We start from the raw sequence: 124,188 nt of genomic DNA on the forward strand, positions 1-124,188 counted from the left end.
GGAATTATCATCCCTTTTTTGTAATTGATTTTTGAGCACGGCTCGATTAGTTTGTTTGCAGCCGAGAAAACAACAGAAACCTCAAATTGTGCTTCAACGTTTTTTTAGGTTCTGAGAAAACCTACGTCTCTATGGGATTACCACCGGTCTCGTTTTTCCTCCCTGAGCCACTCTTGATTCTTTCTTTTAGAGCGTTGATCTAATGGTTTCAGCGAATTCTGCTACGAAACGTTCAGAATAGCCGGCAGTTTCCAGGTCACCTTTGTGATGGCTGAAACTTGCCCATAACTTGTGGGAAAAGCTTGTCAAGTGAGGATTTCATCAATGACGAAGAAATCCTTCTTTTAAACAATTTTGAAAGTGTGGAAGTAAATGGAAGAACCTTCTTCTTCGAGCGCAGCAAATATTTCTAACATGCATGTTCCTTTTCAAAGGGCATGTTCAAATCTAAAAACTACAGCTTGCCTGATGCACTTTGGTGGACGAAAGTAAGGTCATGTGAATTTAAAAAAACATTTTTTACATGACGACACATCGCTGTGTCGTCACGATCAAGTCGTGACGACACAGCGATAGAACTCAGTTACAACGTCAACAGTTTTATGAATGACTCGACCCTCGCACCCCTTGTATTCTTATAGCAGGTATCACAATTTAAGCCTATGTAACGCCTAACCGCGAGGAACAGTTTGTCATGAATAACTGAGTAGAATTTGTCTTCTACAGCTAATGAAAACATACCACTCTAACTCGGGCCGCCTTCACAAAAGGAGTCGATCACTGGATCAATATCCGAACTAAGAACGGGTCCTTGAGGACTAGCCCAGCCAAGGGCAGGCGAAGTAGCCCCTAGTTTCCGTCCGCCACGAGTCTTTTTCAGTCAAAATTGCACTCATTGAGCAGTCCACTTTGTGGGTTTTTGTGGTTAAAAGCACAGCGTGGCTCAGCTTCGCTGTGCTATTCACCGAAAAAAACACAAGCATGTTTCCGCTGGCCGGCATATTTACTGTGTTGAAAAAGAGACAACGAAATATTTATTTATTTAATATTTATTATTAATCTGCGGTCGTTGAATTCTCTTTACGAATCCTGTCAGTTCCAACATTTAGCACACGTCCTTAACTTCTTATTTGATCTTGTTTAGTGATACATTTTTCACCTGCCTGAAATTCTCGACAATGGCCGTCCTTGACGTTTCCCCAAAGAGGCCCTGCAAGAGCACCGCAAGGCCGTCTTTCTTGTCTGACGTCAGAAGTTTGAGCGTGTTGGCCTCGAAGTAGAAAACCACGGGTACGGGCACGGGCTCACGGGAACGGTCCTCGACGTCCCGCTCAGCTCCTTATACTTGTATCTCAAGTTTTAGACCGTCTCCGAAATGCGCTTCTCCTTTTCTTCCGGTGGGGCTTTTTCTCCAAGGGTCATGCAAGGCACACCTGCTCGATGGGTTTAGGACGGGGTTGTAGGTTGTACTTAGGTCCCAGTCCGAGAACATCCGTCACCTTCTCTGGTGCCGAAAAATTTCCCAGAAAGGTGACGCCGCTGAAGGATCTGGCGCTCTGGCTTTTCTTCTTAAAAATGGTAGCTCGGAGTCCCTCCCAAAGGAAATCCGTAGTCTGTCGAGCCAAGCCTCAGACACTCTCCGCAATTCCTCTCAGCCGCGTTGTTTTTATTTTTCGTTTTTTGGTTTGTTGTTTGGTCGATGAGACCAGATTGTCAAGCAATATTTGTGCCTCGTCACGTTTGCCCCCATTTCCGCGCGTACGATTTTGCATATCCTCTTAGCGTGCCACGCTGAAGGCGGTGCGCCCCCAAACAAAGCCAGCACATCCAGGGGACAAAACCAGCTCTGATGGCCTATGAGTAATGTCGAGTCGGGCACATTAACGGCGCTATTAAACTTGAATACCAGGTCTCTGAAGCTCGGTTATCGTTAAGGGTCAAAGAAAAGTCCCATATAGAAGAAATAAATTGCAACAAAATGGCTAATAGGGCTAGTTTGTTCCTGGTCATATATTTGTTGGTGTTCGCACAGCAAAGCAGTAATCTCATTGCTATTAACCCATGCATACCGTGCCTACGATAAAACAGCACACATTGATGTTTCTTAGCCCTGTTAATGAATCATCGTCCAAAGCGAATCGCTCGTACCCACACTCACCCACTGATATATCATGCGAGGATCTGTGGAGAGGTTACACCTTGCAGAAAAGTGCTAGTGCTAGCCCGCCACAAAAAAAATGGTTTGTCGTTTGTCGCGGATGAACGTGTTTATTCCCCACACGTTGCCAACAACTTAAGGAATGGGGCGGTAATAACACACGAGACAACAAAAATAAACAAAACGCATTTTGATTGCACCGTGCAGATTTATTTTGTAACCGCAGCGTTTCACTGTCTATTGTGAAACTATTCACGTACTTCAGATGCGAGTTTTATTTCGTGGAAGAATAAACTTTATTTTATATTTTCAGAGCTACTGAATACTCTCAGGTTGAACTGGTCTTTTTCAAAGGTCAGTATTTTTCCTTTTTTTAATGTTCTAATGGCAGTGCATTGAAAACTTAAAAAGAAATATACAAAACAGAAAGCAATGAACAGTTCAAAAACCCAGGAAGGTGCTGAGTTTAGTATGTTTAGCAAACATACGGAAGTATTTTTTGTCGGATCAAAATGCTTACTTACAAGATAGCAAAAAAATAACAGTGTTCGTAAGGGGTCACATGGTAAGGCTTCAAAGAATAAAAGTACGAAGATAAAAAGCTGAAATTACAGGAAACGTTCAGATTTTAGCCGGAGTAAATATGCTGCGTATCTTTTCAGCTGTGACAGTATGTACTATTCTAGCGACGCAAATACCGTCTAGGGCACTCGGCACTACTATAGCAGAGAGGCTCTTTCAGGTACGAAATCTTTAAACGAATTTGCATGGCTTTAAGAGGTACTCATTTTGGAACAGATTACACGTTTTCGAGCCAAGCGAAAACTTGTTAAGCTGACGCAAATATAAATATGCAAGGATATCTTAGAACTTATATGTTTCTTGTAATTATAATTGTAAACCTAGATATTTGTCACTCCGTGCCTCCCCGCGTCTGAGCAGGCCTCATAGCAACTGGATATTACCACAACTAGTCTCGCTAAAATGAACACTCGTGCAAAACTTGGAATTAAATATTGTCGGTGTGATGTTAAGTGTTCGGGGAAAACTCCTCGTACCTCTTTCGTCTTCAGCAGAGCGAGCATTTGAGGGGATGTGACCTCCTGTCCAGCGTTCGCTCTGCTAAAGTGAAAAGAGGTGGGAGGAGCTTGCCCTGAACTCCTAACTTGTCGCCGACTATAGTTCATGCTAATACGTGTCCTACAACAGTTACTATTCGCTGATACTCTCTGCTAGTGCATAGTGAGGTTGTAGAAGATAAGAGGACGGTGTGGGTAATTAATGTTTTACACTCCCTGTCCGCAAAAACATTTAAAATAACGTATCTGATATACTAAATTTCATGAAAAATAGCATAGGATAATGAAAATAAATGTCGCTGTCAGTTTTTTTTTGTTTTTTTTACTTGTGAGAGTGCTTTGGGTGTTTGTTGTTCGTTCGTTCCTTGTTTTATGGTTGTGGAAAGCGGGTAAATTTTTTCATTTTTTTGTTTTTGTCTTTTCGTGGTAGTGGTTTGTGTTTTTTTATGTTAGCTTCCTTGCACCTGTAAACATTTCTCTTGTTTAGTTTTAGCAAACTCTAGATGTTTCCGAAGCTACAATGCGTGCTTACCCTAAGGCTTCGATGTATGTGGTGCTTCTTGGATCCTCAGTCTTGAGTTTCTCTTTATTAGAGAGTTTTAGGGAACCGGAACAAAATACGATCGATAAACAAAAACGATCGATACCTTGGATCGGGCGTGTGGACCGATCGTGTGCCCTGAAACGGCTTTGGGGGAACCGTTTTGCAGACGATAGCAGACGATCGGTACAGGTCGCGCCCCCTGGCAACGAAAACCTGCATCCGCCTCATCGAGAAAAGACAAATTTGCGTTTGTTCGTACAAATCGCAGAAACTTAAGTAAATAAAGATCGCACCCTAAATATATAGAGAACCAAAAAAATAGTATACCTACTTATAGTTCGTCTCGTTTTTTTACTGGAATGAATGCGCTTCCGTAATACAAAAACTGGCGCACCACGGCGTGTCGCCCCTAGCACGGCGAAGCTCTAAAATGTTCTTCTGCTAAAGAAGCAGACAAGCTTTCCGACAACAATGGCGCTCGATCTTTTTGACCATGCCTGGGAGTTGGCTCTATTCAGCGAAAGCAATTTAGAAAAAGTGATTTTGTACGACTGTCTGCGCACTAAGTGTGGCGTGAGTCTCTTTTGAACTTCCCGCTTTCTATACGCGAGGCACGCACGCGCGTGCCGTGGGGCCCGTGACTTGTGCAGGGGCACGAGGGAATAAACATTCTTTTTGGTTTGCCGTGACACGGAGTCAGTCGCATTCCTTTCGGGTGCCACCGAGCACCGATACACTAAGAGAAGGCGCTTGTTGGCGGCAAGGCATAGGACGTTCAACTTGGCGTAGCTTGTAGCTTTTGAGTAAACAAAAAAGTTGTGATACCAGGAATGATGTGCGGATACCACGAATGATGTGCCAGCGTATTTTGGGTTTTTTTTTTCTTTCAGTTTACCAGATTTATATACTTGGGGAATAAAATAATGCCTCGACCGTACATGGTAACTTGTTTTCAAACAAATCATCCGTTCTCAGCGGGCAAACTTCGGTGTTTTACATCAAAAAATATGATGTTTACACCAACCACGTCCTGATATGCTGAAACGTTGCCGAAAGCAAACTCGATTTGGCACAAGACACGCTCGCGCGCGCTTATCATCAACATTCGAAGTCGTCTGCTGGCGATCCTGTCTTTTTCCCTCGAGGCCCAATGCAGGATCGAGTATTAAGAAAGCTATGGACAAATAAAACTAGAAATATTAAATCTCGAAGAAAATACAAAAATAACCAAAATATACTCACTTTTTCAAGTTGATGCGGTCGTTTTTCTTGTACAAAGCTAATTCAATTCAATTTTCAATTCAATTTTCAATTTAATTCACTTTTTAGTTTAAGATCAAGTCATACAAAATAAAGAGCTGGCCCAAAAACGCAGCATTCTGTTTGTATGTGGGGCCAGGCGACCAACTATAATACATGTTGTTACAAAAAAAAAAACACACCGCAGCACAAAAAAGAAAAAAAATGAAAGGAACACAAAATTAGCAGCACAAATAAATACAAAAAGGAACACTTTAGAGCATGAAATATAGGTGTTTATAGCCAAGTCTACTCACGCAACCATGAAATAAAAGTACGAAATATCTCCAACGGTTAGGCTACGATATCTACAGCTCAAATGCTTGACACCAATTCCTTAATTTCCTTTTTAGTAGTACCCTAGTGGATTCTACATTCATAAGGGACTCTGGGAATTCGTTACTTTCCATACAGTGTGTATATTTTTGAAATGACGTATCTTTCAGTACGTCTTAAATCTCTATTTTTATTTACGAAGAGGTCAATCCGTTCCTTCGCTCCTCGCAACGATAAGTTCTTTTTCAACGTTGCGTCATTCCAAAGTGCTGGAGCGAAAAAGGAGTAGCGCCTAGCAGCTCCTGAAGTAGAAAGATGTTGCCTACTACTTTAAATCGCTTGCGAGGAGGAGGCGGAGGGACGGAGGTAGATGCGGCGCTCATGTTGCTCTCTTACGGTACAGGTAGCAGACGATCACGGTCGTACGCCCGCGTACCGATCGTTGTGCCGTGTACGGTACGACCACGAAGAAAACATAAAGGAAAACCTGTAACTTTACTGCTGTGCACTTATTAAAACTATCACCAAATATTCAAAGGGCTCGTTTTATAGGATATATGTGATTAGCATTTGTACAGAAATTTTTAATTCACGCAACATTTTTAAACTAAAATGTATCCAGAGCCTTGATGCAGAAGGCTGTTGCACACTCTGGTGCCACTACAGATAATCCTGTCATAACAGCAGCTGTAAAGAACGGGTGGTAAGTGCTCAAAATGCACATCCAATGTTTGTATAAGAAAAAAAAACTTACAATATGTAAAAAAAAAAAAAAAAAAAAAAGTTGTTTTGGGCCACCGGGATTCGAACTCTCCATTACCGGTCCTCTACGAGCTCAAGAAATCGGCGCTCCAATCCACTGAGCTACCGAGCAGACAACTTTTGGCTGCGCTAAAGACCGATTTATTTCTATCGAAAAAGTCCTATTGCGTTTTGTTCTTTATTCTTCCTTTTGTTTGCTGACTCAAACTTTATGGACTTGCTGTCACACATGGCGCTCCTGCCAGGCACTGCCACGAGTTATTTTATTCATGTTTGGAGCCGCGGCACGCTCTCTCCGCCAGCGAAATAGCCGTTTTGCTAACGAAGCGAGACTGTCCATGCCGGCCATTGGAAGTGCCGGTCGTGCCTTACGGTTCCAACAGCGCATTACAGTAAGATCGCAGAAGACAGGCGCATGCGCAGTTCGTACCGGAGGGCCCATCGTACCGTATCGGATGTGCAAAAACGGTTCCCTAAAACTCTCTATTGTTTTTAACTCTCTGCAGCTTGTTTACCCCCATTTATTTTGTTTATTTCTATTTTATTTGTGTTTATGTTTTCCAAATGAACGTCAACCCTGAAGGTTTTCTGTCTAGTTTTGTTTAGTTTAAAATAATGTTTATCCGGCTACTGACAACCGCTTTTTGTTCTTGTTCCCGAAGTTTTTTCAAGCTCTTCAAGAGGGAGACGTTATTTACACAACACGGGCTTCCTACCAGCAGAGAAATTCCCGAGTAGACTGCGTCATGCGTACTAAAATAAGTTCAGACAATACAGTAGTAAGAATGTGCATGCAAAGTGAAATAAACACTCCACGACTAAAACCGTAAGTATGTCGCAATCCTTAACTTGCAGACAGGGTCGAAAACATTATTTTGGTAGGCTTAATTATCCAGGATTTGGAAGAGACACAACGGCTCTCGCACACGCACTTTCAGGGAAGCGATTGATATTGTGCAGTTCTCCCATTGATTTAGAGCCGTGGCTTTCAAATGGGGGTCCGCAGACCCTTTGGGGACCAGGAAGGCATTCCAGGGGTCCGCGCCTCATCAGTAAAGCCCGGAAATAAAAGGTTGATTTTTTTTTTTTTTTTTTAGATCGAGAAGAAATGTTTCAGATTTCGGACGAATTTTCTCGTGTGTATGTCATTACGAGAAGACTACTTCACACTAGTCCTTAGTTATATCCATTTATTCAATCATTATTATATTTAACCTCTACTTTTCACCTCCCTTCACCACGAACGGAGTCCTCTATTATCTCGGCTGATCCACAAGGGGTCCGCGAAACATTGATGATTAAGCACCACTGATCTAGAATACCGTATCCGAAAGTTATTTTTTTTTATCCCAGAAGATTTTTCCGAACAAATTCCAGAGTGGTTGTATATATATCAACGCAGCTTTGTTTAGACCAGGATGTTTGTAATATTCACCTCCCAAAAGAGCAATGACAGGGGCTGTTATTGATGGAGCGCAGCCACCTGAGTGTCTCAGGGGCAACGCACAGGCCTGCGGATCCTCCTAGGTGGCGGGTTCGAATGCCGGCCAGCGGGCTTGCCATTCGACAGGTGCCGTTGCGCAGAAGGCGCCGTGTAACCGTGACTTAGGTTGAAACGTCAAAGGATGCCCAGGGTAGAAATGAATCCTCAGTTGTCCGCTGGGGCGCTCCAGATGTCCTTTGTTCAGAGTCGCCTTCGTTAATTTGGCACGTAAAACCCTTAAGTTTGTTTTTAGGATGAAGTGCCTCGTGCCGTCGTTAAAACCGTTAGGTGAAACATTTTTGATTCGCTAGCAGCTGATTACTCCGTACCATACTTGGGGAAAAAGCTCCAGGAACGTATTCTGCTCTAGCGCGGCGGAAGCAAGAGAAGGTGTTGTTAGTATCGGACTTTGTAACTCTTTTTTACACTCTATACGGCATATAGGCAACGTATGAAGATCACATACAGACGAACCAGGAAGTGCGACGTTGTCACTGAACGGTGGAGCAGAGGTGAGTGACGCAATGAAACGTATGATTCTGGAGGTGGCAGTCATTGAAACTGACGCGCAGCTGCCAATGGTGCCTCGTCGACGCGCGCCAACCGATGGAACCGAAGCCGAAATTCATTAGCTTTACACCGCTCCTTTGGGATCGGGAAAAGTAGGTGCCATTTGGATAGGTTTTTCGCGTGGTTTCATAGCTCGGTGCCGGCTTCACTTGGAGAAACGATTTAAGGTAACGTTTGCCGCGGTCTCGAGGCTGATGACGTCGGCTCGCTCCATGTGACAGTTAATGCTTTCGCATTAAAAACAAATTTACTCACCTTCGAGCTCCAGAAAACACGTTCGATCCTTGTTGACCACTGATCTCGTAGCAAGGTCCCCAACGTAGTAACAATTTGGATTTGGATTTGGATATGCGGCTAATCCTTTTGTAACGGGGGATCCCCGCGTACTGGATCTAGCCAAAATTATCTGCTATTTTCTTCTTGGTTTTTCTTTCACCGGTGGTCCTATCTTCTTTTTGTCCATTCCACCACCGGTGTGGGCCGGGGGCACCTGCCCACAGTGGTGTCGGCGCCGTCGTTGCCCTCCTCGTCGATCTCCCGGAAGCCCAACGCCACCGCCATGTCTCCGCTGCACGGCACCTCCGGCTGCAGGCTCGCGCACTCCAGGATGGCGTGCTGCAGCGTTTCTTCAGCCTCCTGTGTGCACAGGGTGCATCGCACGACGATGTCTGTGTACTTGGCTCGAAACACTCGCGTTCGCAGCATGCCTCCCCGGGCGTCCAACAGAAGTCCACTGCTCCTGCCGGTGTCCATGAATTCTACCTTCCTCACTTCCTGTTTTAGAGCGCAGCTCTTAGGCGCCCGTTTCCGGCTTGAGCGGCGTCGCCGTCGCCGTCGCCGTTAAATTTTCCCGCTAAATCTAGCGGAAAATTTCCCCGATAAATCTAGCGGAAAATTTCCCCGCTAAATCTAGCGAAAAAAATTTCCCCGCTAAATCTAGCGGAAAAATTTCCCCGCTAAATCTAGCGGAAAAAATTTCCCCGCTAAATCTAGCGGAAAATTTCCCCGCTAAATCTAGCGAAAAAAATTTCCCCGCTATATCTAGCGGAAAAATTTCCCCGCTAAATCTAGCGGAAAAATTTCCCCGCTAAATCTAGCGGAAAAAATTTCCCCGCTAAATCTAGCAGAAAAAATTTCCCCGCTAAATCTAGCGGAAAAAAATTTCCCCCTAAATGTAGCGGAAAAATTTCCCCGTCAAATTAGCGGAAAAAATTTCCCCGCTAAATCTAGCGGAAAGCTTTCCCCGCTAAATTAGCGGAAAAAATTTCCCCGCTAAACTAGCGGAAAAATTTCTCCGCTAAATCTAGCAGAAAAATTTCCCCGCTAAATCTAGCGAAAAACATTTCCCCGCTAAATCTAGCGGAAAACTTTCCCCGCTAAATCTAGCGAAAAAAATTTCCCCGCTAAATCTAGCGGAAAACTTCCCCGCTCAATCTAGCGAAAAAAAATTCCCCGCTAAATCTAGCGGAAAAATTTCCCCGTCAAATTAGCGGAAAATTTCCCCGCTAAATCTAGCGGAAAACTTCCCCGCAAAATCTAGCGGAAAAAATTTCCCCGCTAAACTAGCGGAAAACTTTCCCCGCTAAATCTAGCGGAAAATATTTCCCCGCTAAATCTAGCGAAAAAATTTTCCCGCTAAATCTAGCGGAAAATATTATACGCTAAATCTAGCAGAAAAATTTCCCCGTTAAATCTAGCGGAAAAAATTTCCCCGCTAAATCTAACGGAAAACTTTCCCCGCTAAATCTAGCGAAAAAAATTTCCCCGCTAAATCTAGCGAAAAACTTTCCCTGCTAAATCTAGCGAAAAAAATTTCCCCGCTAAATCTAGCGAAAAAATTTTGGTCACGTGACCCGGGGGGTCACGTGACCTCTGAGGGGGCACGTGTTTGCCCCCACGTGACCCCACCAAGGTCACGTGGGGTCACGGGGGACCCCCCCCGTGGGGGGTCACGTGACCCCCCCCCGAGACCACGTGGCCCTCAGTACCCTCCCCTCCTCCTCTTCAAGAGCTGCGCTCCAATTCGGCGTTACAGGGAGTGGTAAACGACTTTCACTTTTTTCCCTGGCGCACAGGGCAAGTGCCGGCTTCTGCCCTGCCTTCTCCGCCCACCGTTGAGTCTCGCTCTCGATGACTCTTGTGCGGACGTTTTCCAGCTGTTGCTCTTGAGTCGAATAGAGGAGAGGGCTGTTTATCCGATACCGGAGGGCCAGCTGGCGTGTCGGTCGCACCCACCTGGTAGAGAGGCTCTTGAGGGGGATGTGCTTGAAAGCCTGTCTTGCCCACCGCCCATCCTGCATTTGGCAGAGGCGTCGTTCAAAGCCCAGCTTGGCCCGGGCCTCTCTGGCATCGAAGCTGGACCACCCCATGTGCCCCTACACTGCCACGTTAGGTGTTCCTCGGCTGGCTCCCCGTGCCGCCCGTCCCACTTCTCTCTGGCGCACCTCTAGGCGCTCACGCGTGCGGGACGACAGACACAGGGCTCCGTTTCCAAAAGTGAGGCCCGACACAGCCGCCATCTTCCACACAGCCCCGTAGATCTCGAAGCGGTTGTAACCTCGGAGGGCTCTGGCAGTCGATATCCCCTTGGACCTCCTGCTCTTAGCCTGGAGCCTTGTCTCATGGTCTTCGAGGTAGTTGTGACCCTCCTGGACGTGAATTCCCAGGTACTTGTATTCTGACAGCCACGGTAGTTGTTCCCCTTGGATTTTCAGGTCATCTGGCTCGGTGTGTCCTCTGTCGCCGAAGCACATCAATGCCAACTTCTTAGCACTGAAACTCAGCCCCAGTGCCGTCCCCATTGTGTTGCACTCATTCATAAAGGCCTACAGGCCCTCCAAAGAGTCCGCCATCAGGACGATTTCGGCGGCATAGACTAGCTTAGATTTTTTTCCTCCCCACTGGTTCCCGTCTCCGTATATTCCAGGGTGAAGCCCTCGGCGCAGTCCTGCAGTCACTTTTCGAAGCCTTCTATGTAGAGCATAAACAGCATTGGCGACAGTGGGCATTCCTTTTTTAGACTCTTGGTGATGGCTACTGGATGAGTCATCTCTTCTTGCCACTGTGCCACCACAGTCGTCTCCTTGTAAATTTCCTTCAGCAGGTTCATACACTCCCCTCCGAGCCCCCGCTTTGCTAGCTGCCTCCACAGATTCTCATGGTCGACCAAGTCGTAGGCCCGGCTGATGTCGAGGAAACAGGGGTTAAGTGGACGCCTCTCTTTCTGGGCGATCTCTATGGCCCGCGTCCGCACGAATAAATTGTCCTCAAGGTGTCTCCCCCACCGGAAACCGTTCTGTAGCTCTCCCAGGACTCCTTCTGCCTCTGCCCATGTCTCCAGTCGGTCTCGTTTTATCTCTGTGAACACGCGGTAAAGTACTGTAGAGCTATGGGGCGGTAGTTGCCCAGCGTTGACTTTTGTCCTTTTCCCTTGTAGATGAGTTGGAGTCTTGAGGTTTGCCACTCCACCGTCACCCATCCCTCCTTATGGATCTGGTTGAGGATCTCGCGCAGCAGTGCTCTTGTCTCTGGCCCCAGCTCCTTCACCAGCCTCATTGGGATTCCGTCCATTCCAGTGGCTGTGGTTCCTCCCATCCTCTTGACTGCACTCTAACTCCCTCTCCGTGATTTCCCCTCCGCTCGGTTGCTCCTGCAGTTCGTCCTCCGTCTCTCCTTCTGACTGTCCATTTGTCGGCTGTCCCCTGTAAACATGTCCCCAATCCACCTTCCAATGTACCGGTTGGTCTCTCGAGGATCCAGCTCCTTTCCCGTCGCATCGTCTTTGATTACAGCATCGTCCTTGGGTCGGCCTGTTTGGCCCTGTACATGTCGCAAGAACGTCAGTGGGGCCTCACGTCCTGCCTTTCTCAGTTCTTCCAGAAATCTCTTACCTACCTTGGCCGTTTTTCTTTGAATCAAAGCTGTCTCCCTTTATTTTCCTGCTCTGGTACTCCCTCCACTCTCTTGAATCGTTCTGTAGGGGGGCTTTTTTCTGCTCCTTTCGTTTCCTGATGGTCCCACGCAGAGTTCTGTTTGCCAGTTGCCTTCTTGTAATGGCCTCCCTCACCTCCACATCCCACCATCGTTTTCTCCTCCTCTTCCTTCATGTCGGTCGTTTTAGTTTTTCCAGGTGGTCTTTCCACCACCGCATGAGGTTCCTGTACGTCTCCACCTGCCTGGTTTCCACCTCTTCCTTGAGTTTCTGTGCAATGATTTGTGCTTCTGCTTGCGTTATGTGGTGTTGTTTCATAGGTTCGCTGACTTTATTTTCCGTTGGTTTCCTCCGAAAGTGATCAGCATTCTGTTGTGATCACTTCCCAAGCTCTTGTCGCCTTCCTCGTCTATCTCCATGTAGTTCAGTTTTTCATGCAGGTCTGGGCACACCAGGCAATATTCAACTGTAGAGGTCATCCCTCTGGCCGTCCATGCCGTCTTCCCTATGCATTTATCTTGTGCGTTGACGATTACCATGTCCAGGTGTTCCGCCATGTCCTGCAGCAGCTTTCTATTACAGTCTGTTCTCCCATCGAACTCCTCTAGGTGTGCGTTGAAGTCGCCTACCATAATGGTAGGTCTCCCAATGTTGTGATAGTCTTTTTCAATGCACCTGATTAGCTCGATGTTTGTCTCCCTGCTGTCTGAACCCGTCCACAGGTACTCCACTGCCACTGCCACCTTTCTCCCCGCCAGTATCCCCGTCAACCACATGTGTTCTCTGCACTCTGGCTTTCTCTCCGCCAGCCTGGCACACTAAAGCATCCCCCCTTCCCCTTCTCTCACGGCCCTCTCTGTTTACCCTGCATAAAAAAAACGGTTTAAAAATAAACAGGAATGAATCCGGAATTTCAAACCGTCATATGGGCCCCTAAGCAAACCGGATTTCTAGCAACCGTAAAATGAACCGGAAATGCCCAGTCCGGAAACCCAACCGTAATTGGTCGAAGCGGAAGTTGAACCGCATCTGGCCAATCCGTAGAGCTTCACCGGAGTGGGTCTAACCGTATATTAAACCGTATCAGGTAACACCGGAATATAATAGAAAAAGTTTAATAGTGACATACCTGGTGTTCCACCTTCCGATGCACTGCAGCTGATGCTGCAGGCCATCCCTTACAAAAATGTCATATCTAGACTTCTAATAAAAAACACAGATATGGATATATAAGGAATTGGGCAGATATGACACATATGCATAATCAGACCGTATCTGGATGGATGTAGCCATATCTGTCCAATTCCTCATATACCATGTATAGACTGCTTTATATGATCCCGTGTTTGGGCCTGGAAAATGGGGTACCCACCCCGTATAAAGCAATTTTCATGTGATGCTCCTTCTAGCATCACATTAAAATTATTGCCATGGGGCAGGTACCATACTTTCAGGTCCAGACAAGGGATCATATAATGCATTTCTATGAATATCCACAAAATATACATTTAACTGCTATCCCGCACGGCCAAACGTGTTTACGTAGATACATCGACAGAATAGGCCACTGACCAATCTTTACTGGCCTGGTTCGAAATTTGTAATTCCGACAAATATGTATGCTACAAAGATAAAATGCAGGCGATCGCTAGTTAGGAAACATGTCATTCGACGTCGGAAAATCGCAGTCCTTTGGCGGGATTGGTTGTCGAGGGAGCATAGAGAATATGGTTTGCAAAAAAAGTTTTATACATAAAAGCGCCAAAACTGCAAACAAGCACTTCCGCCGTTCAAGAAAAAAAATCGTAATATCACACGGACAACCATTAAAATAAAATAAAAATGTAATAGCACACAGACACCTATTAAAATAAAACAAAAGGAGGGCACAATTAAGCTGTAAACTATACGAAAGTTTCAAAGTCGTTGATTCTTACTCACAGGGTCAAGTCCTGATTCAACTCTCCGGTCGAACACCTCAGTTTTGACATGGGCTTGCTTTCTAGCCTCGTCGCTGAAGTCCTTCTTTGCACCATGCGATGTTCAAAGTCCCCCAGTTGCTCCTCGCTGGTCTTGTTTTTCCGTTCGGTCCCGAAATCATCCCTTGTGATCGACACATCGCACACACACACGCACAAAAACACCATTGTTCGCCAGAAGCAATACAAGATGCAAAGTTCATTACTGCTCCTAAACACGACGAGGTCACCACCGTTTCCCGGACTAGAAAATGACGAGTGCATCATATCTTTAACTAAAACCTAATAAAAGAAAAAAATAAATAAAATATGAACACATAAGTAACAAAAACACGAACTAAATCACGAGCGCAAAAATGTTTTATACGTAAAAGCGCCAAAACTGCAAACAAGCACTTCCGCCGTTCAAGAAAAAAAATCGTAGTATCACACGGACAACCATTAAATGAACTAAAAATGTAATAGCATACAAACACCTATTAAAATAAAACAAAAGGAAGGCAGAATTAAGCTGTAAACTATACGAAAGTTCCAAAGTCGTTGATTCTTACTCGCAGCGTCAAGTCCTGATTCAACTCTCCGGTCGTACACATCAGTTTTGACAAGGGCTTGCTTGCTAGCCTCGTCGTTGAAGTCCTTCCTTGCACCGTGCGATGTTCAAAGTCCCCCAGTCGCTCCTCGCCGGTCTTGTTTTTCCGTTCGGTCCCGTAATCATCCCTTGTGATCAATACATCGCACACACGCACGCTCAAAGCACCATTGTTCGCCGGAAGCAATACGAGATGGAAAGTTCATTACTGCTCCTTGAACACGACGAGGTCATCACCATTTCCCGGACTAAAAAATGACGAGGGCATCATATCTTTGACGTAAACTTAATAAAGGAAAAATAAATAAATGGTGAACACATAAGTAACAAAAACACGGACTAAATCACGAGAAAAACATGAGATAATGAACGCACATATAAAAAGAATAAAAATACGAAGGACTTACATAGACAGTCACATTTATTCAATGAACAATGAGGTTTAAGTATGATAAAAAAAATATTCCTGCTGTGCTAAACATCACAAATATGGTGTGTAAACTAGGCGACCTTGAGCAAAGCAGGAATATTTGTGATCATATTCAAATGTCATTCCCAACTCAAAACGTGTGGCTACCTGCCTAGGTCCTTCATAATACTATTCTTCTGAATTCTGTTCATTTTGTGGCTGTTCAGAACCAGGCGAAACTTGGTGGTGCTCTTTCCATTCAGACCTTACTTCGGACTGCTCTGTACCCATAAAGAGAAGCACTAGCTTCTCTACATAATCCCACCCCTTCTCCTTAGAGATGCCCTCCGTGTATGCTGTAATTGGAAGAAAAAAAATCAGCACACATACACATTATTAGCTACATTGTTTTGCAATAATTTTTCTAAATAGGCCTTTGGCCTAGGACAACACGAGACTTTCTTTTTGGGGCGATGTAAAGATTTGACACAAACGATTTGGCCCGCATTTTGCTGAACAGCCAAATCCGCAGACACTTCACAATAATTGATGCTTATTAAGCAGTGTGCTTTATGTGGGGCCTTTAAATGCAAAGCATCCAAAGTCTGTCCATCTGCATTTGCACAGTGTACAGAAGAGGGGAGAATGCGGCCAGACTGCTGTTTTCACTCCTTGCAGCATATAGCTCGATGATTCTCTAATTTTGCTTATACAGGGCGTTTCACCGCACAGAACGTACGAACACAAGCTTGGAGGTCGCACACGCCGTCTGAAAAAAAGCGATTACATTGCGTTTTTTTAATCTTTGCGCTATAAAATGCTGTCTAATCATAATCATAACATCAATGGGACTACACAAGATTGCATTAAAGTTCCCAATTGGGTTTGTGTTATATCGCACAGCCACTGTCTGTACACAAGTCAACTAGCTCTACACATTCCGCTGAGCACACCACTGCTAGGCTGAATCAGATAAGTGTCAGACTTGCCGAGCTTGAAGTACACTCGCGAACTATACGAAAGTGAACAAGCAATCGTCGACTGCTCAGTAATGGGAGCATCGTGCAGCAGCTGACTTGCTCTTCTTTTCAAATGCTTTGCGAACCAAGTGTAGTAAGTCGTCTGATAAGGAGAGAACGTCACCACGATCGGAACTGAGCAGTTGATATTCACCTGTTTACCTTCATATGGATCAAGTCTCTAGCTGGCCGAAGTAGCTAGTGTGTGTGCAGCATAAATGGCTGTATCGAAATCTTAAGAGAACGAAAGTTCAGAACAGGCTTGGTAAGGTTTCACGTTGCAAGTATGCCCATGCAAATTTCACTTTCTAAAACATAAAAATGAATTTCAAATTGTCACCCAAGACAAGCTGCTCTTTCACAGCTGTATATATAAGGCAGCTTACCCATCAACAACCTTTGCAGACTGCCATGAACCTGAACTTCGGCCTAGTCGATGCTAGCTTCTGTTTGGCGTGGGCTGCACTGAGTAGAAAGGCGAAAAATGTGCTGTAAAGTATGTGAAACAAACAAGCAAAAGCAATCCTAGCATGCACAAATCGCTAGAGGCACTGACAAATAAAAATCAGGTTGGGTCAACTATGTTAACGCAATATACTTCAAACGCGTACCATGAGTGGTGGCAAAATATTTGTTGCCTTCAATCTAGATAAGCTTGTAAATTTACATGCCAAATAAGAAATAACTTAAAGGCTGAAATATAGTTCGATGTAACTAAAAAAACCGAAGACTAGCTCTGCAAATATGTTGCTATCTAGTACACCATAGATGAGTAGAATCGGATTAGAGAGTCCCGCTTACAAAGACTGAAGCAAAAGAAGTATAGAGTCCGCAGTGCCACTACAACAGAAACGATGGTATTGTGATCTCGTGGAGATAAGAGTTCGGAATAAGTGTGACAGGCTTTGGCATGACAAATATGCCAATGTAATTATTCATATTTGCATATTCTAGGGAGACAGTGCAGGGAAACAATCGCACACCAGATACACGGAAAGACAAGCACACGCGCTCAACTTATAGCTGTTGTGTATTCAACTACTTCTTTCTTCTCTTCAACGTCCGGATTGACTTTCCAGAACGTGATAAGCAGAAGAAGTAGCACAAAATACAAGGAAAAAAAGCGAAAGACAAGACAAAAGAAAAACACGAAAAAGAAAACCCTTACGAATCATCCTTCTTCCTCACCGCTATTGTTTAGATAGAAATTGAAGCTCTTTGGTTGAAAGCGCTATAGAAGGACTACTTACACACTTGTCCTTCAGATGCTCTATTCTTTGCGCTTTCATTATTTTTATATATCTATTAATCTACATATTAATTCAAATCTATCCATTATAAAACAATTTTCAAAATGTGCTACGCCACCACAATCTTGACAGCAGATTCCCAAATGTACAGCGACGACCCGGTGGTTATTATAAAAATACTCCCATAAACGATCATTCAAACACCTGCCAGTGTGGCCTACATACTTCTGACCACACTAGTTATGTAGACCAGGCTGGCAGGTGTTTGAATGATTGTTTAAAGGATCATTTTTATAATACCCACCGAGTCGCCACTGGACATTTGGGAACCCACTCTCCGGATTGTGGTTGTGTAGCACATTTTGAAAATTGTTCCGTTATAGTTAAGAGTTGAGACCCATTGCCAAGAGAAATAATGGAAGCACAAAGAATAGAGCATCTGAAGAACAAGTGTGTAAATAGTCCTTCTATTGTGTTGTCGACCAAAAAGCTCTAATTTCTATCTTAAGGAGAGCATTGAGGGGGAGGGATGACTTGTAAGGGCCTCCTATTTTCGTTTTTTCTCAGTTTCTTTTTTTTTTGTTTTTCGTTCTTTGCTTCTTTTTCCTTGTATTTTGTGCTATGCTCCTTATCACGATCTGAAAAGTCAATCTAGACGCTGAAGAGAAGAACGAAGTAGTCGAATAGACGGGAGTTGTAAGTGCAGCGCGTGTGCTTGTCTTCCTGAGTATCTGGTGTGCGAATGTTTCTCTGCGCTGTCACCGTAGAATAGGGTTCATCAACTCGCCCAAGCATCCATTCTATAATTTCTGCGACATTAAAATGACTGAAAGTGCGAGCACCTACAGGGTGTATTCACGCAAGTCTTGCAAGTGCTGAGTTGTAGGTACAGTGCCCTGGTTGTGTCCATATGCGATATATGACCAAATACCACAAAAACTAACACTGCAAACTTCTCCGAAAACCAATGGGCGCGGTGGCGACCGGCAAAAGTGGTGCTTTTCACCACTGCCGCCGTATGTTCGCGTTTGTGTGTTGCTACTAACAAGATAGAACACACAGCAATACTGGATGCAAGTAGTGGCGCACTTCTGTTCGGGTTCTGAGGATATTTATGCAGCGTGTAGTTGGTGAGCCATTTGAAAGTTGCGACGAGTTGCTCGCTGTAGATGAGCAATTTAGCCAGTGCAGTATGACTGCTAGCCTGGAATCTTCAACCTGCACCACGCAGTAGTGATACACGACCGCATGCCGGTACGATGCTTATCTAGATCGAAATGGGCAGGGGTGGGGATTGAACCCAGGATCCATGGGTTCTGCAGCGGACGCTTTTGTTCCACGTGCTCCGAGCTGATGTGCGCTAGCCCAGTCGGCCACCGATCCCCAACGCAAGCAAATGCAACGCACTTCTGTTGTAAGCTCAGCATTCCGCTTACGAATGAAATGCGCAATTTCCCTCAAGGCTTTCATTCCACGTGAGCGGCAACAGAATTGCTAAAGGCCAGCCCATAAATACAGTCTGTGTTAAAAGTAATCCTAGCAGCAATACGTTGCTATTACATTTCTCAATATATAGAGCACCTTACCATGAACAGCCTTGGCAGTCTTCCATCAAGCCAGGGCTTCAGCAGGGAAGACTTTCATTTCGTGTCGTCTCAGGTCGCTCACATCAAGATGGCGAAAGTGAATACAAACCTCTCATTGGGAAAGGCTGCAGTAAGTATAAAGATGAAAACACAGATTAGAATATATGATAAAAAAATATCAGGGACCAACTTGAAAAAGGTGCACAAAAAGACAAGGACAAAAGTACAGTAACACATAGGACACAGACTGGTGCACATTCGCAACTCGATCTATTGAACACAAAAGAAAATAAGTAAGAGGATTAGAGAAATGAGAAAGGCTGTACTCGAAGAATGCGAGCTTCAGGAACCGGGGCGTGAGGAAAAGATGTCAGGTAGATTGTTTTACAGACACTCTAGAATTAGCAACAGCCTTCCCATGCTGTAAGGTGGTGAGTTCATTCTGACTGAACATCTTGAAATATAGCACACAAAAAACAAAGAATAAAGGAGAGGAATACATATACTACATACCAGTGCACACTCCCAACACACAAAAATTAGAGAGAAAAAAAAAAGAATGCGTTAGGAGCTTTAGCAAATGTTCAAACAGGTCCAAGTGGGCCGCGCTAATTCACCCATATGCATAATAATGTAAAAACAATTTCCTCGGCAGCTCAGGTAACAGACGGATGTGCGGAGAAATTGGTCGCCCATACTACGAATAATAAAAGCCTAAAATAATTCTCTTCTATGTTTTTATAGTATCTGCTAATTATTCACATTTTTCCTAAGGATCTAAACAGTGCATAAATAGGTGACAAACCATCGTAGATTTAAGAGAAGAATTGAGATCTATTTATGTACTAGCCATCCATTTGTTACCTTCACTAACATGAAAATTGTTTTTTCTTTTTTTTTTTTTAATCGGCTCTTGCTAACAGGTAAATCAGCGCGTTCCACTTGGGCCTGTGCTCGAGCCCTACCACATTTTTACTTCTCCCTTCTCTGATTTATGCGAGTTCAGTTTGTGCTCGCATGCGGTCTAAGTGTTACTCTCCCTGTCTCCTTGATTTTTTGCGAACTATTTTTCAAGATGTTCAATTAGTACCAGCTCACCACCTTACTACAATCATGCAACAACTAAAACAATTACAACTTACACCATTCGCTAAAGTCAGTACCAAACGAATAATCAGGGATATGATGAGGTATGTCTAACACTATGTACTTACACTCAACAAAATATAGATACCGAAAATTGGCGGGACACTACCTGAATTCAGGACATGCTTGTAAATTTCCCTAGAAGCTTGTAATTAATACTTGATATCCTCTAAAAAAACAGCAGTATGAAAAAAGTAAATGCTTCAACATTTAAAGCAGCCCGAGTGTTTCTGGAGGTGTGAAATTCGTTGCACGTGCGTTGGAGCATAGAAAACACGTGTACAGCAAATGATATTTAGAGCTCGACATTTCGCGAGGTATAAGGGCCGGTGTCAAAACTTATTTCGCGGGCACAATCTTTTGCGATCGAAAGTGGTATGCTATGCATTAATAACCATGGGGTGAATTCATTGCGGCATCAATTTTTGGCAATTCTTTTCTGATTACGAATCGTGAAAATGAAATCGTTTGGAGACGACTGGGCGGTGGAAGCTACGGGCTTGCTCGATCAATCAATCGTCGCTTTTGTCGGGTCCAGCTCTTTGCACGCAATGGCGTCGGCGAAGGAGGGGCACCGCACCGCGCGCTTCCAGACCATTCTAGTTTACCAGTAAACAATACGGCAGAGGGAGGCAATCAACCCCCCCCCCCCCCCCCCCACCCTCCGTCTTCCAAAGAGTTCCGCCACTACTGATGGACCTTGAGCGAGTACAGTCTCTGCATCGGGGAAAAAAGAAAAACAGCCTCGCGTAACACCATTCGCTCGCAATTAATAATACTGGTAAAAGCAAGCGATCTGCAGACAACAACAAGCCTTCTGAACGCAGGAAATAAGCTAGCCCTAACGAACAAAGAAACAAACTTACATCGGATCCCGTGCCATGATCTTGGCTGTTGACGTAATTCCAGGTCTCACAGTCGCTTCTGTCTTTTTAGGACACGTTTGAAGCTAAGGCCTACTCTACGCATCACGACTAATCGGGAAATTTAACCGTTAGCCGGTCGTGAACGCAGGCATTCAAACTGTTCAAACGCACATGGCCGACACGCGCGGCAAACCGTGCGAAACATGGCTGTTGATTCTATGAGATTGTTTTCGTATCTTCCAAACGTTTCAAATAAAAGGATAAGCAAACCGCATTACAAAACTTATAAAAGACACAATAATAAAAAATTATTGCGCACGTCAATATTGCCATAATATTATGCATAAGTCCTGAACACTTAGCGAAATATTCAATACGGAACTAAGTCTACAATGTTTCGAAACGAATTTAACAAACATGTATATTTATAGAAAACACACCAGACTAATCCGGTGCGTGTAGCGCAGTTTGTTAGAAAACACGTGCGGTCTTAGGTTCGAACCTCGGTGGGCACTTTTTCATGTCGTGCTTTTTGTATTAGTTTTTATATGTAATTTTTTTACCTTTTGTATTAGTTTTTATTATTTTAAATATTTTTTCTCTCTTTTTTGTAGTAGTTTTTATTATATTAAATCTTTTTATCACCTTTTTGTATTAGTTTTTATTATTGTAAATATTTTCTATGTTTTTGCATTCGTTGGCACCGTTCTTTAGGGTAATAATCACGTAGAAGGTGAAAAATAAAAAGAGCGAGCCAAAGTTTGAACCGTTGCAATGCAGAAACCGTGGCCCTCTTGTTTTGCTGGAATAATTCATAACCGTAGGCAAACAGCACAAGTCCTTTCAAAGAAGAAAGCAATGTAATAATAATGAGCATATTGCAAGCAAAATGGGAAAATGTGTAAGTGGTAAAACTGCCACAGTGATGCAGCCGAAGTTTTTCTGAAAGCGGCCATCTTCACCCGCTATTGAATCAAAAATACCGCCATTTTAAGACAGGAATTCAACTGAGCTGATAGCGCGCTACATATTAAGCACATCTCTTAATATTCTGACTTCCGGAAAGTAGTATTTAATTTGTTCTGGTAGATCAGTGCTATCCCCCCCATGCTGCCAGGATTTATTTATACAGGTTGCGCTCCGCAGTTTTACTTTTTTATTAGGCCTAGACACGTTTTCATTCCTGAGATTCAAGTACAGCACGGATAATTAAACTAGCTTTCAGAAATGGTAACGTTGGGCGTCGTAACAATTATTTTTGCGTAGCCTCGAAGGGTTACGTTCACAAACCCGGCATTGTGAACATCCACAACGCTGTGGTGTTTCTCGCTTTTTTGCGTTAAAAAAAGTTTTTATATTCGCGTTCCTCTGGTACGGTATGTCGTATAACATAAGCTATGAAAGAGCCAGATATCGTGTGTCTATGGGAACATTTGAAATATCTCTGTTAGATACTCGTAACTACCACAGAAAACAGTTGATTCCTGCCTGAAATAGCATATTTCCACACTCAATTTCGTAGCGCAAACACATCTCTTACGTTTCTAGTCTCTGGGAAGTAATGTTTATTATTGTTTTTGCAACTGAAAGCGAGTGCTCAATAACGCCAGTTTTTTTTTTCATTTTTTTGCTCCGTTATACCGTTTTTATATTTTATCAGAGCCAAACACGTGTGTATACCACCGGACCTTAAGAATAGTACATCAAATTAAACTACCTTCCTGAAAAAAGTAATGCTCGGCGTTGTGAAATTTATTTTTCGTGGCGTAGGCGGTTATATTCTCAAATCCTGGGCAGCAAATTTTCTTCACCGCATTGTTTTTTCTTACGTTTTCGCGATAAAACACGTCAGACTGGGATAAAGTACCCTAGCGTCAGCCGTCATTTAGGAAAGATTGATCAACGGAAACATTTCCACTCGTTATTCATGAATTGCCGCAGTTCGTCAGAATCTCAATGACTTGACTGCATAGTGAAAAAGGCAAAAAAAAGAAAACGATGCCGTTCAGTAAACGGATCTTTCGTGACGGGGCTCGCCAGTTTGAACAGCAAAGCGCCGATGCCGGCCAGTCACTGAACTTCCATGTAAATACTGACCATCAAAGGATATATTAGCTTTCACTTCCCAAAATACTTTTAATTTTGTGATTGTTTTCTGTTCAAGATAAATAATGGATCACGTTAATATGAAACACACACTTAACGACAATGTCGAACCTCTCACAACTTGTTTTCTTTCTGTGTTGTCTCAAAATTGTCACTAGCGACACGTTTCAGACTAAATGAATACCAGGTTTTCCCTTCCGCCAGCTCTGCATGACGGTCAATCTCCCTCGTTTTTTCATACTGGCTACTGCATGTCAGAAACATCGGTGGTTTTGATAGAACCGAATTCGATGGACATATGAGAATTCTAACTTATTAGTTATTACACTGAAGGCGACACATACTGATACATAGAGCGATGTAGGAGTGTGACAGATTTAGAAATAGAGACGTTTTTATTATCAGCACAAAAACTGATCCCAACTCATTATCCTTAATCCTAAAGTTAGATTGAACGGAAATGTATGACCAGATGCACCGCTCGCTGAAAGTAACTCTGCCAAATCGCCAGGATATTTCATGATCCCTCCTCCAGGTCATACCTGAGAAAAGCTATTTTTTTTCGGCTAATATTGGTTAAAACCGGTTACCGGTAAATACTTTACGGTTACGGTTACGTTTTTTTTTAAATTTCAAATAACAATTTTGTTCCGATTATGGTGACTGAAAATTTTCGTTCCTAAATGGTTTTCAGTTTCGGTTACGGTTACGGTTTGAGTCCCTGCTATGCGTACCTATATTGACGAAAGCCCTTGAAATTGCCAGCATGTGCACCTTAATACAATGTTGAACACGCAGGCATAAACAAGGAGACCACAGGAAAGCTCTCAAAAATACTGAAATGACACTTTCCGATTGTGTGTACATCTAGCTGTGGCATCAAATTAGTTCTCGTTTTTGTTTGTTGTTATGTGGAGAAAATTATGTGAAAAAGGTTATTTGGCAGTTATCAAGCAATTTGCTTTTAAAAATAATTAGAAATAACAAAACATAGTTTAAGCATAATAATGAACAAGTATTGCAGAGTGCATAGAAAAAGCTAGATGGATTTAGATGGCGATGACTTGCGCAAAAATCGCCTTGATGTCACCTTTTTGACACCGCGTATTAGCTCGCTGTCTTCTGGGGTCTGCGCTCTGATCGACGCAGCATGTACGGTATCGGGATGGATTGTTTGCAACTTGATGTTTCAAACATACGCATGAAAGTCTCCGGAATCAGGCGGCTGATCCGATTTTCTTTCGAACAAGATATGGCAAAGTATGGTTTGTGCAAAGCGGATATTTTCAGTCTAGACTTTGTCCAATTTGCCTTTTAACCGAATTTGGCAAGGAATGGTTTGTTCGAACCGCGTATTGTGTGTCTATAATTTCTTCAATTGTACTTTTAACCGGATTCCAAAAATCACAGTTTGTGCGAACCGATTAGGAAAATCACGGTTTGTATGATCCGGAATTTGTCTGTCTGGAATTCCTCCAATTTGACTTTGAAGCAGATTAGGAAACTCACGGTTTGAGCGAACCGGGATTTGCTTGTCCGGAATTCCTCCAATTTGACTTTGAACCGGATTAGGAAAATCACGGTATGAGCGAACCGGAATTTGCCTCTCCGGAATTCCTACAATTTGGATTTGAACCGGATTTGAAAATTCACGGTTTGTGCGAACCGGAAGCCGCCTTTCCGGTGTGACTCCGGTATGATTTTAGTCCGGATTTCACTTTCCGGACTAATTTCAAACCGTTATTTTTGCTAGGGTACCCCATCCCAAAAAAGCTCTTCGCAATCCGGGTGTCTTTCTTCATCCCTGAGGTGGGTCTCTGTGACTGCGAAAATTCCAATATTATCGTCTTGTAACATCTGAAAGGCTTCTTCCTATTTTCCTGCTCTTCTTCCTCCGTGCAGATTTAGAAAGACAATCTTCACATTCCTCTTTTTCTTTTTTGCTCGTCTGTTTTTCCTTGTTTTCTGGTCTGGTGCCTTTTTGTGTTTTCGCCCTCTCGTGTTGTTGCAGGCACCATCTCTCTTACATTCTCTTCTTAGTGGGCATGTTCCTGTGGGGGACACATCCTCTGGAGCTGTTCCTCGAGTCGCTGTAGTCTGTGGTCCAGAGTCAGCCTGCTTTCCATTCTTTCCCGTCGTCTTTTCATCGTTGTCAAGCTTTTCCCCTTGCATTTCAGTCCTAATAAAACTTCATAGTCTGTTACCCAGTGTTTGTCCCTCTTTAATTGCCGCATCTCTATTGTAGCAGCCATCTTCCATGTCATCTCCCATTCCTGTGTTCTTTACCACCTCCACCCTCGGTCCCAGCTGCTGGCTGATCTCTCTGATAGCCTGTTCCACTTGGCGAACCTCTCTCTAAGTGGGTCCCCCTTGTCCTTGATTTCTGGGACTTCATACACCATAAAGGAGTGTTTCGTGGCTCTCGCGGCCCAGTCCTAAAGCCGTTTCCCAAGCTCCGCTTCCATTTCTTTCACGGCCTCTTCGCCTTGCACGTCTGTCACTCCCGCATGTATGACCACCATCCCTGCCTCTGCATTTGATATTTTCCCATCCCTCTCTGCTCTCTCCAGTGACTCTCTATGTTGTGCTCTCGGCTTTGTCACAAAGTGAACTTTCTTGTCGCAATCTACCACCTTCAGTGTGGTTCTCTTTATCGAAGGCATTAGTGTCCCCTACCACTAAGACTCTCTTGTCCATCATCTTCTCCTCTCCCTGTTTCTTTGTCCCGTCATCTGGGTCTGTCCTCTGCCTCATGAGGGCCTCCTTGTAGTTCCTGTGCTGGCCTCTTTGTGTTTGGCCTCCAGTCGTCTGTGTCTCCTGCTCCGTATCCAGATCTCCACTTCCCGTCTCTTCTTGGGAAAAGCTATCTGTCTCTTCCCCGTCTGTGTGGTATGTCTTCTTTTCTTTGACACCGTTTCCCGGTTTCAGCTGTTGCGGCGCGTTTTCTGCCCCGTTGATCATTTGCGCTGGTTCACATGACTTCATCCAGTCATTAAACACCTGCCCTCATCTTTCTCTCTTCTTCCTTTTTTCCTGCATTACTGCTTTCAGTTTTTTTTCCGCCGCTATTCTCAAGGTCCTATCTTCTTCGAGCTTCGCCAACACCCTACTTTCAATGGCCGCTCTCTTTGTCTTTGCCTCCTCCAGCTTCACTCTCATTGCCTCTCTCAAGGCATTAACTTGCCGTTCGATCTTCTCCTCCAAAATGCTTCTTCTCACCTCATTTTCCTTGCACTCCGTACATTTGTACGTACTGTTCACTGCCTCCGTCCATGATTCGAACGGTGTCCTCGCTGATATCCACCCATTTCTCATAGCCTTCGCACTCCACTGCCGCCTTGTCTCGCTTTCCCCTCTTCTTTGCCTTTTCCATTTCACTGGATGTCATTGTCTTCCTCCGTGGAGTCATGATGTTAGGCGCCTCTCTTGCCTGGTTTCCGTGTCGCCACAGCCACCACCACTAGATTCCGTCGTTTAGCTGTGCCCCGATACGCCGCGTCAAAAAAACACTTGCGCCCCACAGGGCCCGGTTCGTAGGCCTAACGTGTCGTTGAGCGTCTCGGAGGAACGGTTTCTTGATCGCCCCCACGGTCGCGGCTGCACGCCGAACCCAAGTGGTCCGCTGGTAGCGGCCTCGGTATGCCTATACACCTTCTGGAATATATCCATTGCACTACACTAATCGGCAAAAAAGCATTTTACCCTGGCGGTCTGAATCGCGTCGAGAGGAGGAAGCAGGGTTGCCAGACAAGCAGAAACGTCCAAGATGGCGGAATTTACCATTTTGTGCGTAAAACAAATACCTATACCTACTGAAACCAAACCGGTGGTTACAAAAAAGTAATAATTTATACATTGCGTAAATTTTTCAAGCGTATTAATTGGCTTTTATGACCTGGGTTAGAAAATAAAACGACCCTTTGCCCCGTCGGCTCCTATCCAAATTTATCAATAACATGGCGTCCATATCCCATGACCCCCTATCTATCAGTCCCGCTCACCCTAACCAGAGCCTCCCTACTGTCTACTTTCCGCCGGTTGGCGGTCCCTTCGTGAGTGTCTAGTTCCCTCCTGCTCCTCAGGGCGGCGACAGTCGTCCACGCGAAATAATTATCACCGATTAAGACTACAATAAAAGTGTTCGCTCCTTTGTTCAAAATTCTGTGTCTCGTCTATGACGTGTGCTAAACAGTTTCGCTGGTCATCCACCTTCACGGAGTGGAATGACTCATAGTTTTTATACGTTTACTTTTTAGCTTTTTTCCAGTTGAAGTGTAATTAGTTTGACGATGTGTATGTATATATCCTTCATTCCGCCGTCTACAGTACCATAACGCTTTGATGTTTAGCTTAAAGGTGCACAAGGACGCATATACCGAAGTAGTCAAAGTGCACGTCATGTTTACACACGTGCGTGATACCTTGTGACATAATTGATATATCAAGAAAAACACACACACACACACGCGCGCACGTTCGCGCGCACACACACACAAGAACCTATGCTGGAACGAGTTACTAGCCGAAGGCTGTGGCTCTGTAAGCATTTTTTTTTCTGATCTCTCGTATGCTCCTTTTCCAGAAGGGCGCAACTGTCTTGAATGTCGCCATTTCTGGTATGCGGTAAAACACCGTTTTGATCTATCCACGCCGTTGAAAGGTGTTAACCAAAAATGCGTGATTGTCGCACATTCTTGCTTTGCCTTATGTATATATTCTCGCATATTCCAGGTTGAACCGTTTTATTATTTTTTGTCCCGCATACCAGATACGGAACTCACGTGACTGAGAACGACAGGAAACAGAAAATGCCCATATTTGGCGCTTTTAATATATCAGAATTCGAGATAAGCAACTATGGTCACAAACAGATTAAGAAACTCAGGACGTGGCGAGTCTCGAGCATTTTATGATCTCTCCCCGGCCAAAAACATTTCAGCATTACCCGGTAAGAACACCAGTGAACGAATAAATAAACAAGAAACGTAAATATAATAAGCCAGGTGCTGCCTTTTAATGCGAACGCATTAAATCTTTCGTGCAGTGAAGACGGCAAAAGACGGCCCCTCGATTCCTATTGGTTGGGCGAAACTGCACCTAAACTCCCATTCGCTGAGCGAAACGGCACCTAAATTCGTATTTGCTGGGCGAAACGGCACCTACATTTTATTTGCAATAAAACACAAGGGAAAGTACAACGCAGATGCTTCGTCACTGAAGGCGGCGGGTGCGCTCAAGGTCACACCGGACGCGCCTTCGAAATAAAACAGAAAGAAAAACCCAGCAACGCAATACTTTGTCACGGAAGCCGTCGAGAAGCCGGCGGTGTTCGCCGCGCCTCCGCACTTGCGGAGCGTGATGTCACCTCCGGAGCGCCATGTGCGAAAGGAAGACGTGGCGCGTTGCTTGGAGAAAGGCACTCCGTGAAGAAACGCTTTAGCATTCCTTTAAGTAAGCAGTCTTGGGTGTCTTCTCGAATTTTCCTTTAAATGTCAGTGACTATGTTTTATAGAGAAAGATGACTGAACGGCACCACCTCACCACGGAAAAAGTGTGTCAGAGGGTCGCTTCCGCTTCAGACGGACGTCGTGAGATGGCGCAGCGTGACAAGAGCTCCAGGAGCTGTCTTTTTTCGCGAACACTTTTTTAAAAGCGCGAAGAACGTCACGGTGCCTTCGGGCGGAGCTCTAACCCTGTAGTGCCCCTGCCGGGAGATGCGCGAACCCGAATAGAATATCTGTCTCCTTTCTGACCTTTACTTCCTGGCCTTCACTATCCTCAAGGCCTTTTTTATCTTTCTCTCAGTGGTATTTAGATCGATGCACCTGAATAAGAACGCTATAAGGAAGAAACAAACAATAATAATATACATGACCCCACTCAGAACACGCTAATAGAACAATATAAAGCACATGAATAAAATTTATTTAGTAAAAAGCGAATTAATCAACAGACGTCGGAACACAGAGGCCGTTTCGGAAATGTCGAGATTTGGAGGGACGACTCTTTTATGAAGCGACAGGATCCAAAAAGGTAGTAGAATGTTGCATGGCGAAATTATATAAAATATATAAAATGACTGCTAGAGCGAAAATTAACATGGAAATTCGTTTTACAACGGAGCTGATTTCAGAAACCAAAATATGAACAGCGTAATGTGGATATTGGTAAACAATATATTTTTATTGTATTACAATAGTATATGGACAGTCTATCGGAAAACATTACATTTATTGTATTGTATTACAATAAGGGTTTGTTATGGGATTCCAATGTCCATAATACGCTAAATACATTGGAAACCCATACTGTATAACCCTTATTGGATACCCATGTGTCGTATGGGGATCACAGAAGTGTTAGCAATTCTAGCGTATTATGGATATTGGAATCCAATATATCATATCGGCTACCAATAAAACTATATACGAGTTGGAATATCACGTTCAGCACGACATTTCTTTGCAACGCAGTCTCTCCTTGTGTGTATTTCAGAATGATGAAATAAAAAAGAATGTTGCACTTGTCAAATTATGAATAAAGAGGAAAAACACTGGGCTCATCTATACCAAATATATTTAACATATTCCTAAACTGGAGGATCTCACATTTACTGCCGAAGAAAGTTAATTGTTCAGGACCCTCATTCAAAAACTTGATGTTTGAAAGCAGAATTTAAAATCGTCACCTTTTCATGAAAACAGCCCCTGCTAGCTGCACGCATATAGAAACTGCAAGGTACAAAAAGTGATTAGTTCGCGACACGTAGCAATCCATCACTAAGCCGGATAGATTCAAAAATATGTCTGAATTGATTGCGGAAAAATAAGCTTTAATTCCACTGCCACGGGTTATTCCAAGCTCGGTCAATTAAATATACGTCTCCGCTCGTCTGGCTCCACTATTCCTGCTTCGTACCAAACTAGAGTGTATGAAATGCTCACCGTTGAGGAAAAACGAACTGGTGCTTGCTTGCTTGTAGGCCGTGGAAACTGGAAAAGAGATTTGCGATTAGTTGCGTCCAAGTAGCAGTTACTTTGAGTAGCTACGTAAAGTGCACTAAGTCGGAAAGAGTCGAAATTACATGCGCGGGACGTACATATCCTTTTGCGACGTAACTGGGCCCACGTCAATGTCGTCCGCGAGTATTACAGAAAAATAAGCTACAATGCAGGAGCCCCCAGTCGTTCTGAGCTCCGTCAATTACAAATGCCCTACAGCTTGTCTGGCTTCAGTATTGCTGCTTCGGGAATCTGGAATTTTTCCCCTTTAAGGAAAAACAAACTGGCACCTGCTGGCTCTTAGGCCGTGGAAACTGCCAGAAAGATTTTCGATGAGGTGCGTTCAAGTACCAATTTCTTTTAACAGCCACCTACAGCACACCAAGCTGGATAAATTAAAAATTACATGTGCGTGACATATTATGCCTCTAGTGACAAAACTGGGCACACGTTTCGTTGCCTACAGAAATACTGGAGCTCCAGAAATACTGGAGCCAAACAAGCGGTGTATTGCAGCAAAACAAGCTTCAGTGAAAGCGTCCCCAGTCGTTCTTTGCTGCGTCAATTAAATATGCCGTACCGCTTGTCTGGCTTCAGTATTGCTGCTTCAGAGTGAACTAGAAAATCTATAATCCTCACCTTTGAACGAGAATGAACTGGCACCTTCTGCCTTGTGGGTCATGAAAACTACAAGAAATATTTGCGGTTAGTTGCGTCCAAGTAGCAATATCTTTGAGTAGCTCAGTGATTTGATTGGCCTAAGCCATTTTGGCGCACGTCTCGAAGCAACCAAAACAATGTTTTGAAGCAGCAAATGTGACCTTTGGAGCAACCAAAACAGTTTTGGAGGAGGAGAAACGGCTTTTGGAGCCGCCAAGACAGTGCTTCGGAGCAACAAAAGTGGATTTTGGAGCAGATGTTGTTAGGAAAATAAAAATATTCGTTTTAAGTGCTGTACAAACGAAGGGCACTTTGTGTTGTGTTGTGTTTTGATGTGACGTGTTCTGACGAAACTCGCTGCTTCTTTTTTTACTGATCAGACATCCCATAAGTGTACAGTGCTGTAGGCATTACCAAGCAATTTAAAAAAAAAACCGCTTGCCACCGTTTTACTGGTTCCCGACGTGCCAGATGTTCGTCAAAGTAAGCAAACGTAAAACAATGAACTGCAAACGTCCCAGCTGGTGCCTCAGTCACGCAATCATGTTCACATGCACGCGAGGCCGACTTCGGCAGGCTTGCCGTTGGGCATGTTTCGTCGCACAAGCGCAGACAACGGCTGTCCGATCGAAACCGAAACCATGCCCCTCAGCTCCGACGCTAACTTATCCCCAAAATTGTACTCAAAATGTAACTTTCCCGCATGCGACAAAAATAGTGCAATGGCGCGTGCTTGCCAGGCCAGCAAACAAGGTACAAGCTAAACACATTAAAATAAAGAACCCGAGTGCATCGATGCAAGAGATTGCAAGCCAGCCTCAAAACGTCCTCGGAGCGCTTTGTGTAACGACTAAACTCAAGACAAACGACTAAACTCAAGACTCAAGACCGCGTGCAGACATTGCCTTCTTTGCTTTAGCTCACTTCTCTTCACCAACTTTCCTTCACGGCAAATTTTTCACGTACCGAGGTCCTTCTCGAAAGAATGCCCACCGAGAGGCATCTAGATAATCAATACTTTGACAAAACAGTCTTTGAATCAAAGATAGATGCTTGTAGTAACGTATGATTTAGACAAGAACACGAATGGTGATGAATATGCAGCGGTACTTAGCTTCATTTTAGAAAGTACCATATCTGCAGTGATATGGGGACGGCAACATTCAAATTCACCCGACCACAGTGACTGAAAGGCGGTGACCAAATATCGTTTTCCCACGGCCCTTGCTTCAGCTCACAAAGTAACTCCTGCCGCTTGAAAACGTGGTTTTGTTTCACACCATGACGGCATAGCTGGTACTCGGCACGCTAGTGTCGTAGCGTCTGCACATATCCGGGTCTATCGCTGAATAAATAAAAAAAAAAGAGACGAGAGACGAGACCCACAAGACGAGAGCGCGAAACGCGAGACGCTGGGAAAACCATGCAAGACCGGGTGGACAATTGATGCATGGTACTTTGTATCAGGTGGCCGCTTGCGCCACATAACTCACGCCTGCACAATTACAATACTCAGTTTAGTTTCAGTTTTGAAAGGAAGGCGACCTAAATTGGTCCTTTGGCGCAGGCTTGGCCCAGATTATCCATATTTTGGCAAAATGTAGCAGGATGTAGCCGGGTTAGCCCCTTGGCGCAGTTTAGCGGAGCAATCACATCACTGGTAGCCACCTACAGCACACTAAGGAGCATAAATTCAAAATTACATGCGCGTGACATAATATGCCTCTTGCGATAAAACTGGACACACCTCGACAAATGTGTTGCCCAAGTATGTTGCAGCAAAACAAGCTTCAATGAAAGCGTCCCCAGTCGTTCTGAGCTCCGTCAATTAAAAATTCCCTACAGCTTGTCTGGCTTGAGTATTGCTGCTTCAGAGGAAACAAGAAAATCTGGAATCCTCACCTTTGAACGAGAGCGAACTGGCGCCTGCCGGCTTGTGGGCCGTGGCAACTGCAAGTGAGATTGGCGACTAGTTACGTACAAGTAACAATTTTTTTGAGTAGCCGCCTACAGCACACTCACAATTACATGCACGGGACATAGCTGCATCATACGACGGAACCCCCTTTCATCCTTGTTTTCCGTTAACTCCGCTCACCTTCGCCGCTTGCCTCCAATTTCTGCGCTACATCTCTAATCTCGATTCCCAGGTTCCCCAAGGCCATGCCATGGCTTGTGCCAGGCATTCATCTGTCAGCTCCGCGATCGCCACTATTGTGGCAACTACGCCACGGCACCTGGGCGCTTGATATGTTCTTTCAATATTTTGAGCATAGCTGAAAACAGGTAAAAGGGTGTCTGGTATGCCCTTTGCTTATTTTCGGATTGTTCCAAAAACAGGGGGTAGACGCATTTGCGATCTTGGCGCATGCTCGGTATTTTACAATAGTTGAAATTAAACTCTGCAGGAACCTTGAAACAACAAACATAATGTGCACACCAAAAGGCGCAGCAAATGAAACACCCACCATCAATCTATTTTCGTTTCTTGTCCGCAAGAAGCTGTCGTATATGTAGCCTCCTTCGCTTAAGCCGCTGTTCCCTAGTGTCCCGATTGGGTCTCGTCTTGATAAATCGTCGGTGGAAACCTGAGGTGCGGTCAACATCAGATTGGACCTTTTTGAGACAGAACCATATACTTGCTGAGAGGAAGTACACCCAAACGAATCTCCGGCATGTCATTTATAGTGTGTTTTAAATTGAGAGGTGTGATGTAAAATAAGACGTCAATACTGACGCACCCCTTTTCCGAACCCAGAATTTTGAAGGCCTTGTTCCCCTTGCTAGGGGGAAAAGGCACATAAATCTCGGCATGTGGATGAATTTTTACCTTAACATTCCGACTCAATGCCCATCCCCGAATATTCGACCACCACACTTTTAGAAAAAATAAAATATTTAGAAAACACCGAGTCGCAGACCACACCTACGAAAGCCTGAACCAAGCATACTCGTACCGTGGCTTGTTTGCTCCGTGGTGCCCCCGAGTTAACTCGGCTGACAATATTTGTTTTCCAAATGGAACCCACGTTTTCAGCTTCGGTTTCACTTGTTGAGGCAGGTGGATACTTTTTTAAAACTCCCTTCCTATGCGCTTCCCAGTTAACATTTCTGCAATAGCCAACCCCCAGGCTTTGATTTTGCGCTCCTTGAAAAATGCTGAAACTCATATAGGCAGGCGAAAGCCTGCCTATATGAGTTTCACCTTGAGTGACTCGCCTTGAAAAGACTTGCTCTTGGTGGCCGAGAACAAACTCCTGCTCCAGATTGGCAGCCAGTTGCTGCCAAGAATTGCTGCACATATCCGAAAGAACGCAGTCTTAGTCTAATACATATGCTTTGGCAGGACAGAGACACAAAAGCATGACACAAGACCACTGTAAAGACAGGATATAAGTGTCAGTGAGGAACGAAACACATAACTCAGATAGGCATCAATCACTCATGTTGAGAACACTAGCCATGAGCAGCAAAGAGCAAACGTCTGGCCTTGATTGGCTGGTGCTTACCACCAAGACCTGCATGTATAAGAAAGAACCCGGTATTTATCAAACTTGGGTGTTTTTTGCAGAAGAGAGACAAAAAAATAATAATGCAAGACCAGCTCGTGTTCCTGGTTGGCAGCCATTTGCTGCGAAGAATACCTGCACATATCCTAGAAAAACAGTCTTAGTCTAACACAGATGCTTTGGCCGGACAGAGACACAAAAGTCTGATACAAACCTCAAAAAGCAGGAAATAGTGTCTGCAAGAGATGAAAACAGACCCAGGTGGAGAGGCTCGTTCTGTTTCGCCTTAGTCAAATAGTGTACCCCATTTTCCTAAAACAATTCATATTTGCGGAAAAAAAAGTATAATATATATTTTGCCCTATTTAGCAGAGTTTACTGCCAAGGGTACCTGCACACCAGAATAAGTCAGACTTAGTCCCAGTTTTCCTTTCTTTTGATGAGCGACAACGGAATCTTAAACGGGAAATGAAACAAAATATGAGCCCAGCTAGACATGCTAGCTTGCCTTGATGTAAGCACAGTGCCTGGGCCGAAATTGAGGTTCTATTCTTGGCCACTTGTCATTGTTGGTGGGAATAGTAAATTAAAGAAAATAAGGCAATCTCTCTTGCTGCGGACAGCTGCAAACGAAATTCATATACCTAGATAAACGACCTGAAAATAAAATTGGGTGGTGGCCAAGTGGTTTAAGGCGTCAAATTTCAATCTTACAGACTGAGTATTCCTGGTTTAAGTCCTCCTGGTGTGTATTTTTACACTTATTTGCTATATTGAAATTTTATTTTTTTTAATTTTTGAGGCACTAGCACATAATTTATACGCTAATTCACCTTTAGAAGCGTTTTAATTATACCCCGCGCCTTCCTAGTGCTCGTAATAGATTCTCAGTAAGAGTGGCTTTCAATTTTTATTTCTTGCTCTCGCGGATGCTTGCTTCCTCACCCTTAAAATGCTCACAACTCAACACAAAAGTGTAAAAAAATTGTTTCAAATGTAATGAAGATCAGCATTTCCTAGTTGTACCCCAGCTTCATGCTCCGATCATGCCACCATACCATAGCTGAGTGCAGTGACGAATGGTCCCAGGTGCTGTGACCCGACCGTATATGGCCTTACGTTGTGGCGCGACTCCTCCAGCACCTATATATTGTGATGAAGCCAGTGTGCGAGGTGCGACCTGCTAGAGCTGTGCAAACTACGTACAGCTTCACAGCCTGCAAAGGGTGGGAAGATGCGCCTCCCTTTGCAGTGCTTGCAATAGCTCACCAAGAAACTATTGCAAGCACTAGCAAGCCACAGAGCGTGAATAAAAGCACTTCTGTATGTGAATTGTTGTGTAAATTACGTGTCTATACATGAAAACTCTAAAAAGAGTGTGTGTGTGTGTGTTTGTGTGCGCGCGTGCGTGCGTGCGTGCGTGCGTGCGTGTGTGTGCGCGCGTGCGTGTGCGTGTGCGTGTGTGTGTGTGTGTGTGTGTGTGTGTGTGTACTAAAAAAAGGCAAAAAAAAGGCAAAAAAAAAAAGTCTCCACGTTGGCTTGAACTCAGATCTCCACTGCCCTTGATTTCATTTCCGGAAGGCGCACTTCAGACGGGGCAACTTTTGCAGCAATTTCGAGGTTGCTGGCGGGTTGTTCCCTAAGTTTTCCCAGATCAACACCAATCGCTGAGATCGGGTTCGGCTCGAAATGGAGGAGCAACTCAACCAACTAGGATAAGTGTGAAGCGGCAGTAACGAATGGGGAATCCGATATTTTCACGTGACACCCCTGTGGTGGTGATGATGGCAGCTAAAGATTTGGCTGTGGTTTGAAATAGATCGTTTTTGGAAATAAACCGTTTTAAAAAGATGGTTTAGTATTCTCAGCACATATAAACATGTAAGAAAACATTTTTGTTTATATAACTGCCCATCTAAATAGTGCAAGAAAAATCAAATTTGATGGTAATAATGGCAAGTCGTAGCGATTCGGTTGCTGCGTGTGAACACGGGCGGCCTGTGTTTCTGGCGTTGCGACGTCAAGTTGCTGGGTGGAATTGCGCCGCCTAAAGCGGGCCGGGCCGGCGCCGCCGTCTGCGCGCCGGCCTGGCCCGGCACGCAGACGGCTGCGCCGGGCCGGGTAGTGTCAACGACGCCCACCTGCTGCGCACTGCGCATGCTCGGCGGCTCGGCTTGGCCGCTCCAGAGGCTCCCTCGGCCGCTCTGCTGGCTTCTATGGCTGGCTCGGCGGCTCGGGCTCGGCCGGCTCGGCCTCGGCTACAGCGCAGGCTCGCACCCTCCGAACTGCCTCCGGAACGCGAGCTGGCGCGCGCGGGTGGGCGATTAAAACTCATCTTCTTAAAAAAACGAGGCTGTAAGGCTGTAACATATCATTTTACTTTGCAAATGGACTTATTTTTCACGTCGTTTTTTATGCAGTGTGTGAATCTCGCGAAACGGGCGACGAAGAGTGGTGGATGAAATATGCTCGCATGACATCGTGTATTTTGTGTACGACGTAGGATTACCTAGAAAGGTGGTTCAATATCAATAAATGTGCGCGTAAGAACCGACTACAAGCACGTGACCTGTGAAACCTATTCACGCTCATTATTTTATAGTGCGAACCGAGATTGTCACGTATCGCGTTCGACTTGGGCCCCAACACCGGTGACCTCCAATTATATACCGTGTTCGATGTTCTATATCCCACCGTCGGTAACTTCGTATTGATATCGTATTCGATGTGGTGTCCTAACACCGATAGTTTCTTGTTGTATTGTGATGTTGCGTTGCAACATCGAATTGTATTCCTGTACGTCGGGTTTATCGTTTGGCGATTAACTTGTGTTGCATTACAACAACTGCAATAAACATTTGTTGGAAAACGATCACTCCAATACGCACGTCGTTATTGTGCTTTCTCATTAAAAGGTAGGTCGCGGATGTTCCAGCTGGTTATTCTGAATGGTTTGGTGGTTAAGTACAAAACGAGCGTGTTGGTAACAGTAATTAAACGCGACGAAGATGCATAAAAAGGGAGGACAGACGACGAAGACTTCCAACTAGCAACAACATTCATTGACCCGAAGTTTGCATATATAGGTGAAGGAGGGGAGGGTGAAAGACGCCACACTGTAAAGGGGGAAACGCGATGGGAGAGGGTGTAGAAGCAAGAGAGTGAAGGACGGACCCGTGAGGTTGACATCTAATCGCTTGGAGCTGCGGAAACGATTGACGTCAGCTCTAGCCCCAGGAAGTTTATTCTCTCCTGGATAAGCATGTGGACGGGGACCCGGAGTTGTTGTGACTGTGGTGCATGTCGAAGGCCTCCATGATCTCTCGTCCGTATCTTGAGGCGTGACCTCCAATCCTGGTGGTTGAGGGAAGGTCGGCCGTACAGGGTTCGCTGCTCTCAGAAGTGTGTTTGGCAATCGGGTGGTAACGAATCTTCGAAGTTTCGGAGGCTGCTTTCTTGATCTCGTTTGCATGTTCCCTCACCCGATCGTTTAGGCATCGTCCCGCCTGTCCGAGGTATTTAGCACTGTAGGTCATGGGAATCGAATAGACGCACTCTTTGCAGCAGGTTAAATAATTGATCTGGTGCTTTTTCTGGCACGGGGCCGCTGGACGGGTTTGTTGGTTTTTCTACAAATAGAAGCTAATCCGAACTTAGAGGAAAATACAACGTTGGTGTGGAAGCCGAGCGCAATAGATTTCAGGCGATGTGAGGTGTTACGTATGTAGGGAATGCATGCGAAGCGAGACTTAGAAGGGAGGAGTTTCGACTTCTACCCTGCGGCAAGTCTTTAGATTGTTGTTTCAATCAGGTCTCTCGGGTATCCTGCCTTTATGAGGCGACTAATCTGCTTGTATAGGCTGGGGGCGGAAAGGTGCTGACAGGATTTAACCTTTGCCGAAGCAATTAGGTTTCGAACGATCTTACTTTCTACATTCCTCGAGTGTGAGCTGTTGAAAGGAAGAGCGGGCTTAGCGGACCTCTGCTGGTGAGCCCAGCAGATACATTTGCTAGTCGGGACCAACCTGAGATCCATTAAGTGTAAGCCCTCAAGGGAGGAGGTCTTTTTGTTGAACGTGAGCCCATGTGAGTTCCTCTGAAACACGCTCTCTGCGGCTGCAGGGTCGGAGATGGTAAAGTGTAGGATGAGATAATCGTGAACACAACGAAAAACCTTCACATTGGGAAAATCTCGTTGAAGGTCCGACTGAACTTTGGTGTCAACATAGAACAGGCAAATTTCGCTGACGGCGGGAGCCAAGCAAGACCCTATACAAACGGCGGCTTTTAGAGCGCAGCTCTTGGGCGCCCGTTTCCGGGTTGAGCGGCGTCGGCGTCGGCGTAACCAAGGTCACCCCAAGGTCACGTGACCCCCAAGGTCCCGTGACCCCTCTCAAGGTCAAACGACCACTCTTAAGGTCACCTCAAGGTCACGTGGCCCCCCACCCCGAGATCACGTGACCCCCCCTTCCTCCCAAGGTCACGTGGCCCCCCTCCCCGAGATCACGTGACCCCCCTTCCCCCAAGGTCACGTGACCCCCCTCCCCCCGAGGTCAGGTGACCCCCCGGAGCATATTAAAGAATGAAAGGAGGAAGAGGAGAAGGGGGAGGGGTCTACCCTCCCCTCAGTGCCCTTCCCTCCTCTTTCTCAAGAGCTGCGCTCCAATTCGGCGTTAAAGGGAGTTGTAGACGGCTTTTTGTAAGTACACTTTACCCTCATATTCAACAAGCGTTGATTGGAGATTCAGTTGAGTCAATTCGAGACATGAGGACAGCGAGACGCCACATGAATTTTGAAAGTCTATGACACCCGTCTCGTGGATGGCGTCAGAAATGAAGTCCAGGAGGGTCTTCACGTCCTGGGGCCAGAGCTGACGTCCCTCGTTTCCGCGTTCTCTAGGCTCTTAGATGTCAACCTCACGGGACCACCCTTCACTCTCTTGCCTCTACACCCTCTCCCATCGCTTTTCCCCCTTTCCAGCGTGGCATCTTTCACCCTCCCCTCCTTCATCTATAAAAGCAAACTTCAGGTCAATAAATGTTTCTTTTTCTAGTTCCAAGTCTTCGTTGTCCCCCCCCCCCCCTTTCTATACATCTTCCTCATGTTTAATTAAAGTTTGGTGGTTGTCTAGCAATTCAAGCGCGCGGAGCTGTGGTTACTGTGTGTTGTTCCAACAGCCGTACATACTTCCACTGTCGATCAATGTTAATGTGTTCGCAACGCAGAACGTTTGTGTTCCGTGTGTATCCACACCTAGTATCCTTCTCTCGCGCATTGCCGTGTGGTAACTCGTGCTGTTTTACGATATCACTCACGCGATGTCATATATCTGGGCATACCAATATCCACATGTTGCTTCACGGACGCTCAATATCGCGTTACGTTTCCTCTTAGACCGCGGTATATGCCGACGTAATTCATGTTGGTAACTTGGTATCCGTTCTGAGATAAATGCACGCCATATCATATTGTATTATACTTTGGGCCTGTGATTGACGACCGATATTTATATATCGTGTGGCCGCACAGTATGTCCATGTCGGTCACCAATACGCACGCGGTGTAGTATTCTATTCCAATAACCGTAAGTTCTGTCGGGATATTGTGCTTCGATATCGTGTGGTATACCAATAACCGCAAGTTATATCGGGATATTGTGCTCCATTATGCCGTTGTATACCAATCACCGCATACTATATCGGAATATTGTGCTCCGATATGAATTCCCATCGTGCGTATTGGGTTAATCGGATAACAATAAGTTTTTATTGATTTTCGCCACCTTCATATGAATACAATATTTCCAATAAGCCGAGTTCATATTTGCCTCTTTCAAAAGGGATACAATACAAAGCTATATGATAGAGTGCAGAAGTGCATTCTTACACTGTCAAAACCTTACGAAGCTTTGTTGCCAACCTGTATACCCAGAAAGAACATCAGAGTACGTAGAAACTTATGCATGGATTTAAAATATGTGACTAAAAAATGAATGGGTTTAAGCATTCGACCCTGGATAATGCTCAGTATTCGCCAACAGTTCATTTATTGTAACATTATCTTGAAGTGCAAAGAACCAAAAATATGCGAAATAAAACTGACATTTTTATAATTATCATTAGATATACAAGTGAAACTTCAAACGAGTCACAATTTTTTTTTCTTCAGGCCAATATACACTGACCATTCATTATGTCGGAGAAGAGTGCGTCGTGTATTCAGTGAAAGAATATAAACCATGTAAGTACTAATAGTGATGAAAGGGTCCAAGTGCTGGGCAATCTGGTTATTTGCAAGGGGTATTCGAGGTTAATTAGATTTAAGATTTTACGTGCTGTTCTAATATATTTAATTCGCACACATCAGAGTTATTTTCATTATTGTGTGTGAGATCTGCCTTTGAAGAAAATAACTGCCCCCGTTAGGTTGAGATCCCAGCAGAAGCGTTCCAACAGCTATAATTCCCAAACACACTGGCCAATAAATTTGAAGTTTCTTCTGGAGAATTCGTTTTATATATAGTTTTTACTTGCCAAATTAAGTGAAAGTAAATAGCGTTCGACCTTTTTAATTATGAGATGTTTGAATATTACACCGTTCTAATGTCACAAACCTATCTTTTTCTTTGAGTCGTTTTTTTCTTATACACAAATATTACAGGCTCGTTCATTCTATTGAACTTGATGAAATGCGGTAGTTTTACAGGAACATTGTAAGTGAAAGCAATTACAAAAGGAAATGGAGTGTTTATGAAATGGTTGTAATATTGTCACGAATGACAAATGATGAAGCGGATAATAATTGAAGAAACTAAACGTTGAATGGTGCGAACGTGTGCCCAAAACAAAATAAAAGAAGGTTAGCGTCGTAGGCGTCGATATCGGCGAAACGGCGGGATGGAGCGCTAGGGCGAGACTGACTCCGCTCACCATGCGGAGTCCCCTACGTACACGCGTGGGTTCCTGGAACTTTCGGCGTACAAGATTTAGAGCGTCGAACATACGGAAGTCAATCAGACGGTAAGGTTCGGGATGTTACCAGAACACAAAGTTGACAGAACGAATAAAAGAGCAATCTGCTGACTGGAATCGAACCTGGACTTTCCGCGCGACAGCCAAGCATGGTAACCATTCGGGCACGCACGCGCTCCCTAGGCAACGCGCGTGGCCATATGCCGGGCACATATCGAAGGCGACGTCAAGGACGTCCAGGAGGACATTGAGCAAGACGTCGAGACGACATCAAAGACGGCGTCGAGGACGTCGTCTAAGACGCCCTCCTTGACCCCCTCTAGGGCGACATCAAGGACAGTGTAGAGGACGACATCCACGACGACCTCAAGAATGACGTCTATGACGTCCTCTAAGACGAACTCAAGAACAATGTTGAGGTCGACGTCATTGACGACGTCTAGGACGACGTCAGGGACGACATCTAGAACGACGTAGAGGGAAATATCAAGGATGTCAGGTGACGTCAGCCTCAGCTACCGGGCTTACGCAATCGGTACTTATTCCAACGGAGCTTACGTCACCTTGAGTACGCTATTTTGTGCTTCAGCCACAATCATTACGTGATCTTAATTACGCGACCTTGAGTATGTTACCTTGAGGCAAAGACATGAACTTGAGGGTGGTTAAGGCCTGAGTCACTAAATGAGTTACGCTTTGAGTATCACCACTCCGTTCCGCCATATTGTTGTGGACGCCGCCATATTGAGGCTTGTGCAGAGCAGACGCAACTGACGATCGTCATGATTCAAAAGTGCGACTTCCTCGGCATCTCGTATTACGTGGTAGGAAGGTCATGTAATAATGTCACGAATAAAAACATAAACTTGAATAACAAAACTTAAAATGAACGTTTAATGCGACGACCTTCTGCCGAGGAACATAAAGAAACAAAAAAGACCGTACATACTTTCACCGCGACGGAAGGACGACTGCCTCAAGCAGCCATGCGAAGCTTCATTTGTAAGCCCGTGGGAATCCAGAAGTTTCTGTGCTCGAACGAACAAGAAGATTGTCGAGTCATCTGGAACATTCCAGTCATGCAAACAAAAGATAATGAGGACAAGCACTGACGGGGTCAAACCCCAGCCAGCGGTGTGGGAGTCAATCACGCTGCTAACTCGGCTATTCGCATGCGGCATTTCCCTCGTCTTGAAAAAAAGAAAAAAAAAAAACTCATTGTAGCGATGCCACCCAAAATAAAATTTACAACTCAAAACAAGGTAAGCAGAAACTACAAGAATCACCTAAAACAGAGATTTTCAGTCCTATCGAGCATAGTTGGCCCGTTCGCATGAAGCCGGTTAAATTTAACGGGGTAAAAAGTTAACCGCAATTTTCCTACTAGGCACGTACAAGTACCTAACCAAGTTTGACAAGGGCTGGATGCGTGATAGCTCTGCGTTTTATTATGGGGTGGTAGCTCGTGTCATCTAGTTGTTGAAGCGAATATTAGTATGTTTTTTTTTTAAACTTCTTCAGGGAAATCAAAGCACGCGCGCTTTCCGATTTTCGCGACGCAGCGCGGCATACAATTGAGCATAAGAAAAAACATTTTGTTGCTCGTAGTACAAATTTTAAGCAATGTTAACCCAATCAACCAGTGTTTGGAAAATTATTCAGTGGTTGACTGTCCGAAGTCAAAATCAGCATCGGTGAAATTCCCCTTCCAATGTGAATGAGGTCGACGAAGTTTAGTGCTAGAAACTAATTAGCAAAAAAGTGAGCATCGAAAGGCAGGAGAACACCAACTGCATTATTGGCCAGCATGTAAGAACGATACATAAAACCTTCTTCATGAAAAGAAAGACGCGTAGTTCGGCTTTATTTAAAATTGGTACGCGGTCAGATTCTGAGGGCCATCAATGCACGGCCGATCAAGTCCAAGATAATCCACTAGGATTCCAAAAACGTTGCCATGTTGAAAATTACCGCATCCCTCTATGCTTAGAAGTAACCAGAATCGAAAAACAATCTAAAGTATTTGGCTCGATAATTGCCCATGCTTTGCGCTGTAAGTAAGGTAAGGGAGAGATACAGCCTCCTGCACCATTTATTTCTGACAAATGTGCCCGAGAGTGCAGCCAGTACGACTAATTAGTTCCAAAGCGAGCGACGCTCGCTCGTAGGAGCACCGCCATGTTTCCACGCCTTCCAAAGTCTGCTGGTCACATGACTTAAAATTTCTCCTGTATAGAAATCCGGTTAACGTTCTGCCGCGATTAGAATTAACCAGCTTCAAGCAAACGGATTGAGTTCGAACCGGACGACATGAATCACCTTCGGGTCGGAGACGGCAGCGTGACAATGTTCTTTTTCCGTCAGGCAACTGCTTGTAGTTCAGGTACCTCAGGCAGTTAACGTTGAGGCCGAAGCACCAATTTAACTCTTCCTCGCTGCGACGATGAATTGGTGCTCAGATCCACATCTGTTAGCCGAGCTGGAACTGGGCATCGTGGTGGCGAAGATTGTACCGGCGCTCGCTTGGTAGAGAAGCGGGATAGGACCCTTTGTTAAAGGTTACTCAATCGCCCCCTCTGACCCGTCAACCAAGCGCGATTCTAAGCCCGGCGAGAAGACCACTTTTTGAGGGACCTGAAACTCGGGCCAGCCGCCGCACCCAGTGACAGCCTCCTGAATTTCGTCTGCTGCTGGACAAGCCTAAGCCAAAAAAGGTTACGAAGGCCGACCAGTCGCAGACACCGGCCGTTTCTACTATCATTTTCCTAACCGTCGGACCACGGACCCGTTCAATGGCGAAAAATACAAAGGCGTCGAGGACTGGATCGACCAGTACGAACGCGTTGCTTGCCTCAATGGCTTTGACTGACGAGCAGCGCCTGCGCGTCTATTTCTTTCTTGAGGGGACTGCGATGCGGTAGTGCGAAAATTATGAGTTTTCCTTGACATTGTGGGACGTTTTAAAGTGCAATCTGAATGAAAGGTTTTTCAACCAACACCACCGAAACACAGCCGAAGACCGACTTCGAACCAGAACCCAGTGCCCCAGCGATAGCGTCACCGACTTCGTGGAGGACATTATGCGCCTGAGCGCCCGTGCCGACCCTCAGGCTACAGAAGAGAAAAAGCCAAGAATCCTCATGCGGGGAGTGAGGGACAATATTTTCGGTGGCCTTGCTCGCAGCCCTCCGACAACAGTCGAATAGTTTTTTGTCACCGAGGCCACGAACATCAGGCGTACTCTGCATGCCCGATCCAGTCGCTACCAGAGACTTTCCGGCCTCGCTGCCGTCGAGCCATCTAGCTGCGATCTTGACTTCAGCATCCCAGGCATTCGCGATTTATCGCTCTTCCCGGAGGGCGTCGTCCGGGAAGAGTTCAGGAAGGTCCTGCATGCTGCCAACCAGACGGCTTCGCTGTCGATAGGAGAAGGTCTCCATTAGAACGTTCAACGGGCAATCCACCCGGAGGCTCCTGCTATCGTAGCAGCATCTGAGGCAGCTATCCTGGCATATGCCGCAGTAGCTCGTACACAGGCGCAAGCTACCCGGCAGTATTGGACGCCGCCTCGATGTCAGCAAGTGCCGCAGACTTTCCGGCGTCGGAAATGGCAGCCCGAACTCGTCCACACTGAACAACCGGTGCCTTGGAAGAAAGATGTTTAGGGCACGGCTGGTCAACGACCGCGGTGTTATCACTGCGGCGAGGCCGACCAGGTCTATAGGAGGTGCCAATACCGACAAGTAGGCCTCCGAGGCTTTCCGCCAAGCCACCGGTAACCCCACCTTGGAGAGCGACTAAAGGACATTGAGGAGTGCCTCCGACGCCACCTCTCCTCGATGCCGACTCCACCCCAAGGTTTCCGTTCGCCTTTCCCCCGACGTGCGCTCTCGCCCTTCCGCCGCTCTTGTCGGGACAGCCTGTCCCTCCTATCTCGTCGGGAAAACTAAATGCCGCAGAGCCTGGAGTTGGCTTTGTCAAAGACATTTGCTCGGCAGCAGTGGCGGCAAGGAGAGCATCCGCTAAACCTCGTCGTCGAATTTTTCAGAAGTCGCATCTGCTGACCGCTGAACGTATTGGCCCTGGGATCGTCAACTTGCGTATCTGCTGACCGCTGAACGCATTGGCCCTGGGATCGTCAACGCACGAAGAGACACGAGGCCAAGCCAGCGAAGCCACGTCATCAGGGATCTGCGATAAAGGCGATCAGCGCGATCGGCCAGTTCACATTTGCTCGGCAGCAGTGGCGGCAAGGAGAGCATCCGCTAAACCTCGTCGTCGAATTTTTCAGAAGTCGCATCTGCTGACCGCTGAACGTATTGGCCCTAGGATCGTCAACTTGCGTATCTGCTGACCGCTGAACGCATTGGCCCTGGGATCGTCAACGCACGAAGAGACACGAGGCCAAGCCAGCGAAGCCACGTCATCAGGGATCTGCGATAAAGGCGATCAGCGCGATCGGCCAGTTCACATTTGCTCAACAGCAGTGGCGGCAAGGAGAGCATCCGCTAAACCTCGTCGTCGAATTTTTCAGAAGTCGCATCTGCTGACCGCTGAACGTATTGGCCCTGGGATCGTCAACTTGCGTATCTGCTGACCGCTGAACGCATTGGCCCTGGGATCGTCAACGCACGAAGAGACACGAGGCCAAGCCAGCGAAGCCACGTCATCAGGGATCTGCGATAAAGGCGATCAGCGCGATCGGCCAGTTCACATTTGCTCGGCAGCAGTGGCGGCAAGGAGAGCATCCGCTAAACCTCGTCGTCGAACTTTTCAGGTTGGTGAATTATATTTATAGGATCGATACGTATATGTTCCTCATTTCCTTGCCGCTGCTGCCGCTGCTTCTGTGAAAAGGCATTAGGTTCTGTGTTGAATGGCCAATGGCGAACCATTTGACTCTGATTTGTGTATGCATTGTAATCAGTCGCTTCCAGATGATGGCATGTTTTCTAAATGTTGTGACTGTGAGTATGCCTATCACCTGGGTGCTTGCTCGGGTGTCAGCGAAAGCACGTTTAAGTCTAGGGGGGAAAACGCAAAGAAAACCTGGAGATGCCCGACGTGTCGTACTTCAAAAGCACGGGGAGCACAGGCGCAGAGCAGAGACAAACGAGAGCCGGAGCTTGACTTCGGAAGACTGCTGCTTGAAATGAACAACAAACTGGGCGATCTCGTAACCATACGGGAAAAGGTGGACTCGTTGATGTCGGTGAAAGATACTGTCTCTAACATTGAAAAGAAAGTCCAGGAATTGTCGGATAAGTATGACCAAGTGCTCGCGCAAATGAAGGAACAGTCTAAAGAGATCTCCGATCTCAAAAAACGAGTTTCAAATGTCGAGACGCAGGGCAGCACCGAAGAAGTAAAGAGGTTAACACTAGAAGTAAACAGCCTGGAGCAGTATAGCCGACGCAGAACTTAGAAATACATGGACTTCCACGGAGCGAAAATGAAAATCTGCTAAGCAAAGTAAATGAAATCGCAAGAAAACTAGAGTTGAGTGAACTGACGGAAAATGATTTGGATGGGCTACACAGGCTGCCGCCCAAGCAAGAAAAGAGTCCGGTAATCTTGGTACGCTTTTTGTCGCGGGTGACGCGTGATCAGTGGCTGGCGAAACGGGGCGGCTTAAGAGATAGCGGTCTGAATGTCCGCTTCTTTGATAATTTGACTGCCTCCAACAAAAAGCTGCAGTGGATGACGAAGACAAAGGCTCGTGAACAAGGGTACGCGTTTACATGGCAGAAAAACGGAACGGTGTTTGTACGAAAGGCACAAGGCCTGCGCGCTATTAAGATTGAATCCGAGGATGATCTCGGCAAAATAACGTAAAATGGCTGACACAACACTCATGTCCCTGTACTACAGCCAGGGTACATTTAAACAACTTCTGCAAGATAACGTATCATTTCTTAAAAGACATTTTTCTATTTGTCATTTGAATGCGAGGAGTATTGTAAATAAACATGATGATGTTACTATGTTTTTGAACTCTCTGAGTTATAGTTTCGACGTCTTGGCTTTCACGGAAACTTGGGTCTATAATACAAGTGATCAGGTTAGTTTTGAGGGCTATAAGAGCGAAGGCGTATTCAGATCTAATAAAAAAGCAGGGGGCGTTTCACTGTATTTTCGTAAAAGCATAGGGTATGGTGTTATGTCCGAATACTCGTATGTAACTAGGGACTACGAATCAATTGTTGCCATATGTGAAGGATCCGTAGTGGTTGCTCTATATCGTCCACCTTCTGGGGCGATATCCGAATTTATGAATTACGTAGTTAAACTTTTGGGGCATATTACCTCACTGAATTTAAGAATCATACTAATAGGGGACTTTAATATTGATCTGTCTGGCTCGCATCCGCTGTGCCGACAGTTCCTCGATACTATTGAATCATTCGGGTGCAGTAACGTAATTACTGCGCCAACAAGAATAACTCGGGATAGTGCGATCATAATCGATTTATGTATCACAAGTGACCTACCGAGTGAAACAATTTCTGGAATCTTTTCCTGTCCAGTCAGTGATCACTTACCTATATTTTGCATTCTTCCTTCTCAACGAAAACGAATAGATACAAAGCGCTCCGTAGCTATCACAACTTGTAGGAGTATCAATGCTGCCAATATAACCAAGTTCTATGACCTTGTATCCAAGATTAATTGGGATGACTTATACAGTCAAAGGGATCCAAGTATTTGCTACGACATTTTCATAACTAGGATTAAAGAATGTTATGACGAAGCGTTTCCTTTGCGAAATGTTAGAAAACAAAAAAAAATAAGAAAACCATGGATCACTTATGATATGTATAGAAGAATAAAACGGCGAGATGAACTTTATGCTACTTTTATCAATACAAGAGATGAGTCGGTGTTACGCGAATATAAAAAGATAAGGAATAAGCTAAACGCAGACATTAAGAAAGCACGCAAGCAGTATTACGGCGATAAATTCGCGTCCGTTTATAATGATCCCAAAAAAAGTATGGAACACGGTGAGGTGTCTTACCTCCCAGCCCCACAATATACTTCCAAATGAACTGGTAATTGATGGTATCTCATATTCGAATTCCTTCCTTGCTAACAAGTTTAACGCTCACTTCTTAAGTTGCGGCGCCTGCCCCACTACATCCGTATCAAGTAGTAGCTTTGAGCCTTATATGTTGCCAGCTGCAACTACAAATTCAGTTTTCCTCTGCCCTGTGACGGAGGCAGAGATAACGAGGCTCCTCCAGAATTTAAGTAATAACACAGCGGCCGGATCAGATGATATAAAAGTGGCTCCGATTAAGGCAATTACGCACTTCATAAGCTCCCCTCTAGAACATATCTGTAACACATCGTTATTGACTGGTATATTTCCGGAAAAAATGAAACTTGCCAGAGTTTGCGTTATACATAAAGGTGGTCCACGCAATAATATAAATAACTATAGGCCAATTTCTGTGCTACCTCTATTCTCAAAAATTCTAGAGCAGGTAATTAACGTTAGGCTTTCTAGTTACCTTGAAAAAAATAACATAATTGTAAAGCAACAGTATGGCTTCCAGAAAAACAAATCTACAGAAAAAGCCTTGCTATATATAAAAGATAAGCTAATTAATAGTTTTGAAAATCAATTATATACAGTAGGAATTTTTTTTGATTTTCGCAAGGCATTTGATTCGATTAAACATGACATTCTTCTAAAAAAGCTGACGCACTATGGCATAAGGGGGATAACTTGGAACCTAATTCATAGCTATTTATCTCGACGATCACAATATGTAAAAATCAATGAGTATGAATCGCAACTAATGAAAATAAATTACGGTGTACCTCAGGGGTCAATTCTGGGACCATTACTTTTTCTGTTGTACATAAATGATATAGTAAACATTCCGCAAACTCCAGATATTATACTTTATGCAGACGACACCAATGTGTTTTTTACTGATAAGGATCTTAGTGTAATAGAAGGCTTATCAAACATTTGGTTACGCGAACTTGCGCTGTGGCAAGAGTCTAGTCAAATAGAATTGAATATTAACAAAACAAAATATGTTATTTTCAAGCCTGTGCATAAGCAACTCTGTAGTAACTTCTCGGTACAATTTAGAAACTCAGAATTAGAAAGAGTGTCCTCCCTAAAATTTTTAGGTGTCAGGTTCGAAGAAACCTTAAGCTGGACAGACCACATCAATCATATTCGCTCTAGCATATCCAGATCTATTGGAATCTTGTATAAACTTAAACATCTCCTTCCCTGTTGGCTTAAGTGCCAACTCTACTACAGTCTTGTGCAATCTCATTTACATTATTGCTTACTAGTTTGGGGAACTTCAACAAAAACAAATCTAGACAGACTATTCGGCCTACAAAAAAAAGCTGTTCGTTGCATCGAAAACCTTCACTATACCGATCATTCAGCCCCATATTTTGTCAAATATAGAATTTTAAATATCCATCAGCTCTTTCTTTTAAAGCTAGCGATGATAATATACCGCGAATACAGCAGTGACCAAAATGATTTTTGTGACGTCTACCACCCTAAAACAACACAATATAATTTAAGAAATGAAATATACACAAAGCCTAAAATACGGACGAATTATGGCTCCCAAGCTCTAGCGTATAAAATACCACAGCTTTTGAACGATCATCCAAGTGTTTTTGAATTAATGAGGAATGCTACTTCCTTATTGCCTTCAAAGGCAACATGAAACGTTATATTTTGCAATAGGAAATTGCGTTTTGGTTATGCATTGGGTTGAACAGCGTATAATCGGCTCTGATCACCGTTATTTGTGTTAATTCGCTTGAAAGCTCATTGCTCCCCTGCCAGTTTGTACTTTAATAATTCATTTTTCTGTAGGACTGTTTCGTTTTTCGTTTCGCACAGAGACACATTTTATGATAAGATTTATTGTCGTTTTTACTTGTGTTCATTTCTAGTCTGTTCTGATTCTCTGCTGAGCAATGTACAGGGTGGTGGGGCCTCGTCAGGTAAATCTGTTTACCTTTTGCCCCTCCACCTGAGACTCAAGGAGTCCAAATAAAGATTATTATTATTATTATTATTAAAGACGATCGAAGTAAAAAGCCGCCAAGAACGCCGGAGCGCTCCCACTTTCTCAACGACACGCATCGCAACGGCGTCCCTGCAACGGTGCCCGACAACCTAAATGTTGTTATCGACGGTCACGGCGCAATGGCAGTCGTGGACGCCGGAGCAGATTACACATTCTTGAGTTGGAGGCTTTCTCGCCACCTGCGCAAGGTGACGACTCCATGGGATTGACCTGAAATATGAACCGCCGTAAGGCACCTCATCCCACCAGTCGGCAGATGCACTGCTCGCGTTGTGATCCATAGTGAGGCGTTCCCTGTGAAATTCGTTGTTCTCCAAGACTGTGCGAGGGGCGTTATCCTCGGAATGGACGTTGTTTGCGAGTATGGTGCCGTCATCGACATCAAGGCGAACCATTTGACACTGGAAAAGCCTGTCCTGCCGCCGGTAGGGCCCAACACGACGTTAACCGCGACCCGAGTTATTGCCGACCATGTGAGCCTACTGCGGCACGTGGAGTGTTACCGAAATTATCATAACCGACGCAGCCATGTGCGATGAAGTTCTTCTGGAAGGAAGCGCCCAACTAACAACTCCTTGAACAATGAATTGGCGTTGCGCAAGGCGTTACGGATTTCCAAAAAGGGCCTACAACCGTTCTCGTGACAAGCAAATCAGAAGAACCGCAGCATATAACTCAGGGTACCACCATGAGCCACGTCGAGGACCTTCAAGCGCCAGTCGATGTAAGTAAACTCGTAGGAAACCTCCTCGTCACAGCAGAAGAGCACGTCGCAACCGCAGTTTGACATCAACCCCGAGCTCCCAGCTCCAAAGCGCCGGCAACTGGTTGATCTCCTTGCAGATTACAGTTACTATTTTTCCACGTCATCGAAAGTTCGCCGAACACCAGTGGCGAAACATGGCATTGTTACCGAGGGCGACGTGCACCCTTTCCACCAGTCAACATACCGTGCCTCTCTTAAAAAAAAAGGGAAGACATCCAAGAACAGTATCCGAAAAGCCGTACACCCTCAGAAAAAAGGGTATCGATAGTCCTCCCTAAGAGGAGAAACTGTCTTGTAACCTGCGTTCCTTTACAGAGGGAGAGACTTTTTTCCCTGAAGCAGGGGAGCAAAGTTCCTCCGTCGCCTGCATCTCATTATAGCGGCCCCGTATCGAGGGAATCGAGCTACTTCTTTTGTACGGGACGAGAGGAGCAGCAAATAAAAGCGTAACAGGAGCTTTCCGCGAACTGTGTTTATTTTAGAAGCAAGGTTCTCCCCGCAGGTACAGAAACGTCCGTTTCAAAAGCAGTTACTCAGTCTTCACGTCGTCAGCGCTGCGATGCTAAACGGAGACAACTGATACCCGCTTGCTTCGCGCTATTTACTTCTTACTTTTGCTCTTCCTCGAGTCACCATTCTTTCGTGAACCGCACATCACAGAAAAATGGCAAGCCAATCCGCGAAACCAAAAGTCGCTTTCAAAATGACCAACTCAAAGCCGCTGTTTATCACGACCTTTGAAAGAAGGTTAAATCGATTGGCACCAGATGGCAGGGTCAAGCAGAGCAATTGCACGTAGCTAGGCTAGGTGGCGCTAGGTACCGCATAATTCATGTTCTACCAACAATATTTATTTCCTCACGCCATCATTGCGCTTCGGGATCTTTGGGATCCTCTATTATCCGCACATGGAGACACACACTACAAGCATCAGGTGAACATACATTGAGCGCATACACACACACGGCACATGCAAGCTAACGCGATCACTACACCCAATTGATTGACTGATTAAAACATTTATTTAATTTCGGTGCCTCTGGTCAATTAAACCCCATGCGGCATGGGGGAAGGGGAAGTGGGCGAGGGGTAGTGATGATTACGATGGATTAGACGTACCGTCCGATCCCGGAGGACCGGAGGTAGGAGATGTTTGATATGAAGATGAGATCTCGTTCTGCGGGTGCTGAGGTTCTCAGATGGGTTCATTCCCGAAGGATCATTGCATGGCCTAAGGTGTGGTGGTAAGGTGTTAATCGCCGCTATCCGTTCTAAAGACGTCCCTGCACAGGACCATACAAGATGGTAGCAAGTCGCAGGGACGCCGCAGTGTAAATCTCAAGGGTCAGGGCCCGTGTCCTTCTCATCTGTTGGCTTGTAGAACTAGGCACGCCAAAGGGGGGTCATATAGTCCGAGTCTGGAGCCATTTGCTCCCATCGTGGAAGCCCGCGAGGGATCGGGTGGGGATTAGGAGGTAGGAGCGCTGGAAGGCGCACATTTCTGTATGAAGGCACTCTACGCTTTTCGTGCTCTTTGTTCGTCTCTCTTCCTTTGGGTTATATCAAAGCTCTGCATTTCCGTCTTTTATACTGGTCGTTTTGTACGTACCGAATTCCTCGGTGACTGCCTAAGCAATAAAAAATATTCCCAGTATGTTATTTTTTTCCCAGCAAGCTCATACCTCCGAGAGCATTTTGAATGGCTCAGGAGATGAATCTCCTTATAAAAGGAAACTGCTCGATCATGCCGTAATTATTTGGAAGCCAATAAATCAAGCCGCTCCGATGCGGTTCCAAGCCATGTGTTTGCTTCCCCGCATGGCACGTCATAGCCAGTATATCTGATGTAGTGTTTGTTTTTCTGTTTGCACTGTTCGCGCACGGCTGGAATTGCCGTCATGAATTATTGTCTGTAGAGCTGATATGCACTTAGCTGGAAGTGATGCTTCACGGGCAGAAAAATCGCTTTTCGATCAACTTGAATGCAGTCAAAGCCGCGACTTGCGGAAGGTGTTAAGTGTACAGAGCTACGCCGTGGCGAGCTCGGAAACTTCTAGCGTTCATCCCAGCGGGCCACTTGGAGGGCAGTTTCTACAGGAACCGTAGTATATTTAAACAGCAAAATAAAGGGTAGCTTATTTTCGATTTTACCTGCTATTCTTTTTAATGCTAAAATTCCACACAGTAAACATAGGTACTCTCTGTCATAATTTCCTACTGTTCAGTGTTTTCCCCAGAGCGCAATTGCTATCGTGGAGGAGACAACCGACAGTCAGATTGGCCACTGTGCGCTGTTCAGACCAGCGTTCCAACATGACTATGCGCACGTCGATCGATTGCACCTAATCCCTGAAGTAGTCTTAAACTTTTTAATGTAAAGCGGAATGTCAACCTGCGACACCCCGCCCCTTCCGATCACGGCCCGACCAGGGATACCAATGCCCGACGGTTTACGTCATCTCATCTTGTTTTTAGACCACTGATACGCGAACACACGGTCACATCGGCGATAATTCCAGTCTTCTGTTGGCAACGCACAACACTGCTGTCACGATGTGGCTCCTATGTTGGTGACACGCAGAAATATAGAACCACGTTTATTGCCGGTTGGCACTCGGCATCGGAAAACAGAACCAAACTCAGCCCGGAAGGCACCCAGGCAGCAGGCAGCAAAATTTGCCATTCTTGGACGGAGTTCCTCCAATTTTCAAAACGTCAAAAACGGGGGCACAGTTCCGCGTGGTTCCGCTACTGTAGTTCCGCGTGGCTACCGGAATCCGGAGACGGCCATATCACCCAGGGTACGTAGCGCTGCAGGCACTGCTCCGGAACTTCTCTGTTTCTAGCGGCTTCGGTAGCTCGTTTGATTGAATTAGTCGTTAAGACGTCAATGCAACCGAAATGTTCTGCACGTTTGGACTAGAAGACGGAATTAGAGGCGGCTTTCGCTGCCGCTAAAGCTCAATCAACTCAACAACATTTATTAAATAGGCTCCGCGACGTGTCAAAAAACAAAACCGAAAGAAGATGAGTCTGGAGGGCGAAAGCTTTCTCCAGTCTGCCTGCAGAAGGAGAAAACGTCTCGTTCCTCACTTCGTCTCGCGTCCGCTTGGGGGCGCGCGAGTAGAAGCGAAGAAGACGCGAAGTTGCTACCTTTTTCCTCCATTTTTTTAGCGTGAGCTGCACTGGCCGCGGTTGAGCAGTTTCGCGTGGCTCCTGGAGAGCTATGCTGCGCATGCGCGAGGAGCATTGACGTCACACAGCGCACAGGTGGCTCGCCGGTGCCGCCGTCGCCGCGCGCTCCGCCGTCGCCGAGAACGCCTCGCCGGTCTGCGCATTCCAGATGAGTGACGTCATAGCCGCGGCAGACGCACTAGCGCCGCCGCGTGCCCAGCTGTGCGGCTCCGTTGCACAATAGCGAAGTCTAACGCTGCACCGGAGCCGCTTGGTAGCGCGTCTCATTTTTTCTTAGAATATAGAGCAGTCCATGAGGTTTACCTGTAGGGCATGTAAAAAAGAAGGACGGAACCCTGAGTTTGTGTGTGTACTATCGTCGACTCAATGCTGTGACAAAAAGACGTCTATTCGCTACCCCGCATCACCGATACTCTAGACCGTCTGCGCCACTCCCGATCCTTTTCGTCGATGGACTTGAAGAGTCTCTACTGGCAGATCAAGGTTGACGAACGGGACAGGAAGAAAACTGCCTTCGTCACGCCTGACGGGCTGTACGAATCGAAGGTGATGCCCTTCGAAATATGCACAGCACGGGCCATCTTCCAGCATGTCATGGACACCGTGCTATCAGGTTTAAAATGGAAGAGCTGTCTTGTCTTCTTCGACGAAGTTGTGATGTCCGCCAGCAAGTTAAACGAGCGCTTACGACGACTCCGTGCCGTACCTCAAGCCAGCAAAGCCCATGGACTAACTCTCAAGCCAACAAAATATTGATTCCATTATGGTGAGCTCTAGTACCTAGGCCACATCGTGAGCAGCGAGGGTGTTCGTCCTGACCCCAAAACGATGCTAGCTTTTTCCCAGCCGTGCGACAAAAAGGCCGTAAGAATATTGATATTCCTCCTTGCCTACTACAGGCACTTCGGTCAGAGATATTACGAAGCTTTCTGCGCCAGTGGATGACGTTACAAAATACAGCATGAATTTTAGTGAACGGAGGAGCACCTGCGGGTGTTCGACGAGCTTAAACGAATACTTCAACGACCACCGTCCTTGGCCATTTCGGCCACCATGCACATGCAGAAATTCATACGGACGCAAGTAACACGGGGGTTGATGCGGTGCTGGTCTAAATACAAAAAGGAATAGAGCGGGTAATGTCCTAAAATTGGGTTGTGTGTATGCTTATGCAGCCTAGAACTTGGTCCGCCTCAACGGGTGACGAGTCTCCCAACTGCAGATGAGAAATTAAGCCAGTGCAGTACAACCGCTAGCCTGGGGTCTTTAACGTGCGCTCTAGTGATACACGACCGCACGCCGGTACGATGCTCATCCTGATCGAAACGGGCAGGGGTGGTCAAATTATAGAAACGCGAAGCAATAGCGCGTCTCTACGACACAGGCCTAAGCATAGGCAAGAAAGCATGCTGCTCACTCCTGTGACATTTGTCTGGCTCCCGCTTAATGAAACATGCCGGTGAATGTAAAGCAAGTGCTTGAAAGGATACGAACCTAAGCCTCTATTTATCTAGTCATTGAAATTATCCACTTCTGATAACATCGCGAACGCCATAGATGCCTTTCAAACACAGCGCACCAAAGACACATTTATTTGCTCACGTGGACATAGTGTTGAAAATAACAACCGCAAACATCGAAGGAAATTTATTTGCAGTGACCATGCAACCAACATGCAAAACTAAGAAATCAGTAGAATTTCTTGAAGTTTCTTCGAGGCGCGAAATATCGCACAGATTTTGATCACGCAACGCGCCAAAGAACCTGATACGTATCTAAAACTTGACGGCGTACTTACGATATAAGCAGCGAACGCCAAATGCAGGCGTCACACTGCACAATCACAAGCAAACCATTGGAAAGTCCCTTGTCAGCGCTTGAGACGAAAAGACAAGATTCATACACACGATCCATTCAGCTGCTCCCGAGTCTCGAACTGGGCGCCTGCCAGAGACTCCTGTAAACTAGGGCCAAAAATTGCGGTGGCTTAGCTCGGCTATGCCAGGATATACGTAGCTTGAGCTTATGCGCCCAAAATGAGAGGCGCTATCAAGCGGCTCCGGTGGAGCGTCAGACTTGGCTACTACACAACGGAGGCGCACAGCTGGGCACGCGGCGTCGCCAGCGCGTCTGCCGCGGCTATGACGTCACTCCTCTAGTATGCACAGACTGGAGAGGCGACCGAGGCGGGCGCGGCGCAGGCGGAGCGAGCAGCGGCGGCTTCGCGTGGCTCTCATAATGAACCGTGCTCATTATACGGAGCGCGCGGCGCTGTGCGCCCTGCTCACTAGGCGGAGCTCCGCCGCCGCCGCGCGCTCCGCATAATGAGCACCGCTCGCATAATGAGCACGGCTCGCATAATGAGCACGGCTCGCATAATGAGCACGGCTCGCATAATGAGCACGGCTCATTATGAAGGCCACGCAAAACTGCTCAACCTCGGCCAGTGTAGCTAACGCTACAAAAATCTATTGGATTTTAGAGTCTGCAGACAGCTGGCCCTGCGGCCACCTCAGATCCCGGGGCCTACTCTCCGGGTAAGCCGGATTGCCACTTCGTCGTTTTCGACCCACGCCGCTTCCTCAGGCCAAGTTCAGCGTTGCTAGATCGGCTCTGCGAGAACTCCCTTTCCCCTGTAACCAGGTGCCTACGTGCTGAACATCCGCTTGGACCCAAACTGCAGTTCAAACCAGTAACGGCCGCGTAACTAGTTAAGGTCGCGTAACAGGCAGCCCAGCGGCCCACCAGCGATTCCCAGTTCGTTAGCGCGAGAGTTCTTCAGCTTATAGCCGATTCACATGACGGACCGAATCCCGATTGTCGTCGGCGGACCGTATATACCACGTGACCGGGAGGTCACCGACTTCTGCGATCCGCGTCTCGTCCGCGGACACGTGATAAAGTCGATAGCTTTTTCACTCGCAGATTCTCGGCGGTAGATTGACTTGAAAAGTGTGTAGTCTAGCAACGACCCAATATATTTTTTATGATTTAAACAAATATGGCGTATCATTGTTTTAGTGCGTTCGCTGGTTCATTTTGTCGTACGATTCTTTGTTCCACACGTGAAACAAACTGCAGAAAATTGTCCGGGTGACGCGAAGCAGGTTCCGATACTTCTCCGATTCCGTGTCAAGAAGTTCCCGTCGAAACTTGTCTAGCACGTCAGGATAATTCTTGCACGTCCAATCAGGCTTTCGACAAGCAAGACCTTTTCTGTGGGTGCGTTGTACTTGATAGTTCTGCACGAGCGCGGAATGCCTGAAGTTATTTCCAAACACCCCTCCGCGAGCCCAGACGTTCGTCGCTTTTACGCCGAACTCCTCTTGAGCAGGATAATGGCTGTGTCATTGTCATGCCTTGGGCTAGTAGAGCTAGTGGTGCTTCGCGCGAAGGCTATCGCAGTGTCTTGTCTCGTTTTGTACGTAACCGCGGCGTACGGTTTTACCGCGGTAGCAAACGTCGATGTCTCTCTAGGAGAACGGTGCCTCGGGGCGATGTTACAGTTTCGCAGCACTGTGGGGTGACGAACAGGTTCGGTCTCTCCTCGCTGGCGTCTGCTCCTCGTCTCCTTCGTGTGGGTGCGCTTGAGAGACAGACGAACTGCGGACGTGTCGTCAAGTGATCAATCCGTCCGCGTATCAGTCCGTCGTGTGAATCGGCCATTACCGTCGTATCGGTGCGGCCACGGAGGAGTGTTTCGCGACCCTCACTGATAACCTCGAACACACATGATTCTCGGTTGAACAATAGTGACAAGAAACCGGCCAATATCACTAACCCAAGTACTTCAACAAAAACAAAGACTCCCAACATTTTCTGCGCTGCTCTACAGGTGTTTACGAGATGGCACGCATTTTCTTCTGCGTCGCTTTTCCCACCCAGCGGACAGAACACCCGCAAGAAGCGCAGGAAAGGAGAAATGGGCGAGAGGCGGGGTCAAGCCCATCAAGGGCGCGCCCTCCCCTGCTCAACTTGAAGGAGGGTGAGGGAGCGCTGATGTTTCAGCCGCCAATCAGACAGCACGTGATATACGTCGCCGAGTAGAGAGCCTAGATAAATTTCAAACCGCGGCCATCGGTCGCGCCCTTCAAGTGCACAAACGCTGCGTTTTCGTGCGGCGAGGAGGAAAGCAGAAGGAAAGGCGGAGGCATTTGCAGGCCATCAACGCTTTCGTCACCTCCTCGCAGCTCATAGCTCGTATTGCAAATGCGGCCATGCGGCTCGATGTGGCCCAAAATGACGTGACCCCAATAAAGGACACAGAAACTCTCGGTTATACATGCTCTTTATAACCGAGTCCGCTGGCCTGCGCCGCACGTCCGCGTCTCGGGCGCACGCACTAGCAGCCGGTGTGCCGATTGGAAACTCGGCGAGACGACGACACATCTCAGGGTCTACATATTGTAGACCCTGAGATGGGTCCCTATTAAGAGAACTTGAAAGGGCCCATCAGCCTTGAAGGATTATGGGACCTCACAGACCTTCAAAACTCTTCAGAAATACCTTACAGAAAAACGCTTCAGGGATACCCCATAGCAAAACCCTTTAGTACCACAGCCCTTCAACCTGTCAGACCCTTTAGCTCATCGATCCTTTAGACGCCGATGTGACTGTGAACCATAGACAAAAATGCAGTTCAGAACATTATTGAAAATTTATGGCAGACATATAGTTTTACACACATGTTATAACTCAAAAAGTCGATAAAAAGCAACGTTTGTTCAAACACGGCGCAAGGAGCTATAGACGAAAGAGATCATATTAAATAGGGACGACTGACTTCTTTATCACAAAGAAAAATAGCTTTCAAAGTACCCACAATGCCGCTGGTTATATTCCTGATGTACGGTAGTTCAGCTAATAAAATAGAGCAGGTGCAGCTCACGGACACATACACAGTCTCAGTAAGCATGTTTAGGGAAAACCACGAACTCGTAAGCACCACCCGCCACCGTTGAGAAATCCTGAGCAGATTTAATGTTTCGTCCATGATGACGTCGCGCCGGCGTCTTCGGCGTATTTTTCGCTCGCTGGATGCATCTGAAGCCGGACGGAAGAAGAGGCGCGAGAAACAAAACCGGACAGCGGCCGTCATTCACCATCTCAGGACCCACAGTGCCATAATCCCGGTGCGAAGGCACAATATGCGGTGGGACGCTGACCCCGACTGCCAGGCTTTGCAGCGAGTAAGCCGACACCGGCCACCATCTCCTTGAATGCGCTGAACCAGCGCTGGCTGAACACGATGGCGCTAGAGCGGTGCTGAAGGCGGCCAACGCCGAACTGTGGTTCACCTGCTTAATCAAGGAAGAAACTGCGCGGATCAAAACAGACCAAGGGGCGAGCCCTCAAAGCCATGCTTACCTTCCTGAAGGAAATTGGTCCGCTCCAGACATCCGCGGCGGCGGCGGCGGTAACAAGCTAACCACCCACGAGCCGAGAGAAACTGGCTATACTGGCTTCCCCGGCTTACCTCTCTCTCCCACCGACCGCTGGAGACGCGACCCTGCATTCTCTCCCTAACGCCGGGCGGAGAGAGGCGCAGTGTGGGTTGGTTTTTAAGGACCGTCCCTTGTGGAGGAACGGGTTCCCGGAACGAGTCGATCCCGCGTCCATGTTCCTGGGAAACGCCCTGCTCTCGGCTCGTTATTTTCTATTATTTATTATTGCATGGATCTCGCCTCAAACGGAGGATTGCGTTCGCCTCACAAGGCCGCTCAGCCAACAGTGCTCTGCCCGCGGGTCGTAATTCTCGACATGGGGCGGTCGCCCCCAGTGGCCTCCTTGGTGGCCGAACACCCAGGCAGTGACGGACGAGTCCAGGAGCTCACTTGTATTTGATAGAAGAGCAGTAATAAAAATCTGACCGTACAAACATACCATCGGCATTTTGCAAATACTTATTTTTTTCCCGTCGCGAACAATAAACAGCTATGTCCTAACTCTGCGAAATGTGTTTTCTCCGCCTAAGCCGTGGCCCTACAGACATCTGAATAAGCCTGAAGGCTTTCCCGACTCCATTAGAAAGGATCTTGATAGGCTTTCAGACAATTCAAGGCAATGTAAAGGGCACTTCAGACATTCCAGGAGAGCCTCTGACGGGGCCAACGAACCCACCAGGAAACATCGGTGCCCCCTCCAAACATATAGAGAATTCCTTAAGTCCCCTTGACACCCTTTAAAAAATTCCTGAAGTCCCCTCAGAGCGATTTTCAATAGGGATAACAATTAAAAACGAACAAAGACAACCGGCAAATTGCTTCCGATCTCAGGGTCTACAAGATGTCGATTCATTACCTGCTCGCCAGCACTCTCTCTCTGCTTACAATTAAGGAATTAAAGGAAAGTGCCGCGGTTGAGAACAAGTACCGATGTATAAGTATACGTTATCAGTACGATTTGAGTACGATTATAGTATAGTCTGACAACAGTTCAAGTGCATGTGGTAGTTTTGTACTTTCAGTAACGCACCCTTTGTACTGCATGTACACATAGGTAGACTTTCAGTATGACTTTTAGTCAAAAATATTCACCTCCCATGTCGAATACTAAACATACTTCCATATATTAATATATGGGAAAGGTCGACATATAAGGAACTGCGTACACCCATATACGACGAAATATAGGAAAGCACGCCATAGAAGGGTTCACATATAGTGATATATAGCAATAATTGACACCATATATTGATATATCTGTCACCATACCTGGCCCTATATGGCGTCATTTTGCCATATATGCCACTATTTGCACCATTACATGGCAATATCCTGCATATATTTTATTTTACGAGTATATATGGACGTATGCACAATATATCTAGCCCAAATATGATATTTCAGTAAAGGCAACCACGCTCAATGTCACGTTTTGGACCTGAAGGTCATATCCTCAATGTCAAGTAAGCGCGGGTTCCATAAGCTTTGTTGGTGTAAGCACCGGCCGCGTAAGCACGTAAGCGTCGGCAGCTGAGGCTGACGGTACCTGACGTCCTTGACGTCACCTTCCACGTCGTCCTAGAGGTCGTTTTAGAAGTCGTCGAAGAGGTCGCTCTTGTTGTTCTCTAAGACGTCGAGGATGACGTCTCAGAGAACATTGTTCTCTAAGACGTCATCCTCGATGTCGTCCTAACTCCTAAACACTGTTTCATAGCGCAGCCCTTAGGTGCCTGTTTCCAGCTTTTGCGGCGTCGCCGTCAGTGTCGGCGTAACCGCGATAAACTTAGTGGGGAGAATTTACGTCACCTATGAACATATTCAGTTTCTCCGCTAGATTTCGAGTGAAAATTGACGTCTCGCGACAGCAGCAATTCAATTCCCCACTAAATTTAGCAGAAATATCAACGTCACGTGACCTCAACCCCAATTAAATTACCTGCTTAATTTAGCGGGACAAATGGCGTCAAATTAATTGGTGTCACGTCACCTATGAACAAAGTGTTTCTTCGGTAGATTTAGCGGGAAAATTGACGTCATGTTACCTCAACACAAATTCAATAGACCTACCTCACCAAGCGTTCGGCTCATGCGTGAAGCCGGCATAACTTCAGTTTGCAGGAGGCAGGCAGCAGTGTACAAGACGGCTCTTGACGCCTCATGCTCCACACGCGCAGAGCTCCAGTGAGGTTGTCACACGTGCAGAAAGACTAAAGCTCCCTCGATGCATTGTGGCAGTGGTGGCGTAGTCAAACTGGCTGGTGAGATGAGTCTATTCCCCACTAAATTTATCGGGAAAATTCATGACAGATGACCTCAACACCAATTCAGTTTCCCCGCTAAATTTAACGGAGAAAATGACATCAGATGACTGGCTGTCACATCACCTATGAACAAATTAATTTTAAAGCACAGCTCTTAGGCGCCCGTTTCCGGCTTGAGCAGCGTCGCCGTCGCCGTCGCCGTCGGCGTAACCAAGGTCGCCCCAAGGTCACCCCAAGGTCACGTGACCCCTACCAAGGTCACGTGACGCCTGAGGTCACGTGACCCCTTCCAAGGTCACGTAACACCCAAGGTCACGTGACCCCCCCAAGGTCACCACAAGGTCGCATGACCTCCAAGGTTACCCCCACGTAAACCCCCAAGGTCACGTGACCCCCAAGGTCACGTGACCCCCGAGGTCACGTGGCTTATTTTCCCGAGGTCACGTGACCTCCCCTCCCCCCCCCGAAGTCACGCGACACCCTCCCCCGAGGTCACGTGACCCCCAGAGCATATTAAAGAATGGGGGGAGGAGGAGAAGGAGGAAGAGAAGGAGGGGTTTACCCTCCCCTCAGTATCCTTCCCTCCTCCTCCTCAAGAGCTGCGCTCCAATTCAGCGTTACAGGGAGTTTTAAACGGCTTTCACTTGTAGAGCGCAGCTCTTAGGGGCCCGTTTCCAGCCTGAGCGTCGTCGGCGTCGCCGTCGCCGTCGGCGTAACCGGGGGGGGGTCCCGTGACCCCCCCTGAGGTCCCGTGACCCCCCCTGAGGTCACGTGACCCCCCCCTCGAGATCACGTGACCCCCGAAGTCACGTGATCCCCCGAGGTCACGTGACCCCACTCCCCCGAGATCACGGGACCCCCCCGGGGTCACCTGACTACCCGCGGGTGACGTGACCCCCCTCAGTACCCTTCCCTACTCCTCCTCAAGAGCTGCGCTCCAATTCGGCGTTACAGGGGTTTGTAAACGGCTTTCATTTTTTCCGCTAGATTTAGCGGGAAAATTGACGTTGCGTGCGGAGGAGGAGGACGGGAAGGTAGGGAGGAGGAGGAAAATAGGAGGAAGAAAGGAGGAGTAGGGGGAGTAGGAGGATGGAAGGGGAGGGGAAGGAGAGGAGGAGGATGGAAGGGGAGGGGAAGGAGAGGAGGAGGATGGGAGGGAGAGGATGAAACTAGGGGTGATCAGGAGCAGAGGAGGAGGTGAGGAGGACGGAAGGAGGAAAGGAAAAAAAACATACCCTCCCTCCCTCTGTACCCTCTCCTCCTCCCCTCCTCGTCCTCCCCCTTTCCTCCTAACGCTCCGCGATCCTTTTTTCAGCGGAACGGACGAGGAGAGGAGGAAGAGAAAAGCAGGAGGAGAAAATGATGAGGAGGAGAGGAGGAGGGGAGAAAGAGAAGGTGGAAGGGAGGATGATCAGAAGGAAAGGATGGGAGGACGAGAGGTAGAAGGGGGAAGGAGGAGGAACAGGGAGAGGGGCCTACCTCCCCTACACTCGCCTCCTCCTCAAAAGCTGTGCGTTAGTTTCGCATTACAAAGATGTGTAAAGGTCTTTCATTTGTTGAAGTCGTCCTCGACGTCGTCTCAAACGGTGTCCTTGAGGTCGTTCTAGAGGCCGTCATTGTCGTCGTCCTACAAGTTGTTCTAGAGGTCTTCCGAGAGGTCGTCCTAGACGACGGCCTTGACGCCGTCCTCGACGTCAGCCTAGATGACGTCTCTGACGCCGTCTCTGATGTGTGCGTGGTCTATTATAACCATTTTTTCACTGACATCGTTCTTGTAAAGCTATAGCATTTCATCTCGTCTAATAGAATGAATGTGCCTGTAATTTTCTTGTCAATCAAATTGTTAAATAAAATATTTTTATGGTATTTGATCGCCAGTTGACCCCTATATTTCTTGACGCTTAAATAGTTGAGAATATGACTTGACATTAACTGCCGGTATTTAGGATTTATTCTGTGAATCTGTCTTTTAAAATACTTTTCATTGCAGTGACGCCAGACATGAGAGCATGTGGTATTTGGCGTAAAAATATTGGTCATAATGTGCCAGAGGACGACGAATGCCAAGGGAACGCCACTCAAGTGTGTGGCTCTACGTGGCGTCCAATTTCGAGTCTTAACAAGTGCGGCAGGGTTCCAACTCCCGAGTGCAAATACTACCAAGACACGTGAAATTCGCTAATTATTGCACCCCGCTTTTAAAATCAACTCTCTGTTCAGGACGAGACAAATATCAGAATAATAAACGATTTTAGCAGCTCGCTCCTGAAACCTCTTTTCACTCCATCTCGTTTTTGTCTTTTGTTACAAAAGCTCGGCTACCCGCATAAAGACTGTTGAGCACAAAATGCGTTAGGCGAAAACCACGCCCTTCAGAGCGCAGCTGTTCCTCACGCACGTGCTTTTTCCGCAGTTACTATCAGAGTAGTGCGGAAAGGAAATTGTATCGCCTATTTCTTTGTGCAGATCGGTCTTTTCTTTTATAGCAGCAACTCCCAAAGAACAGTCTTTCGTCCGTAAACGCAAGAAAATGAACATTAGAACGAATAAATTTGGCCGAAATATTTAAGACTTCTTTTTTTTAGGAATGCGAAAGCATTCATATAGGTAGGTCATTCCTACAAGCAGCGCAGCTTGTCTTACTTTTTCACACAGCGCTCCAGTGATGATATCGCGCTCCCCCACTGCGCAGGCGCTGTGAACCTTGCCGGTTTCACGACGGCCTCCGTGACGAAGCATATGCGTTGCTGTGCTTTTCATTGTGTTTTATTTCTCAGGTGCGTGCTTGATGACGGGTTGGTGTGGCCATTTTCCGGGCGCAACGCCGCCGCTTTTTCGCGTAATGGGACAAATTAGCCGGAAGACTTATATTCGTCCCATTACGCATCCACCTTTTGAAGCATTGCAGAAGGTGGGCGGGAGCTTCCTGAACACACGTTTTTTGGTTTTGTAAACAGTTTTGTAAACGGTCGCACTTGCCTTTGAGAACACGTGGAAAGTTTCACAAAAGCGCAGCACCGCAGGAAGAAGGCACACCATGTCGCACGCAAGTCTCGCTGGTGTCGTGGAGTGATTAAAGCGTTCTTGACAAGGCGAAGTGCGGCGTCTCTGTCCCTTCGCATACTCCGATACCTATCAAGAATCGACGCCATGATAAAGCTTTGGAGGGGGGTTGCGCGCAAATGTCTTCGCGTCATATATCGCCCACGGGGTTTAGGATCGTCCAGCTGTTCCAACGTGTTGCTATCAATATAAAAAAAGAAATCAGTGGTTGCACTATTAACTATGGCTATGTTCCAAATCTACTAGAGTGGATCAAATGGCAGCACAGTATAGCAACGCTGGGTAGCAATGTAGGGTTTTTACGAACGCAATACTATGAAACCGTGAGAACGTATTTTTCTTTTAAACGCGGCCCATATGGTCGTGTGCAATACACTAAGGCGGGACACACTCACAATGGATGTCAAGCCAGAGCAATGACCAGTGATAAGGGGGTATTGTGGGATATTCGGTAATTCGTCTAATGACGAAAGAAAAACGTACAATCGGCCAGTATTAGCTTTGATTTGGATATAACGTAGCACTGGAGCGCGACCTCTAACGACATTTATTTCTTATGTCACACTAAAAAACGTCCTTTCAACTCTAAGCAAAGCGATCAACCCCCCCCCCCCCCCCCCCATGAAACAAAACACGCGAGGGCAATTTTCTTCTCTTAATCATTAAGGGAGGAAAAGTGATGTGTGTTCGTTTCTCTTTTGTGAAGATTCCGTCGGTGATGATGCCCAAAGCCAGAGGCGGCGGGTCGTCAGATCGCAGAGATGAAGGATTTCAAGACGGGACTCAACAGTTGGTGATGAGAAGGATGAATATATTTACAAGACAAAACAGTAGAAAGTTACATGACGCTTTGCATGGACCAAGAAGCCCTCCGGCCCCACTCCGGTCGCTTATATAAGTTCCCTCCATTCTCCCGCTTGTTCAACGACCAATTCCGAAAAGTATTTTAGCGGCCAATCAGAGAGAACACTGCTAAACAACAAAAACACTCTAAAAAGACTCATACAAAACACCTACCCACGCACACGCACACAGATGTCGGCCGCCTCATGGTCTCCTTCAACGACGTGAAGGTCAGACCCCCCGGGCCGCGAACCCGACTCCCGAAGGCACCACCAAGAAACCCTTGGTCAATGAGTCTCCACATCTGAGAAGGGAACGCCAAACAAAACACAAACACAAAACGTACACAGCGCGTCGGAAGCACAGCTGCCCGAGCGGTCCCTGTCCGAAATTACGAACGGGCGCACATTCTGAAGTGCGGGGGACGCGCCCCGCTCTCGTCCCCACTCCCATTCACAAGTCGCCGACGACCAGGCATGGGGAGAGCCCAGACTCTCGTCCTCTGTACCGCCACAAACACCCTTATGCTACCGGCCCTGCGCGACCGCATATTTCAAGATGGCCCACAGCAGGGCTACTGTACAGCATGCAACACCCTAGCGACGACGCAGCACGTTATCTGGGTGTGCCCCGAGCACGCTGCGGCTCGCTTCGAGGCCTTGGCTGACATCCCGGTGGCGGACCAACCTAACACCTTTGAGGACGGGGGATCCCACCAGACAAGCCGCCGCCTCCAGTGCGGCTCCTGTGGAATCAGCTCTGCAGCTTCTTCTACGCGGACGGTGGACCAGCGGGGCTCTTGCGCCGATGGCCATCGGTTACTGCAAACTCCCTTCAATAGTCCCATCGCACGGTCGCGCTTTGGAGCGTTTTGGCGACGTTTTGCAGCACCCATGGTGAAACGGCCGTCAGCCGCTCTTGGGCGCGGCTGTATGAATGTTATTAGTTTTTTTCTTGCCGCTGCGGATACTTTAAACCAAGAGCAGCCATGTCTGGCATTAAATAATGACGTTTTTCAACTCAACACAACAGATAACGAACCCACGCGGGACCCGCTTCTTAGAATCCTCCACACCTGCTCGTGTGGTCAGAAAGCCTCACAAATGCCCTTGCCTTTTTTTTTTTTATTTGAGCCATTAAGGCATAATGGTTCAAATCGCATCCTGACGTTCATACACCAAACTCATCATCACGAAGATTCAACCTAGAATGTTCTGGAGTTGGTTAGGAAGAGCCTGACTAGGTAAGGTCATTCGGGCCTCCTTATTTCTTACACCCAGGGTAATAAGCACGACACTTCTAAATGCACGAAGCAGCGTTTCTGCTCGGTCAGGCAAGCGGCAATATTCACGTGCAATTCGGCAACATTTAGAGAAATAAACTTGGTTTATGCAATAGTAAAAACCTACAATAACGGCTAAGCATATTTTACTTATATACTCGTACAATGCAGATAGATATGATAATTTTGATATATTTCGCGTCGTTTTATGTTATGTATTTCGCGGGTAGTCTACTAAACGTGTTTAGTAGGCGTGTTTTGTATTTTTTTCATAGATGTTTGTTATGGTAATTGTTTTAATATTCGGTGTACTTATAAACATTTCATAAAATAAATCGAAAACAAATTTACTACGTGCCTGCTTCGGTGTGAGATTGACGGCTGTGTGAAGTATCATAGCGAAACCTAGGAGATCTCTACGTCTCGAGCTTCTAAGTTTTTTTTTTTTATCTCCGGTAGAAAATGAGCTATGATGTTCGCATTAAGCTCAATGCTGCTCCTAAAAGCATGGCATTAACATAAATGTTTTATAAAAATATAAGATATATGACAGGACCAATACTGTACGATCTGACGTGGAAACACTGAACTTAATATTTATTTAAAATGTCCATAACAGGACTTTTCTCGTTACAAGTAACAGATAAAATAAAAAGGTGCGTGATTCTTACGTGGGTGCGGTTTTCACTCTGTATTTAACGAACTCGGGCGACGTGAGACGGGACAATATTAATCACGATCGGTCGGCTAATTAACTAAAATAGCCTTATGAACTTTCTAAGTGTTGATTTAGGATTCATGTTCTACTGGCGGTTTTAAAGCCAATCACTAATAACGGTCCGACCAATTTATATTCTTTGTGAAAAGTCAAAGATCTTTGAGATATTTAGCGACCTACGTTTATACATGCTTGTCGGCAATTAAAAAGTGCGCGCACGGAACGCACCGTGGAGTATCGCCTACCGCTTGCGCCACAGCCATCCAATCTCCTGGCCGTTTCATTGGCCGCTTCAGAGCAAGCAAGCATGCACACCGTTGTCCAACCGTGTCAACTGCTAGCCGAAACTTCCTGCCGCCAGGATTAAGATATTGCTTGCGCTACAAAAAAACAATTACACACTACCCAGCTGGTACGCTGAAAGTTTAAACATTGAATAAACTAACTCATAAAACTTCACTGCAAGAGCTACACCTCGTGGACAATACACAAACGTATGTTCAATGTAAACCTTGATGCACTGCGAGGCTGCTTTACCTCAGCCAGTTTAGAACACCTGCAGTTTCATTATTTTCAAGATATTATGCCTGAAGACTTGTGACAAATTTAACTGGGTTAAACTTTTTTAATCGACAGTCGGCCCAAATATTTAGGGAAGTATACGAGTGGGTTAATCTCTAACTTACCATAATTATTTCGTCATCCTGAAGGCGTCGCTTCAGGGTCCATTTTTCATTTTGTATCCAGCTCACCCTCACAGTTGCAACCACTCTGAAATATTTGCAAAGTTTCAGGCAGGGTAATTAAGTCTGCAGTTTCTCTCGAACACCACTGTCACAAATTTTGTCTTTTTTGTCATTTTGTTCTGTTTAAGGGTGGTTTGGGGGTAGGGCCAATTGCAATCCTCGCACATGTTTACCTGAGCGCCAAAGGTATGAGCTCGAATGAGACTATACTCCCTTTCATACTTAGGGTGCAACGCTGTCAAAGCTACTGGCGGGAGCGTGGGGCTTGATCTCGTTGATCATTTGCACGCCTTCTCGCGCAAGCAAAACCGTAGATGAAGCCACGCACTCGTGCCAGTAGCTTTGACAGCGTTGCACGCTAAGTATGAAAGAGTATAATGCCGGCCGAGCTTCAAACCAAGGGGAATAGGAAGACAAGAAGAAGGAAGTGGGACTTGGGGCGTTTCGGGTTGACCAACCACGAACCTGTGACAACCGCATAGGTCATTCAACACACGTCCCATACCGCTTAAACACCGTGTCGAGCTCCATTTTGAAGTCAGTCCCAATTCCAACGGTGTACGAATAGGGGCATCCATTTCGTGGCATGCTTTGAAATGAATCGAAGTGATGCAAGCTGGGAACACACTGCTGCTGCTTCATTTGGGAATAACTGCGGCCCTTGGCTTGATCACAACACAATTGCAAAATGAAAAAAAAGAGGCGAAAAGGAACAACTGCTTTATCAAAAGTTCTAATTGACAAATGTAAACCTATTTTAATTCTAGAAAGTCAGGGGACCGAAGTTTGTCCTAACAGTACAATCCAGTCCACTTCCATAACTTCAATACAAAAGATGGATATCCTCTTCAACCATTTGGCTGAAAAGGAATATTGGCTCTGCATGAATCGAATTCCAAGGAAGTCTAACTTCTGAAATGTAATGAAATATGATCAATCTAATCAATTTATAGTTGAACGACATCAGTACACTGCTAGAGCAATAAGACATTTTCTAAAGCAACGGACTGAAAGTAGCATTAGGAATTCAATACGTGCTCTGTTGACATAAGCTACACTTTCTCCGAATACACACAAAATGAGTGGCAACTTTTCATTACGCTACGCATAGATACAAACATAGGACAGATAAAGCAAACCCAACTAGTTAAAAAAAAAAGACATTCTAGCTTAAGGAGAAAAACGTGTGCTGAGAAAATAAGGAGTTTTAGAATATCAGGCGCTACTTTACCGCGCGTTACGGACGGCAAAATAGCGAGGATTGCGGCGAAGAGTTTTAGAATAGCATTTCTCTGCCGGGGACTCCCCAAAACGCAAGCATCTCGCGCTTAAAACGGCACCAAGATGTCACGACAGGTTTTATTTGGAATTTAGAACGTTTTAGCTTGAACATTAAGCAAGCTCTTTGTCCAGAGTAACATTTTTATAGTTGTTTTATACTCAATGCCGCATGTTTTTTTTTGTTTTTTTTTTGTCACTGCCAAGCTGCTTTGTCGTACTTACGAAGCCCAGACGATCCACTACCCAGGAATGCTTACATGTCTGCCGCGATCGTAAGTACACGCGCCTCGATAGCTTTGAGCTGTGAATCCAGCGATCCGTGGCGTTTTCAATACGCTTCAACCATGCCGACCGCGGTCGCCGAGTGGGACTCACGCAGTTCCCGAGCGGGCGACGGCATCTAAGACGCGATCAACGGAGATGTCGTGGGTGCCGCCTTTTGCGGTACCCACGCTATTATCGAGAAATAACGGGCCGCAAAGCTCGAGTCCGAAGCTTGTTTTCGGTCATTATGGGTGGAACCAGCTGAACATTTAGGGAAGGAAACACAGAAAAGACAACCACTCGCTGGCTCAACTCATTCCCGTAGTTGTTCTGGGTCTGCGCATGCACAGCAGCCACGAGATTATTCTAAAGGAAGTGTCTAGAGTTCCGTCCAGACGGAACGATAATCGCCACTAAAGTTCCGTCCATGTTGGGTGTTGTACAAAACAAACGGTGAAAGCTAGTTTCTGAAGTGGTGGTGTAGTGCAGGAGTTCGAAGAAGACGACGAGCTGAATGACCGCGTCGGAAATGGGCTCCGTAAAGGAAATCTCACCGGCTAAGCCTAGCCGGGAATATTCTGAAACTATATCTGCTTCTGCCCCCTCTGCAACAAGTACAACGGAACACAAAATTTTACTGCCACCCCTTCCCAACGGTAAGCTGCTTGAAAATTCACTGATTCTTCATGGGAACCCATCAGCGCGGACATATCACATCGATGATTTCGGTCCTGCTTTGAAGAAAATCATCAACCCAAATGAGCCAGCTTCGCTTGGGGCCTTCTAATACAATCATGTGTGGCTACTCACAGTGCGTTCTACCAAGGAAAAAGAAAGACTGCGGCAGCTCTGAGAGATCCATGTAAAGAACAAGACATGTTTGATACTAGACGGGAGCAAGACTGCGCTGTCCATGAAGGTGCACTGTGTTCCAACTACCGTCTCAGATGCAAACGTGGCCAGCGCTTTCTCTACGTTTGGAAAAATAAAAAGCATCGTTCGAGACAAGTGGCACTACTCCGGCTTCGAGGTTGTAGAGACGACCACAAGAATACTATCAATTGAATTGAACAAAGGTGTGACTGCGGACAGCTTGCCGCATCAGCTCAGGATTTTGGGAACAACCGTCCTTGTCTCCGTGCCTGCCAGAGCACCGCAATGTCTGCGATGCAGGCAAGTCGGACACGTCCGAGGCCAGTGCCGCGCACCCTGGTGTAGCGCATGTCGAAAATTCGGCCATGATCTCGAAGACTGTGTCCCAACGTACGCCAACCGAATGACTGCATCTCTCCAGATTCCTGCAAACTACTTGATGGACGCAGAAGAAACAGCAGAAACAGTGGTTTCGCCAGAAGTCAGCACCGCTCACAGGACAGCCTATGTCGAGGCAGCCTCACGGAATGAGAAGTGCGAGGACAGGTCAGCGTCGTCATGCTCTGCAACGAAGGAGAGAGAGAGCAATATTGTCATCACCAACTCGTTCAGTGCTCTGGTTACTGAAGACCAAGCTGAAGACTCAGTGCGACCAGATGAAGAGGCATCCGAAATCGACGAAACCAGCGACAAAGAAACGCTCGGGAAAAGAAAGGGAGAAGAGATTCTGTGCAACGGTAGATCCTAGCTCCACATCTCAATAGGAGCGGGCAGAGTCAAAGAGGAGGAGGAAGAGGCGAACAAAATCTTTATCTTTCAAATCTCCCATCACCGAGCAGGATTCCATCCTCTCCGGCCACGAGGACCCGAAGAGTCAGTAAGAGACGCTTCACTTTGCTCCATCACCTAATAGGTTCAGTGAACGACGATCTTTATGGTGCTTTTACAATCGGGACTTTTAACGCAGCCAGCCTTGTAAGTCAACGCTGTAAGATATGGCGAAAAGAGATTCTTTATCAACACAAAATTGTCTCCTACTTCCAGGATTCATATAATTGTTACAACGATCCATCCTCTGGCCTAAGTGCTGGGACCGCTATCTTTCTGCGAAAAGCCTCACGTCACTGCAGTTTCGTGGACTGTGACCTAGCAGCAGATGGTCGCACAGCTGCCATATACGTTTTGGTTTGCGAAGAATTAATCAGAATAGTTTTCATGTACGCACCAAACAACTCTTCTGATCGTTTAACGTTTTTCGAAAGCTTACGTTTAATTTTAGACACCCCAAGTAAAGTTAACCTAGCGGGTGGGTTCAATTGCGTACTGTCTCGGAATGATTGCACAACTTCTGGATGGAAAAGTGATGGAAGCAAAAAACATTCTTCATGACTTCGACCTCAAGGACGCGACAGAAGACATAAAATGTTTTTATCCCAAATTCACCCATCGGCAAGGTGCTTTTTATGCGCGGCTTGATAAAATTTACATCTCAGGTGAATTCCCCAGTGACAAGATTCAATATACTGCGAATCCCACTCACCACTCAGACCATATGCTAGTGTCCATCTCATTTAAAAGCGAGGCAGATCGCTCCATACGTAGTTCAGGAATTGAGTCTTGGAAGATGAACACTACAATTCTCGAAGACGAAGTGTTTCGCGAACAAATTCGTAAAAAGCTAACCGTTCTAGCCGAAAGTGAGCCGATTGACTCTTGCAAATGGGAAGCGTTAAAATCCTAAGTGATAGAGCAAGCGGTCATCCGAAGCTCTGTAGAGAGTACACGAAAAACGTCCGAAGAACTAGCTCTCGTAAATGCTTTACGATCCCTCGTCACTGAAGAGGAACGGCGCCCAGGCGTATTTATTGAAGATATTAGGAACATAAAAAAAAAACAATTGCAACAGCTTATTGAACAGCGACACTGGGGAGCGCTCATTCGGAGTCGAGAGCTGACACTAGAACGTGAGGAACAACCATCTAAAGTTTTTTTACACGTTCGAAAGACTACGACTCAAGCGTAACGCTATCACCGTGGTTCATCATAAACATTCAATAGCTTCTACACAATCAGATATATGCGCTGCGTTTGAAAGCTTTTATGGAGACCTGTTTGCAAGGACGGAAACCTTGTCGGATATTCCAGAGAAGGTGCTCTCCTTACTCTCTAAGGTTACAGAAGAAGCGAGAGAAATAATAAACTCTCCCATAACACCGAGAGAGATACAGCGAGTGATAAAAGAGTTCCCTACAAACAAGAGTCCTGGTCCTGATGGCATTGGTGCCGAATTTTATAAAACATTTGCGGATATTGTTGGCGCTTCTGTCGTGCACGTATTTGAAGATATCAGAAAACGAGAGCTCCTGCCACCGTCAATGAGGAAAAGTCACGTAGTATTAATACCCAAGAAAGCCCCTAATGAGGGAGCACCACAAGTATCCGATTTCCGTCCCATCAGCTTACTTTGTACCGATTATAAAATTCGTACAAGATTAGTGGCACGACGACTCGAGATAGGACTTCGTCATGTCGTTGGAGACCACCAGAGCTACGGCTTCAAAGGTTGTTCCATCACACACAACCTTCACCGGATGCGCATCATGTGCGAAGCTGCAGAACAAGGTTATGCACACCTAGCTGCGCTTCAGCTAGAATTAATTAAAGCCTTCGACAGAGTCGACCGTAAGTTTCTATTTTCCCTTATACGACACTGTAAACTGGGAGATTACATTAATGGATTTCGATAATTTACACGGACATCACAATGAAACTCGTCATCAATGGGAATGTAGGAACCTCTATTTTTGTGCGCAGATCAGTACGGCAGGGCTGCCCGCTTTCGCCCTCTTGTTTTCTTTTTTATTTGGAACCACTCTGTCGCACTGTACTTCACAATACTTCGATCGCTGGATTCCAGTTTTCCGAACACGTCCTGAAGTTTCTGTCATATGCCGATGACTTTCTTTACCTTTGTATGTTCATCGAAGAAAGAAGTGCAGATTGCTCTTGAACTTGTAGAGAGCTATAGCAAATACTCCGGTTCTTCTTTGAATCGAACAAAGTCATTCGGTGCCTGGCTTGGAGACTGGGGAACCAAACCTTCTAAGTTTATGGGTATTCAGTGGTCAGAACCAGTGACGACCTACTTGGGGACCAACCTAGACCTTCGTGGAGGTGCGGCATCCTTATGGAAGAAGCGCATCGGAGCACAAGGAGCGAAGCTGTTTCCATGGAAATCCCGGCACATTTCTTTTTTTTTTTAGAAGAAGCTACGTGTGCAACGCCATATCCATATCCAGCCATCCTCTATTCTGCGCAAGTGATGCCCTTCACTAGTACCACGGCATACAAAGTTCAGCGTTCCTGGGCGGTATTTATATGGATATTGTCCATGGAGCGGATGCGACGTCAAAACCTCCTCCTAAGTCTTGCAAAAGGAGGCTTAGGTCTCCTCAATGTCGGCCTAAAGCTCGTCATTCATCGTTTCCTCTTCTTCCGGGATCAGCAAGACCCCTTCATACTGTCGGCATTTCACCACCTCGGTGCGTCGCAACTTTTGGCATGGCAAGTCACCACTCCTACCCCTACACCCTTTTCTCCAGTGCTTTGCTTTTACAAAGAGATCGCCCAGTCAATCCGCCTGATGCAAAACACTTTTTCGTGGGACTTTCTTCTGAAAAACAACCGTAAGCAACTCTATTGGGCTATAGTCTCCGCGATGATTCCTCTTCCCCTTTACAGACCCTTGACAAACCTGCTAACCGACAATGACGTATTTCATCGTCTAAAACGCTTGCCTGTCGCCACATCATCGAAAGACTTCCTTTTCAAGTTTCACACGGAAGTGCTTCTTGACAAAGTGTGGCAGCAGGCCAAGGGTTTCTTCGTGCCATGGTCACACAATTGTGATTTATATGGTAAAGAAGAAATGCTCGAGCATGTGTTTAGTGCTTGTTCCAATGCAGAAATATTTTGGGCCGAACTACAGTCTTTCTTTGATCTGGACTTGCAGATTAGTTGGTGTACTTTGAAATTCCTACGGCGGCACGACCAAAGGACGCTGACTGACCTGACTGAGATAATCATGGTTTTAGGCCTGCATACGCTATGGCGGTCGAGAGTAGACATGACAGAGTGCGCACTGAACCCTAAACCTGCGTGGCGACACTTTGCTAGCAAATTGGAGTGGACTATTAGAATTTTAGAGCCAGTTAAAATGGAAAAAAAGATCTGAGAGACATTCTGGTGAAAGGTCAGAAGATAGCAGTAAATATTCATGCTTCAGGAAGACTATCCATCGCCTTCGTACGTGCCTTACTCTAATATATTTTTAACATCTTCGAGTGTAATATACATCCAGAGCCGAGTTTACTGCACTCTTTAACAATGTTGTAACCTTTAACTGATTTACTTTGCACCTGGGTCATCTAATACAATGTCTAACTTATGTAACGTTCTTTTTCTGCTCTAACATATGTATATACCTCCTTTCTTTCATTCATGCTACTTATGTTTTTAACCTGTAAATAAACAACTGCTTGAAAACAAAAAGTGGTGTAATGCAGGGGAAAGGTGCTTGCTTTACACGCAGCGGGTCCGGGTTCGAACCGCCGTGTGCGTGTGCTTTTTTTTCGATTTTGTTTGTTGATATTTACATTTCTTTTTTTACAATTATCACTGAAAGAGATGAACGCATGCTGTCGACGAAACTTCATTGAACTTAATGGTTAAGACTCCCTTCCCGGAGGTGCAATGGGACATTGCGGGTTTGGGTTGCTGGCTGGACGCCGCGACGCGGCTTGTACGGAGGGCTAATGGCGCATTCACACTGGAAGCGGATCCGCGTTCGCGAAGCGGTCGCGGATGCGGTTCGTGAGCGACCCCGTTCAGACACACCGAGAGGCGGTTGGCGGTTTCTCGGCGATCACGCGTGATCTTTTGAGACTTGCGTTTGGCAACCCTGTTTTACAATCCAAAATTCACTTTAATTCAAGATCCAAAGCCAAAGTTTTGCTATTTGTCACTCGGAATATTTTTCTCCGGGATGCTAGCACGCATCACGAGTTCAGGCAGCAAAAAAAAAAAAAAAAGAAGCATGGACCCGCCGAACTCGCCTGTGATTCCCTCGAACTCGCCCACAAGCAAAGCCCAGCTAGGCGCGCCTTGCTGACTCAGAACAGGATGCCCCCGACCTTTTCTTCGAAGTGGACCCTTCCCGCATGAAAAGCTGACCTTGTTTTCGGGATAGAGGGCCAGTTTTTCCCCCTCGTTGTTGTTCACTCTTATCATTTTCGAAGTTGTGGGCGGTGGGGTGGACCGTGGTGCGGGAATGTGTTCGACGCTAGCCGGTCGTGGCTTCGTTGGTGGCGGACTCTCGTCACTCGCTCGTCGATCGCGTCTACTGTTTGTTTGACATTAAGCTCAAATAAACGCCGTATGGATTACCTCTGCATTGTCTGGTACGTACACTTTATTTCTTGAGTAGGTTCCCTCTATTTATTTTATTAGTAGTAAACGTTACAGGTCGAGCTAGCGCAGGTACCCTGCGCCTTCCGTGGTAGTGCGTGGGCTACGCTATCAAGCTCACGACGTCTCTATCGGGCTTCGTGGCGGTCATGCACGGTGTCGAAAGCTTTCAATAGTTCACGCGACTATCCTAGTGGGTAGAAAAGCTGTCATTTCGGTCGATCAGGGGTAGGTTCCGACGTTCTACAGGCAGAGATTAACAAGGCAGCGAGCTTAGGCTGTGGCACCCGGAATAATAAACAAACTCTTACCCGAACCAAATCACCGGTGCGAGGCCCGTTAAAATTACGAGTCAATTATTTTCGCGGCGGATTCAAGTAACGGACGTGAACATCAACTTTCTCCGTTGATTTGTCGAAAGCTAAGACTACAGCGCTAGGACTACAGCGCCTTGGACGCCTCACCAGCGACAGGTGCCATCTTGTTTCGAAAGTCACTGACGTCACGTCAGCGTCGCGTTGTGATTGGTTGCCGCTTTGCGGTTCGTGAAAGCGGTTGGGAGAAATCGGTCCCGAAGCGGTTGGCAAAAACGCGCTCCAACCGCTCGATCCGAGCCGCTTTGCGGTTGAGAACGCGCGGATCCGCTTCGCGAACGCGGATCCGCTTCCAGTGTGAACGCGCCATAAGTGCGTTAATAGGTTTGTAATTAGCAGCCGCATACTGTCGCCGCGAAGCGGCGTGAACGGAGGCGGGGGGGGAGGGGGGGGTGTTAACGAGCCCCCCAAAGATACACCCGCCGTCCGAAAAGGGTGGTCCAAATGGCACTCGCTCTCCGCGTTCCAGACGGAACTCTAGTGGCGACTATCATTTCTTCTGGACGGAACGCTAGCCACACCGTATTCTAAAACTCCATATTGTTCACCTCTCGTTCAACGCGTACAATGCAAACAAAGAAGTATGCTTACCAACTGCGTTGAGTTGCTCGTTCTGTCGCGTCGTCGGTTTTCCGCGCTCTTCTTGAACATATTCATCACAAGCCAAACTTCACAGAAAGCTAAACTTGATTAAATTAGCACATTTTCATGTCTAAAGGTGTTTCCACCTCGCGACACACATCTGCCCAACGCACCACAAACCCAACGGAAAAAGAAAAAAAAACAAAGAACTGGTGTAGCTGCCGATGGGGCGTCGAAGACGCGATCCTTAAAATATCAAACCGAAACCAGTAAAAGTTACAATACTGAAACTGAAACTGACCGAATCGCGATAGAGGAACGCCGTAAATAGGTCTATTCACACGATGCATCTTGTTAACGAATCTTGTGTCGCGAAACTAGGTTTCGGGAAACAAATTCTCCGTCTGAACGCGACTGAAAAAGTGGCGCGCCTCCGAAAAAAGTTGCGCGTGTTCCTCGCTCCTGGAGCAATTTTTCGCTGAAACCTCACCGACGCCCGTCAATCACCCGAAGGAAAAACGCGGACGCTGCCAATGGCCGCTCGACTTCGCTATGACGTCTGACCTTCGAGGAGGAGCGAGCATTTGGAGGAGTCTGATTTTCGGCCGATTCCGTATCCGAGCTGAAGCCGAAAGAAAACAAACAAACATGGCGAGCGACAAGCGGAGAAGCAGTGCGTACGGGCGACGAGTCTTGGTCCAACTCGGTTGCAGGTGTGCGAACGGCGCCTACAGTACAGATTGGGGGCGTGGTGCAGATTCGTTACAAGTCGTGGCGGGTGCAAGCACGGTATATAAACAGGATGACTGGGGATAACGTTGTTTATTAGCGGTGCAAAAATATCCGATATGCTTCGAGATCATCTCGCGGTTTTTCCCGGGTTTGGCAGGACTAGTAAACTCATTGAGCCGAATCTGACGAAATTCATTGAGTGGCATTAATAAAACAGGCTGTCTCTTCACACTTTGCGTACTCCATATCATTTTGATGCGAAATGCTTGGTATTCCCGGTGCAGATGACAAGGTTTGGCGAAATTCTCGTGAGTCAATACATCACAGGTTTCGCGCGTCGAACTCCACGTGTGAACTGGCCGATTTCGCGAAATCTTGGTTTCGCTAAACTGTGGCGCGTTGAAACGATAAATTGTGTGAATAAGCCTTTAGGAGTAAAAGAGGGTGAATACAGTTATTATTTTAAGCACAGTAAATAAATTTCTATATCAGAACTAGCACCGAAGCGCTATTTGTTTCGAGTGCAATGCAGTAGGGAGTCGATTTTCGTTTTATAACACTCATTTAAATGTGTGATGAGTAAACTCAAAAGAATTGAAATTGATTTGGTAACGATGAACCTCACTTGATTTTGTAATGAGTAAACTCAAAAGAATTGATATTGATTGGGTAACAATAAACATCACTTGAATTTGTAATGAGTAAATTCAAACGAATAGATATGAAGTGGGTAATGATAAAACTCATTTAACTATAAGTTTCTGATGAGTTTCATTTGACGATAAAAACACATTAGAAGCTCAATTGAAACTCATTGTTCATTTTTTAAGGTTATAATGTTGTTGTTCGTTTTGAAAAAAACACAATATCAGATAGATTCAGCAGGGCCCTACGGAAGCAGTGCATGGGCCGTGTTTCACCCTTTACAAAGCATCCTGTCTCAAATGGCAGTAGAGAAACGGGTGGGGCTGATACGCCTGCAGGCCCTTGCCGAGTTGATATCCGCTATCCGGACTGGCAGCTCATCGGCAGCGTCTAGTCACACGCAGTTTTTTGGTCATCATACAGACTTCCTGCAACATCATGAATAAGACTCTGCCTGACATTCTGGAATAAAAAAGAAACCAGAACTTGCTTCACAGATCAACAAAAGAACAAGTGCAACATTACGCTTCTCTTGTCGTCGACACCCTACTGAAAAAAAAAATGGTTAAACTGTTACCGGTATGGATCCATACCGGTAACAGTTTAGCCATACCGGTCACCTGTCTGTCAAAGAGTTGCCCGTGTGGCTCAAAGGGGTCCCCCGTATGAGCAATAACGTTCACCTATTTGGACAAACAGGTAACTTCTCTGGCAAACGGTCGCTCGTCTGTGCAAATGGGCGACTCGTTTGGGCAAAGTTGTCGCACATTTGCTCAAACCGCTGACCATGTTGCACAGACGGGTGACCGGTGACCGGCAAACTGTACCGGTTTATTGAAACGGCTCTTCGGAGCCCGTTTGATATTGAACGTACAGATCGGCGCAATGGGCACGCCTGTTTCAGCCGTGGCAGCCAATGCTTCCGGAAGGCTGGGAGTGACGAGTCATCGATTTTAGATCGTCCGCGTAATGCAAGTAATTGTAATTATATTTATATTGCGCTGATGTTCCCTTATACTGCAACTAAAGCTAAGACTCTTTTCTTTCTTTTTTTACGTAAACGCGCTACGTTGGTGAGCCGATATTTTTGACAGAACTTTCAAACTTTGTCCATCTTTGTTGCCTCAATTTACTTATTCAGCTTGAATCTCTCTCGCAGAAGACGCGACCGCGTCTTCTGCGAGAGAAGCGAAAGTACCGCGCGTACACGCGGCTCCAAGGACATTGAGCACTGCGAGACCATGCCCTCCGTTGCAGCGGTCAAACTACGAGCTCGCGCTGAGTCCTTTCTTCGCTCGGGCGCAAGCCGAGCTTCTGACCGCCCCGCCGCCTTTTCCAGCGTGCTAAAAGGCGCGCGCGTGGGTTTGCTTTTCGAGGCTACAAAAACACGTCTTACTGGAATGCCTGGGGAGAGGGTTCGGGGTTATCCCGGTGTCGTGCGCCTTCACCGCGCCCCCTCCCTCCTCTCTTGTCACCTGTGTCACGTGACCCGCAGCAGCGCGCGAGCTACACGCTGATAAGCATCGAGATCTGGAAGGGTGCACCTGGCAGCCGCTTTTTTCTTTGTCTGCTTGTTGTCAGTTGCAGCTCCAACTTCGCTCGTCCTACCTGCTTCGCTTTGTAGCCTAACCTTGCGGTCTTATTAGGATGTCTGTCGACAACGTATTGGATGTGCACCAAAGCTATCAGTGTTAAAAAAGTCCTACGCGTATATCGGCAACAAGCGATTCTTCAAACAAGTCAGGAATTTTTGCGGTTTGTTTGGGTTCGGCAAATGACAGCTTGTGCGCCACATCGTGTTGAAACTTCCAAGGAGCCGTTCCCTCTTGTTTGTGTTTGTGTGGTTGTCCTGCTTTCACCGTGTCGACTAATATCACGGATTACATCTTTCAAGTCCGCTATTATTATGGTAAGTGCACTGCAACCTACTTCTTGGCAACGATTGACCATTCTTCTACGCGTACTCATCCAGACTATCTATATAATTATGCAGTGTCTATTCTCGCGGCAGCCGGCGAGAATAATTTCCCCGGAAGTCTACCTTTATACTCTAGAATTACCTCGGTTTTTGTTTGCTTTGCAATCTTCTCAGTTGTAGAAACACTTAGAGTGTCTCTCACTTATCACAGATTGCTTACACGTTTGTACTTGTCTACAGAAGACGTAATAAACTTCGAGGAGAGTTGAAAACGATCTTTTGTGTATGTTTTCCTGTCCATTTGCAAGCACCTACGCGAGCACATTTGTTCTACGTGTTTCCTCCAGGTAATCAATAGATTTATGAGCTTCGAGACGTCTTAAATAAGTTTAAGGTAACCAACCTACCAGTCGATATCCATTTAGGGCTAGCGCATAATTTGCCAATTTGAATGGCACGTTCAAACGTGTGGCCACGTGCCAGGTCGAACGGGCACCCGTATCAAACGGGCACCCGTATCAAACGGGCACCTGTATGAAACGGGCACCTGTATCAAACGGGTACCGCTTCGAGCGGGTAAGGTTTCAAACGGATACCCATATCCCATAATCCCGTTTGATCCAAACCGGTCGACAAGTTTTTCACAAGTTTGATACAAAGGTGTCGACCAATTTTCCACTCGTTTGGATTTCAAATTGGTTTTTTCTTTTTCAGCGCAGTCTCTATTGCAGTTTCCCAACTGAGTGGTTTAGTAACGTTGATATGAGGTTTGAAACGGGGCTGGTCTCAGATGTGTGACGATTAGTATGCCTGCCGGGTATATATGTGTGTACTTTTCAAATAAACTTTCGTTGAGAGTGAGCCCAGTCCTTCTGTCTTTCTTTCTGTTCGTGTATTTTTCGGCGCTTTTCCACAGTATATACAGTTTCGGTTTCGACCCACCTCTATTGCAGTGTATATTTCGGTGGCCGGTGTCACTACCGTGTTCATTACTGGAGTTATCGTGTTCTCTGCGCAGTTTGAAGTAAATTTTTGGGGCGAGCAGACATAATGTCCCAGTTCCTACTCCTGTTATACGTTCCATCATAGCCTTTATTTGCTGATTCAAATCTACATCAACTTATGTGCAAAAAAAGCGTGTTCGACATCTTAATTTAAGTTGATTTTGTTTTGTTTTGTGAGGACATGAAATTGTTTAATTAATCGTTGAATATTTGTTTCAAGTTTTTATTTTTTGCTTCAAAATATTTGTATTTTGTTTCCTCTGAAACTTTAATCGTGCTGCGCGGCTCAGCAGAAGCGGGTTGTTTTGAGATTTTCAAGATCCCGTACAGCCGACAATACACCAGTGACGTAGGTAGAGGGGAGGCGGGGGGAGCTTTCAGGGGGGAGCCTCGTCCTCCTGCCTCTTTCTCCTCCTCGTCCCTCCTCCTCCATCCTCGTGCCCCTCTTCCCCCTCCTCCCTCCCGCTTGGTGCATTATGGGAGACGTCCCATAATCCAACGCGCGCGTCACCGCAGTGCATTTTGGCACGTTTCCCATAATGCACTGCACGGTTACACCGACGGCGACGCGTCACGCCGACGCGTTACGGCTACCGTTACGGTCGGCGTAACCGTAACGCGTTGGCGTAGTGATTTTTTGTTACGTGACGGCGAGGCGCCACGAAAAACGTTACGCAGACACGCCACAAAAAAGTGTTACGCCGACGCGTTACACAACGCCGAGGCGTCACAAACAAGCGTGTCACCGATGCGTTACGAAACGCGTCACAGAAAAGCGCTACGCCGACGCCGACGCGTCACAAAAAAGCGTTGCCCGACGCCGTGGCGTCACGAAAGAGCGTTACGCGACGCCGAGGTGTCACGAAAAAGCGTCACGCCGACGCGTTACGCGATGCCGAGGCGTCACCAAAAAGCGTTACGTGACGCCGAGGCGTCACGAAAAATTGTTACGCAACGCCGACGCGTCACGAAAAAGCATTACGCTGACGCGTCATGCGACGCCAAAGCGTCACAAAAAAGCGTTACGCCTACGCGTTATGCGACGCCGAGGCGTTACAAAAAAGCGTTACGCCGACGCGTTACGCGACGCCGAGGCTTCACCAAAAAACGTTACGCCGACACGTTCCGCGACGCCTCGGCGTCTGCGTAACGCTTTTACGTGACGCCTCGTCGTCACGTAACGCGTCGGCGTAACGCTTTTCCATGACACCTCGGTGACGCGTCGGCCTAACGCTTTTTCGTGACGCCTCGGCGTCACGTAACGTGTCGGCGTAACGAATTTTCGTGACGCGTCAACGTCGCGTAATACTTTTTCTTGACACGTCGGCGTCACGCTACACGTCGGCGTAACGCTTGTTTGTGACGCCTCGGCGTCATGTAACGCGTCGGCGTAACGCTTTACTGTTACGCCGACGGCGACGCCACTCAAGCCGGAAACGGGCGCCTAAGAGCTGCGCTCTAAGGTGAAAGAAACAACATTCAACTAAGGTTCTAAAGTCTGACGGTTAAGGTCAACGCAGTCCTATTTATCGGGAAGGTCCATGTAAGCTTCCGGGAGGGGGCCACGGTTCTTGTTGCACGCCGTCTTATCTCCGCGGATGAACCATGACTCAAGTAGTTTGCGTGGGCCCCACCTATCCTCCTTCGCCAAGGTCGTCGCGGCTGTGAAGTCAAAGGTGTGTCCTGTGGTCCACGCGTGGTCGACCAGCTCCGTCTTGAGACGGGTGGCGTTCGTGGAATACCTGACGTCACGTTGGTGTTCTTTCATCTGGTTAGACAACCAGACGAAACGAAAAACGCACTCCAATCCAGCCGCCAAAGAACGTAATGTCTTCTGCATTCCGTACGTTAAGGGAGTGTCTGAGTCGCTAAGCCGCGCCCTAAAACCTGTAGGTACTCGAACTGTGTATAAACCATACCGAACTATAGCAAGCATTGCGTCTAAGCCAAAGGACCCCACCCCTGCGGATACGGAGAAAGGCATTGTGTACAATATCCCCTGCCAGGACTGCGGCTCTTCGTACATTGGAGAGACCGGACGCAAGAAGCTAACCAGGATGAAAGAACACCAACGTGACGTCAAGTATTCCACGAACGTCACCCGCCTCAAGACGGAGCGGGTCGACCACGCGTGGAGCACACGACGCACCTTTGACTTCACAGCCGCGACGACCTAGGCGAAGGAGGATAGGTGGGGCCAACGCAAACCACTTGAGTCATGGTTCATCCGCGGAGATAAGACGGCGTGCAACAAGAACCGTGGCCCCCTACCGGAAGCTTATATGGACCTTCCCGATAAATAGGACTGCGTTGACCGAAGCTCTCTCATTCCTGTGTATGTACTGATGATGGCTCCCACATGGGAGGCGAAACGTTTAATGAAGTTGTTTTTCTTGTTATGTGAAGTCGGTGTTCTTATTTTAATCATGACATCTCCCGGCTTTTAGACTATTTTTTGACACAAAGTGATTCTGCGCCCCCTCTCAAGAAGCTGCAACCGTCATCCCGCCGTCGTTGAAACTTGACCCCGACCGTCGAGCTTTTTCACCGGGATAAGAAGTGCCCTATGCTTCTCTCTCACGAAAGCTCCAACCGTCACCCCGCCGAAATTTGGACTCGACCGTAGCATTCTATAAATAACACCCGAGTTCATCTGTAAAAGTTCTTTCTGACAAAGCAGTGTTGCCAGATTGGGCTATATATAACCAAATTGGGCTATATTTTTTTTAGTTGGCGTCGAAATTTTGTGGTTGGTTATGTGGCTATTTTTGGCTATTTCTAAGAATGCGGCGAACTTCTGTCGAACTTTAAGTTCGACGCCGAACTTTGAAGTTCGGCGAGCTAATTTTCAATCTTATAATCAGTTTTGAAGAAAAGAAAAATGTTTCGCTTTTGACTAGTCGAGAGGAAGGAGAAAGGCTTCAAACTTCTACAAACTTCGGCTTTTTCACCATGTACAGTGAAGCAGTGCTTGCAGAGTTCAAGCGGTCTCCCTACAGCGCAGTGGAGCAAACCAAACAGGTTGAACTATTACCACAGGCCCAGTAGCGCGCCTTCAACCCGGACGCATATGGCTCTGCCCGGACGTAGACTGAACTCTCCAAATGCTGCTTTGGTGCCAAGTTTCTAGAAATGAGAAGTCCGCAGTTACACCACTAAAAAATCAACTACCTTCCAGTCGTTGCCCACCCCAAGAAAGGGCAACACAATCAGAAATAGCATGAGCATGAATGGGTGACATTGATATTCTTCCCAAAGAGAAAGAGACGGGTGGGATATTGGTAAAAAACACCCAATGTTCTGACTGTTCTGCTTCTGTATATTTGTTCTTTTACTGTATGATCTTATCTCCCGGGCTCACAATAAAGCTGCCTTTGCGTATTTTGTACTTCTGAGAACATACGAAGGAAGTGCCAGTTTTGTGCGGATTTTCATCTTTCCGAAGCTTATTTTGAAAAACTCACAGGTAACATAATGTTCACAAAAGGTGGTGCATCAGAGGGTTGGAACAGAGATTGTAACGTGTGTTGTATGAGTGTGAGAAATTGTCAATATAAGGCATAAAAATCATTGTTTTTAGTCTTGGCTACTTTGGGCTATATTTTTTTACGGCTTTGGCTATATTTGGGCTATACCTTCCAGGCGTTTGGCGATTTTTGCTGGGACCATCTGGCAACACTGTGACGAAGGCCGGACTCCGGCCGAAACATCGAAGATTAAATCGTCCGTTGTTGCTGCTTTTCAGTAAGGGTTCTTTTCTTCTTCTATACCCACGCCTTCGGCCCCCCACCACCATGTCCGTTATATATATATATATATATATATATATATATATATATAAGTGAAAGATGCGTACTGTCGGAGTTACTAATTCGAAGTTTATTACGACGTTTCGAGCGGGGACCGCTCTTCATCAGCATCTTCACCACCTGATGAAGAGCGGTCCCCGCTCGCAACGTCGTAATAAACTTCGAATTAGTAACTCCGACAGTACGCATCTTTCACTTACTAACTTTTCCCGGTCCATTGTTTTTATATTTACCTTACTTTACCTATATATATATGGGTGGTTTCATCTCAAATCGTGCAGGCAAAAAGGGTCGAATTTTTAATTTCGATGAAAAAAATATATGTTATGGCGCCGTTTCTAAAACCGCAATCGACACAAACCGCAAGTTCGTCGGATTTTTTGTTCTCGACTTATGACTTTTTAAAGAGGCCGCGGCGAAAAGCAGTGTTTTTCACACCCGTCGTGGGTCGGATGTTTCGCTTGATCTCCCGCCATGGATTTTTAGTCCACATTATATTATCTTTTTTGAAACACTCTGTGGACATATTTGAAAGGCTCCAATACCATGAAATAATTTTAGGCATTTTGCTTTTTTTCTGTAAAAATGTCAAAAACGCCTCCTCGGTCAATTGTTGACGAACTTTGACAATTAATTACTGGCGATCTACTTGGGTTACACCGATATTGTTTATGTCCACGGAGAGCCCAAAACACGCTCTTTATATTTATTATAAAACGTCTTGGCGGTATAAATTTTCCTTTGCGGTACGTTTGCGTTAATATTACGCAAAAACCAAACAGTACCATTTTTGAAATTGGTTTTCTCAAAAAACCCATTTTTTATTTTTTTATTTTTTGTTCAAATTTAGATACGATAGTTGTCTACACGAAAATCAAGCCTAGAAGGTGTATATTTTGTTTGTATGTTCTACATTTAAGCATCAATATCGTACAAAAACTTGTTTTTACGGCTCAAATGGACTTGCGAATTGCGCGTCTTCACAAGCTTGGAAATAGTTTTGTTCTTTTTTTCAACGTTCCCACATAAAAATGAAATACAGTATTTTCACCCTGATATATTTATAGATTATTTAAATTTTATTATAGGCGGCAAGCTACATCGGAGGAGTTCCAAAAAGAGAAAGCAGCACTTCTTAACAGACCAGCAGGTGTCTTAAATTTTTAACGCGTAGGAGTCGGCAGACGTCTTATTGATTCGGGGCCCTCATTGGCCTGCATGAACGTCCCGCCCTTTCGGAGCCAGCAGATGAGCACGACCTTTCGCGCTCGTTGTGTTAGATGGGACGGCCCGTGACAGTAAAGCGAGCAGCGCACCCTGTGTCACGAGGAGTGAAATGGTACGATTGTGTCGTTGACGCGGCGAACAGTGCCAGCCACCCAGGAGGAGTCTGTCAGAGTATTGCACAAGGGAAAGCAAAGGAATCGTTGCCTGAAAGGATGAGGACACCACGGCCTTACAATGTCGACGGTCAACAACTATTCTGCCAGCCAAAACAACGCCGCGTGCGCGCTAAAACCGGCGGCGCGGGACAGAAATCCCGCAGACGCACACACGAAGATGGGCCGGTTTCGTTAGGGATGCGGGGAAATTTGAAACCAGCCATCCGTGCGTGCGTGAAACGATACCGCCTGTTTGCCCTAGCTTCGAGCGCCCTATCCTTACCTTGAAACGGCCGCGCTCTCTCTCCCTCTCCGGGGAGATCCGATAGCACCGAAGGGTTATCCATTAAACTTGAGGAAGAACACGAGAAGGGAGTGTTTAAGTTTAATTATCCCCACCAACCCGCTCGTTCTGTCCTGATAAAGGGTTATCTCTTTTGGAAACAGCAAAGCCCCGAGACTGACATTAAAACGAGCGTGTTGGTAAATATACTTGTGTTTGTATTCTGACCGTAGACTAGTTGGGTCGAAGTCAGCCTCCTTGTCAACTATAACCGTTTGTGAAGAGTGGGCTTCTCCCGAGATGAAACGTTAGCGCCGGCTGACGTGTTCGTATGAAAAAGGGAAGGGGAAAGAGAAAGTTTGAGTAACTGCAGAAACTACCTCGAAAGCTCCTTTCCCGATATGAAGCTTGAAGCATAGTCTCGGTTACCTTCTCGCGCATCGCCTGCTCGAATCTATTCTTCACTTTCTTTCGTACAGCCACTGTTCCGCACAGCCGTCGTGGATGTGCGTAATAGAGGGAGGAACAGATTCGAGCATCATCTGGACGCCGTCATCCTGCCAGACTTCAATGTCGTGGGACCGACTCGTGTGTGTTTCTTCGCCCCGCTGAACTTTGTTTCTCGGGTGCGGTTTTTTCTTAACGTTTTTTTTTCTCAATGTTTTCTTACTAACTGCTTGTTAGCACTGTTCAGTTGTTGGGTTTATTTCGTCATGGCGTAGCGGCCTGGCGGTGATGTAGAGAGCGTGTTCTCACGCATTTGGTTGCGTCCCGTTTAGGGAATGCCCGGGGGAGTTGGTTTTTGTTCTTGCCATGTGCGGCTGAGTTTTTCCGTCTTTATTAAATTATTGATTTTTTTGTTTTGTTTTAACTTTACGGGGCGTCGACTTCTTTGTCTGACTCTCCACCAGGCGTGGACCTATCGCCTTGCCACCGCTCGAACCTAAATACTTTATTTTATTTATTTTTTTAACGCAATTTTCGTTAAGATCGGAGTTGGGCAATTTAATTCCTATTTGTTTATTTTTATTTCCTACCCCTCTCCATGACACACTCTCTGTGTGTTTCGGACCGTTTCTGTGTCACCACTTTTGTGTATTACGGAAGTGAAAGGACATTCCCTGGTGACCTGTGCGATGTGCGGTGAACAAGCCCCAGTGTTTGGTTTCGTAAAGAATTGTATATAATAGATCGACGATGTGGTGACTTTCTTTGTCTTAGTAATATGACAGCTAATAGCTAGTCGTGCTAGTTTACTTTGAAAGGTTTATAAATCGAAACAATACGACGTCTGTGCCTTTTGGTTATTGAAAGTCTACTAGGCCTGCTGATTTGGTTAGATATGCATCTCATGGTTCCCGCTCTTATCAAAACATACATAAATATTCAATACCACAAAATACGTTTATAATTGATTACAAAATGCAGAAGAAAATTCAAGAAAACTTTTTCACAATTCATAGAGACGCATGGGTCGCTATGCCTGACCTATAGGTCTTGCAAAACAAAGACGTCTTTTTTCCGATATTGAGGCCTAAACATAAAACATGCAAACAAAATATACACTTTCTAGGCTTGATTTTCGTGTAGACGACTATCACATCTACATTTGAACAAAAAAATAAAAAAAATGAAAAAATGGGTTTGTTTAGAAAATCAATTTCAAAAATGGTACTTTTTGGTTTTTGCATAATATTAACGTAAACGTACCGCAAAGGATATTTTATACAACCAAGGCATTTTATAATAACATAAAGAGCGTGTTTTGAGCTCTCCGTGGATATAAAAAATATCGGTGTAACCCAAGTCGATCGCCAGTAATTAATTGTCAAATTTCGTCAACAATTGACCGAGGAGGCGTTTTTGATATTTTTACAGAAAAAAAGCAAAAAGCCTAAAATTATTTCATGGTATTGGAGCCTTTTAAATGTGTCCACAGAGTGCTTCAAAAAGGTTAATATAACGTGGACTGAAAATCCATGGCGGGAAATCAAGCGAAACATCCGACCCACGACGGGTGTGAAAAACACTGCTTTTCGCCGCGGCCCATTTAAAAATTCATAAGTCGAGAACAAAAAATCCGACGAACTTGCGGTTTGTGTCGACTGCGGTTTTAGAAACGGCGCCGTAACATATATTTTTTTCATCGAAATTAAAAATTCGACCCTTTTTGCCTGCACGATTTGAGATGAAACCACCCATATATATATATATATATATATATATATATATGGGTGGTTTCATCTCAAATCGTGCAGGCAAAAAGGGTCGAATTTTTAATTTCGCTGAAAAAAATCTATGTTATGACGTCGTCTCTAAGAACGCAGTAGCCACAAACCGCAAGTTCGGCAGATTTTTTGTTCTCGACTTACGAATTTTAAAAAAGGCCGCGGCAGAAAGCAGTGTTTTTCACATGCGCCGTAGGTCGGATGGTTCGCTCGATCTCCCGCTATGAATTTGCAGTCCACATTATATTAACTTTTTCAAGCCTTTTGTGAAAATATTTAGAACGCTCTAATACCATGAAATAGTTTTAGGCGTTTTACTTTTTTTCTATAAAAATGTCAAACACTCCGCCTCGGTCAATTGTTGACAAACTCTGACAATTAATTACGGGCGATCTACTTGGGTTACATCAATATTTTTTATGTGTGCGGAGAGCCCGAAAACACGCTCTTTATATATATTTAAAAATGACTCAGCTGTATGCAATATCCTGTGCGGGACGTTTATGTTAATGTTATGCGAAAACCAAAAAGTACCAAATTTAAAATCGATTTTCTCACAAAACCCGTTTTTTATTTTGTTTTTTATTTTTTGTTAAAATGTAGGTATCGTAGTTGTCTACTCGAAAATAAAGCCGTGAAAGTGTGTATTTTGTTTGTAAGTTCTATATTTAAGCCTCAATATCGGAAAGAGCCGTCTTCGTTTTGCAAGACCTAAGTCACACATAGCTACCCGTGCGTTTCTATGAATTGTGAAAAACGTTTTCTTCATTTTTTGTCTGCGTTTTGTAATCAATTATAAACATATTTTGTGGTATTGAATAGTTATTTATGTTTTGATAAGAGCGGGAAATCACGAGAACATATCTAACCAAATCAGCAGGCCTAGTAGACCTTCAATATCCAAGAGGCGCAGATGTATTGTGTCGATTTATAAACCTTTCACTGTAAACTAGCATGACTAGTTATTAGCTGTCATATTACTAAGACATAGAAAGTCACCACATCATTGATATATTATATACAATACTTTCCGAAACCAAACGCTAGGGTTTCTTCACCGCACATAGCACAGATCACCAGGCGATATCCTTTCACTTCCGTAATACACAAAAGTGATGACACAGAAACGATCCGAAACACAAGGAGAAAGTGTCACGAAGAGGGGTAGCGAATAAAAATAAATAAATAAGAATAAAATTACCCAATCCCCGTCTTAACAAAAATTTGCGTTAAAGAATAAAAAAAAAAAAGATTTAAGTTCGAGCAGTGGCAAGGCGATAGGCCCACGACTGGTGGAGAGTCAGACAAAGAAGTCGACGACACGTAAAGGTAAGACAAAGAAACAAAGATTTAATAAAGACAAAAAACCTTCGCCGCACATGGCAGGAACAACAACCAACTCCTCCGGGCATTCTCTAAACGAGCCACAACCGAATGCGTGCGAACACGCTCCCCACAGCACCGTCAGGCCGCTACGCCATGACGAAATAAACCCATATAAACAATGCTAACAAACACGCAAAAAAAAAAAAAAAAATTGTCTTAACTGACCAATGCCGAGTCCAGTCGCACGACACTGAAGCCTGGCAGGATAACGGTGTCCAGATGATGCTCAAATCCGTTCTTCACTGTATTACGCACATCCACGACGGCTGTGCGGAACAGTAGCTGTGCGGAACAAAGTAAAGAATAGATTCGAGCAGCGATGCGCGAGAAGGTAACCGAGAGCATATGGGGAGAGGAGCTTTCGTGGTAGTTACTGCAGTTACTCAAACTTTCACTTTCCACTTCCCTTTTTTCCAAAGAACACGTCAGCCTGCGCTAACTTTTCATTTCCGGAGAAGGCCACTCTTCACAAACAGTTATAGTTGACAAGGAGGCTGACTTCGACCCAGCTAGTCTCCGGGCAGAATAAACACAAGTATATTTACCAACACGCTCGTTTTTAATGTCAGTCTCCGGGCTTTTCTGTTTCCAAAAGAGATAACCCTTCGGTGGCCCCCGCAGGGGGCACCTGTGAAAGCAGGTGTTTGGAGAGTGGCGTCTCCACGGACCCCGAGCCATGCGGGTTCGCCCGCCCACGTCTGACTGTGCGTGGCTTACCGGTGTCTGGGGAAAAGGGCATCCTGGTGGTTGAGCCGAGCCCGGGGTAGGTTTAGACCCTTCGGGGCCCCCCGGGCGAGGCAATACACCACTTAGGCCCCCGCTTCTCATAGACGGGAGTCCTGGTAAGGCCCGGCCAGGATGATTCAGTCTAGTCGCCACTCCTTAAGCTTCTACTATCCCCTCCCTTCTTTCACCATTGTCTCCTCCTTCTTTTCACTCTTCTCATTTCTCTTCTTTCCTTTTCAACTTCTTTGGCGGCAAGAACTAACCTTGGGTGGTGACAGATACTCTCGTCCAGATCCACACTTGGTTATAGTTTCTGGGTAGCGCTAATATAGTAATGCTTCCAGCAAAGCCATATTTGTTATGGGGTATTACCTATTCCCTCGTTGGGCTCCGTGGTGGACGGCGCGCCACAGATTCCGAAAACCCTTTGCCTTTTTATGGCGCCCCTCTCTTCTCAACCCCGAGCAAAGCGACCCCCGAAAAGGGTTCGCCCCGCTCCCCTTACTTTTGAAAAAGCTAATGAGCCTGAAAAATATCCTCGATTTCTTGTAGTACACTCCGCAAGTGACACTGTGCATTTGTCAAAAGTTTCTCCCTTTGTGATTGCAAAGCATCTAGAACAAGTGGTTGGAAAATCTTATAAGGCAAAGAAGCTTGCTGGAGACCTCCTTGTTGAGGTAGAAAACAAGCCACAGAGCACAGCACTCTTGAAGATGACAAGCCTGGGAGACTACCCGGTTACTGTCACCCCCACCGTACCCTGAATACTGTTCGTGGTGTCATCTCAGAAGATGACCTTCTCGAATGCAGTGAAGACGAGATCCTCGAAGGTCTTCGCAAGAGTGCTGTCGTTGCTGTTCGACGAATCACCTTAAAACGTGACGGACAAGAAAAACCAACCCACCATCTGATACTCACATTTGAGCTCCATGCCCTTCCATCCACCGTGAAGGCAGGATATTTGAGCTGCAGAGTCCGCGCTTTCATTCCAAATCCTCAGCGGTGTTTCCGTTGCCAACGTTTTGGGCATGGTTCCCGAAACTGTCGCGGCCGAGAAACGTGTGGAAAGTGCGGTGGTACTGACCATGTAGCGGACATCTGTGAAAATGAACTGAAATGTGTAAACTGTAGCGGAGCTCACCCTGCTTTCTTTCGCTCTTGCCCAAAATGGAAAGAGGAAAAAGACGTCTTGACTTTCAAAGTGAAACATAACCTGAGCTACCAAGCAGCCAAAGAACAGCTTGCCTTTCAGGCAAGGGGTTCTTATGCCCAGGCAGTGTTGAGGGGACCCCCACTGTCTACGGCATCTGTGGAGACACAGACTTCCCTGGAAGACCTGTCCTCTCCACAGGGGTCCCCTTCCGAACTTTTGAAGGTGACGCACACTCATTGACCTTCATGTTCTAAGGGTGCTGTACCCTCCAAGGAGGGTACCACCCCGTCCCAGGTATCAGGGGCGCCATCAGCGGCCCTAGCTGGTCCTTCTGGCAGGGGTCGAGGGCTCCCTCCTCGTGCTTCCTGCGGCAACCAAAAGCCCAGGCGGACAGAACAACCTCCACCGCCCAAGGGCCCAACGCTCTCGCCGGATGAAAAAATGGACGAGAGCCTACCGCTCTCTGAAGACGACCAGTCTCTTCCCGAAACAGAGTCTCTTCCTCTGGTCTCCTCTTAGGTTGTAGGACGACCGAAGGACACTGCCAAGAAAAAAACAATCCGCCATGTTGAGGCACCAAAAGCCCCGTAAATTTGTGTCTTAGTCTTCTCTGGTATGTATGTGTATATATATATATATATATATATATATATATATATATATATATATATATATATATATATATATATATATATTTATATATATATATATATATATATATATATATATATATATATATATATATCGATCTGACTTCCTTTTAGAATGCCAATGTCTCTTTTTCTTCAATGGAACTGTAGAGGCCTCCTTCCGAATTATGACGATGTCAGCCAGCTGCTAGACGATCATGCCCCCATTGCATTTTGCTTGCAGGAAACACATCTAAAAGCCAGCCACACTAATATATTAAAGTACTTTCAGGTATTTCGCAAGGACCGAATACAAGCACTTCATTCATCTGGAGGTGTTGCAGTTGTAGTGCAACGCTCAACTCCATGTAGCGAAGTGACTCTGCAGACTCCGCTGGAGGCTGTGGCAGCCCGTATTTTGTTAGATCGTATAATTACAGTTTGCTCTTTATATATACCCCCCAGTTATCAGCTAAAGATTGAAGAGCTTGAAGACCTTGTTAGTCAGCTTCCACCACCTTTTTTACTTTTGGGAGACTTTAATGCACACAATCCTCTGTGGGGGAGTGGCAGACGAGATCCCAGGGGGGCTCTCATTGAACGCTTCCTTCTTTCCTCGGGATTGTGCCTACTTAACACGAATGAAGCTACCTATTTTAGTTCTACCACTCATACTTTTACTTCTTTAGACTTATCCATTTGTCACCCTTTAATATTACCATTGCTTTCATGGAAGGTCATCCAAAATCCATATGGAAGTGACCACTTCCCACTAATTTTAGAGTTTAACCATTCTCACGTCACTCTTTCATCGCGTTCACCTCGGTGGAAGTTTGAAAAAGCTGACTGGGCACGTTTTAAGCAATCATCTCTTTTAGCTGTTACATCTCTACATCAACTCTCTATTGACGAAGCGACAGACCATCTCACAAAGCACATCCTGGAAGCTGCAATGATTGCCATACCGATGACGTCCACCCATCTTCCTAAAAGGCCAAAGCCGTGGTGGAATGAAGACTGCCGAGAGGCTAAAAAGAAACAAAACAAAGCGTGGGGAATTTTTAGGCGATATCCTACACCGAACAACCTTATTAATTTCAAAAGAATGAGGGCACAGGCAAGGTACATCCGAAGGCATGCTAAGCGGCGAAGCTTTAGAGGATATGCTTCCTCTATTAATAGCAGTGCATCCCTGAAAGAAATTTGGGACCGAGTGCTTAAAATCGACGGTTCTTACCGGGCATTTTCTGTCCCACTTTTAAGTCAAAATGGAATATGCCCTGCGAGTCTGAAAGAGCAGGCAGACATCCTAGGGGAACACTTCGAATTTGTATCGAGTTCCGAGCATTATACTCGAAATTTCCAGCGACACAAGTTGCACGCTGAAAAAAAGACCGGGACCACCTTTGGTGCTATGAGAGAACCATATAATGCTCCATTCACACTACACGAACTTCAGTCGGCTCTTTCATCCAAGCAGTCTGCACCTGGACCCAATGGGATTCATTATAAAATGCTCGAACATCTCCACCCGTCCACCCTGGAACTTATTTTGTACCTTTTTAATAGAGTTTGGCTCGAGAGTCACTTTCCATCCTCTTGGAAGGTTGCTATCATCGTACCAGTGCTAAATCCAGGCAAGGATCCCTCATGTTCATCTAGCTTTAGGTCCATAGCTTTAACTAGCTGTATTTCAAAGACTATGGAGCGAATGATTAATAAGAGACTTATATTTTACTTGGAGAGAAACAACCTACTTGAAAAGTACCAGTGCGGTTTCCGTTCAGCCCGGTCCACAATTGATCATCTAGTTCGTTTTGAGACTGCTGTGCGGGAGGCATTTGTGAACAGGCAACAATGCCTTTCTGTTTTCTTTGATTTAGAAAAGGCTTATGACATGGTTTGGCGTTTTGGCAAGACTTGTTCAGTTTCGGTGTTCGAGGTCGCATGTTAGCTGCCATCCAAAGTTACTTGGAGCACCGTACTTTTCGCGTGAAGCTGGGCACAACACTTTCAAGAGAGTTCATACAGGAAAATGGAGTCCCCCAGGGAGGCGTGCTCAGCGTCACTCTTTTTATAGTTAAGTTAAATTCAATTACCCGTGTAATACCACCTTCAGTACAATATTCTATGTTTGTTGATGACCTGCAGATCTCCGTCTCGTCCTGTAACTTGTCGATTTGTGAACGTCGGGTACAACTTACGGTTAATAACTTGATCAAATGGGCTGATACGAATGGTTTTAGATTTTCGCCCGAGAAAACAGCCTGTGTTTGTTTTTCTCGTCGGCGTGGAATTTGCCATGATCCATCTTTAAGTATGTATGGTACTCCAATTTCCGTAAAAAGTGAACACAAGTTTCTGGGTCTCATATTTGACTCAAAACTCACGTTTATTCCACATATTAAGAGTGTTAAACTGAAATGTCTGAAGTCTCTCAACGTTCTTAAGGTTTTATCGTATGTGGCATGGGGCTCAGACCGACTATGTCTATTACGCATCTATCGCTCTGTCGTTCGTTCCCGGCTTGACTATGGTTGCATAGTGTATGGTTCTGCCCGGGCATCGGCTTTGAAGATGTTGGACCCCATTCACCATCAGGGGTTGCGTTTAGCTACTGGTGCGTTCTGCACCTCCCCAGTACCTAGTCTGTACGTAGAAGCTAATGAACCATCCTTGGAGTATAGAAGGTTCACACTAGGTTTCATGTACTCCATTAGGGTCCGCTCGGTCCCTGAGCATCCTGCCCGAGATAACATAGAAAACATTCGGTTCCAGGGAACATTTCAAAACAAGCCCTCCATAGTTCCTCCTTTTTCAATTAGGAATTGTAGTTCAGCAGAGTCTATTGGGATGGATGCAAAGGCCCCAGTAGTCCAAAACCCTCCCCATATTGCCCCATGGGACTACAACAACATTCACTGCGACTTCACACTAACGAAACATAGTAAAAAAGATGTTCCAAAGGAAGTCATGAAGCAGGAATTTTCGGAACTTCAATGTAAATATCAAGAGTATACAAGTTTCTATACGGACGGGACAAAAGACGACTCCACTGTGGGATGCGCTATGATTGGACCATCTGTTAAGCGAGTAAGGAGAATAAACTCAAACGCCACCATACTCACGGCAGAGCTCTATGGTCTGCTATTGGCGGTCGACTACATAACCAAGAAAAGGTTTCCTCGCTCAGTAGTATTCACTGACTCTTTGAGTTCTTTAAAAGCAGTTTTATCGCTGGAACGGGTCACAAACCCACTTGTTTCTGAATTGCAGAGTAAGATTATTCTAGCCGCAAACAGCAACATTCGCATAACTTTGTGCTGGGTGCCTAGCCATGTTGGCATCCCGGGAAATGAAGCGGCTGATTCTGCAGCACGTTCTGCTAGCAAGAAACAAATAGGCTTGCGTGAAATACCTTATAAAGACTATCACACGTCTCGAAAACGGTGCATTCGGTTAAAGTGGCAACTTCAGTGGAATACTGAAATGTACAACAAATTACATGCAGTAAAACCTGACATAAGTGAATGGGAGAGTGCCCGGCATCGGGAGCGCTTCTACGAAGTAATCCTGTGTCGGTTACGAATTGGTCATACACGTCTCACACATGGGCACCTTTTGAGTGGGGAGGATGCTCCAGTATGTGAATACTGTAACATAACCTTAAGGGTTTTACACATTTTAATTGAAGGTCGCACTTATGATCAATACCATCAGAAACACTTCTCACAACTATATAGAGAACATGTCCCACTACACCTAGCCCTGCTGCTAGGTGATGAACCACTTATTTCTCATGTTTGCTTATTTAAGTTTCTTACTGATATCGGCCTTATACACCGACTGTGATTTTATTTTCCACCCCTAACTCATGACCATACCTTTTACACTTATACAAATGCATGTCCATATTTTTATCACATCACCTGCTACTATAGCTCTTTCCTCTCTCTAACCCTCTACTGCAATAGTTCAGACTCTTGGCGCATTATGGCCTTAGATGCTGATGTGCCAAAAAACCCCAATCAACCAATCAACCAACCTTCGGTGCTATCGGATCTCCGCGGAGAGAGATGTTTGCCGCGTCAACGACACATTTGTACCATTTCACTCCTGGTGACACCATGGTGCGCGGCTCGCTTTACTGTCACGGGCCCTCCTATATAACACAACGAGCGCGAAAGGTCGTGCTCATCTGCTGGTTCCGAAGGGGCGAGACGCTCATATAGGCCAATGAAGGCCCCGAATCAATACGACGTCTGCCGATTTTTGTACATTCAAAATTTGCGACGCCTGCTGGTCTGTTTAGAAGTGATGCTTTCTTATTTGAACTCTTCCAATGTAGCTTGCCGCCTATAATAAAATTTAAATAATCAATAAATGGAACAGGGTGGAACTACTGTATTTCATTTTTATGTGGGAACGTTGAAAAGGGCAAAAAATAATTTACCGTTTGTCGAAAGTAATCCCTGGAGAGGGGGAACAAAGGGGACAAAGGACAAACACAAATCTCCAAATTCGTCATTCTTGTCCAGCTCGCTTGCACCTTTGCATTTAATTGCATTGTAATTATTACCATTTGTGAAGTCGCGCAATTCGCAAGTCCATTTCGGTTCGTAAAAACACGTTTTTGTACGATATTGACGCTTAAATACAGAACATACAAACAAAATACACACTTTCTCGACTTGCTTTTTGTGTAGAAAACTATCGTATCTACATTGTAACAAAAAATAAAAAAAATAAAAAATGCGTTTTTTGAGAAAATTGAATTCAAAAATGATACTTTTTGTTTCTCGCATAATACTAACGTAAACATCCAGCAAAGGATATTTTATACAGCCGAGTCATTTTATAGTATATAAAAAGAGAGTGTTTTAGGCTCTCCGTGGACATAAAAAATATTAATGTAACACAAGGACATCGCCTGTAATTAATTGTCAAAGTTCGTCAACAATTGACCGAGGGGGCGTTTTTGACATTTTTACAGAAAAAAAGCAAAAAGCCCAAAATTATTTTACGGTATTAGAGCCTTTTAAACGTGTTCACAGAGTGCTTGAAAAAAGTTAGTATAATGTGGACTGAAAACCCACGGGGGAGGTTGAGCGAAACATCCCATCCACGACGCATGTGAAAAACACTGCTTTCCGCCGCGGCCTCTTTTAAAATTCGAAAGTCGAGGACAATTAATCTGACGAACTTGCGGTGTGCTTTGTGGCTACTGCGTTCCAAGAGACGACGCCATAACATATATTTTTTTCAGCGAAATTAAAAATTTGACCCTTTTCGCCTGCACGATTTGGGATGAAATCACCCATATAAATATATTGCCACGCTCGTCAGTGAGCGACCGCGCGCGTGGCCGAGTGGTTACCTTGCTTGACTGTCGTGCAGAAAGTCTCGGTTCAATTCCAGTCAGTGGAATGCTCTTTTATTTGTTCTTTCATTGCGTTCTCGTGGGTTCGAGAACATTCTCGTCAGATCGAGTTCTGAATGTTCCAGTCGCCGAACAATCTAGGCCGATTGTTCCAGAACCCAACGCGCGTACATAAGGGACTCCGCGTTCTGATCTGCAGTCAGTTTTTCGCCCAGCGCTCGACTCTGCTGCTACGCCGACTTCGACGCTCCGTTATTATCTTTTGTACCCTTTTATTTTTGGCACAAGTTCGCCACATTAAACGTTTATTTCTTTCTGTTCATTTATTGTTTATTGGTCACCACCCGTGACATTTTGGTGGAGGTGCGGGGTACCGCATGCCCGTGCAGCGTTCCCCTCCCAGGACCCGCAGTGCAAGCCAGACTCCAAGCTCGCTGAGAAGACCACTGAGCGCGGAACCTGAAACTCGTACCACCCGCCGCACCAAGGGAGAGGATCCGAAGTACGGTTTGCTCCTGGACAAACCCAAGCCGAAGAAGACGACGATGGACAACGAGTCGCAGGCCCCCGCCGCTCCTGCCGTCGTCTACCTACCCGTCGCTCCTCGGACACCGGCTCCCTTCCACGGCGAAAGCCGTGAAGACACGACGACTGGGTCCAACAGTACGAATCAGTGGCCCGTCATAACGGGTGGACACCGGAACAGTGTCTGCAAAACGCTTACTTTGCCTTGGAAGCCACCGCCCGGAACTGGTTCGAGAACCACGAAGCTTCGATCACTTCCTGGGAGCAACTCAAGGCTGAGTTGCGAAGAGCGTTTACGAACCAACAACGAAGAGAATGCGCGGAAGAGCTTCTTCAAGCGAGGATTCAAGGCCCTAACGAGAGCGTCGTTAGCTTCGTCGAAGATGTTCTGCGACTGAGCAACCGCGCCGATCCCGAAGCATCCGAAGCAAAGAAGCTCAAAGTCTTGATGCGTGGCGTCAAGGAAAACATTTTCGGTGGTCTTGTGCGGAGCCCGCCTACCACCGTCGAAGGCTTCATGACGGAGGCCACCAACATCGAACGTGCCCTTCAAGCACGAGCCACCCACTATCACCGAGTTCCCGGCGTCGGTTCTTTTTCGCCTTCCGGCTGCAACACCACGGACATCCGCGAGATGATCCGAGACGTCGTCCTGGAAGAGATCAAGAAACTTCTACCAGCCGCCGCAAGCCCAGCTTCGCCCTCAATCGCCGAGATTGTCAGGGAAGAAGTCCAGCAAGCGCTGCAGCCTGAGGTTCTCGTCAGCACCGCTCCGGAACCACCGACGTTGAGTTACGCCACAGTGGCCCGACGGCCACCGCCTCCTCGTCGCACCTATGTCACGCTGCCCCGACGTCTCCTGCGCCGCAGCACGACCGACGCCACGACGACCAGGTCGAGTACGCCTGCCCGGAGCTTCGCGCATCCCGCAAGACCGACGTGTGGCGAACGCCCGACCGACGCCCTCTGTGCTTCCATTGCGGGGAAGCGAACCACACCTACCGCCGGTGCAAATACCGAAGACTCGGGCTACGCGGGTTCCACCCGAACGACCCGCGCCCCCGTCATGGTGAACGCCCTATCGAGATCGACAAGTACCTGCGACGACCTCAGTCCCCCGAGCCTGCGTCCCGCCGAGAGTTCCGGTCGCCGTCACCGCGACGTCCAGCTTTGCCGATGCACCGACCACGACGTGAAAGCCTGTCCCCCCTCGCTCCTCGCCGGGGAAACTAGGCGTGGCAACCCCTGGAGGTGGAGTTGCCGAAGACGACCGACGCCAAGATCCTCCACGAACGTCGGGGGGCCCCCACTCGAACGCTACACTGTAAAAAAATTTGCCCTCTTTTACGGAGAAATTCTCTGGCACCTATGCTGCCGGAAAGGTCATCCGTAATCCTAATAACGGAAAAATCCTCTTAAACGCATACACAATCCGCAAATTAAAGGACGTTCCGCAAAACAGATTACGGAAAGTGCTCTACTATTCGTAACGCTATTCAAGAGCTGTCCGTAAAACAACGGACTGGAATATGCATTCCGTAAAACCTATTACGGAAATCGCTCTAGTATCCGTAAAAGTGTTTAAAAGTTGTCCGTAAAAGGGCACTCAGAGTAGGCTTTCCGTAAATTATATTACGGAAAGCACTTTTGAGTATCCGTAATCCTATGCGGAGCGTAAGTTTGTCTGCTTCTTGCACAGGGGTAGCAGTGATGTCAGAAGGCCGAGCTCTTATTGACCGATTGAACAAAAAAAATAGTGGGTAGACCTCATGCTGTCTAGCATTGTGGTCTACCCACTATATCTTCCGCTCAAAGCCAATGAGAGCTCGTCACCTTTCTGACGTCACCATAATGTCTACGCAAGAAACAGACGACTTGCTCTCCACATAGGGCGGTGTCAATTGAAAGGTGGGCTGTAAAACGAGCTGGATGAATCAATGCGTTCATTTAGCAAACTGAACTTATTATCAACGGTTTTCTTTTTGTGACACAGATTCCCATAAAAACTTTTAAGGTGCAACTCCATTCTGTGAAAAATAGAACTAGATTATTAAAATTTTTGACAATGGGCACCGATGTATACAACTGAGTCGTGTTGAGTGCTCTTGTCGAGAAGTGCCACCACCTGTTGTGGAAAGCAGGCAATACAGCTGAGCAATGCATCTGCAGCAAGTTTCCTCAATTTCAGTTGTGTTTTCTTCTGCAAGTTCTGGCATTCAGATCAACATGCAGAATTATAGAAGGCAGTGGGATTACAAAACATTATCTGCAGTCTGATCGGCCACTGTGATCATTGCAATTTCAAACAGCGATATAAAGCACCTTCTCAACAACACTAAACGTCACTCTGTCATCTGCGTCGGCACTCATGCTTGAAAATATAGAGAATGCTGTTTTCACATTCCACAGAGACGGAGCTGTGCCTTGACATGTCACAATAGTGTTCACTGCTCAAATAGACCTTTGGTAAGAATATGAGCTCAATGCTTGTAGGAGCAAATTTCTCCAGTTCGTTTTACAGCCAGTCCCTTAGTGATACTGCTCTATACATAGAGTAATGTTCATATGACGCTGAGACCAACAGGTTTTCTATAAAAAAAAAAAAGATTACAGAATTTTAAATTGGAAAAGGATCTCTTTAAAAGAATATTGAGCATTCTTCCCTATGCTGCTTGCAACAATCATGCAATGTCACCTGAATAATTGATCAGAAAATAAGAAAAGTACCTTCGAACACTTTATTTCGGTCCTTGAGAAGCCAAAGTGGAGTCCCGTGGTGTTTCTGTATCAAATCAACATGTGCAAATTGAGCTTTGTGCATAAGACACAGCCCCCCTCAGCCCATTTAATTATTAGTCATGCATCTTATACAAAAGTCAAATGGACATAGCCCCTAATTGTTCATCCTGTGATCCGATATCTAAAACCTATGTTTGACTTGAGGGTCTTGTTCTCCTGTTCCTTAGTCAAAACCGATACACTTCATTCAAGCTTAGATTCGTTCGAACCTGTGAAAAAATGCAATGCCGGAATTACAATAGTGATTTGCTTTATAATGTGAAACATTTCTTGAGAACTGATGAACCAACCGGAAAACTCGATCCAGTTTGAGTAATGCTTTATTTCTAAGGTTCATGAGATGTTGCAGAAGAGTCTATGTAAAACTGGCTAAGCTCATATCCTAGACTTTTCTAAGTTTGGGCAGCCACTTAAAATCTCCTTTTAGAACGAAGGGCTACTTGCACTCTTTCGCGTCGTCGAATCAGGTGGTCAGCCTCGAGTGCTTAGAGAGCACGAGCATTAAAAACTTTATTTTCTCTTTAGATATCCCTGAAAGTTTTCACAGAACTGAGGGGGTGAGAGAGTGCATTTGTACTAAAACTGCTATCAAAAACTGGGGACTAAGCAGTAGCTTCCTCCCCAGTCCCCAATCCAGGGGTGGAACTCATGAAATGTACTTGGGAGTAGCCACGGGAGCAGCTGAAACAGCTGTTTTGGAGCAGGTTGGGAGCAGCTAAAACTATGCTCTGGAGCAGGCTAGGAGCAGCTCAGATCAGTTTTTATTGCACTTCAGCTTGTGTCTTAGACAAGCACGGGAGCAATATCAATCGTGCTTAGCAGCACAGATGAACATGAGTGGTTAGGGACCTAGGTAGATGGGATAACAGCATAACAGATGCGAAAACTTGAAACTTTGTGAGCCTTACCGCTCATTCACACTGGAAGGAGATCCGCGTTCGCAAAGCGGCTGCGAACGCGCTTGTATAAAGATCCAGTACAATTGCATGCGCACTTGATGTCATCGAGTGCATGTGCAATTTTACTGGATCTTTATACAACCGCGTTCGCAACCGCTTTGCGAACGCGGATCCGCTTCCAGTGTGAATGAGCGGTGAATGAGAATCAAAAAGCAAGTACCCTATGTTTCTGAAGATAGTATCCTTGACATTTTCTAATGAATTTCAGTTGCTCAAAATGCAAACCAGCACTGCTTATCGCACAACCCACACATTCTCGACATAGTAATTATATGTGCGAACCACGTGACGTGCGTAAGCAACGGACGTGTAGTTGCATGAAGGAATACGGAAACAAATTTCGACTTTAACCTATTGTGCAACTCGATATCGAAGCAGCAGACTACGATTAACGAAGTTATCGTATTTGCAGCGATAAGCAGGAGCAATGTTAATGTATGCCGAGCAGATTTACCACTCGCGTAAGAGCTGCTGGCCGGCAAGGTTTCGGATCGGACAGTGTTTCAGTTCTATCAAATCACAATTTATCTTTTTTATTTATTTATTTATAAATACCCTCAAGGCATGAAGCATTATAGAGGGGAGTGGTACAGCAAATACAATAAGTAAAATGGAATAATAATTGGGAAAGCATACACGAAAGAAAAAAAAACAAAAAACAATGGTTACAAATGATTAATACACTTTGATACTATATAGTCCACTAGCCTGAAACCGGCAAACACAACGTCTTCTACTAATACAGTTAAATAATCAATCGGATATATTTTTTAAGGCAGATTGAAACAAATCATAATTAGTAATAGTGGCTATCAGAGAGGGAAGGTGGTTCCAGTCACTAGACGTACGTGGGATGAAGGAATAAAAAAAGGAATTAGTGTTGCATGAAATGACTCCTACTTTATGTGGGTGATCCATCCGTGACGACATGTATGAAGGTGATGTTAACAGTTCACCGCGTAAAGTGGTGTGGTGGAAAATTTTATGGAACAAACAAAGTCGTGCGTTTTTGCGTCGTGACGATAGGGAAGAAAGACCTAGGTTAGATTTCATGGAGGATACGCTAGCAGCTCGTTGGTAGTTAGAATATATAAATCGAACCGAGTTATTTTGAATCATTTCCAACTGATTAACGAGAGTTCCGATGCCAGGATCCCATATCGCTGAAGCATATTCTAGTTGTGAGCGCACAATTGTTTTGTAGAACAGTAATTTAATAGAAGTAGGGGCCGAGTAAAAGTTGCGTTTTAGGTACCCAAGCATACGGTTAGCCTTGTTAGTAATGGAGTCGATGTGAATTTGCCAGCTAAGATTAGAAGTAATATGGACGCCTAAATACTTGTATGATTCGACAGTTTCGAGTAGACTACTATCAAGGTGATATGAAGGTAAGTTAGCGGAACAACGAGAGATTCGCATGAATTTGCACTTGTTAACATTTAGTGTCATATGCCACGTTTTGCACCAAGAAGTGATAGCGTCAATATCAGATTGAAGTGCATGCACGTCATTGATAGAGGTTATTTCCCGGTAAAGAACACAATCATCTGCGAATAGATGAATCGAAGATGATACACAGTTTGGTAGATCGTTAATATAGACAAGGAAAAGTAATGGCCCAAGTACAGTACCTTGGGGTACGCCAGATATTACAGGGTGAAGGAGAGAGCTGACTTCATTCGCGGTTACAAATTGCTGACGATGTGTGAGAAAGCATTCAAGCCATTTTAGTATGTTAATATCAATACCTATTTTTTTTAGTTTTAGTAGCAGGAGCTGGTGAGATACCTTATCAAATGCTTTCGCGAAATCCAGATATATACAGTCGGCGGATGATCGGTTATCGAGTATAGATTGCAACTTATGGGTGAATAAAGCCAGTTGTGTCTCGCACGAAAAAGATTTGCGAAAGCCGTGCTGTGCGCGGTGAAAAAAAGAATTTGATTCCAGATAGTTCGCGATATGGGAGAAAAGTATGTGTTCTAGAATTTTGCAAGGAACGCTAGTGATTGATATGGGTCTGTAGTTGTAGGGTGAGTGCTTGTCGCCAGATTTGTGCACGGGAACCACCCTCCCTATTTTCCAGTCCTGCGGGAGCTCACCAGAATTGAGGGATTGCTGGAAAATTTTAGCGAGGGCGACAGAGGTACAGGCTTTCGTGTTTTTTAGGAACATGGGAGTAATACAGTCAACACCAGAGGAGGAGAAAGGTTTGAGAGAGTCAATAATTTTGGCAACACCATCAGTCTCAATCTGCACAGGATACATGGGTAAATACTCAGGGTTACTAAATGAAGGCAAAACGTCAGAAAAAACACACGAAAAAGCGCTGGAAAACACGTTGTTAAGCGTATCTGAACACTGTTTGTCATCAATTGGTTCACCGTCCAAATTCGTTAGTACAATTCGCGAACTATCAGCCGGGTTCACTACATTCCAAAATTTTCTTGGATTGTTCAGCAACATATTTGGTAATGTGTTGGTTAGAAAATTTTCCTTCGCCGATTTGACTGCAGAATTATATTCATCAGCCGAGGTACGATATAGAGACCATCGATGTTGGTCACTAGACGTTTTTGCACTTCTATACATGCGTTTTTTTCGATTGGAAAGGCGCCTGATAAATGAATTATACCATGGTGCTTGCGGATTATAACAGATTACACGAACTGGAATAAAACGGTTAGCAAGCTCTGTCATCTTCGTTTTTAGAAGCTTCCAATTATATTCAACTGAGCGTGCTTCGAACCCGTTTAGAAACGCTTGTAGAAATAAAAACAGTTCATCATTGATTTGGTTAAAGTCAGCATTAGGATAATTACGTATCACTTTAGTTCTATTAGAAAACTTTTTTACAGGAATAGTCACAGAAAAATTTAGTAGAGAGTGATCACTTATTTTCGGCATGTATGTTACTTCTGAGGATAACTCGGGACAAGTAGTTAATACCAAATCTAACAGGTTCGCACTTGTCGGTGTAACTCTGGTTGGTTCGGAAATAATCTGTGTAAAGTGAAAGTATGAACATAACTCAATAAATTCCTGGCAAACAGACGAGGACGAATTTAGTGAAGGGGGGGACGTTGACCATTTGATTCCTGGATAATTAAAATCACCCAGCAAGAATACAGGGGATGTTGGGTACCGTGTGATAACGATGTTTATGGCATCATAGAGCTCAGTAACAAAGCTAGAGGAATCATTCGGGGGGCGATAGCAAACCCCGACAACCATTCTACAATGAGCTAGTTTTACAGACACCCATATAATCTCTAAGCATGACGCAATATGAAGTGCGAATGACTCAAATTCCTTTTTAATCGCTATTAGTACACCACCACCTTGCCTCGTTTCCCTATCTCGTCTGTAGAAATGAAATTGATTGGACAAATCGAATATTTCATTTTCACGAATGTTACTGTTAAGCCATGTCTCTGTTAACACGACAATATCGGCAGAGCAAGAATCAATAGCAGAAGAAATTTCGGTGCGGTTTCTGACAACGCTTCTGATATTAGTAAATAAAATAGAGACTTGTGATAAGGATGCACGATAACCACAGCCCCTCGGTAACCCCTACGTGTCTGACGTATCACGTTGCCTGGATGACGCAGCGTGTTGTCCCGAGGGCACAGTTGTTGGTGTATCGGTAGTAGCTGATTGTGATATCGGAAGTCGTGACTCACAAATTTTATCGGAGACAGGGTCGTACGTGTATAATTTTCCATTAACGGACAGTTTGTTGTATTCCAGCTGGAAGGAGGGACTGTTAGGCATCGTTTTGGCAAATTCGGTCAGCTTCCTCCGTACTTCGCGCGTCGCGGGTGAAAAATCCTCAGTTACACTCACGTCGTGTTCTTTCAGTTTAGCTTTGGCCTGAAGTACCTTTTCTTTAGTTTTAAAACTAGAAAATTTTATTATTACGGGGCGGCATCTTGAGCCGGAAAATTTTCCTAAACGGTGAGCGCGTTCGATATCAACCGAGGCTAGCTGAATACCAAGCCAGTTGGACAACAAGTTTGATACCTTTTCTTCTGTTTGTGGCCACGTTTCCTGAATATCAGGAATTCCGTGGAAAATCAAATTGTCACGCCGTGACCTGTCCTCTAGTTCGTTAATACGAGTCTGCAATAATTGGTTTTGTCTTTGAAGACCTTCTACCGTGTTGGAAGTATTCCGCAAATCAACTTCAACACTATCTAGCACCTCTAGCTTCTCTTCGACAGCTGTTAATCTACCGCCTATATTTGTAAGCGTAGATTCAATGTTTTGTTGACCGTTTCTAATTTCAGTGATGCTTTGTTTTAATTCCTGATTACCTGTTGCTATTTCAGCTGATTGCTTTTGAAGATCGCGCAACATACGCAAAATTTCTATGTTTTGCTCTGCCTGGGTCAGTGCAACCGCTCCCTCAGTATTATCTTCTGTCATACTAACCATGGGCTGGCTAGTTTTTCCTTTGGTGGACTGTGACGACGTGGTTCGTGTGAAAGGGCCGGGATTGGACTCTACGTCACCCGACATCAATAAAAGAAGACAATTTTTCAAGTACTCCAATATCACACTAAGAAACACCCGTGGGCTCGGGAACAGCAATAGCAAACGTTTGTTTTTGTTTTTTAGGTTCAAAGGAATGTGGATACCCACCTGAGGTACGAAGAAACAAGGTTTGTAAGCCATTGCGGCCGTCGCGCTGCTCCCGTGCCCACTGGAGAATTCACTGAACTGCCAGCCTTTTACATCTGGCGCTGCGGGCGTCGTCGATGTCGATGGGTTTTCTTTGATGAAGCGAGGCGAATCGTAGATCCAGGTGGCCTGCTTTACGTCATCATGTCGGCGGGAATCGCCGACTGGAACTTGCGGCAGCGAATCCGTGGTGATGAAGTCGAAGGCGAAACCATTATACCGGGACGCGCAGTAAGCAAGGAGTGGTAGTAGGACCTGAGGTACGAAGAAACAAGGTTTGTAAGCCATTGCGGCCGTCGCGCTGCTCCCGTGCCCACTGGAGAATTCACTGAACTGCCAGCCTTTTACATCTGGCGCTGCGGGCGTCGTCGATGTCGATGGGTTTTCTTTGATGAAGCGAGGCGAATCGTAGATCCAGGTGGCCTGCTTTACGTCATCATGTCGGCGGGAATCGCCGACTGGAACTTGCGGCAGCGAATCCATGGTGATGAAGTCGAAGGCGAAACCATTATACCGGGACGCGCAGTAAGCCAGGAGTGGTAGTAGGACCTGAGGTACGAAGAAACAAGGTTTGTAAGCCATTGCGGCCGTCGCGCTGCTCCCGTGCCCACTCTTGCAGTTCCAACTTCTAACGATGAAGTACTAAAAGGAATATTTTGCTCATTTGTTTTCAACTGGCTGACGTCTGGATCCCGGGCCGCAGACCCTCAGGCAATCTGACGCTTAACGGCTCGACCTCAGCTCAGCCGACTTGCTTAACCGCTTATGGTTAAAGAATAACAATCCAGTCGCAGGAGGTGGTGTAGAGCTTAGAATCCCGAGTTTTTTCGCGCGCTTCCTATTCGGGATACACAGGGAGAATAAACAGAACAAAGGATTACAAGGCCGGTCAGGCTAAACGTGCTCATTGTGGCCAATCGAGTCAATAAAACCGAAACCAAGACAAAATAAAAAAGCTTTTGGCGCACGTTTTGCCATTTGGCGCATAATGGCACGAGGTATTAACTGCGGCGCAGGATGGCGCAGACACATGCGTCTGGCGCAAAATGGCGCAGCCGTTCCACCCCTGCCAATCTCACAATTTAGGAACTCCATCCTATCCACGTTTGAGCACACCTGTGCACACGCTTTTGAGTCGAGCGAGTTAAAAATTAACAGAGTATTTTTATATGGTATGCATGTTTGTTTGCAAGCTCCACACTTTGTGCACCTGATTACCCCTTAAATGTGATCTAGCCATTTTTTTTACCCAAGTGCCTACCACTCAAGGAGCTCACTTGGCCACTTCGTCAGCGCATTCTGACTGCGTATTTTGTTTTTGTTGCCCGTTGAAAGGGAGATTCTTCTTTATAATTTTCTCTAAGAGATTGTTCTGATGTGTGCGAACGATGCATTTTGGTGTACCTGCATGCCATATAGGTACTCCAATTCATAAGTTGGTTTTGGAGCTGGCAAAGGCATAGGGTCAGATGCACGATTTTAAAAAGCGTTCTCTCTGCATGAGTGCTCATACAAACCAAGCTGTCCTGAAGTGCCTGTGCCGTTGCCTGTGCTAGAGTCAAATCGGTCACACGAACCATGCAACACACCAACTGACCAATAAAAAGTGATAAAAGGTTCACCCACAAATGCTGTCGCATTTAAATTGAAAACAGGACAAGCTGAAACAAGCAACCCATTAAAAAAAGTACCATGAAACTTTCATTACATCAGTTATTTTATATCTACTAGAAATAAATATGTGAAGCCAACCGCTTAAAATTAATTTACAGAGACCACAATCGGGTCTGCACAGATAAAGAGGAAAAAGCCAATCTTGTGGAAGGCCTTCTGAATAAATGTGTCCTTTGATCTAGTGAAGCTGTACATTTTAGGATAAAATAAATGTTAGACGCAGATTTTTCTTCATAAATTGTAGACAAATAGACATTCGACTGCGACTGTGGAGGGGAGGGGGACAGAGGCAGCAGCTGCAGCTTTCTTCTCCTAGCACCTCAACCAAGTCGCATTAATTTGGATTGTGGGGACCTGTACCTGCATGTCGTGGCACAGAAATCTGGCGAGCACTGTGGATTTCCAAGCCAAAACATGCAGGCCACAAGACATTTTTCAAGGAATTGGGTGGCTAGCAGGACTAGTTGGCAGCGAAGCCACTGCCACCCACCGTGGGAAAAACCCTGGTTAGATGTGACCAATATTGTCCAAACAGTTTTCAGAAGGGTGCTGTCAGTCACATCAGGTTTGCTTTTATCTCAGACATGCTAGACTTTAAAAACTGAAGTATTTACTTGCCAGAAAAAAACATGTGCAGCCAACTCCACAAACTGACTTTTTCAAAGTTCTCAATCGTCAAAAACTGCTCCACGTTGTACAGTTTCAAATGTAGTTCCTGAAAAAAAAAAGACAAACACGAATGACAATCTATACAAATGAGAGTTGCTTAAATTGTAGCTGGCTATAAGTATGCAAGGTAATCTCGCAGTGCAATGGCCACAGGAGACTGCCAGAAATCAGCGGACCTGTGCTCTAAGAAATTCCTACAAACAAGACTAAAGAACCATGCAGTTCCCTTTAGTTAAAGGTTACATTATAATGTGTTAGAATATACAAGAAAGCAGATTTAAAATCTTCTTGCAGCAAGACCTTTGTTCTTGCAGCAAGACCTTTGTTCTTGCAGCAAGACCTTGTATGCATCCACATAAACTAAGCGAAAAATATGCATTTAGAGGGCCCTTGCAATATTTGTCGCCTTGGTCAAGATACGTTATATACAAAAACTACCTAATTAAGCTAGTTAAGAAAAAGGTAACCTATAACAATTATCCTTAAGAGGTAATTCCATTATTTTACCTGACTTTTTTATTAAAGAAATAAACAAGGAAAAGTAGGAACCGTCTATGCTCAGGTTTATTGCACAAAGTGCCTGTATCCGTGTTATTACATCTTATGTTAAAGCAGCGGTTGCTTTTGTAAATTTTCATCTAAAATCTTTACTTTACTGAAGGCAAGCGCATCTATTTCCATCGCTGAACAAGCTTTCGACTGGCACACTCGGTGGAATGGCTTGCACACACAAGGATTTGTTCCTGGTTAAGACCTTAACGATACACAAAGCCATTGCCACTGATGTTATCTTTCTCCACCACTGCGCCTCACAGTACGCACAACTTTTGGAGGGAGTTGAAAAAAAAAATTCTCCTCGTTTATCTGTTGTCAGTGTTTTCTCTGTATTCATAATCCAAAATGCGTAATCTTTTTGGTCGTTGTCTATCCATGACAATCTAGATATAAGGTATGCATCAGATTATGCTCCTCAATGTAACTGTAATTAGAAAGATTAGAAAATTAACTACAAAAGAACACTGCTACTTTTTTTTTATCCAGAAAAGAATAATGTGATACAGAAGTTACTTCCAACAAACTTAGCGAGAAGTTACAGAAGTTACTTCCCACAAACAAAATAACAATTGTTACATTAATATGTTACTTGCAACGTGTCACTACTTAATACTACCTGCGAATCAAACGTGGCAAATCATCGGCTACAAAAAGCCAGCAGCAGGTGACCTAGTAGGCTTGAATTTAGCTATAGACCGTTTTACTGAAAGAGGGCGAGAGAGAAAAGGGGAAAGGGCTACTGGCGCTTTCCCCCTTTCTGATTGTGTAGAAAGAGTAAAAGTCCCGGATGAGAGGCTTGGCTGGTGTTGGGTGTCTGCTGTGCCCCAACTTCGTTCGCGCTTTCTTTTCTGTTTTTAACTCGCAAACTTAATTAGAGTAACGGGCTTCGATGGCAACAGTTCCCCGGTCATCGGGACACCATTGCTCGGTCATAGCGTGCACGAATAACGACAGAAAGCGTTGAATACTGTCCGAGGACCTATGTAGCTTGCAATGAATCCGGCAAGGCGAGAGCGGCTGCAATGTCTTTAAGCTCCATCGCTTTCCACATGACTCCGGTCTTGGCGGCAGTGGGTTGCGTTCGTAAACCGAAAAAACATTTCCTCAACACCATCTTCTCGACTGTGCTCGGAACAGCTTGTGGATGGAGCGCGCACCGAACGCTGTACCGCCGATGAACATGGAGTACGCTCGCAAGGTGCCTGCCAGTTTTCTCGTGATAATTGCTGTTTCAGCTTGTAAAATTTTGTAACTGAATTTATCTCAATATGGATAATTTGCAGTTGTGGCTGACTCGATTTCATCATTTCCAACACTTAGTTGAAGGCTTATTTCCGCCGCCGGGTGAGGCTATATTGTTGAAAAGGTAGTTCTATCGGTTTTCCTGAATAGCGATCCCCTGCGCTCCTTATCATTTCATTTCATTTTTTCATTTATTGACCTCAAATCGCCCGATGGCATTACATGAGGGGGGAAGAGACAAGCTGACTCTATTCTAATACAAAATACACGCGAATGAGAGAAAAGCGAAAGATCAGCACGTACTTAAAAAAAAAAAAGAAAAAAAAGCATACAGTATGGTTCAACTAACCAAGCAGACGACAGTCAGAGGTAACACAAGCGCATATACCAATAAAGGTAAAACATGCAGGTGGCGTACACGCACAGTACGCAAAAAAATATATTAGTCATTGAACAAAGTTTCACAGGCGTCTCTGAAAAGAGCGACGTCCGCTAGACCCGCAACCGATTCAGGTAGACTGTTCCAGTCCTTAATGGCTAATTGCAAAGGCGATTCCGAAAATTGTTTGGTGTGACTAGGTGATAATCTTATCTTGAAGGGATGATCAATCCTAGGAGAAATATGGTACGGAGGGAGCAAAAGTAGTTTCTTGAGTTCCTGGTTGAAGTAGTAGATTTTATGTAAAAATAAAAGCCTCGCCTGTTTACGTCTGCTACTCAGTGATTGCAAGCCTGCTCTCGATTTCAGGGCAGTTACACTGGATGAGTGTGAATAGTCTTTATAAATAAAACGCGCAGCTTTGTTTTGTACGGACTCTAACTTCTGTGTAAGATTTATTTGCCAAGGGTTCCAAATCACACTAGCGTATTCAACTTTAGAACGAACAAATGAGGTGTATGCAAGGATGCGGACTTCTGGAGGAGCTAAGTACAGGTGTCTTTTCAAGTAACCCAGCGATTGGTTTGCCCTACCAACAATAAAGTCTATATGTTCCTTCCAATCCAGTTTTTCAGTTAAAATAACGCCAAGGTACTTATACTTTGTTACCCTTTCAAGATTTGTGTTGGCGAGTGTATAATCAAAAGTAATATTGCTTTTCTTGGTCGAGAACGTCATGACTTTGCTTTTTGATACGTTAACACACATTTGCCAATCCGTACACCAAGCTGTGATGGAATCAAGATCCCGCTGCAATTGCGAAGCATCGTCCGAGTTACGTATTTGCCTATAAATAACGCAATCGTCAGCAAACAGTCGAATTTTAGAGGTTATGTTTGTCGGGAGGTCATTGATATAAACAAGAAAAAGAAGCGGTCCAAGAACTGAGCCCTGAGGAACTCCAGATATTACATTTATTGTATTAGAGGTTTCTTTGTTAATGGTTACTGATTGTGTTCGGTGCGAGAGAAAATTAAGGATCCAATTGGTGTACATAGGGTGAAGATTTAGACTGCCTAACTTTTTCAGTAACCGCTGGTGAGGAACCCTGTCAAAAGCCTTAGAGAAATCTATAAACACAGCATCTGTTCGAACCCTAGAATGAATAGCTTCATGAACATCATTAACCAATTCAAATAACTGCGTTACACATGATTTATGTTTTCGAAAACCGTGTTGATTGCAAAAGAGGAGGTCGTTGTCTGAAAGGTGACTCATAATGTTACTATATAATATATGTTCTAAAAGCTTACAGGGGATACTGGTCAGTGATATAGGACGGTAGTTGTTAGGAGAATTTTTGTCACCGGACTTAAATATAGGCAGCACTTTAGCATGCTTCCAATCTTTAGGAATGACTCCGAAGTCAATACTCTGTTGATACAACAAACTCAGGAGACTACTAGAGTACGGAGCAGTTAGCTTAAGCAATTTGGCAGTGATATTGTCATTACCTGGAGAAGAGTAATGAGGAAGATTGTCGATGAGTTTGCCTATACCAAGAGAAGTAAGGTTAAATTTGTCTAGAAAAGGAATGTTGACATCGGGATCACAGGTTGGCAGTGGGAAAACCTCACTGGTGAATACTTCTCCAAAGAATGCGTTCAAAGAGTTGGGACATTCAGAATCAGACATAGGGTTACCTTCGTCATTAATAAGCCCCTTAGGGGTTCCCGTGGCCCTCTGAGGCCCAATAGTACTCCAAAATTTTCTTGGATTTGATTTCAACATATCTCTAAGCTTTACTCCAAAAAAGTCTTCTTTCGCTCTTTTCACTTCTATTTTACATACCTGTGCCTGATTATAGTAACGGTTCCACGAGTCTGTATTATTGATTTTTTTCGCTTTGGCAAAGAGACGTTTTTTTGTATTGAGGAGGCTGTTTAAAGACTTAGAAAACCACGGTTTTTTTACATTAGACGGAATCTTAATTTTCGGTACATGCAAGTTTTGTAATTTCAGTAAGGTTTCCTTAATTAGGGTCCAGTTCTCATCAATAGATCGGCACCTATAGTCCCTTTCAAACTGCCCAAGAAAAGCCTCTAAGGCTGTAAAAATCTCAGCTGTGTTTGCTTTCGCATAATCATAGATCACTTTATCGTCATCCGGTTTGTCACGTATTGAAATGTCTACCATTACTAAAACCACTTTGTGGTCGCTAAGCTCTTCAAGCAAGAAAACGGATTTAACCTTTTCAGGAGCAGAAGTCAGAAATAAGTCAAGGATGGAATTCTCACGAGTCGGCATGTGTACTACTTGTTCCAGGTAGCTCGACTTACACAAATCCAGAAATATTTGGCACTGTGAGACATTTCTGCAGCCATCTTTTAGTTCGTACGCAGTCCAGTCAATACCTGGGAAATTAAAATCGCCTCCAAGAAAAACTGGACACTGAGGGAATTGAAGAGTGACATAATCAAGGGCTTTACTCATTTCATCGTTGAACGAGACATGTTCATCAGGCGGTCTGTAACAAGCACCTATTATGACATAGGAAAATGTGAACTTCACACGAACAAAAACAATTTCAATATCTGTATCAAACAAGATTGGAGTGGTGGAAAAACAGTTTTTGATAGCAACAAGGACTCCACCGCCTCTTGATTGGTTCCTGTCTTTTCTATAGATAGTGTAATCCTTATTTATAGAGAGTGCGTTGTTGTCTATGTCACTCGAAAGCCAGGTTTCCGTCCCGAGAATAACACAAGGGTTGCATACCGCGATCAAGTTGTTTAAATCATCTTGTTTAGAGAAAATACTTCTAAAGTTAACAACAAGAAAAGACGCATCCATATCTGTGCTGGGCCTCATCTCGCACCGTCATTCCTGCCCTGTGCTTGTATTCGGCGCAGAAGTTTGATACGGTTTTTGCCCTGTGCCCTTACTCGGTACAGAATCCCGATTCAATTCGATAATTCTATCAGATACGGGGTCGTAATAATATGCCTGGTCACCAATAAAAAGCTTGTCGAAACTAAGACGTACACGTGTTTCAGCTGAACGGAACGGCTTTCCGTATTCACGAAGCTTTCTTCTAGCCTCTCTTACGCGAGGAGAGAAGTCTTCTTCTATCCACACCTTCATGGACGTCAGGTTTTTTAATAAAGGTGCACAATTCAGAATTTCCTGTTTTTTCTTGAAATTTTGAAATTTAACGACAATCATGCGGCTGTATTCGTTACGCTTTCTGCCTACACGGTGAGCCCGCTCGATTACACCAGCGTTCATTTTCAGGTTGGTTTGAATGAAATCTGTTACAATCTGCTCGGTCTGACTCCAAGTCTCGCCATGTACCTCTGGAATACCCTTGAAAATTAGATTATTTCTTCGTAAGCGATTATCAAGTCCATCAACCTGTTCTGCGATGTAACCCATATCCTGACAAGTTGAAGACAATTCACACAAGTTGGTTTTCAGTGAAACTATGTCGTTTTTCATTGAGATTATATCGTCGTGGCTGCGTCCTATTTCTTCCACCTTCGATTCAAGCTGGGCAACCCTTGCAGTTAAAGTCGCCACACCATTAGATATCGACTGAAGCCTTTCCGAGTTATCTTTCTGATAAGATTCCGTGTTTGCAAGGAGCTTGTCAAGGGTAGCTTGCAGTTTTTCCATTTTGTCAGGGCCGGGATTCTGCTCCACATCTCCAGAAAGGATAAGCAGAGAGCATATGCAGACGACAGCAAACACACTCCGGGGTCTCGGGAAAACAAGGTCCAGTCTAATTAACAACATTTAACTTTTTCCATCCCCGGAGGCATGGGACCCAAAGAACCGCCCAATACGTGCCCGGTAAACAGAGATAGAAACGCCCATTTTTTTCAAACAGAAATGCACAACAAAGCGAACACACCTTAGAGTGCCACTGGGTTTTTTTTTGGGTTGTTTTCGTTGATTGGGCGCTTTGAAGCGCTGGATAGTCGCTCCAGGGTACGACTCGTGTGTTGCGATCTGAGTCTTCGAGCCCAGTGTGTACGTTTCTTTGTTCGAGTCATGGCATCCGCCAGTGCGGCAACGGGGGGAACAGCGGCAGCGAACATGTCAGTGATAGAAATTGGAGGTTAGTACTCAAAATATTGCATCAAATAGTAAAATAATTCGTGGCTGCTTTGACGCTTTCTGCGGTTCGATATAAGCACATCTTGAACGTCTTCGTCGTTCATCCACAATGAAATGTGAGAACACGGACACGCAAGATAAAAGCAGCGCAGCAAAACGATATGTAGCAGCTCCGGGTGTTTACAAAAGTTAATTGAGGTTCCCGTTTCGTGTATCGCTTGTTCATTACTAAAAACGGCTGCGTTGAAATGGGCCTATTGCAAAGCAAAATTTGTGAATGGTTCATCATTTCCAGTCACGCGGAAAGCGGTGGAGCTTCAAAACATTGCAGCCGCACGTGCCTTGCCGAATTCCATGCAAGCTACGAGGTCCTTGGGCGGTATTCGACGCTTTCTGTCATTATTCGTGCACCCTATGACCGAGCAATGGTGTCCCGATGACCGGGGGACTGTTGCCATCGAAGCCCGTGGCTCTAATTAAGTTTGTGAGTCTAAAACAGAAAAGAAAGCGCGAAAGAAGTTGGGGCATAGCAGACACCCAACACCGGCCAAGCCTCTCATCCGGGACTTTTACTCTTTCTACACAATCAGAAAGGGGGAAAGCGCCGGTAGCCCTTTCCCCTTTTCTCTCTCGCTCTCAAAATGGCGCTACCCACGATAAAACGGTCTATAGTAACTAGATTCAAATGAATTTAGCATATTAGGTTTGAATCTAGCTATAGTGCATAGTAACACCAGTTGGGGCCAAAACAATGTTACATGTGATGGACACTACTACATAACTTGTCGGAAAAGTGAGACGAGCTAGATCAGCGTTGTCTCCCTCTCAGAGTCCTGTTCGATCTGTAATAACTCAGACCTTTTACTTACCATGAAAATACACCAGCGAAGTTGACTCCGTAACTAGAGTTGTTCAAATGGTTAAATCATCAAACGTTGCTCGACATTTCGAGATGCTAACCGTATCTTCTGAAAAACAAGACATACACAAGACTGTCAGAATACCAGTTTAAGCACGCGAGAGTAGCTTAAATCGCAGTTGGTACTGGACATGCAAAGTAACCCTGCAGTGCAAGTATGGGGAGGCTGCCACAGATCAGCCAACTTGTGCCCTGAAAAACCTCTACAAAACAAGAATGAACCATGCTTTTCCATTGCGAAGTTAACTCATAACCTGCTAAAATATGCATTAGAAAAAGGCTTGATACATGCTCCAACTGGGGCTTTAGTGGCACCATGTTAGATGTGGCTGATATTGCTACAACAGTTGTTGAAAAAGTGACATCAGCTACATCAGCGTTGCCTCCCTCTCAGGGACATGCTCAATATGTAAGAAATCAGACTTGTGACTTACCATAAAAAACACAAGCGAGGTTGACTCTGTAACTCGACTTGTTGAAATGGTTAAATCATCAAACATTTATCGACGTTCGAGCTGCTACCTATTTTTTCTGAAAAACAAGACACACAAGACTGTCAGAATGCTAGTTTAGGCAAGTAAGAGTAGCTTAAATCACAGCTGGCACTAGACATGCAAAGTAACACTGCAGTGCAAGCATGGCTGCAGGAGGCTGCCAGAGATCAGCCAACTTGTGCCCTGAGAAACCCTCTACAAAGCAAAAATGAACCATGTAGTTCGATTTTGAAGTTAACTCATAACCTGCTAAAATATGGAATAGAAAAAAGCTTAATACATACTCAAACTGGGGTTTTAGTGGCACCATGTTAGAAGCGGCTGATATTGCTACAATAGTTGTCGAAAAAGTGACATCAGCTACATCAGCGTTGCCTCCCTCCCAGGGACATGCTCAATCTGTAAAAGCTCAGACTTGTGACTTACTATAGAAAAACAAAAGCGAAGTTGACTCCGTAATTCAACTTGTTCAAATGGTTAAATCATCAAACATTGCTCGATGTCTTGAGGTGCAAACTGTATTTTCTGAAAAACAAGACACAAGATTGTTCGACTATCAATTCAATCAAGTTAGAGCAGCTTAAATAGCAGTTGGCACTGGACATGATAAGTAGTCAAGCAGTACAAGCATAGCTGCAGGTGGCTGCCAAACCGGCCGACTTGTGTTTTGAAAAACCTGTATAAAACAAAAAGAAAAACCACGCAGCTTCACTTACTTCGAAGCTTAAAGGGACAATGAAGGCAATTTCGGAAATCTTTTTGGCGATTGAACTGGGTTCCAGGCACGTCTCAGGCCACGTTGCCCAAATTTCAACCGAAACCGGCGTTTGTATGCCGCGCAAATCAATTAAACAGTCGCGGTAATGATCGTACCGGAATCGACTGGAGCGACGCCCCGAGAGTTGCGGGAGAAGCCAGGAGAAGCGTAGTTCACGTGACCGATGCGAGGCCAAGAAGCGCGACGTCACAAGAGACGCCTCAGCGATTGGTTGAAACGAGAGACGCGCCCTCGGTCACGTTTTGATTCTCGGTTTTTAGGAATACTGTTCTAATTTCCGCTTGAATAGCCATGAAAAGTATAAATCGGACCGGAAGTGATTACTAAACCGTAAATAAAGCAGCATAATTGTTTTTTTCTTTGCTACGCTGGACGCGAAACGGCCACCGAGCAACTATGGGCACTTCGGCATGCGGGCCGCTCGTTATCGGCTGGGCGGTCTCCCTAGGGTGATGGCGGAGGCCGCCACACATGTGCTCCCGTTCCGTTTGCGTTGGGTTACTGAACGGAAGCTCGAACTCGCTCGCGAGAGCGGCATTGCCGTCTATGTTGACAGATTCGACGAAACGACCGCGCCAGCGCGCTGCTATAACCCACCGCGGTAACAAGAGTCTCGATCTCCTAAATACTACCGATACCGACTATTCGCACTTGACGTCACTCCCTACGTCACCTCCGTTTTCGGAGGCCCAGAAACGAGAATGGAGATTGTTCAGTTTCGGTTTCTTTACTTCCTTCGTAGGCACAGAAATACGCGTCACAATTGTCTACAAAAAATTGGGCAGCATGCTATGTTCCCAAGAAGCATAAAAACACCACTTAAAAAATTAAATAAAATTGTCTTCATTGTCCCTTTAAAAGTTACTATTTAATAATAATACATTTAAATATTGAACGAATAATTATTTTGTGCGAGAGCAAGGGGCAAAAAAGTTGCAAGGAGATAAGCTGCAAAATGGCAGGATGCTGGTTGCTGTAATTAAACAGATGCAGACTCCTGATAACACAGGATATGAATACCATATCATGTCAGCCACATCTGCCTTGACATTGTAGCACTGCATGCATGCATCACCGGTTCACAGCAGCGTATCGCAGCAAATCATGCATTTGCTCTGGGGGTTCAAAAATTTTATAAATCAAACATCTTTGTTTACAATTATAGGATGACTTCCAGTTTTAAATGAACGAGTGGAAATAAGTTTTATTTGCATACAGTTTCCAGACTTCTGTGTGGGCTTTTGCGAGTCGTTTCAGTTGCTTGTTTAAGATGGTGTGTCCTGGAGCATTCTCAGATTGAAAATTGGTACAACTGCAGAACCGTCATATTCAATGAAAGTATAAACAAAATATGACATAATTCGCTTCGATATTTGGAAGTTTTGAATATTCCCAAAGCCCTTCCTTACACTTCTTAAAAGGTTGGCGTCAGCCACATTAGAGTTATCTCCCTTTTAGAGACACGCTAGACGTGCAGGAATTCAAATTTGCACTTACCATAAAAAAAACATACAGATTCAAGGGATTTCTGTGGAGACCCATTTGAAGCCCTTCAGCAGCGCTAAAATCTTGCGATGGGCCGTCGTTCGCTTCACTGCTCCCATTTTCTTCAACCCCTTCTCCAGGTTGATTTGGAAGATTAGTCTAAGAGGATATATTGCATCATCTAACATTAATGCCATGCTTGCTTCATGAATACTCAGCCTGGTGAAAGTAAAGCCATTTTTTTTTCTATTATCAGGTCAGACTATGGTAGTGTTGGATCATGTTAAACCTGAAAGACTGCTGAACAAACACACATTCTATACACCGACACGCTGTTTATACACAAGCCCGCGTTTGCCCACACCAGGTGTGGGCACTGCGCATGCGCAGAAACCAAATTAGCGTGAAATGAAGTGTGCGCGCATGCGCAGTGCCATCGACAGCGCCGCCGCAGCTGCAAGACGTCAGTGCTGCGTGCTGGTCTATACAAAAACCATGTTTCCCAGCCTTGAAAGTTACAGCCTAATGACAACCAGTGTTCACATGTTATCAATTCATTATAGAAATGCATCAGCGTAATTCTTTGTAAAATTAATACAGCTCAAATGTTTGTGCGAGTTGTGAAAAAGGGCATTGAGGCACGATAAATGAAAGGGTGATATAGATTATGTCATTCTATGACATGTCCTGTGGACTTGACACATTTTAAGATTCTCTCCCCGTTGAATAAACTCGAGACTGGCGAAAGCTTCCTTTAGATAGGTAAATTCAACACGCAAAAAGCTCCAAACAAGACGCATACCGCCTTCAAGAATGGCATAGGCTCTTTAAACATTGGCTGACGGTCGGTGACAAGGAAGCGTGCAATTGTTGTTGATGACGCCTCCTGAAAAAATTATGAGCTTGCATCTCAGACGATTTGAATCTGCAGGAACGGTGGCTAAGCTCTTTACAAACAGTCTGACTGCAGAGCCAAGATTAATGCATACAATTTTACAGTCCGTGGAACAGTGGTATCACGTGCCCTCCTGAGTGGCGCCATGCAAGTAATGAGTGGACGTATATTGCTTTAATATACACATAGAATATTATGAGCATACAAATTAATATCAATACGATGGTCTTAGACCATGTGGTTGGGGGGAATCAGCGTACGGTGATACAGGTGCATTCTGTGAAATGAGAAATTCATCAGCTGCATTGTGATTGCTAACTAGTGAACGCGCATCACGCAGTGGTGATACACCGGTAGGAATCATTTCATCGAACGACGTTTCCTCGACAGATCGTTTCATCAACAGCTCAAATTAGTGTTTTTTTTTGTTGTTTCTTTTTAGGGAAGGGGGGGGGGGTTAATAACCTGCACGAGACTGTCGCCGCGAAGCGACCTGTACGGGTCGGTTAGGTGGGTTAACGTTTTTGTAATGTGCAGCCGCAGGCTGTCACCGCGAAGTGGTGTGAACGCAGGCGGGAGTGTGGGTTAACGCGCACTTCACTGATACACGCGTGGCGAAACAACCCTGCAGCGTGAAATTCGCGTAACGAGTGCCGATGAAATGTTCGTGCCGATGAAACGTTCGTGTCGACGAAACGTGTCCATGAAAAGTTGTCCACGAAACGTACTTCCGCGAAACGAATTTCGACGAAACAATAGGGACCCCCCGGCGAAAAGAGCAGGCTACAGGCCGCGCGAACAACGTTGCGAAACTCGTAAAGCACACTCACGCACTCAGACAATGCGTTGTCATGTGCTTTACTGCAACACTCCTGCCAGCCAGCACGCGCGAACAGCCTCCCAATCGCTACGAACGACGAACCGCGCGTACCAGCGAGCTCGCGACATGACACAAGGTTCAAACGAGTACCGGACATGAGCTTTCAATTCTGAGAAGAACGTCAAACACGAACTGAGATAGCGGCGACCGTCATTGAACCCGAAAGTTTAAAGCGACGCAAATCCGTGATTTCGTTCCTTTCGAGGAAATAAGTGTCAAAAATACGAACGCATATATGACAGTCCCCAATCAATGTTAATAAAAAGAGCAGAACAAACTCACCGTTTTGATAACAACAAGGTAGTTTAACGTAGAACAGTCGCAACCGCAAATATCACCAAGCGCCTTTATCCCTCGACAAAACAAGCGCGGTAGCAAAACAAGGAAAACAAGCGAGCGGAGATGGGTAGATGAAGAGATAGGGGTAGTGTGATTGTACTAGACAAAAATCTCACCTCGAGCCTTTTCTACTAAGCGGTAACTAGCGCCACCTCGTTTCGGAATTTTTATTATAAGTTGTTTAACAGTGCAATAAATGATATTTTAAAGAGTGAGAACCGTTGTCTATCAGTCTAAACCAAATAAGACAATTTTCAGCTTGTTGCAAACAACTTTTGTTGTTGTTTACAGAATCGTAACTTTAGATTTACGGACAAGTCAACCGTATTTCAGATTACGGATGCTTCTCCGTAGATTTTAATGAGAAGTTCTACGTTTTTTTACGGAACGTTTTTACCGTGTACCAGAGACCAAAACGACGCCGCTGCAGTGGTGTCCAATAACCTAAACGTCGTCATCGACGGCAACGACGCATCTGCACTCGTGGACACCGGAGCAGACTACTCAGTCTTGAGTGGGAGGCTCGCCCGCCGCCTTCGAAAAGTCACGACGCCGTGGGATGGACTTCAAATACGAACCGCCGGAGGGCACCTCATCACACCCATCGGGAGATGCACTGCTCGCGTCGAGATCCGGGGTGAAACGTGCCCTGTGAAGTTCATCGTTCTACAAGACTGTTCCAGAGACGTTATTCTCAGCATGGACTTTCTGTGTGAATACGGCGCCGTCATCGACCTTGGTGAGAACAGATTGACGCTGCGCAAGCCCGTTCCGTCTTCAGAGAAACCTCAAACAGCATCAGCCGCCGTCCGAGTCGCTGCCGACCACGTGAGCCTGCCGCCGCGATCAAGTGTTGTCGTACCCGTAGTGGCAGATGTAGCTACCTGCGGCGAAGTTATTCTTGAAGGCAACCTTCAATTACTCCTAGAAAGAGGAATAGGCGTCGCAAGAGGAGTGGCTGAACTTCAGGATGGGCGCACCGTGGTCTTCGTGACAAACTTTCGACAAGAAGCGCAACACCTCACGAAAGGTGCCGCTGTAGGCCACGTCGAGGAAATTCGGAACTCCGCCAAAATCGCCGCGATTGCTGAAGAATCATTCTCACCTCAGCAACACATTACGGCGCCAGCGCAGCTCGATATTGACCGCAAACTTCCAGGCCCGAAACGACGGCAGCTAAGTGACCTTCTCGCCGAATACAGTGACTGCTTTGCGACGTCGTCGAGGGTGCGCCAAACCACCATTGCAAAACACCGCATCGTTACCGAGGACGACGCGCGCCCTGTGCATCGATCGCCGTACAGAGTCTCCGTTAAAGAAAGGGAGCTGATCCAGGAGCAACTGCAAGAGATGCTGAATGACGGCATAATCCAACCCTCAAGCAGTCCGTGGGCCTCTCCAGTTGTGCTGGTTAAGAAGAAGGACGGAACGCTTAGGTTCTGCGTGGACTACCGGCAGCTGAACGCAGTGACGAAGAAAGACGTCTATCCACTCCCCCGCATCGACGACACGTTAGACCGGCTGCGCCACTCCCAATACTTTTCATCCATGGACCTGAAGAGCGGCTACTGGCAGACCGAAGTCGACGAACGGGACCGAGAGAAAACAGCTTTCGTCACGCCAGATGGGCTTTACGAGTTCAAGGTGATGCCCTTCGGACTGTGCACGGCTCCAGCAACTTTCCAGCGTGTCATGGACACCGTACTGGCAGGACTGAATTGGCAGAGCTGTCTCGTCTACCTCGATGACGTCGTAGTGTTTTCCAGCGACTTCGACGAGCACTTGCGACGACTCCGAGCAGTTCTCCAAGCCATACAGACCGCCGGACTCACCCTGAAGCCGTCAAAGTGTCGGTTCGCCTATGACGAACTGAAGTTTCTAGGTGACGTGGTTAGTAACGAAGGCGTTCGCCCCGACCCAGAGAAGACTCGCGCCGTCGCAGCATTTCCAGTACCGACAGACAAGAAGGCCGTGCGAAGGTTTCTTGGACTATGTGCCTACTATCGGCGCTTCATCCGGGATTTTGCAAGGATTTCCGTACCACTCACAAACCTCACAAAGGACGCCGAGAAGTTCGAATGGGC

At 45.7% G+C, this 124,188-nt stretch overlaps 2 protein-coding genes across 2 annotated transcripts; one reads left to right on the forward strand and one right to left on the reverse strand.

Annotated features, from left to right (window-relative positions):
• Positions 1-2,801: 2,801 nt before the first annotated feature.
• LOC115317337 lies at positions 2,802-64,112 on the forward strand. The gene is made up of 5 exons (XM_029976966.2): positions 2,802-2,900; positions 6,781-6,944; positions 8,046-8,113; positions 40,392-40,463; positions 63,931-64,112. The coding sequence occupies exons 1-5, from the start codon at positions 2,802-2,804 to the stop codon at positions 64,110-64,112; spliced, it is 585 nt and encodes a 194-aa protein (XP_029832826.2).
• Positions 64,113-64,218: 106 nt separating this feature from the next.
• Positions 64,219-108,280, reverse strand: LOC121834732. The gene is made up of 3 exons (XM_042288486.1): positions 107,932-108,280; positions 107,090-107,637; positions 64,219-64,273 (listed from the first exon to the last, which is right to left on the reverse strand). The coding sequence occupies exons 1-3, from the start codon at positions 108,256-108,258 to the stop codon at positions 64,219-64,221; spliced, it is 930 nt and encodes a 309-aa protein (XP_042144420.1). The 5' UTR covers positions 108,259-108,280.
• Between the last annotated feature and the right edge of the window lie 15,908 nt (positions 108,281-124,188).

Source organism: Ixodes scapularis, unplaced genomic scaffold, assembly GCF_016920785.2.
Source record: "Ixodes scapularis isolate PalLabHiFi unplaced genomic scaffold, ASM1692078v2 PGA_scaffold10__122_contigs__length_95168666, whole genome shotgun sequence".
In the NCBI taxonomy this organism is placed as follows: Eukaryota; Metazoa; Arthropoda; class Arachnida; order Ixodida; family Ixodidae; genus Ixodes; species Ixodes scapularis.

Bases quoted from the DNA above. Each gene is read 5' to 3' on its own strand.
- LOC115317337 (XM_029976966.2), top strand. From the start codon at position 2,802: ATGCTGCGTATCTTTTCAGCTGTGACAGTATGTACTATTCTAGCGACG. The intron at 2,901-6,780 runs GTACGAAATCTT...TTGTTCCCGAAG, and splicing joins TAGCAGAGAGGCTCTTTCAG to TTTTTTCAAGCTCTTCAAGA. The intron at 40,464-63,930 runs GTAAGTACTAAT...TTTTCATTGCAG, and splicing joins AGTGAAAGAATATAAACCAT to TGACGCCAGACATGAGAGCA.
- LOC121834732 (XM_042288486.1), bottom strand. From the start codon at position 108,258: ATGGCTTACAAACCTTGTTTCTTCGTACCTCAGGTCCTACTACCACTC. The intron at 107,638-107,931 runs GTCCTACTACCA...TTCGTACCTCAG, and splicing joins CTTGTTTCTTCGTACCTCAG to GTGGGTATCCACATTCCTTT. The intron at 64,274-107,089 runs GTCACGGCGTGA...TGTGCTCAACAG, and splicing joins ATTAACGAACTAGAGGACAG to TCTTTATGCGGGTAGCCGAG.